Here is a 139,999-nt window from a genome sequence, read left to right on the forward strand (position 1 = left end):
ACATTTTAAATGCCATATTCTGTAAGTCTTTGAAGTATTTGAAGACCATCTACCTATCTAAAGTATATCTCTGTTTGACCTTGAAAACATACCTAACATGACTACAAGTTTGATTGTTATAAGTGACTAACTACTAAACTGCATTTCTTTATTATCCCAAATAGTTTGTAATAATAACTTTCAAGGACTAGAAATTTATATTACATTTTTAATGAGCTGCATAGATACAATACCTTAAACAAGAGTGGAAACATATGTGCAGTATATTCTAAGAAATATAACTCTAAATTTGTATCAATATACAAAAATCCACACCAATGTAAAATATTTGAGACTATTGGTTATTTAAAAGTAGACTCAACAATCCACCCTTTTGTCTCATTATTTCTATACTATATCCCCCTTTTTTCCTTCAGAAAGAGATCCTTGAATCTAACTCTTTTGTTTAGCTTGTCTAACCATGACCAATAACAACTTGTAATCACCCCCCCCCCTCCCCCACAAATGATGGCAAACATGTACAACTCACTGAATGGCCAAAAGCCATCCACCCCATCTCTTGGGAATGTGGGTGTCTAGGGGTACTATATATTTAAGAGACCCTGGGAAAATTGGGAAAATGGTCAAGTCCTGGGAGAGTTAGCTGTCTTATTTGTTGTCCAGACTCTGTACAATGGGAATGTGCAAAGCTTATCTGGCTGGAATAGTCTGTGATGCTGGACCATCTCAGCAGCAGCCTTAAAGCTGTTCTGTATTCAGAACTCTGAGAAAACTGCAACAAAGGCACTCTGAGAGCCTGGATCACCCAGGTCACCCATTTTCATTGGTGTCTGGTCCCCTTGCTCTGAAAACACATAAACTTTCGAAGACAACATACACATCTGCATAAACACAAGTATGGAGTGTGCGGTGTGCATAGTCAGTTAAAGATGATTTTTTTTGTTTTATGTTTGAGCAGGTAAGAGGTATCTGTTTACTTTACAAGTCTATTTGGACTGTATAATCAAATTGTAATATAAATCTCTATCCTTGCCATATGAAAGAGTGCCATGTAATAATAAGTCATGAAGACTCTGTAGTCAACAAGATTTATCATGTCTCATCTCATCTCAGAGCTGTTCCCATGTCAAGTGATCAGCTTACATGTTACCTGTCTTTGTAGTCTTCTTTGGCTTTCTCTCCCATGTCTGTAGCCAAGATACTCAGGAGGTCTCCCCATGGGTCAAATCTGATTTCTATTAATCTGGAAGGAATCCACAGTCTTTCTTTTCCTGTGGAAACAAAAGCATAACCTCTCCCCCAACACAACATTTTGTCCAACTCCCATTTTTTTTAATTTTATAAAAATATGGAACGCTTCACCAATTTGCGTGTTATCTTTGCGCAGGGGCCATGCTAATCTTCTCTGTATCATTCCAATTTTAGTATATGTGCTGCCGTAGCGAGCACCCAACTCCCATTTTGAAGTTAAGACATTTTAAAAATATATAGGTTAGTTTTATTTAGCAGTTTTCATAATTCAGTGTCTCTCAGCAGCTATTGTTTTGGTACATTACATTTAAAAAATTTAAAGTTAACAAGACACCATATGAGATCCAGACTCCTTGTGTATTTTCCATTCTTAAGTGGCTGGCTGTTCATTCTAATATCTACCCCATACAGTGATTCTGCTAAGTTCATACAGAGTACAGGTAAAAATGTTTTTCATCTCCCTTACATGATTAAAAACAGAGTATACATTTATGTCTAAGTAACTTATTACAGATTAACAGAACTTGAACAGACAGAAAGTATTTTTTCACAGCCAATTCTTTTGCTGGCAAGCTTCATACTGCTGTTACAAAGAAAGAATCAATCATTTTACTGTTTATCTTGAAAGTTAATCTTATAAGGAATCTTAAAGGAATCACAAACCTGAATTTTTGTACATAAAAGATAAAAGATAGTCAGTCAGTTGTACTTTAGATCTTTAGGGTGTTATCAGTAGTTTCTTATACCAAGAGATTGAGGGCAAGAATGAGTTATAAGGAGTTAATCATCACCTTTGATCATCAACTAACCTTAACAGTTGGGCTCCTTTGTATTTCTTAACTCAGGTATGTGTCCTTGTGGACACTGGATTGTTTTCTGTTTTTTTTTTTTTTTCATCTTAAAGCTATTTTCAAAACATTTGATCTAAACTGAAGTTATTACAAGGCTTTGTTTCAGCTAATAATGCACACCAAAATCTGTGACTGCATTTCTTAGCATTAAGATGAAAAGAATTTGAGCCAGCCTGGCTCATTGTTTTTCTTAATAATTAACTTGAGCTATGCTCTAAAGCAGCTCCTTAGGTGGAATTCATAGGTTTTAGCTGTGAAGCATATCCTTGTATTTACTTTTATTCATCAAAGCTCTGTGTAAGCCAGCATTATTATTATCAATTAGATGGTACAGCTTAGGGAGGAAGTCATCTTCATAATAATTTGCAGGTAAAAATGCCCAGTAGAATGGGATGTTTCCATGAGATAAACATATTACCTTACAGGCAGTGGGGAATTTCCCCACACCTAATTCAATCGTGTCAGATATCAGAGAAATATAGCAACAGAAACAAAGGACATTCCAGGGTCTGTGGTCTCAGGGGCCTTGCCTAACTGAGAATTATTCACCAGGAGGTTGCCTCCTAGTGGGCCAACATCCTGAACCTCAGTAGCCACTTTCAATTAATATAAATGGGTTAGTTTAAATTATAAGAGCTAGTGGGAAAAGCCTAAGCTAAGGCCAAGCTTTCATAATTAATAAGTCTCCATGTCATTATTTGTGAGCTGGCGGCTGATAACAAAGCTTGCTACACAGCAGATCTGTAAAGTGAAGTTGATGAGAAAGGACTATTTTTGTTGTTGTTTTTCATTTTCATCACAGGCCTGTACTAGCTTGGACAGTCTGTTTTCACAGTCATAAACATAGCAAGCCTGTAATTATAGCATTAGGAAAGAAGGAGGATTGGGAGTTCAGGGTCCTTCTCCTCCACATACAGGTAGGTATTCAAGGCTAGCCCAGGCAACTTGAGTGCCTGTCTGAAACAAACCAACACCCACAAAATGAACAACAACACAAACACAAACACAAACAGCAAAAATAGATAGATAACACAAATCTCAGGGACAATATTGGTTAAAAATAGCCAGACACAAAGAATGCTGATTCCATTTGGCTCAATATATACGAAGTTATTAAAACAGCTACTACAGATGATGAAAAGGTTCAGGACTGTGGCTGCCTTTGGAAGGGTATGAAATGAGAGAGAGTTTGAGCTCACTGATAGTTATGCAGGGATATAAACTTGTAAAATTCATTAAGTGGTACATACATTCAAGATTTTATACACACACACACACACACACACACACACATATATATATATATATATATATATATATATATATATATATATATATATGCATGCAGGATTTCTCTGTGCAGCTCTGGCTGGAACTCACTCCATAGATCATGCTGGCCTGGAACTCAGAGATCTGCCTGCATCTGCCTTCCAAGTGCTGGGATGAAGGGCACGGATCACCACCACCTGATTTACTCTGTAATTTATTCTCAGTATAATAGGAAATTTAAATGAAAAAGGGATCTTTGGGTGGTCAATTAGATGATTTTAGATGATGTCATAAAATCTGGGAAGAGTCTCAGAGCAGCAGGAGGCTTTGAATCATGAACCACGGTTCTCTTCCTTGGGAACTATATATAGATATGTATCTTTCCACTGCCTTTTCCCCTCCTTCTATTATACTTTTGAAAGTGGGTATTTTACTCCATTTTCTAACTTTTCAAGTATTTTTTCTATCTCTTTTTAAACAACCTTAATTTTGTTGACACTATTATTTATTTATTTATTTTTGGTTTTTCGAGACAGGGTTTCTGGGGAACTCGCGCTGTAGACCAGACTGGCCCCAAACTCTGAAATTCGCCTGCCTCTGTCTCCTGAGTGCTGGAATTAAAGGCATGTGCCACCACCACCTGGTGTTAAAATTTATTTTATTTTTAATTAAAATATAATTACATCACTTTCCCCTCCCCCTCTTCCTTTTAATCTTTCCTATGTCCCAGTTCCCTTTTGAATTCATGACCTCTTTCTCTTTAATTATTATTGTTTTACACACACACACACACACACACACACACACACACACACACACACACACATGCACACACATACGAATAATCATATAAATACAGTCTACGGAATCCATTTAGTGTTGTTGCTCATATGTTTAATGTTTTCAGGGCTGACAACTTTATATTGGATAATTAGGAGCCTCATCCCCGGGGAAGACTAAGTCTACCTCTCTCATGAGTCTTTAAATGCTTGTAGTCCTTTATCCAGGGGTAGAACCCAGTGAGATTTCTCTCATCCATGTAGGCACATCAACTGGTGTTGTCATTGTTCAGGTCTTGTTTAGGCAGCCAGGTATATTGCCGAGAATCCGTGGATGTAGTTTCCATCACAATCTGGATTTCAGCAGACTTCCTTCCTGGTCCTCTGCCTCTTACAATCTCTCTGCTCCCTCTCCACAATGTTCCTGTGCCTTCGGTGTAGGGGTTGTGTGCTATAAACGCATTTATTGTGGTTGGGCACCCCACAGCCACTTGTTCTTTGCGTTTTCACCAGTTGTGGCTTGCTGTAATGGTTTCTGTCTGCTGCAAAAACAAGCTTCTTTGATGAGGGAGCAGTGAGCACACTTACCTGTGGTTTAAGTATTTAGAATGTACTTAGGAATTATAGCGGTTTAGGAAAGTGGCGGTAGTAGGTTGTTGTCTAAGATCAATGACCTCACCAGCCGTGTTTACAGTACTAGACAAAATTTTCCAGGAGCTGAGCGGGTCTTAAGTCAGGCTGTTGGTTACTGCCAAAATACAGGCACCACAGCTGGGAAGGACTATTGATTGCCTTCCTCCCTTGCCCGCCTGGAAGCTAAGTTCTAAAGAAGGAGGCTTTTGGGTCAGATCAGATAGAATCTGTCTTCAGCAACAGGGACTTATCTTCAGCCTCTGAAGGGCAACCAAGGACAACAGCAAGGGCCTATATTGTTTGGGGAGTCTCTCAGATTTCCCCGACCAACAACTCAGAAGGAGATTTCGCATAGCTGGTGCTGGAGTTTTTGTTAGATAATTTATGGCTCTTGGGAGAATCATTATCACCCCATGCGCTGTAACTTTGTTTAAACACACACACGCACACGTACACACACATTGTAGGTAATTTTAGGTAAACATAAAATAATTTGATCCCCATGATTTCCATCTTCTGAACTGACCTCCCACCCCTTCCCAACTTACACCCCTCCCCCCGTTTTTCACGTATCTCTCTCTTCACCCGTTACGTGTTTCCTGCTAGCCCCCCTTTTAGAGCTCCTTTCCACAATTATTCTTTAAGTGAGCAGAAGATTATATTTTCAGCAAACACAATTTTTGTAATGGAACGTCCATAAAAGGAACTACAGGCAAGTAGGACAATTTTGCTTCTAAGAAAGAAGAGAGACAGACAGAGGGACAGGGAGAGAGAACTGGTAAGACTGGAGAGACACGGAGACAGGAAGAAACAAAAGTTTGATCCAGAAATGCTGGGAAGCTAGACTGGAGACTGCCCGGAGGTGATGGGTGTGGGCATTTTGCCCCTCACCTAGCCAGAATCAAGCCAGGCAAAGCTGGGTAAGGATTGGCAGGATTTCCGGCGGGGCTGCCATTTGTCATTACCCCCGCATGTATGTGGTCAAATGTTCCAGACACTGAGATGTAAAATGTTTTGTTTGCCATTCCAGAATGTACCTTGCTAAATGGGAAACTGAAGTATCTGGAGCTCCCTGTGATGTGATCTAGGAGAAAACCGTCTCAAAAGGAACACTAGCCCAAGAGTTAAATCGTACAGGTTCAATGTGCTGTGAGGAAGGCCCAGAACAGGAAGGAGAGAACATTTGTTCAGAAAAGTTGTTTAAACCGATCACACCTGGAACCATGTTTGTTATTTTAAACTTTAAAAAAAAAATGTGGTTTAGCGCAAGCTAGCTGCTTTTCATTGGCCCCTGTAATCTGCTTGCTTGCTCTTACGTGCCCAGCAATATTTGTATAAAAGACTGACGATTTCTGCAGACGGGACACGCAATTCTTTCCCTAGTAGAAGTGCCACCCGGCCCTCAGCTAACAAGCTCTTGAGACTTTACCATCTGGCATTTCTTCTGTCCTTGAGTTTGGGCTTGGTGTCCAGACCATCACACCTGTAATTCTGCTGTCTAGTGCCCTTTCCTGGCTCGTTTTCTGCTTCTCCGTTTGAGGGATGGATTAAAAACAAAAACAAAAACAAAAAACCCTGTGCTGTTAATAAACTCGCAGGCTTAGGTCTTTGGACCTTGCAGTCCTCCTGGCTCCAGCTTTTGACGCTTTTCTTTCTTAGTCTTTTTATTGATTTTTCATTCCTGGTCTTCCTCCCGGGGACCCTCTAACTTCCTGACGTGGCCCGTTAACCTCTCTGTAGCAAGCCGAAATAGCTCAGTTGGGAGAGCGTTAGACTGAAGATCTAAAGGTCCCTGGTTCGATCCCGGGTTTCGGCAAGCATTTAGTTTTACACAGTATGTGCTTTCAAACACCCACTGTGCTTGACTCTGTTACTTTGCTAAAGCTGAACGACTGACCCCATTATATGACAGCGGATTGTGTAATTTTACTGCTATCATGGAAAAAGGTTTTTGAAAATCCTCTCGTGTCCGCGAACCCAAGTTCTTCCTCAGTTTCCAGTAATTCCCTGAAGGAAAATAAGAAAATAAACAAACCAACAAACAAAAAAACACCAATGCCTATTTGTGTGAAAGTAGATGCTATTAAGTGCATGTACATGACTCAGGAAGGGAGTGTGGCTCAGAGGGTAGTGGCCCCAAAAACTGAGTTCTGAGTTCAGTCTCTAGCACCACCGTGTTTCCCTGGGCCTCGTTGTACCGAGAAGGAAAGCCACACCCGGTTCCCAGTGCTCTGTGGGAGCCCCAATTCCAAGCCTAGACGCTAATGTGTGCGACTCTATAGAGAATCCATTCCTCAACCCCACCGGTCTCTGAGTATTTGCTTTGAACCAACTTGAAAGAAACAGGTAATGATTAACAGACGACTGAGAAGTTTTCAATCTGCAGCCCAGTGACGGGCAGGCTCCGAAAAGTGAAAGAGACATCGGGTCATGAGCGCTTTTTCAGGAAAAGCTCATCAACTGTTCAAACTTTTGGTCTGAATTTTATGCTGAAGTATTCCAGATTCCCTTGTTTAAATATGTGAATATAGCTTTAAAGGTTCCTTTGGAAAAGGTGAGAACTTAGTTTTAATTGCACAAGTGCACAACCTCCTTATGTCATTCCATTTAGGGACAAACAGACGCCTGGCCGGTTAGCTCAGTTGGTTAGAGCGTGGTGCTAATAACGCCAAGGTCGCGGGTTCGATCCCCGTACGGGCCAGTTTTTGTGCCTCTCTCTTCACCTCTGTTCCGCTACTTAAAGGCTGATCGCTGGGTTCTAGAGAAAAGAAAAGCCACGTGTGACTGCAGGCGTGCGTCCGCGCATTTGGGAGGCAGAGGGAGGAAGATCTATCTTGGTTGAGTTACATTGTGAACTCCTGGTGTTAGTTTTAGAGGGAATCAGGAGAAGGTACAAATTCTCTTTTTTTCAATATAGAGAGGGGAGCAGACTCAGGATAGTGAGTGAGTTGGTGAGAGGCAATAATAGCACCAAGAAACGGTTGTTTATGTTTAATTTTTAAAATTTATTTATTCACTTATTTTTTTAATTTTTAGGACAGGGTCTCACGTAGCTAGGACTGGTCTTGAACTGGCTGGGTATCCAAAGCAAAGTCTATCTTTGAACTCCTGATCCTTCTGCTTCAGCCTCTCAGCCGGGCTTACCTTTTTTATTTTTCTGGGGTAAATAAACACGGGGTAGATAAAGCCCGCCTAGGTGAGGCTTCCAGGCGGCTCTCGGGAAGATCTCGGTAGCTGTAGACGTGGCCGGAGCTAGCTGGAGGCCGGCTGGGCTGATGCGGTCTGCAGGGTCCTGTGGGCTCCTCTGGACTTCAGACTCAGCGACGCGTCTGCCTCACAAAGACTCAGCCGAGGTGCAGAATCGCCGGGACTCCCCTGTGCCCCGCTCTTTCTCTGGTGTTAGTGTCGCTTGCACAGCCTCATCTAAGCAGACTCTCCAAGAGTTAATGCGTGCTCTCGGCTGCCTCGTGGGGTGCGAATGGCCGCTTCTGGGTTGAATCTTAGTGCAGGGCCCATCAAATGCATCGTTCCTGAGCCCGCACCGGATCAGGGACCGGAACACGGAGCTGTCCGCCGGAGGCAGCGCTTAGCGTCCTTCGCCTAACCTCTGGTACATTAGTCATCCCCAAATCCTCTGTGGGAGGGAAGACAGCAAATCCATGCCCAAACTAAGATGCTCTTGGTATAACTTCAGAAAATTCTCCCCACTTCACAGCAACCTCAGCATCCTTCTCCACTGTGCCTGAAGCAGAAAAAATAAAATCTTCTCACTTTAGGTGCGCACTCTAAGGCTTCCTTTTCGAGCTCTCGCCTCACTCCCTCCTCTCTCCCTCCCTGGGGAGTTCTTGTGTTTTAACCTGTGCCCATCTCTGCATAAGATCGCGGAGCTGAGGGCCAAGGATGGGGACCCGCGAGGTCGACCAGGTCGGTGGCCAAACACAGTCTCGAGGGCTCCACTGCGGCCACACCGCCAGTGCCTCGCGTCCCCACAGCCGGGCTTGTATCAACACTCCTTAGGGAGATGGCCCTTCCTTTTTGCAGTGGCCGTTTCCAGAGAATGAGCTGTGCGGGGGGAAGGAGTGACTGACTCCTTAAGTGAGAACTCTTTCGGCAGGAAAAAGTATTGATGAAGCCAGACTGGAAAGAGTTCTTTATATAGCTTATTTGTTTGTTGAGATCGAGCCTTGAAATTAGCGATTCTTCTGCCTCCGCCTCCCAAACGTTGGCATTGCTGGCCTGCAACCCGGCCTCTCCTTTAGGGTGTTTATTTAATGTAATTTGTATTATTTTTAAGTTAGTATGCAAAGCGGTAAGTTTCCTTGTGGCATTTTCATACATATATCATTACACTTCGAATACTTTGATGTAATTCTCCCACTTGCCCTCCCGGGTTCCCTCCCTTGCTGATTCTCTTCCTCCCTCCAAATGCTTTTCAGATCCTGCACTTTTTGTTACTCTCTTGCCCCCTCCTCCCCAACCCCGCGACACACACACACACACACACACACACACACACACACACACACACACACACACACACACACCCCTTGGACCTCCTCCTCCTGGTCTTTGTCCTCTTTCTGTTTACATGCCCCTCTGGTTGTAAAGCATTTCTTCTGACTCCTCGAATTAGGAAGAGCTAGAAAGCAGAAGGAAAAGTTCTCAGAATAAGGGTGCTTAACTGCTTCGGAAGTAGCGTACAGACACAGAAAATAACTTCACAGATCCCGAAAGCTTAGGCGCTTGGATACTACGAATTGCTTCTACATGAATTTGAACGAACACATTCAGAAGAGAAACAAGCTAACCGAAGCAGCTAGAAGTCCCGTCTGGAACCTCCGGATTCGTAGTCAGAAACACTGTTCATCGCGCAACTGACCCGCACCCTAAGTGCCTTCCAGGGCTGTTCAAGGACTTTGCTGTGCTGCAGCAACTAGAAAATTCTATCTAGGCAGTAACACAACTCAGAGCCATATCAGGGTTGAGGGGTGGGAACACAGCATGCAGTTAGGAGATCATGATTTATTTGCCTACAAATTTCCACGCAAAGTTGTTTATTGGAAGCAAGGGCCAATTTTAATTTTTAAAATTAATTTTGTTAGCTTATTCAATAATGACTTTTTAAAACACGTATCATTGTACCTTGCCCATTGTCACTCTTTCTCCCTCAATGACGTCCTTCCTCCCCAGAAAGACCTTCTCCTTTGGTGCATTAACATGCACACATACATGGAATTTACATATAGATTCTGCATATGAAAGAACATATGCCATATTATGTATTTCTCTCTTTTTAGACCTCTTCTACCCTGGCAGAGTGCCCTTCCTAATTTTATAAAGACCACTTTTTATCTCTGAGGTATTAGTTATGCTTTAAGGAGAAGATTAATTTCTTCAGACCTGTGTTTATATCTCTTTTCTGTGACCAGTTTTGAGCTGTTTCGTTGGTTCAGCCGAGTCGTGTGCCCATACTGAATTTCCTGCTTTAGAGCTGAATGGATGCTGATCAGGCACCAGTCACCACTGGGCAGTTCTGTTGTCAGGAATGTAATTATTGAAAAGGTGAGGTGTCTTTCCATACATTTCAGAAGATATTGATCAGAGTCTTTCCCTGTGTCCAAACACATAAAAAGTGTCATTAATCACCATGGATACATTTATTGTAAAGTAGTATTATAACTCAAAGAAATAACTAAAGGCACTTACATATAAAATAGAATTCAGCTCCTGGGTGGTCCCTGCATGATTTCAGGTTGTAAAAGATTTGTCAGGGTAGGGTGCTGATCCTACCACCAGACCACTGAATATTTTGCAGAAATCGAACAGGAATATGTAGCTGTAAGCAGAACTTGAACCTGAACCTGCATGGGGAGCCCCATTGACTCAAAGTCCAGTGTCTTAACCACCCAGTCATCACCAAACTAAAGTAGGAAGACTTATTCATTTAAAAATTAGCATATACCATTTGCTCTGCAGCGTGGGCTAGAGATGAGACTGAGCTCCACTTGACGGGCACTCTTCAGAGAACACTTTCTTCTACAGCAACTGCCTGACTCCACACACCTTCTACACAGCAGAACTCCTTGGTGTTCCTCAAGCCAAGGCAGCAAGGAATCTCTAAATGTGTAATCTGGTTTGTTTGTTTTTCCTGTCTGGTGTCAGGCACTCTGAAGGTGTAAATGATTACAAAATAGCCATGGCTCCATTTACAATAGAATCCTGTGCTTCGTTTGTCTGGAGTTTTAGAATACATGCTGAGTATAATCTGCTGTGCTGTGGAAACCTTCTTAGGGTGCCCACAGTTACTGAACTTGTGCACCAGGATGGGCCCAACTTCAGCTGGTTGTTGAGCCCTCTTCCCAAGTGAGGATGTGAAACGACGACAGTGATTGCCAGTCAGTGAACACAGCAGCGCCATCCTCATCTCCAGGTCTCTCCGCGGGCGCCCTCCTCACCCCTGTTAGAAACTAATGGAGAATCTCAGTGTCACACAACGAAACACACAAACAAAGAGAAAGTAGCTGGGCAAAGCAATTTCTTTTTGCAAAAAGGGTGTGCCAGAATCCAAACTAGGCTAACAAGAGTACTTGGCCAATTCGGCAGAATTCTGTCTTTCATTTGTAATGTTGTTAGTGACTTCGTCTCACACCGTGAGTGGGAGCTTGACTTCACAATCTGATTGATTGCTAAACCCCACAAAGGAGAAGGGGAAGGCTCAGGGAATATGAGCCTCTGCTGAAGTAACTACCTTTGATGGAAGAAAAAAAAGTTTTTCATGATCTCAGCCCCATGGAAACTGTTTGAGATGCAGTCCACCCACACAAAGGCAGTCTTGTGAGGCTCTCCTTCCCTTCCCACCTCTTCCACGCCTTAGGTTCTCATACCAAGTTATTGTCTTCACTTTCCTTGTGTGTTGCTGGATCCTAATGGTTCCCTCCGGGGAAGGGGTGAGAAGGCGCGGTATCAATGACACAGACACTGAGAGGGAGTCAGGTGAAGGCAAACAGCAGACTCATTTATTCAGTAATGGGGAAGGCCTTATATAGCCTCCTCCGGGCACCCAAGCTGTGTCCCAATCTGGTGACATTGCATGGTCGCCCCTCATCAGCTAGGGATGATCAGAACCTCTGACAGCGCCTGTTGCTAGGCCCTCAGGCAGACTCCAAGTTGGTTCATAAGGAAGTACATTATGTGCATGCCTTGGCAACTGGTTTGAGCCAATTTCCTTGACCCTATGGGCCTGTCATACTGCACTTGTGTCTATTATCTGTCTGTCTGTCTGCCTGCCTGTCTACCTACTTATCTATACATCTACTTCCCTCCCTCCCTCCCTCCCTCCCTCCCTCCCTATAATGTATATACCTATCTCTCCAATCCAATCAAGAACTCCTGGGAGGCATGATAGTGTCTTTTATTTTGGGGGTGGGAGGGTGAGGAGGGAGGTTAGTGGCAGTGGAAACAGAGTCTCTTAACAGATAGGTGGCATGTGTCTGCAGTTCTAGCATGGGGGGGGGTTGGGGCAGAAGTATAATCAGGAGTTAAAGGCCAGACTTTAATACTCAGCAAGTTTGAGGTCAGTCTTGTCTGTATGAGACCCTGGTCCTCAAGTCCTGCAAACCTGGAATGTTGTCAGGTTGCCTATGACAGGGTACTTACTTGGACAATACTCTCGATAGTCTAAACTTTCCTCTCACTTTATGTTGCTCTTTAATTTTTTTCTTATGCTTCCCTTTTGCTTTTAGGAGATAGCCGATTTTTATTTTACCAGCATCCTTCTCTTCTATGGAGAAGAATTCTATTTCAGGAAAAATAAGAAATCCCCTTAAAAGAGCTGTGGTTGTGAAGCAGCTGAAACATTTCTGCATTGTCTAATCCCAATCTTAATGCTACACCTCTTGGATTTTATTGAGACAGGGTCTCACTATGTAGCCTTGGCTGTCCTGGAGTTTAACAGCGATCTGCCTGCCTCTAACTCCTGAGTGTCAGGATCAAAGGCATGCACCACCATGTCCAGTTCCCCCTGCTTTCTTTGGAGACTTTCCAGGCTTCTTCTTCTTTTTTTTTTTTTTGACAGGGTTTCTCTGTGTAGCTTTGTGCCTTTCCTGGATCTCACGCTGTAGACTCACACAGATCCGCCTGGCTCTGCCTCCCGAGTGCTGGCTTCATTTTTAACGCCACCCATTAGAGTCTTTCCCTTTACTTTTAGCTTGGCAGGAGGCGGTCTGCTTTCTCACTGCTGCTTCTCCCCCTCACTCTGGACTTTGGGGACCACGGATGTTCCAATCTGTTTTCTACCCTGGACTTTGGGGACCACGGATGTTCCAACCCTTTTTCTACCCTGGACTTTGGGGACCACGGATGTTCCAACCCTTTTCCTACCCTGGACTTTGGGGACCACGGATGTTCCAACCCTTTTCCTACCCTGGACTTTGGGGACCACGGATGTTCCAACCCTTTTCCTACCCTGGACTTTGGGGACCACGGATATTCCAACCCTTTTCCTACTTTTTCCTTTTACTCTGACAGTTGCTTTTGGAGTTCAGGAGTTTCTGCTCTTGCGTCCTAGGAGCAGTTCTCGAACTTTTTTTTTTTTTTTTTTTTTTTTTTTTTTTTTTTTTTATTTATTTATTTTATTTTTATTTTATTTTTTTGGTTTTTTGAGACAGGGTTTCTCTGTGTAGCTTTGCGCCTTTCCTGGAACTCGCTTTGGAGACCAGGCTGGCCTCGAACTCACAGAGATCCGCCTGGCTCTGCCTCCCGAGTGCTGGGATTAAAGGCGTGCGCCACCACCGCCCGGCTAGTTCTCGAACTTTTAATTTGACAGGTGTCTGTGTTGCGTGTGTCCATATTTAACTCTTTGATCTGAACATTGCCTCTCTTCTTTATCCTGCATTTTTCTTTTTTTTTCTGTTCTGTAATAATGTTAGAATTTACTATACTTTCATTGAACTACAAAACCTTAATATTTCAATATTAAAAAAATACTCACCAGCTACTCTTGAAATGAGTTTGTTTTTCACTGCCTGTGAAATATGCTAGGCTTTCTTTTCTCTTCTCATTTTGGTTTTGCAAGACAAGGTTTCTCTGTGTAGTCCTAGCTATTTTGGAACTTTCTCTGTAGACCAGGCTGGCTTCAAACTCAGAGATCCACCTGTCTCTGCCCCCCTCTTGTTAAGACTAAAGGTGTGCGCTTCTGGAGAATTGTTAAGAAACTGAAATGAAAAAAAAATTATTAAAAACAAAAAGAAAAGAAACTGAAATGATTGTAAAACGTATTTTTAAAAATTAATTTTTATTGGATGTATTTATTTTATGTGTATGAGTATAGAGATTCACCATATGTATGCAGAGCCAACGTAGGTCAGAAGAGGGTGTTGGATCCCCTGGAACTGGAGCTTTGGATGGTTTTGAGACACCATGTGGATGTTGGGAACTGCACCTGGATGCTCTTTGTGGCTGAGCAATTGCTCCAGTCCCAGGTGTAGAATATTTTACTGTTGCTAAGTGCAAGCTTGTTTCCGTCAGGACACAGCCTCCTTCAGTAGCACATACTGCGTTTGTTTCAAACTCCGCAAAACCAAATCACTTAGGATCTTGCATTTGCCACATTCCCAACCCCCCCTCCTTCCTTTCTTTCTTTTCTTGTGTTTTTCAAGACAGGGTTTCTCCGTGTAGCTCTGGGTGTCCTGGAACTCTCTTTGCAGACCAGACTGGCCTCTAACTCAAAGATCCACTGCTTCTGCTTCCAGAGTGCTGGAATTAAAGATATGCGCCACCACCACCTGACTCAAATACTCTTTCAGTCCGTCTGTGAGTAACATTTTTGGGAAGCAACTCCTGTGATAAACCAGAGGTAGTATTAACACACAATAACTATATAGCCTAAGTATTTTGAAATGTCTTTTGTCTTGAAATAGGCTTTCCCCATTTCCTTCAAGGGAGCACAACGTTTACACGACCTTGCTTTTGTTACTCTGTTCCCCATATTTTTGCCTAGGGTATCCTGAACGGTAGGCGAGCACTTACCATTATGCTACTTCCCCAGCCCTCTGGGTAGCCTTGGATTTAAAATTCTCCTGCCTCAGCCTCCTGAGTATTTGGTATTACAGGCTTTGACGCTAGACTTGGCTTGCTTCTTCGAGTCTCTGAATTCTGGCTTTCCCTGCCTGTCTCCCCATCTTTCTAGTCTCCTCATTCATTTTCACCCTCTGACTGCCTGTGTCCCATCTAGACGCTTCCTTCTCCAGGAACCCAGAACGTCTGATTTACATGAGTTGGTGAAAACACTGGTTCCAGATTCTGCAGTCCGTATGGCCTTGGGCAAGGTAGTTATCCATGCGTGATCACTCCTTAGCTACTGCAACTACAAGTCAGGAATGATTATAAGTAACAACGGCAGTAGTAGTTGGTCATTTCTTTTACTCTTTGCTCTGTACTCTTTGGGGGGCCCACAACCCAGTTCCCAAATAATTATACACAGAGGCTTATTATTTCTTGTGAATTCCTGGCCTTAGTGGGGCTTGTTCCTAGCCAGCTTTCCTTAACTTAAATTATCCCATCTACCTTTTGCCTCTGAGCTTTTATCTTTCTCTATTTCTGTGTACCTTTCTTCTTTCTCTGTGGCTGGCTGTGTAGCTGGGTGTCTGGCCCCTGGAGTCTTCCTCTCCTCCTCTTTCTTGCTCCTCACTCTTCTCTTCCCAGATTTTCTTCCTATTTATCCCCTCTGACTGTCAGCCCTGCCTATCCTTTTTCCTGCCTTGCTATTGGCCATTCAACTCTTTACTAGACCAATCAGGTGTTTTAGGCAGGCAAAGTAACACAGCTTCACAGAGTTAAACACATACAACATAAAAGAACACAACACATCTTTGCATCATTAAAGAAATGTTTCACAGTGTAAGAAATTATAAACTATCTCAAAATAATATTCCACAACAGGCAGTTACCTATAAACTCACTTTGTGAGTTTATAGAAAACCACTAAATATATTACTTAATAGCTAAAAATAAATAACTATGACTCTTGTCCAGATTTGTTCTTTCCTGTCATTATTTTCTTCTTTCTTTCCTTTTTTCTTTCTTTTATTTTCTTTTAAGATGGGGTCTTGCTGGGCATAATGGCTTAGGGCTTTAATCCCAGCACTCAGGAGGCAGAGGCAGGCAGATCTCTATGAGTTTGAGGCCAGTCTAGTTTGTATAGTGAGTTTTAGGTCAACAGGCCAGCCAGGGATTAGTGAGATCCTGCCCTGGTTGATCTCTTACTTGTGCCTCAGGGTCCTCAGTGTCAGGATTACAGGTGTGTGCCATCACCCTTGGCTTCCTGTTATTTATTTCAACATGTTATAGGAATTGCAAAGATAAAGACTTGAAGAATGTGTGTCAGAAGTGCACATGTGTGAATCATAACTTGTGTACCAGCTCCACGTCTCTGCAAGCCTCAGAGAATGCACTGGGGTTTAGAATTATGTTCAATAAGTGCACTTAATATGTCTCAGGAGTGCATAGCACAGAGCAGAGCATCCTGGATTCATCATGCATTGACAACAGATGCTGCTTTGTCCTGATCAACCCACCTTTCAGGAGATGGATCATTTAGGTTATCACACTGACAAACATAGAGGAACAAAGGAAAATACATGCTTCCTGTGAGGGCACAGGACTTTCACTTAGGGAATTCTCCCAAGAAATCTAAGTGCACCAAGAGAAAACTAGGCAAAGCACAGAGGTTTTTCAGAGAAATACAAAACTGCAAGTGTGATGTCCAGTGGTAGGAGAGAGGCCACTGAAGGGGCCCATCTCCAGGAGCAACAAACATCAAGACACAGTGTCCTGTGACTTGTGGTCAGGCTGGCCAGGTACACAGAAAGGGTGTTATGGAGTAGAGCAGCTATAGACTGTCCAGTACATGCCAGACTCTAGGGAGAAGGAGACAGAATCTCATTCCGTAGGTCAGGCTGGCCTGGAATTTGTGTGATTCTCTTGCCTCTGCCTCCAAGCACTGATTTTACAAGGGTGAGTCACAAGCCCAGCTATTCCAGGCCATCCAAGACTGTAGTGTTTAATGATGGTTGCGGAATGTATAATAGATTTTAAAATGTAAACCCTTGGGTGCCTGGTGTGATAGCCCTCGACTTTAATTCCAGTATGTTGTCGGAGGCAGAGGCAGAATCTCTGAGTTTGAGCCTAGCCTGGTCTACATGGAGAGTTCTAGGCCAGCTAGGACTACTGCTATCTTGTCTCAAAAGAGAAAAACAACAGCAGCTAAACCCCCACCAACTTGTTTTTGCTGCTTTTTATACCTTTATTTCACCGGAATCCTTTTTTCTTTTTCTTTTTTCTTTTTGAGACAAGGTCTACTTTGTTATGTAGCTCTGGCTGTCCTGTAGACCAGGCTGGCTTCAAACTCACAGAGATCCACCTGCCTCTTGCCCCCTCAGTGCTAGAATGAAAGGCATGTGCTGTGGGATGGTCTTTCTGTATGCTGTGAATATGTATTGCTACCACTGATTAATGAAGAAGGTGCTCTGGCCTATAGCAAGACAGGTTATAGCCAGGTGTGAAATCCAAGAGAGATACAGGGAGAAGAAAGGCAGAATTGGGCAGACGCCATCCAGCCGCCCAAGGAACAAGATGTCAGCAGACCGGTAATGCCACGGCCACATGACAAAACATAGATGAATAGAAATGGGTTAATTTGGGATGTAGGGGCTGGCTAGCAATAAGCCTCTGGCATAGAACAAACAGTTTGTAATTAATATTAAGCCTCTGAGTAATGATTTTAAAAGTGACTGCGGGACTGGGGCAGGACAGAGAAAAGAGTCCGGCTAGAGGCATGTGCCATCACACTCCATTTTGCCAGAATATCTTGAATCTAAGATCTGGTGTGATTCAACCTCTAAAAAGATAAATTAAGCTATCTTTAAAAGGTACGAAAGAATTTACTTTGTCAGGATCACCAGCCTTTTCTCAGATCTTTTGTGGGCAGGGGGAGGTAATTTTGGCAGAAAATGCCTAACAAAGCTCTGCATCCTGGGACCCTGTCTCTGCCATCCCTGTGTTTTCTTAGGGCAGCAATGTGAATTGTGTTCCATACTGGGAGAGAACAGTAAAGTCCACTTTCCAGCGTGTGGGGTAGCAAAGTGGAAACAGCTGCTAAGGCTCATGCCTTAGTGATAAGCACTCAGCAAGGTGCCAATCCTCTTCACTTCTTGTTTCTTAGAAGTCCTGCAAAGAGCACACATTTTAAGCTGGTTGCAGAAATGGTCTGCCCTTTTCCACGCGGGTCAGGATGGCTTGGGTCGCCTGGGTCTGCAGAGGCTCTGCCAGACACATCCTCGCATTCAGGGCCAGAGGCTTTCCTGGCTGACTGGAAGCAGGACTGGAGATGGTCACCAGAATAAAGGTAGAGTCGCCAGCAGTGGCAGTGAAAACTATGATCTCAACACTTGGGAGGCTGAGGCAGGAGGACTGACTGAGTGAATTTGAGGTCTGCTTGGGGTGAGACTGTTTAAAAACCAAACCAAACCACCACCACCACCACCAACAACAACAAAACAGATGGGGAAGGATGAAAGGGACAGGCAGGGCAGATGGGGAGGGTGGGAAGGGAGATTTGATTCAGGTCTGTGATTCCAGGAAAGCCAGAGTTATATCCATTGCAAGGGTCGGGTGGAGGTTGTTGGGTGTGTGGGGTCCTGAATCTCCTGGGTTCGTTGGCACAAACAGGATTGCATAAGTACAGAGGGGGCCTCTTGGCTGGATTCCACTTTCAGTGCCCGAGGCATCATTTTGTACCGCTGGGCCCCTGATGGAGCTTAAACGTTTGAGTGAATGTTCAAGTCCAGGACCATAACAATAATAGAAACTCAAAAGCAAACCTCAACTATTTCTGCCCAGTTTCAAACAAGGAACCTTTCTGGAATTGGCAACTAGTACTCCACAAAAGCCATATAGTGGGTCTCTTGCTACCTTTGATTACAGAATTGTTTCTTGATATCTTCATTAGGAAAATTTGAATTTTTCTTTTCTTCGCAGAAAAACTTGATTTTTTTGTTGTTTTGTTTTGTTGTTGTTGTTGTTGGTTTTTTGAGACAGGGTTTCTCTGTATAACAGCCCTGGTTGTCTTAGAACTCTCTTTGTAGACCAGGCTGGCCTCAAATTCACAGAGACCCACCTGCCTCTGCCTCTCAAGTGCTGGGATTAAAGGCATGCACCACCACCACCCCGAAAACTTTCTGTTTTAATCTTGTGAATCTCCTTAAATTTTTTTCCATTGACAAAGAGAAATGATATGGAGGGTGTGTGATGAACTGTCACTGGCAGAAATGCCTTCACCAAATGTGTCCATTAACGTGTGGACTGTTCAGAGCCGCTTGCCCATGGTAGTCAGAAAACTGGGAAATACTCTGGTGTCCCAGGGACAAGCAATGCTAGAGCTGAGTCTTGAAAGAGAAAAGTTTGCTGGTTGCAGATTTGTCAGAGAAGGAATGTGTCACTAGCAAATGACTCAAACAGGAGGAACCAAGAGTGTGAAGCAGGACACGGAAAGAATGGATAAGGGTGGGGGGGGAATTTATGGACTGGATAATAAAGAACAGACATCTAAAGAGGGGATGATATCTTTTAATCTGAAAGTGAGGAGGCACCCCCATTCTTCTCCCTCTCCAAACCCACCACTTAGAGAGTCTCCGAACCAAGGAAAGGCACCAAAAATCCCAGTTCCACATTCTTGGTGACTTTTGCAGCTTCCTCCCCTGAAGCTGCCAGCCACCCAGGTCCCCACCTAAGCGCTCAGCTTTTGACTATACTTGGGTACAAAGCCAGCTTGTGGCGGACACATCATTATCCTTCACCTACAACCTATAAAACTTTCACACCTTGCCTACAATCTATAAAACTTTCCTGCTGGGGCTTGGGTTCGTGACTTCTCCAGGTATGTTCTCTGAGACCAGTGAACCCGTCCAGAAGTTGCTTTGTTCTCAATAAACTTGCTGTTAGACTATTTCAAGTTGGCTTGATCTGGCTTATTTCTTAGTCAGAGAAACTTATGGGGGGTGGTGCGGAGAGCAGAAAATCTGTAGGTGGAGTTTTCCTGTCCTGCAGCTGCTCTCAAAAAATCACTCAGAGACTTAATATGAATTATAAATGCTCAGGCTTGGTACTAACTAGCTCTTACAACTTAACCCATCTCTATTAATCTATATGCTGCCCTGAGGTTGTGGCTTTTACCTCTATCTTATTTTGTGTGTCCGACTCATTCTCCATCTGGCTGGTGTTTCCTCTGACTCTGCCCTTCCTCATCCCATCATTCTCAGTTTGGCTTTCCTGCCTACTTTTATCCTGCTCAGCTATTGGCCAGTCAGCTTATTTATTAAACCAATCTTAGCAACATACATTCACACAGTCTACAGAAGGATTATTCCATAGCAAAAACCTATTAACTTCTTGGTTTTTTGCTTTATTTTTAAAGTAGATCCAGGGCCTGGAGAAATGGCTCAGTGGTTAAGACCACACACTGTCCTTGCAGAGGACCTGATTTCAGTTCCTGGAACCAATGTCCAGGAGCTTGCAACTCTTATAACTCCAGCTTTGGGGATCCAATGCCCTCTTCTGACCCCCACAGATACTCATGCTCATATTCATGCATATACCACCCACCCATCCTATACGCACAATTAAAAGCAAAATAAGTCTTTACAAAAGTGGATGCAAAGGAAACACTTAGGTTAAAATGAAAAATAAACATTTATTCAAAAGAAGGCAGAAGGAACAGAAGAACAAATAAAATTCAATAAGGAACAAAGAGCAGGAAAGACCAGTAGACAAGAAATGATACAAAGATCACATGAATAATTTCATCAAATGTAAATGGGACAAGTCATTCAACAAATCCGGAGATTGTTGGGCTGGATTATAAAATAAAGCAAAAGAAGGAGTCAATTACATTTTGCTTCAGGGAGCACCCCGAGAACCCAGATGTGGTGGTGTGATTGGGGCCTCTAAGACCCAGAGAAAAGAAAAACAGAAATAGCAGCTGCAAGCCACAGAGATGTGAAGTATTCTCCTGCAGTGAATTTTTTGTGTGCTATTGTAGCTTTCCCATTTGATTTACCCAAGAACTTCTAACCGTATACAATTGGGGCATTTTGGATAACATTCCCCAGCCGTGTTTATTCTTTATTAGTGAACATCTGGCCAGGGCCATTCTCTGGACAAAAGTATTTCATCTGAGATACTTTCAAACATCCCAGGATAGACAGCAGATAGATGAGCATCATCCTGATCTCATCTCACCTACAGATAAGAGAAGATAACCTCACTAACCTTAAATCCTTAATTCCCTACCTCCAGTAGTCATTCCCCTTTTGGGTTGTAAATAAAATCTGACATTTACGGCTCTTTGTGTGGATCTTATCACCTCTCTCTATGACCCTGAAAGAATTCAAGCCTTGTGACCTTGCTTTGGCCAGAGCATTGCTGATTGCATGTGTATGTAAACTGGAAACTTCAGAGACTGGGGGAGAACTAAGATAGAACAATGAGAGAACAGCAGAAGAAAGGAGAGGAGCTAAGTATGAGACCAGAAAAGAAGCTGTGTAAATGGAATTGACTTAGAAGAATAAAGTGAATGGATTAAAAGAGCTCAGTGTACATAGATTCATTCCATATCCCTTGGAATAGATCCCAGCTGCTTGTAGCATCTTCCCCTGGACTCTGGGAGAATTCTTCTCAGGGCAGGTACCTGGGAAGAATTCGATAAATAGCTGCACAGGTTGGGCAGTGTCCTTGACCACACCTTTCTTACACCCCCTCCTCACTTAGTAAGTCTTTTCAGAAACCTTGAAGGAAGGACGAGGAGGCTGCCATGTGGTTTAGTCTCTGCCAAAATGCTTATGTGAGGTCTTGCTACCTGCTCCAAGCAGCCCTGCCTTCCTTTTTAGACTCCTAGTTTAAGGTTTTAAGCCAACCAATAATTTACCATATTTGGGAGACAAAGAAACAAAAAGCAGATAAAAAGCACTGTTTTTTCTGTATTCACTATCAGATTTCGTTAAAAATAATAGTTCACCTGTGCATGCACATGAAAGCTGTTTTCCTGAAGAAGCCTCTGTGTTCTGCCTCTTGGATCAGAATCCCACAGCAGTGGTGTCCATCTGGAATCCCAGCCCTCGGCAGACCGAGACAGGAAGGGTGCTGTGAGTTCCAGGCCAGCCTAGGCTACAGAATGAGACCCTGTCTCCAAAGAGAAGTAGAGGAAAGAAAGGAAGAAGGAAGTAAGGGAAGGACAGACAGATGGAAAGACACAGAGAGGAAGAGAGGCAGGGAGTTACCTTCGAAGCTGATGTAAAGCATTCATGGTGGCACACGCCTGTAATTCCAGCACTCTAGAGGCTGTGGCAGGGAAACTGTCAGAAGTTCAAAGTTACCCTGGGCTACATAGTGAGCTCCAGGCCAGCTTGTGTTACAGAAAGAAAAAAGTGAAGACTTGGAAATGTATTATTTGATTTTTGACACAGTCTCACCACATAGCCCAGACTGGCTAAGAATTTAGAATAAATAATCCTCCTTAGCACCGGGGGTTACAAGTGAGCACCCATCACATGTCTGGCTTAGACTCCCAGTCTTGAAAACAGGGAAACAAGCAGAGGTGGTTCTAAGGCAAAGCAGAGCTCCTCAGGGGCTCAAATAGGGATCAATAAGATCAGCGGGAACAAATACTTCACCGGTGGTGCTGGGGAAATCAGCAGGACTGTAATGATCTGAAGGGAGCTAATAGGTGTGTGGAGTTGGATCTAACGCAACTTTAGAGAGGATTGTTGTTTGGGGAATGTCTTTATTACTGTTCTGTTGCTATGAAGAGACACCATGACCAAGGCAGCTTGTAGAAGAAAGCATTTAATTGGGAGCTTGCTTACATTTTCAGAGGGTTAGTCCATGATCATCACAGTGGAGGCATGGCAGTAGGCAGGCATGGTGCTGGAGCAGTAGATAAGAGCTTACATCCAGATCCACAGGCGGGGGTGGGGGTGGGGATGGGGGTGGGGGTGGGGGGAGAGACTGGGCCTGCCTTGGGCATTTGAGACATCCAAGCCTACCTCCAGTGACATACCTCCCCTAATAGGGCCACCCCTCCTACTCTTTCCTTAACAGTCCACCTACTGGGAACCAAACATCTAATATTTGAGCCTCTGGGAACCTGCGGACACCTCACAGTGGAATGTCAGAGCTGGAAGTGTCAAGATGGAGGAGATTTGTGTGTGTGTGTGTGTGTGTGTGTGTGTGTGTGTGTGTGAGATCATGACTAAGGTGTGGGCCCAGGCAGCCTAAAACTTAACTACCTGTGTTTGATGGACACTTCTAAGACTCTGAGCGACTTATGTGAACTGTGGACTGGGCCTCGCTCTGTGTTAGACATAAAGCACTACAGCAGACCCCAAGGACAGTGGACTGCAGCTAGTCTGGAGAGTACTCGTGTTTGGAAGCCATTTTCTGTAGTGTGGTTATTCACACCTTTATTTTAGTTACTTTAATTTTGTAGTAGTGACAATCTAACACAGGGCCTTGTGGAAGCCAGGCAAGCTTTCTGTCACTGAAGTATGTCCCCAACCTAAGTGGTCCTTTACACTGTCAGTCTTCTGGCACACTGCATAATCTTTCATGTTCAGCTCCGTGCCCCCCCCCCCCCAAAAAAAGAGCTACCCAGTCATTAGGTCATTAGAGGCAGGCAGGAGAGGAAGCTTCATGAAATTTAATGTTCTGCTTGTAGAATTCTGTGAACCTTATTAAGGAAGGGAGATTGGGCGTTTAGAGAGGCTAACATAATCTGAAAATACATCTTAGAATATAAAAAGTAGGAAAAGAAATAGAAAATAAAACACAGATGTCTTAATTTTTCAGAGTTTGATGTCTTTGAGTTATTCTATGTAAAACCTGCCTGAAAAGGCTTAAAGACATGAAGCTCAAAATGATTTTTTTTCCCAATTACCTATAATCAGTTGTCAGTTGTTAAATACTTAGGTTTTGTTACTAACCACCTTTTGAAAAACGCAGGACCTTGCTATGTGTCAGAAGCTGGTCTTGAACTCCTGATCCTTTCGCTTCCTCGTCCCAAATGCTAGAACTGCGGCGTGCGGCGTTCCCAATGTGTTTAAAGTTCATAAATTATCATAACTTCTTCTCAAACAGTGTGTAGTGACAAAGAGCAAACCTCAGCTAGTCTAGACTGACTATGTATTTCAAATCTCGTGATCTCAAAACCAAAGTTCTGACCTGTCCTCAGGAATTACTCGAAAGCTTTTCCCGAATTACTCCATTTCCCGCCTCCACCTTCCAATGCAAGCAGTCGCTGAGTTTCTCAGCAAAGTTTAAAAGGTTGTATGTATTCCATCCCATAGGATCTGAAGAAAAACACTGCAATTCAATTGGGAAGAATACCAGGTCGGGTTAATAATTAACCAAAGCAAAAAGGCCCCGCTGGGATTTGAACCCAGGATCTCCTGTTTACTAGACAGGCGCTTTAACCAGCTAAGCCACGGAGCCAGAGCTGAAAAGAGGCGTAGTTATGTATTATTTGAATACGATCTCACACATTAGTAAAGCTCAGCAACCCTGGAAATTAGCTTGGAAATTTAAAAAATCAGAAATACCAGTCATAACTAAAGAAGAACTTTCTCTTAAAATGGTTGCATAGAAAATCTGGATTGAAGGAAAGACCTCCGTTGACCTTTGCTGAAGCCAGAGGAAATCTCCTCTCATCCACCGCTCGTCAAAGCCGCAACTGCGGGTGTGTGGTTGCGGGTGTGAGCAGCATCTCTAGACGCCGTGGGCGGAGCACAGGGAAGAAAGCCCGTTAGCGGGCTCGGTTCATCTGATTTAAGGGAAAATAAAAACAAAGAATCCCAAAACGTTTCTTTGGATGACACAGCGCTCCTTGAGGCCAAATCTAGAACAAAATAAATCAGTACGATTATCTATTTTGAAACCTAAACGCCAAGAAAAAAAAAAAAAAGATGCTGTTTAAGTTCTTTTATAAGGAAGAAGGAAGAAGGCGTGTCACGTTCTGGCCGGTTAGCTCAGTTGGTTAGAGCGTGGTGCTAATAACGCCAAGGTCGCGGGTTCGATCCCCGTACGGGCCAGCAGAAACCACGGATTTTGCATTTGGCTCTTAAAATCTTCCTTGACTGCTTTGTAATTCAACTTACTCACCGTTGTCTTATCCTGTGCCGTCACCACCACTTTTGTGCTGGTTGATCACTGGTCCTTAGGTTTCCTAGCAACCGCTCAGCCTGCTCTCTTGAGTTTTCCCAGTCATTCTTTAGCTGGAATTTCCTGCCTGATTTACTACCTATCTGTGCTTCACAGGCCTCGTTCTCGGCACTTTGACTTTCCTTCATTTCCGCTGGACCTGGACATCGGTAGGTTGGTTCTTCGTGTTCTAGAATGCTCTCCTCCCTAACAGTTCCAAATCCTGAGGTCCCGGTAAGCTCCATCACCCTCCCCCTTACCTTTGCCGTCATCTTCGTATCACTGAAGGTAATAATTTATTCCTTGAAGTGAAGCTTTGGGTCATTCTCATCTTTTAATTGTTGGATCCTTGGTGCTGAGCCTGACATATGATAGGTATAGTCCCAATGCTTTTGATGAATAAAGGACACTAGACATACACTCAGGCAAAACACCCTTAGACATTAAAAACAAACAAAAAGGTCGGAGTCCTGTAGGAAGTAAAACCATTCAGAGAAGAAAGGTAACTACATCCATGAAGAAATGCATGATGGAACTGAAATCAAGCTGTCAATTACGGTCATGTGTATTCACACAGTGGGGACACAGTTTGACAGTGGGCTGAGAAAATGGGCTGCAACCGATTACTGGTTCGTTTTTACCAACTTGACACAAACTGCAATCACATGAAAAAGGAAACCTGGATGGATCGAGGAATTGCCTTCATCAGATTGGCCTGTGGGGCATTGTCATGATTTATGATTGCTGTAGGAGGGGCAAGCTCACTGTGGGCAGTGCCGCCTTCGCAGGCGGCCCTAGGCTGTGTAAGAAAGCTGGCTGAGAAGGAGGAACTGAAGCAAGTCAGAAAACAGAACTGCTCTGTGGTCTTTGCTTTAGTTCCTGCCTGCAGGTCCCTACCTTGAATTCCAGATCTGACTTCCCTCAGTCACGGACTGTAACCCATAAGATGAGAACAAATCCTTTCTTCCCCCTAGTCACTTTGGGTCATGGTGTTTTCTCATAGCAACAAAAGCAAACGAGTCTCTGAGGATAAATTTCCTCGGGAAGAAGGATTAGCCGATAGGCCTGAGCCAGGACCAGGCACTGTGCTTCGGCACCAGAAGACACATCCATCCCTGTGGTGATAGGCATCAGACACTTAGCATGATGCATTCACTGCAGTTACCTAGAAAGTATTCAAGACATCTGCTGAGTGAGTGAAGGCACTGGATGGTATGGAAAGTTTCACGTGCAGCAGCCTCAGAAAACCTCGGCTAGGTAGGCTTTTGAAAACAGGGTAGGAAGTTTCCAGCAAAGCAGTTAGGCTTTGGGAAGGGGTAGACAAAGTTAGAATGGCAGCCGGAGGCGAGGAAGGGGAACATCTTCCATGATATTCCAAGGATTGTATTTTCAGCCAATTGGGGAGATGTTAGGGGACTTCCCAGCAGGGGGTACCTGTGGTGATATTTTGTTCCCCAAAATATTGTGCGCCCTAATAAATTTATCTGGCGTCAGAGAACAGAACAGCCACTAGACAGACATAGAAGCCAGAAAATGGTGGCACTCACACCTTTAATCCTAGCATTCCAGAGGCAGAGATCTGCCTGGATCTCTGTGAGTTCAAGGCCACACTGGAAATAGCCAGGCATGGTGACTCACACCTTTAATCCCAGGATTTAATGGCAGAAAGCAGAAAGGTATATAAGGCATGAGGACCAGGAACTAGGTTGGTTAGGCTTTTAGGCTTTTGAGCAGCAGTTCAGCTGAGATCCATTTGGATGAGGACTCAGAGGCTTCCAATATGAGGAAACAGAATCAGATGAGGAACTGGCAACCTGAGGTGGCTGTGACTTGTTCTGCTTCTCTGATCTTCCAGCGTTCACCCCAATACCTGGCTGGGTTTTATTTTCATTAATAAGAACTTTTAAGATTAATGCTACAAGTACCTGATATAGGTTTTGGAAGAAGGGCTAGTAATTTGGAGTCTGGGAGCTCAAATGAGATGATGTTACAAGCCAGGCATGGTGGCTCAGGCCTGTAATGCCAGCTTTTGAGATGCTGGGATAGGATGAGGGCTGTGAGTTTAAGGACAGCCTGGATTACAAGAGCTCAGTTGGTAGAAGACTTGCTTAACAGTCAAGAAGCTGTATCCCCAGTACCACATAGAACCCAGCACGGTGGTGCATGCCTGTAATCCCAGTACAGAGGAGGAGGAGGCTGATAATTAGAAGTTCAAGGCCGCCTGAGCTACGTGAAGGCCTGTCTCAAAAAGCAAACCGAAAAGCAAATACAAAAGGTGTGGTCATCTTTTAACAGGGTGACCATCTTCAGAGGACTTCTGCTTCCCAACCAAACTCAGACTCCAAATGAATACACTCGAATTGAAATCGCTTTTTTCTACTTGTTGACAACCCTCACTGTGGGCTGTGGGTCAGTAGGAACCTATTCCAAGTAAGGAATTCTTTTTTTTTTTTTTTTTTTTTTGGTTTTTCGAGACAGGGTTTCTCTGTGTAGCTTTGCGCCTTTCCTGGAACTCACTTGGTAGTCCAGGCTGGCCTCGAACTCACAGAGATCCGCCTGGCTCTGCCTCCTGAGTGCTGGGATTAAAGGCGTGCGCCACCACCGCCCGGCCCCAAGTAAGGAATTCTTGAGTCCTGCCCTGGAACTACTATGACAAGACAAGAGATTTCTCTTCCTCTAAGTTTCTTCTCGGTTTAGGATGCAGCTCAGCTGGCAGAGAGATTATCCTCTGTGTGTTCTTGCCTAGCATTCCTGAGGCCGTGCACACAATGCCCTGTACTGAGGGTGGGGGTGAGTCAAGCGTGGTGATGCATACCTCTAATTCCAGCACCTGGGAGGAGAGTTAGAGACCAGCCTGGGGTATATAGCAAGACCCTGTCTTAAAACAAAACAAAACCAAGCAAGCCTCCCCCAACCAAAACAAACGAGAAGAGTGGAAAGGAAAACTGAGGCGATAAAAGAAGGGGCAAACGCTCCACTCTGCTGTTGAACCATGTGAATGTATCTCAGGTGCAAAACCATTTAAAACATGAACAAAATTACATTGCTTTCTTACTTGCTTCGTGTTAGTTAAGTATTTCTCTTCCTCCTCCCTCTAGCCCCCCCCCCCCCCCCCCACTTTAGGGAGTGGGGAAGCAGGGTTTTGCTGTGTAGCCTTGAACTCCAGTTCAATCTTCCAAATGCTGATATAAGCCATCACTGGATTTTCTTCTTTAAAATATCTCTTTATTTATTTGTCTGTATATGCTTGCGTCCCTCAAGACAAAAGAAGGTGTCTGGTCCCCTGAAACTGGACTGACAAGCAGCTGTGTGTTACCATGTGGGTTCTGGGAATTAAGTGTGGGTCCAAGAGCAGCAGTAAGCATTCTTGACCACTGAGCCACTTCTCCAACTGTCTTATTTTTAAATCTTTTCTCTTTCAGCAAACTGTGGTAGGTTAATGTTACATAGCTTCTTGACAGGGCGATGAGCTAGATATCCACACAGTTGGTCAAACATTGCCATAGGTTTCCCCGTGCAACTCTTTCATCCCTCCTTACATGAGTTTAGCCTTTACCCAGGGGAAAGAAGATGGTCCTCATGGATGGAAGTGGGCGTCATCCAAGTGATTGGAGGGCCAATAGAACAGAAGCAGCACCCCACGCACCCCCAACACACACAGTAGAGGGCATGCCTTCCAACACTAACAGCTTTCGGGCTGAGACATTGTCTTGCTGTCTTTCAGTTCGAATTGAAAGGTTTTCAGCTCTTGCTAGCTCTTGAGCTGCTCGTTTCTGAGCTGAAAATACACCATCGACTCCAACTTGCTAACTGTAGGTTTTGTGAGTTGTTTGTCATATGTCCATATGCATGTGTTTATTTCATATTGGTTTTGTCTCTGACTAATCAGATGGTAAAGACAGGCTGGTTAGGGTGAGGAGGCAGGGGTGTGAATTACTTTATAATTTCTATATGAGGATGAGCCTAATTTAAATTCTCCTTTTTCTTCCATGAATGAGTTTCTCTCTGAAAAGACAAGCCATGCTGGGTGGGGGGTGGCACAAACCTTTAATCCCAGAGGCTGGCAGATCTCTGTGAGTTCAAGGCCAGTCTGGTCTACAGAGAGGGTTCCAGGACAAAAAGAGAAACTCCATCTGTGGTGTCCCTCCCTCTGTACCAGGAAGTCTGGGAGGATAAGGAATCAATTTCCCCTAGTGCTGCGTGCCTAGTGCTCAGACGTGTGCTAGAAAATGAGCCTTCGGCGCACTGGGAGCTGCTGTTGCCTTATGTGTTAGGAATGAGGCTGAGATCCACAATTGCATGTGTACTGTACTGAGTTATATAGTGTTTATGGCACACAGAAAACCTGTATTCACATTAATATAAACTAAAATGATCAGCTTCCGAGTAGTAAGAGGAAGTGTTGCTGCCCCTCAGAGAAGCAGAGGAACAGGGACAGAAGGTGTTTGGATGGTTGGAGACCCTAGAAGTACTCAGCCCACCCTGTACAGCCCTTAGCAACCTACCCTATGCAACCAGCTGTTGGCCATAGCATTTCCGTCTTTGCATTCTGTGTGTTTGTTTCAGTGAACAAAACACTCACTAGTTTTCTGTTGTGATTGTAGAACATCACAGCCCAGCGCATTAAAACAGGTCAGTTCTCTGTTCACAATGAATAGGGAAAGAAGTGTGGGCACCAGGTGGCTGTTCAATGATCTAAGTCTTGCCTAGAGTGGTGATACACACCCATGACCTTGCCTCCCAGTTGTGGGCAGGTTGGGAATACACAAGGATCTGCGGATCAGTCAGTCTCAGCCATGGTGACACTGTCTCACACATCCAATAAGAAACTGGTACACACTTTAATCCGAGCAATGGGAGGGTGCAGCAGGATCGTCCTGAGTTCTGATGCAGCCTGGTCCACATAGTGAGTTCCAGGCCACCGGGACTACATAGTGAAACCCTGTCAAAAGAAAGAAGAGAAACTTAAGTTTAAAAATGTTCGGGCCTGCGTTCCCATCTGCCTGGCAGCTAGAGCAGCAAACCTGCGGGTGAGTGTGAGGAGGCATTTGTAGTACTTTAAAGACACGTTCTGGTATCAAATGGAAAACAGCAGTCCAATTGTCCTCTGACCCTACACATGTGCTGTAATGCACTTTGGCACACATACACTCAAACACATGCACACACACATTCACTAAATAAGATTTTTAAAATTTTATTACAAAGTTCACCCATTTTTTCCCTACCCTTTTAATTTTTTATCTGTGAAACAACCTGAGACTTTTTAGGGCTCTCTTGCCTTCTATCTCTTGTTAGTTTGTTTTATTTTCGGTTGGCTGGCTGGTTCTGGGTTTCATCACTTATCATTCTCCTTTCTCTGAAATAGCCGTGATGTTCTTCTGCTTTTCAAGACATCTGGTGATATCCTAGAGTTCAGAAGAGACAGCTATTACAGCGTTCAATCTTATTTTTCTCTTCCTTTCTTTTTGGATCATATTCAAAGCAAAAATGTTAGCATTGTACATTTCTTAGGAGTCATAGAGAGCAGCCATTAAACTTCAAAGTTATAGTTCAGTTCTAGGTGGGAGGTCTCTGGCATGAATGCTGACAATTTCTTGTGAACTGAATACATTCACCTCCACCCCCTGCACTAAACGCCGGAGGCACTCCCGAGGAGCTCCGGCCCCAACCATTCTGGCTTCTAAGTGACTCAGTCATGGAGACCGAAGGTCAAGCTGTTTCATTAGGCACAAATCTCAAGTAGCCTCCAGTGACAAGAATTTTCCTAAAGTGGAACCTAAAACCTGCAGAGAAAGGAAAATGCCTTGCCAGTACCCAAACCCAGGGTCCTCCATTACCAGAAAGGTACTTTAACCGACTAAACCATAACGCTCCACAAGCTATGGTCTTAGATAATGCAGTATGTTATAAACTTCCTTTCCTGAAACTCTGGCTTTATTATGTGTCCTTCAGTTAGTGAAACGTGAGGGAAACGCCCTGATTTTATCCGTTTCCGCCTCTGCCTTCCAGACCTACAGTATAGTCACGTCACATGTAAAATGCTCCCACCCTCTTTAACACTGACCTGATATTGGCGTGACATGATCTAAATCACATTAACAGATGGGATACCTTGAGTTCAGCTTCTTGGGTGAGGAGTCTTCAATTAAGACTCTTCCAAATTTGAATATCCAGATATTTAAGATGAAAGCTACTTGTCCTCAACATAAAGCAGATGCATCATAAAAACAGACAGACAGACAGACAAAAGACAACCTGTTTATAGTGGCACATCTGTAATCACAGCACCCGGAGACAGAAAAACTTCAAATTTTAGACCACCTAACCAACTCCTTGCCTGGCTTGCTCAAGCCCTGGGTTTGATCAGGGCCTGCGGGTGTACTCTTGTGCCAACTTTAAAGCGTCAAAGGCAGGGGGAATCTGTGACTCTGAGGTCAACCCTGGTGAACATAGTGTGTGGTGGTATACTCCTGTAACCCCAGGCCCGTGGAGCAGGAGGCTCCATGCCCCGCCCCTACGACATTTCCTTTGCAAATTTGGAAGAGTCTTAATTGAAGATTCCTCACCCAAGAAACTGAACTCAAGGTATCCCATCTGTTAATGTGATTTAGATCATGTCACGCTTTCCTTTGCAAATCAAGGAAAAGAATAAAGATTTCTCTAGAATGTTAGAGGTGATCATGAAGAGTAATTCCTTAAAGCAGGGAGAGAAACTTCGCAGTCATGATCATCCTATTCCAAGACAGTCTACAAAATAAACGATTCGCACAGGTGTACGGATTCTAATAGAGAGCTATCTTCCACTACAGCGCATTGTGGATCTGTTCGGCAGATGCCTCTGTGGGTTTGAACCCTATAGCAACCAGTAGTGGTTAATATGTGTTTGTGTTCCCCTTAGCAATTTTGAAGTATAATTACATACCCAATCGATAAGTAAGAGTGTCATTTTGAGTTTTTTTTTTTTCTCTACTTATTTTGTAACAAGCCCTGGTAGCTCGGACTGGCCTCCCTTCCGATTCAGCTTGTCTGCAGCTCCCAAGCTCTGGACATAGTAGCTCCGTCTTCACGTTTCTCCACAGACAGTCGTCTGTGCATGGTTTTCAAACACAGTCCTCTTAGGTTTCCACTGTGAGGAAAACCTACCCACCATTATTGGTTTGCCTGAGTTTTTAATATTCTAAGGGGACTAGCCAAACCTTGGCACTCTGTCTTTACAGAAATAAACTCTGGTTCTCCGAAGTTTGCAGGCCCAGAATTCCCTGGATGAAGAAAAGGCCAGGTCCCCCGATGGGCTCTTTCTAAAATATCTAAGGAAGGTTTTACAGTTGGCCTTCTTCCATCCTTCCTTGGAGGGACCCGTATCCCTGCACTAGGGTAACTGTATATAGCGGGCAAAGAAGCAACCCTATTTTCTAGGGGTTATTGGATACTGTTCTGAATTGACACTAGTCCTGGGGGGCCACCACGAAGCATGCGGCCTTCAGTTAAAGCAGGGACTCAGGGAGGTCAGTTGGTTAATAGAGCTTCGGCTGAAGTCCAACTTTCCAGCATGTTCCTCAGTATTGAACAGCTTTGCTCTAACTGAGATCAGTTAGGCTCCTTCTTCGATTTCCTTCAAGGCAACTGTTAATCCCTGCTGGGCACAAAGGAAAAGGTCCTTAGGGGAAAAAAAAGGCGGGTGGGTTTCAGACTCACATGGGAAAAGCTCTGTAGCCTTCCTTGGACATAACCAGCCAGATGGGAACACCCTAGTTCAATCCATTTTCCAAATCAATGAATATCCTTGGTGATGCGGGATTGGTGATCAAAACCGGTGGATCTGGCGTCTGGGACCTCGGCAGAGGCTCTGGGACCAGCAGAGCTTGTTCTCCTGCGGTCTCCAGGACCAGCCTGACTCCTGCTGAGAGCACACAGTGATCCTCTCTGACCAGGAAGAGGAAGGGCCAGTTCAGAGGCCCTTCATTAAATGCATGGCCTCAGGTATACTAGGCAAAAAACCACAGAGTCTGGGAGGAGAGCGCATCTTTCAAGGTGGATTGCCTTCTCCTTAGACATTTATCACTACTCAGATCCTGTTTTCCAGTCCTAGGATACATAACGTGACCATTCTTTCTAAAACAGAGGGGGAAAAATAGGCACACATGTATTCTTTCCCAGGAATAAGGAGACACCAGGAATCTGCCCTTCCTCACCCACACCAGAGCATGGGTCCTGGCAATTGAAGAGACTTCCTGCAGTATTGTTTCTGACCGTGGGCCTGCTTGGACATGTAAACTCACATTTCTGAGGACTGAGAACAGGCGCTGCTTGTGAAAGTGTGTGTTGGGCAGGATTTGGGGGGATTGGTTAATACTGGGAGACATTTTCAGTGGAGCTCTACTGCCCCCTCGAGGCACGTGTTGACAATACACGGGTGTTTTGCCTCTCAGGAGCATAACATTGACTTTGCAAGGTCAGAGGCTAAAGTCCTGAAGTGCCAACACAGTTCTGCCACAGGAGGATCCAGAGGCCCTCCAGCTCTGGTGAACGTTTTGTCAGGTTTTCTGGGGATCCTGTCCGGCAGGGAAATCCTTGCTCGCCTGTGCCCTTCTCCTGAAGCATCCTCTCAAAAGCAGTGTAGGACCTATTATGACGTTTTCTTTTATTCTGAAATGAAGGTTCACAGCTTCACACTGGATGTCCTGGTGGACTCATTTTCCCCAACTTGAGCTATCACACAGTGGCTCTGACTCTCTGTAGGAGGTCACCATAGTGGTGGGTTGTCTGTCTGAGAGTCCCAGTCCACTGTCAACAGCGGTTGTCAGGTACGTGTGGACAGGTGTGCTGTGAACTCAAGCCACGTTCCAGCTGAGTCTGCAAATCTCACAGATTCCAGTTGTGTTCTGTCCTAATCACTGACCTCAGAATCCAGGGTTATGATACAAACTAATCTGGGATTATGATACATGCTGGTTTTATGTCATCAAGTTTTGGGTTGACATGTAATGGAATAGTAACCAGTATCCTGAACCACTCTGTAGACCAGGCTGGCCTCAAATCAGAGACTCACCTGCTTCTGCCTCCCCATTGCTGGGATTAAAGGTGTGCACGACCACTACCCCGCTACATATTTTCAAAAACTGTACTTTTTTTTTTTTGGTTTTTCAAGACAGGGTTTCTCTGTGTAGCTTTGTGCCTTTCCTGGAACTCTTTTTGGAGACCAGGCTGGCCTCGAACTCACAAAGATCCACCTGCCTCTGCCTCCAGAGTGCTGGGATTAAAGGCGTGCACCACCACCGCCCGGCTTCAAAAACTGTACATTTCTAAGAGATAGAATTTCAGGGTATGAAGGATACATACATGCCTAACTCCAACAGATATTACTAAATTTTCTTTCAAAGTTTTGTCAATTTACAGGCCACCAGCAATGACTGAGAATAATGGTCAGAGAGGCTTACTCATGATCTTCATTTCTATCCTACCAAGCTTATTTGCTGTGGGCCACAGGAAAATATTATAAGAACTCAGCTGGTTATGGCAAAGTCACTACTACCTGAATGGATCAAGGAATTCCTTCAGAAGAAGCTAAATCCCAAGGAGTTTTTAGTGTTATTTGGTTTGTTATATACCAGCTGTCTTCTGCTATGAAGATCATGTGTGCCTTCATAGTTTTCCCAATTGATTTTTCCCTAGAATTGCTAACAGTGTGGACTGATCACTCTCTGGACATACACATTCAAGGTATTTGGAGAACAGCCTCAGGAAAGGCTTCCTTCCCCCAGCCCATCCGTTTCTCCCTTTCAGCACTGGAATCAGATATCTCCCTTAGCCACTTTCAAGGACTAACAGAAATAACAGTCCAAACCACCACATAATAAGTCTTCTGATTCAAGGTAAATTCCACAAGGAGACACTGCCTAGGTCAGGTGGACCTTAAGTAATAGCTTTACACAGTTTAGCTGGGACTCTCCTTTCTTACAGCCTTACTAACTTCATAGACCCCTAACTTCTTACCTAACCACTCCTAGGAATATAGATTGAGCACATAAATTCCCTTTTTGATATACTAACTGATATCAGCTCTCAGCTGACCTCCTCCCTTAACCACTCCATTTTCAGGTCATAAAAGAAAGCCTGACAATTCCTGCCTGGGGAAACTCTTACCTGCCTTTATGACCTTGCAGGAATCAGGCCTGGTGACCTGGCTGGATGGGAGGATTGTGATTGTTTGGGTATATAACTGTAAAGCTAGAGATTGAAGGAGGAATTAAAAGTGAATGGACTAAAGACTCGGTGTGCTGAGATTCTATTTTCCCGAAAACAGTCCTCACCGTTTGTAGTTTCTCTCCTGAGCCCATGGGATGTGTAAGATTAAGGCTGGTCCCTCCAATATTATACAAGACTTACTAGGTGAAAGTAGATATTGAAAGCAATTTTAACTATATAGCAAATGGTCTAGGAAATAGGGGCGGCTTAGGTGATAACAAAAACATTAAAAGATGTGCTTTAATTTCTACTGAGGATTACCCAGTGGGCAATAAAGCTAGAGCTCAAGACTAGTCTCTTCCCATTCCTAAGCCAACCTGGGCTGAAGCTTCCTTTTCTTCAGTTCTTACACCTGCGTCTTGATAGGTAACAAGTGAAAACGCATCTCGATGAATCTCTTTCCCGATCTCTTATCCTGGAAATACAGTCATCAACCCAGGGGGCCACTCGCTTACAATATTCCCTGGTCGAGTCCTAGAACAAACTAAACCGGATACACGGATAGTAAATCGCTGTAGACAAGGCTCGAATCTCAAAGGCCCTCCCCGGGCAGGAGTACTGACTGACCCTTCAAGTCAGTATTTACTTAGCGCCTGCGTGTCAGTGTTGGTGCCGCCTCTCCCAGCAAAGGATTTCACTGCCAACAGGATTCCCCCCCTTTAGGGAAGATGACCGCAGTTCTTACCGCCGCCCACTCTTTGGTTTTGGTTTGCCAACAAGTTCAGTTTGGTCCAGTAACGAAACGTAAGACCAGGGACTTACCTGCTGCCTGCAACGCAGTCCTCGTTTTCCTCCACTTCTTGGAGAGGTAGATGAGGGTGAGCGTCGCGGCAGGACCCTTGGAGACACTAGTACCGGAAAAACCTGGGCAAGGGTTCACAGGAGCCCTACTGAAGACTAAAAAAAGTTTACAATACGTCCAGGTTCCAAACCGACTACAGGAAGAGACGCCGTGTGTTAACAGCTTTTCCCGCTGAAACCGTGGGTGGCTCTGAAAAGAGCCTTTGGGTTACGGTGAGGTCCGCGCTCACTTGGAGCTGGTGTACTTGGTGACGGCCTTGGTGCCCTCGGACACGGCGTGCTTGGCCAGCTCCCCGGGCAGCAGCAGGCGCACGGCCGTCTGGATCTCCCGGGACGTGATGGTCGAGCGCTTGTTGTAGTGCGCCAGGCGCGACGCCTCGCCCGCGATGCGCTCGAAGATGTCGTTGACGAACGAGTTCATGATGCCCATGGCCTTGGACGAGATGCCCGTGTCGGGGTGCACCTGCTTCAGCACCTTGTACACGTACACCGAGTAGCTCTCCTTGCGGCTGCGCTTGCGCTTCTTGCCGTCCTTCTTCTGGGCCTTGGTCACGGCCTTCTTGGAGCCCTTCTTCGGGGCGGGGGCGGACTTCGCGGGCTCAGGCATCTTGAGACAGCAACTGCAGGAACTGTAGCACCGAGTTGGCCCGTAACTTCCCTTTTTATAAGGGCGTTATTCAAATGAGGCTGAGAAAAGAACACTTCTGATTGAGTGCTATTTTGATGATGTCATCCGGAGTCTTGCCCAATCGAAGTGTGCAGGTCGGCACAAACGCTTCTCATTGGCCTAAACGAAAGGAAAAAACAGCCAATCACAGGGGTTCTTTTTCGCGCCCAGAGAAGACTATAAGGCCCAAGCTCTTGCGGTTCTCATGCACCCAGTTGGTAACGGCTACTGTGTGTTCACCATGTCTGGACGCGGCAAGCAGGGCGGCAAGGCTCGCGCCAAGGCCAAGACCCGCTCGTCCCGCGCCGGCCTGCAGTTCCCCGTGGGCCGCGTGCACCGGCTCCTCCGCAAGGGCAACTACTCGGAGCGGGTGGGCGCCGGCGCCCCGGTCTACCTGGCGGCCGTGCTGGAGTACCTGACGGCCGAGATCCTGGAGCTGGCTGGCAACGCGGCCCGCGACAACAAGAAGACGCGCATCATCCCGCGCCACCTGCAGCTGGCCATCCGCAACGACGAGGAGCTCAACAAGCTGCTGGGCCGCGTGACCATCGCGCAGGGCGGCGTCCTGCCCAACATCCAGGCGGTGCTGCTGCCCAAGAAGACCGAGAGCCACCACAAGGCCAAGGGAAAATGAGGCATTTGACCAAAGCCACTTAAAAAACAGACCAAAGGCTCTTTTCAGAGCCATCCACAGTCTCTTTTAAAAGCGCTGGACACTTTTGCACGAAACAGTGGCATTTTGTGCGAGAGACACATTATCTTTAGAACTAGAGTACCCCTAACCCAACCTTTGCGATTTATGTCCAGAGTAGAGAGAGTGATGTGGCGTATATGGACCAACGTTTAAAAATAAGGCTAAGGCTATGTAGTTTCCCTGAGAGCGTCCCATTTGCATTTTAGCATTAGCCATTACTCAAGAAAATTGACATCTATAACTGGGGTTATTAAGTGTTGACAATCTCGTGGTAGTCACTCAGATGGCCACTTTCATTTTCAAATTCACAAACTGGAGTTCGGGTTTTTTTGTTTTTCGAGCAGGTTTCAGTGTGTAGCCCTGGCTGTCCTGGAACTAAAGACATCCTTCTGCCTCTGCCTCTGGAGTGCCGGCCACCGCGCCTGCAGATCCGGTTTCTCTCTGTAGCCGGGGCTGAGACCAAACTGGCCAGTTCTGCTCGGAGGTCCGGGATCACAGGCGTGCGCCACCACCGCCCTGCTGTGTAGTCTACATACATACACGCATACATACATTTCTGGCATTAAATTATTCGGTCCTTAAATTTATATCTTTAAAGTTAAAAGGCATGGTTATGCCCAAATAGTGGAAAGAATATGAATGTAAGTGCTACAATGTTTCCCTTTGTATTTTCTATAATACATTTTGTTTCATAAGGACACGGTAGGGATCACATTAAACGAAAATGGTAAAAAGCTCTTTAAAAATTCTCGCACGCTACGAGTGCTCACCTGACTCTTCCGTTGTTCGACACGTCAAACAGTACTAAAGGAAAACGTTAAGTGTGGGGAGATGAGGACATTAGACGGAATTTCCATTTACAGTCCTCAGCTTTTAAATTGCGCTGAGGGCCCCTCCCCCTAGCCACAAGCAGTTCCCGCCACTGCGCTTCCTGTTCTCACTCCGGTCCGCACGTTCCCTATAAGAGCGAACTGCTGTGTCGGAGATGGCATCACTGGGATTCCTCTCCCTTTGTAGCCATGTCTGGCCGCGGCAAAGGCGGGAAGGGCCTGGGCAAGGGCGGCGCCAAGCGCCACCGCAAGGTCCTGCGCGACAACATCCAGGGCATCACCAAGCCCGCCATCCGCCGCCTGGCCCGGCGTGGCGGCGTCAAGCGCATCTCCGGCCTCATCTACGAGGAGACCCGCGGGGTGCTGAAGGTGTTCCTGGAGAACGTGATCCGCGACGCCGTCACCTACACGGAGCACGCCAAGCGCAAGACCGTCACCGCCATGGACGTGGTCTACGCGCTCAAGCGCCAGGGCCGCACGCTCTACGGCTTCGGCGGCTGAGCTGCTCGGCTCCTTTTTCTTTTTCTCTCTAAAGGCCCTTTTCAGGGCCGCCCACCTGACCCTCGGGAGAGCTGCGGCACTGTTTTGTTTACTGTAAGGTCCCGATGTCCGGGATTTGTGCGGCACGCAGCTCAGTCGGCTGCGGACCGGATCCCTCGTTCGCGGGGCCTCCCGTCCTGGGGCTGTGCCAGTGTCCTCACTATTCCGCGGTTTGCATCTCCCCTCTATGGTGGAGGTTAAATGGCAGACGTGCCCGTGACATTTAGGCCTGTGAGAGGTGGGTGCTCTGCCCGCTTCAGGTACAAATGCACGTCACTTAGGAGTTCCCCCTGGCCCATGGCTACGTTAAGGAGAACTTCCAACCCACATGACTTCCTTAACGAAAAAGCTCCAGGCCTCAGACGAGCCTGCTGCCCTTTTCCATTACTCCAGCAGGCCCCCTCCGGACCGACTGGGGGAGCGATCAGGACGCCCCATCAGGCCTTACCAGCAGTTGGGCCGGTCAGCCGTCTGATGATCTTGATGGTCTAAATGCCGGCTCTAAAGTGGGGGCGGCCGGTGGGGTGGAAGGGGAATAAACGCAACTCCCGGAGAGAGACTGGCTTCATCGCCTTCCCGGTGTGCGCACAAGATCTGCTCCTGCGTGTGCCAGTGGCAAGCGCTTCTTTTTCCCTCGCCCTAATAAATGCCTTTATTGTTGGTTCTGTCTGCTGCTGTCTGAAATTGTTGAGCTTTTCCGCCGTTCACTGGCAAATTTTTCCTGCCTTGGAAGTCTTTAGTTGACAGAGAAAACGAGCCCGGTCACGACCGTTAGGTCTGTAGCAGCATGGATGCATGGTTGGGAGTGGTCCATGTGTGTGGGATGGAGAGGGAGGTCTCTGCAGTGCTCAAGCTGGTGACGTCCCCTTAGGGCACAATAGACGTCAAGGCCTTGGCATTTCCTCCTCTGGCTCCCATGTTCATGCAGCCATATTCCTGTGCTTGTTCTGCAGTTGGAGGAAGTGTTTGGAAAGGATGAGGAAGTGTGGCCTTGGAGAGGTGGGTCATTGGGTAGACGCTGAGGTTGTGTTTTTGTTTGGTTGGTTTGTTTTGGTTTTTGTTTTCATGGAGATAGGATTTTTCTAACAGCTCTGGCTCTTCTGGCCCTCACTTTGTAGACCACACTGGCCTTGAACTCACAGAGCTCTGCCTGCCCCTGCCTCCCAAGTTCTGAGATCAAAGACGTGTGCCACCACCACCCCTGGGCTTTGACATTTCAAAAGCCCAAGCTGTTCTCAGTTACAGTTGCCTCTGCCTCCTACTTGTGGATCAGATGTAAGCTCTAAGCTACCATTCTAGTGCCATGCCTGCCTGCCTGCTCCCATGATGACCATGAACTCAAACCCTCTGGAAAAATCAATCCCAATAAACGTTTCTTTTATAAATTGCCTTGGTCATGATGTCTCTTCACAGCAAAAGAAAAGTAACTAAGACAATGAATATTGAGTATTCCCTATATCTCATGCATGTTTAACATCTTGATATTTCATGTGTGTCTTATGAATGCTAATCTTTTGGTATATGTATATATATATATATATATATATATATATATATATATATATATATAATGCATGACTTATTCCTTATCTATGCCTGACACATTTTAGAATTTTTTTTTTAACTTATCACATTTGTTTCTCAGTAACACAACTACAGGATTTCAAATAGTACCAGGAGGGTATATTTTAAAATGTCAGGAAACCAAGACCACTAATTGTTCCAAATATGATACAATCCTGGAACAGCTGTATAACAATATGGTACAGTAATCTAATGTTTTGTTCTATTCTATTTTAATGATAGGGTTGTCAAGCAATAAAGAACTTAATTGTTTTAAAATGTTTTATTATTGTGTGTGCATGATATGTATGCTGAGCTCACAGGGGGAAATCAACCATAAGGAGACACTTTCTCTCCCTCCACTTTTCTGTGGGTGTCAGGGACTGAACTCACATCAACATGGGGTGTGTAGTAAGTTCTTTGTCTTTGTTTTTTGTTGTTGTTTGAGACATAGGGTCTCACTATGTAGCTCTAGTGTTCGTGGAACTCACAATGCAAACCAGGCTGGACTCACAGAGATCCACCTGCCTCAGGTTCCCAACTGCTAGAAGATTAAAGATGTGTGCCACTACGAAGAACTGGAGCAAGTACTTTCACCATCGAGTCATTTGGCCTGCCTAGAACTTGCTTGCCCTAATGAATGATTCATTTATTCTAATCCGTGGGAACAAATTCATAAGTAATGGTACTTAACAAAATCTTTTGTGTAAAGTCCACTCACTACCATTCTGTTACTATGTGGACAGGGCCAGTGATATAAATCATATATTTTCTTAATTAAAAAAAGTTTATTGTGCTTTGTAGATGAAAGTCTAAACAGTCTTAGTAAATAAGAAACACAGAGCCAAATACAGGGGTAATAGCCGAAGAGATCAGAGAAATAGCGAAGAGCCACTGACTACTCTTTAGCTTACCACCAAGCTGTTGTGTGACCTTCTTCGTGTCTGAATTGAGTTTTTATTGCTTTTCTATTCTGCCTTCTCATTGGCTCTAACCCCAGCCACATGACTTCCTGCCTGTCTATACAGACCTCCAGGTCTCTATGGTTGGTACTGGGATTAAAGGCTTGTGTCACCACGCTTGGCTGTGTCCTTGACCACACAGAGACTCTGCCTGCCATGTGATCGGATTAAGGACATGTGCTACCACTGCCTGATTCCTGTTTCTGGCTATGTGACCTCGCTATGTGACCTCTGAACTCCAGGCAAACTTTATTTATTAACATACAAATAAAATCACATTTCAGCACAATTAAAATATCACCACAGTGCTTTATATGGATGAATGTTTTATGTGAATGTATGTGTGTACACCACATGCACACCACATGCGCCTGGTGTTTTGTGGGGCCAGAAGAGGGTGTCAGACCCTCTGGACCTAGACATACAGAGGCTTGAGAACTGCCATGTGGGTCACTGAGAACTAAGCTTGGGATTCCCTGGAGGAGCAGTAAGTGCTCTTAAACCACTGAGCTGTTTCTCCAGCCCCTAAATCACACATTTCCTACGCAATCATTGCTCTTTCTTTCTTTTCCTTCTGTAACAGGGCCCGGACCTTGGTAGGCCCCGAGACCTTAGCACAACTGACTCCATGGTGGAAGAACCATTCAGGCTCTAGAGCTCAGCATGCAGACAGCATCACCTGCCAAAACTGAAACAAAGGCCTAGTCCATCAAAGTCCACAGTTCTGGGAAAGTCTCTACATGTACTAACCTTGCTTTTTGGCTTCTGTAGTTCTGCTTCTGGCTAACTGTTCTCGTTAACTGAAGCATGTCAACCCAGAACATGGTTTTTGTGCTTAAAAGCTCACCCTGAGAAAGTCTTGGAGCTACACTGGGATCCTGAACAACCAGTGTAGTAGTTGGTCAGCTAATAAAGACTTTTCATTGGCTTAAACCCATGTCTGAGCGGTCTTATTTGGTGAATACCTCACAATACCTTCCTTTCTTCCTGTCTTTTTTTTCTTTCAGAATGGGTTTCTCACTATGTAGCCTTGGATGGCCTTGAATTTATTTTGTAGAGCAGACTTGCCTCAAACTCAGAGAAGTTCGCCTGCCTTTGCCTCCCAGGTGCTGGGATTAAAGGCGTGCACCATCACTCCCAGCCAAAGTCATTGTTCTTAAATCCCAGACATGTCGGACAAAATTTCACAGGATGTTTTTCTAAAGCTGGAGAGGACAATTTGAAAATGAAAGCAACCAGATGCGTGTTGGTCCAGAAGGCATGCGTCAGCATGGCGAGCTTAGTGATGAGGGATCAGCTCGTTCCTAATCAGACAGACACTCGGGGCTGATCTTGGATGAAGCACTGTCTCCATTATGACCTACAAAACTCAAACTACCTCAAAGGTTGAGTGTGACAAGCTTCTCTTATACTCTCATTTTGATGTCTCAGGAAAACTAAATTACAGGTCAGAACTTTGTGGGATGGGCCTTTTGATATATACAGAAAAGACTCGTTTGTTGATGACAGAACAGAGTTTGTCTTGTTAATTTCCTACATGACTGGACATTATCGTTATGAAGAAGAGCAGTGCTCTCTATGTAGGTGGTACAGGACCAGCAGTGTGGACGGTGACAACCTTCCCAAGACTTCTGATAGATTCCCAAAAGCCATTGCAAAGACAGAAGGAAAACATAACAAACAAACAGCAAGCAACAAAACGCACAGAATTAACCTGCTGGCATTTTTATATTGCTCCATATTATGAATACAAGGATTGTGACCAGGCTCTGGTTGTAGCTTAGGTGGAGGAGTGTTGGCCCAGTATGCACGAAGCCCTGAGGTGGCACGCAGTTGTAATCCCAGCACTGTGAAGGTGGAGGCAGGAGGATCAAGACTAAGGTTGTGGCCTGTAGTGGTTAAGAACATGTACTGTTCTTGCAGAGGGCCCAAGTTAGATTCCCAGCACCCACAGAGAGGAGAGCAATCTCACAACTGCCTGTAAGTGGAGTTTCAGGGGACCCAGTTGCTCTACCAGCCATAGGCACTTGCACCACCACCCCATACACATAAAATAAAAGAAAAAGTTGGATTTTTGTTAAGTTGGTTACTTATCAATTCATCAATAGCCTGGGATGTTTTTAATGAATGAATGAATGAATCAATCAATCAATAGTACTATTTAATCCACTTTAAAAGTGGGTAAACTTTTTGTGTATGTGTGTCTAAGCTTTTATATTGTGTGGAGTGCACTGCACATTAAGAGAAATATCTACCAGACTTCTTAACTTTATTCAAAAATATTGAATTTTGTCATCAATCCCCCCTTTTTATTTTAATAATTTTATTATTATTATTTACATCCTGACCATAGTTTCCCCTCCCTCCTCTCTTCCCAGTGTCTCCTCCTAACTCTCGTTTGTGCCCCAACTCTCCATAGCAGGCTTTTTCTATTGGGCCACCAACCAGTTCCCAAATCATGACATGGAGACTTATTATTAGTTTTGAATGCTCAGCCCAGCTTGGACTCATTTCTGGCTTTTGCCTTGGGGCTTTTTTTTTTTTTTTTTTTTTTTTTGCCTTGGGGCTTTTTAATCTTTCTTTCCTATAAGACAGATTTCTAAATGTTCTTACTAATAAAATACCCAGAGACAGATATTGGGGTAAAAATTGAGAGATCAGGGAAGCAGAAAGAAGCCAGCCACGTCCTTACCGCTAGAAATCCTCAGCCGAAAAGAGAGAGCTACTTCCTGTACACCCACACCTGTATGCTTTTCTGTCCCTGCCCTCTTACTTCCTCTCTCCGCCTAGCTACATCACTTCCTGTCTGTCTGTCTGTACAGACCTCCAGATCTCCATAGTTATTGCTGGGATTAAAGGCATGTGCCACCACATCTGGCTCTGTTCCCAGTGTGGCCTTAAACTCACAGAGATCCAGATGGATCTCTGCCTCCTGAGTGATAGGATTAAAGTTGTATGCTATTAAACATTGCCTTACTTCTATGTTTAACCTTGAAAACATATCTAATATGACTACAAGTTTGATTATTATAGATGACTAACTACCAAACTACATTTCTTAATTATGCATGACATTTTTAAATGAGCTGCATAAGCACAATACCCCAAACAATAGTAGAAATATACAATATAACAAAAGTAACTTTAAATTTGTGTCAGTATACCAAAGTTCATATCTAACGAAGAGTATTGGGGTCCAGGCCCTTAATAGCCTTCTCCCAGAGTTCCAGAAGAGATACTACCAGTGGCAGATTAATTAATCTGAAGGATACTCTAATAAATCTACATACACAAAACTCTTAGTCCATTCACTTTATTCTTCTGAGTCAGTTCTCTCTTGACATAGCTTCTATTCTGCTCTTTTATTTAGCTCCTTGAAGGGCACGTGGATCGTATTGATCCAAAGCTGGATTGCATTTTGGTTATTTTACCTTCTAGGCATTCCCCAACAGGAATATTAATGCAGAGGGAAGATATTATATTGGAATGGATATTTTTACCAAATAAACCAAATAAAAAATTAAAAACTTATGTGGAAAAAATCTCTGACTTGATTTGGAAAGGAAAATTGAGACTTCGTCAATTAGCAGGAATAGACCCAGCAGAAATTGTCGTACCTTTAACTAAGGAGGACATTGAAAAATTATGGACAGAAAGTGAACCTTGGCAAAGAGCTTGCAGTAATTTTTTGGGAGAAATTAACAGCAAATATCCCAAAAGCGATAGAATTGATCTTATAAAGAGAGCTGATTGGATCTTGCCTCAAATTATACGGGAAAAACCCATATCTGGAATTCGTACATTTTATACAGATGCCAACAAACAAGGAAAGGCAGGTTACAAATCAGAAAATTTAAGTAAAGTGGTTCAAAGTCCTTATAATTCAGTTCAAAAATCAGAATTGTATGCTATTCTGTTGGTATTAATGGATTTTTCAGAACCTCTCAACATAGTAACTGACTCTCAGTATGCTGAAAGAGTAGTATTACATATTGAGACTGCAGAATTTATCCCTGATGCTTCAGAATTAACTTCACTATTTATTCAATTACAAGATACAATCAGGAAAAGGAGTCATCCTTTATATATAACTCACATTCGATCCCATACTGGTCTGCCAGGCCCTCTAGCACAAGGCAATGATGAGATTGATAAATTATTGATAGGAAATGTGCTGAAGGCCTCAGAATTTCATAAAAAAACATCATGTCAATAGTAAAGGTTTAAAAAAGGATTTTTCCATAACCTGGCAACAAGCCAAAGAAATAGTAAAGAAATGTCCTACTTGTTCCTTCTACAATCAAACGCCATTACCAGCAGGATGTAACCCAAAAGGTACTCAAAGGAATGAAATCTGGCAGATGGACGTGTTTCACTTTGCAGAATTTGGAAAACTGAAATATGTACACCATACTATTGATACTTATTCAGGATTTCAATGGGCAACTGCTTTGAGTTCTGAAAAAACTGATTCTGTAATCACTCATTTGCTAGAAGTTATGGCCATCATGGGTATACCTGCACAAATTAAAACCGACAATGCTCCATCATATGTCTCTGTTAAAATGAAACAGTTTTTTGCTTATTACAATATAAAGCATATTACAGGCATACCACATAATCCTACAGGTCAAGCAGTTACAGAAAGATCAAACAGAACTCTAAAGGATATGCTAAATAAACAGAAAGGGGTAACAAAACCCCCCAGAAATAGACTGCATAATGCTCTATTAACTTTGAATTTTCTTAATGCCAATGAGAAAGGAACAACAGCTGCAGAGAGACATTGGATAATAGAAAAAACTACAGAATTAAATCAGCCTATATACTTTAAGGATGTGCTGAGCTCAGAATGGAAACCAGGGTATGTGTTACATTGGGGACGAGGTTTTGCTTTTGTTTCTACAGGAGAAGATAAGCTGTGGGTACCATCAAAATTGATAAAGGTTCGATTTGAACAAGAGAGACCTCTTAATTAGAGGAGGTGATAGTTCTTCAACCAGCATGAACATCCAATTTAAACTAACTTACCAGTAACACATGCCTTTTCATTTAATCAGATAATAACTTGCCAAAAAGGAACATCCCCAAAATTAGTCTTGGGGAAAGGTTTTTGTTTTTGTCTTTTAGGAGAATGAAGGTTAAGGAATCTGAAGAACACTGGACAAATGAGACAACTGAAGAAAAGGGACAAATCATCTATCCCAGGAAGCAGAGTGAAACGGCGTATGGGTATATATTATCTAAAAAATTTATGTCTTCCTAAATGTTTGTTTCTGCTCTTCTCTAAAGAAATTTAACACTATTGGTCTTCTAATAGTCCCAGTTCAATTAAAATTTAAAGCTGACTTTGGAGTTGGAGAATGGCTCTCTCCTTCTTTAAACTCAAGCATGTTGTTAAAAGGAAAATGCAAACTCCCTGTATCATGCCAGAAGAAAAGAGCCATCTTCTGCTATGGGACAGGAGAAAAGCCAAATTAATTAAGGGACTATTCTATTACTAATCTCAACTCTTTGATTCTACTCTGATTCTTTAAACTTTTCTTAAAGTATAAATTTTATATCAAAATTTACAAGATTAATATATATATATATATATATACATTTTAAACTTTGTTAAGATATGAATGGTCATATAGAGTACTAACTAATTCTAGAAAAAAGGTTTCAATTAGCTGCATATATATGTCTTTGTGTTCGAGTCTCTTATCAGTTTTCTGCAGGAAATCATGGCCAGGCCTAACATCAACTGAAGTCTCCAGGAAGAAGATGGGGCCCCACAACATCAACAATTCCACGTGGACAATAATACTATCACTAAGCTGACAAACATCATCTACAGATCAGCTTTGAACTACAAGGTGCTCAGAGCAATTTTGAGATGACTAGCTGAGATGATCCAGTCTCAAAGACTACTTGAATAAGGACTTGAGATAAACCCTGAACTTTGGCATTATACACAGAATGGATAATGAAGGATATAGTTACCTTTCCTAGAATTTGACAATTAACCTAAAATTTTTCTTTCAGGATAAAGATACTTTCGACCATACCCAGCAGGAAGCGATTTTAAGAATACGATGCCCACATTCCCAAAGAGGTGGTGTGGGGCGGGTGGATTTTTGGTCTTTTTAATGGGTTTTGGGTCTGGGATAATTTTCATTGTTTAGGGGGGTTGGTTACAAGTTGTTGTCAAGGGTTAGGAAAAAGGCTAAGCAAAGGAGATTAGATTTAAGGTTCTTGTTTTAAAAAATAAGAAAGAAAGAAAGAAAAGAAAAGAAAAGAAGAAAAAGACAATTACTAGTTTTAAATACTTTACATTGGATTGGATTGTTTTATGTTGTATACAAATTATATATATTGAAATTGATATTGTTAGAAAATGCTATATGTATATTTCTAATTGTACTTATACCATTCATTTAACAATGCAATTTTCTGATCCTTGAATGTTATTATTACCGACTATTAGAATATAAAGAAATGAAAGTTAGTAGTTAGACATTACAATAGAACTTGTAGTCATATTAGATATGTTTTAAAAATTGAGCAGATATGTTTTAGACAGGTCAACTTCAAACCCTTCAGAGATCTACAGAATATGGCATTTAAAATGTTTTAATAACTTAGAAAATTTTTCTTTTTTGAGACATGTCGGCTCCTGGCAGTACCAATCTACTTCAGAGAAAATATGGGCATTGAAGAAACTGCATATGGAGTTAACTTTCATTGTGGCAAAAGTTAGCCACTGGACAACAAAGTATCCCCGACTCAACTGCTGACAAAATGGACAGACAGGAAACAAAGGACTACTGATTCTTGCCTAAACAAGCATGGCTATGGCTTTATCAAAAGGCATCTTCTCAGGCCAGGACAATATGGCACCATCCCTGAAGTGGCCTTCACAATTTGGAAAAGGTACAGTGCCCTTTTCTTCAAAGGCAGCTGAACAGGCAGTGGGCCGATGGCTTCTGATGTTCTATGGAACAGCAGCTGAAACAGTTATTCTTGAAGAGTAACTAAGCTCACGCCTCTCAATACTAGACTGGCATTTGATAGAGGGATGTGGAGAAGAACGGGTTGCTGAGATGAAGCCATATATACACAGCCAAGAAGAATGGATAGTTGAATTAAAAAACCATCAACAATTTCCAGAATTTAAAATCCTGAATCATGACATGACACTAGTGGAATTCAGGTGTTTCTGGTACATGGACTGCTCTCACCCAATGTGAGGTCGAACTGTTGACCTTGTGTACATCCTACTTCACAAATGAGTCTGTCAGATATGCTAAGCCTATAGGCTGAAGATGATGCCCCAGCACTGCGGAGAAACCTCAGGTGACTGTCCAGGCAGCTGGCTGTTTCTGTCAACTCACAATTTTTTTGGAAGTTGCTTGCATGCACTTCCTGTTTTTATTTTTGTTAGCTAATATTATTTCCTTCTTGGGTTTCTGAGGGAGTTGAAGATTAGTTAGTTATAGTTGAAGGTTAGTTAGTTATAGTTGAAGATTAATTAGGATAGAAAATGAATTAGATACATTTTGGACTTACCAAAATAGGATAGATAATGAAATTATTTTCTCTGAATTTTTCAAATACAAATGGACTAAACATTGTTTAGATATTCATTACTTGTATATATTGTATATAGTTATTGTACTTTTGTATATAGTTTTTCTTTTGTTAGTTTAACCATTTTCTTTTTATTAAAATAGAAAAAGGGAAATGTGGTGGTATTTTACTTGTACTGAAATGTGATTTTAATTGTATGTTAATAAATTAAGTTGCCTGGGGATCAGAGCTATTAGAGCCATAGCAAGTGTGTGGCAGCGGTGGCACACGCCTTTAATCTCAATACCATAGAGGACCTGGAGGGCTGCACATACAAGCAGTGACGAGGCAGTCACGTGTTTGGGTTTACAACCAATGAGAATGCAGAACAGCTAGACTATATAAAGACATACATACAGGAAGTAGGTCCCTTTCCGAGAGCTCTCTTGGCTGAAGAGGATTGCTGAATCAGGAAGGGTGAGGCTCTTAACTCTGACCTCTTGGCTTTCTTCTCTGAATCGGCTCTGTGTTTCTTATTTAATAAGACGGTTGGTTACATCTACACCTTTCTCACTTGATTTCTCTCTACATTTTCCTGCTGTTCCCTCTATGTCCTATCTTAATTCTTTCATCTAGTTCTGACTCATCTATTTCTCATCTATCTAGTTCTTTCCCATCTTAGCTCCTCTCCCAGTAATTTCTGAAAAGTTTGTTCTTAAAAAGTCTGGGAAGTTTCTCAGATAAGGTATTTTCGTCTGGAGATGGCTCTGTCCAGATGTTGCTAATGATGATAATTACAGGGAGACTTGACACTAAGGTTCTGACTGTGTTACTGCTGTCAGCACAGAAGGTTATCTAAATATTCCATTAGTAGAGGGGAAGTTGTGCCCAGTGAATGATCAAAACGCACTGTTATTTGGAAAGAGAATTGAACGGAGAAGCTGCAGCAGCACATAAGAAATTCATTGCAGGCAATCAGCTGATATCCAAGACCTAATATCACCAGGACTCCGTGAGCCTCGGCTTGACCTCTGGGAGGCCCTTGGCTTCTTCCAGGTATTAGCTTGTCATCATCAGCTGAAATCCTACTTCACATTTTTATGACTTGAGATGAAGAGTTGTCCTTTTATCCTATATTCCTACATCCTCACTAAATGATGACAAACATCCATAAGCCACCAAATGACCAAAAAACCACCTACCCCACCTCTTTGGAATGTGGCCGTTGTGTTCTCTAGACTGCTTTGTATTGTCTCTGGCTGACGGCATTTTTTTAGGGAACCTGAGAAAATTAAGATCATGATCAAGTAAGTCCTGGGAAAACCAGTTGTAACATTTGTTGTCCAGTCTCTGTGCAATGGGAAAGCACAGGTTTATCTGTAGTCCTTGCTAAAATAGTCTGTGAGCCTGGACCATCTCAGTCAGCAGTCTTGAAGCTGTTCTGTATGCAGAACTCTGAGTAAATTGCAATAGAGGCACTCTGAGAGGCTGGATAATTTGGGCCACCCATTTTCAATGGTGTCTGGTCCCCTTGCTCTGAAAACACATAAACTTTCAAAGACAACGTGCATATCTTCATTAACACAATATGGAATGTGTATTATACACAAGCCAGCCAAAGATAATTTTTTGTTTTATGTTTGAGCAGGTAAAATATACATCACCTGTCTTGTGGTTTTTCTAGGTTTATTTCTTTATATCTGTAGCCAGGATTTTCAGGGGGTCCTCACTGATCAAACCTGATCTCTATCAGTCTTGAATGAACCCATAGCCCTTTGTTTCCTGTGGAAACAAAAGCATGACCTCTTCTCCAAAGCAATATAGTTTTTGACTTCCGTTCTAAAGTTAAAGCATGTCGAAAGTATATAGGCTGGTGTAATTCAGCAATCTCTTTCATAACCCCATGTCTCTCAGCAACTGTCTTTTGCTCATCAGCATTAAAAAAAATTCAAAATCAATGCAATAACATACAGGATGTGTATGTCCCATCTCTACATGACTTTTTAAAAAAAATTATTTATAAACTATTTACCATTTTCTATGATTGTCTATATCCATTTTTTTCTAAAGCCTGTGCATATTTTAAAAAAATGCTGTAACCTGTCCAGAAATTTTTTTCAGTCTGAACCTGCTTTACTGTGCATCTCTAGCCTTTTCTGTCTGAATGAGCAAAATCTTAAACTGCTAAGGATTTGTAGATCTATTTAAATTGTTTATCTGATCTTGGTTTATCTTTGGTAAGTGGTATCAAGAAAGCACCCCCCACACTTCTTTTTAGATTTCCAATTTTGTGGAGTATAGGTTTTTGAAGTATGACCTAATGAGTCTATGGAATTATTTCCTCAGTGTCTGTTGTTAAGTTCCCCTTTTCGTTTCTGACTTTGTTAATTTGGACATTCTATCTCTGCCTTTTGGTTAGTTTGGATAAGGATTTGTCTATCTTGTTGATTTCCTCAAAGAATCAGCTCTTTGTTTCATTGATTCTTTGTATTGGTCTCTTTTGTTATATTTTATTGATTTCAGCCCTCAGTTTGTTCATTTTCTATCATCTGTTCCTCTTGGATGTGTTTGCTTCTTTTTGTTCCAGAGCTTTCAGGAGTGCTGTTACATTGCTAGTGTAAGATTTCTCAATTTCTTTATGAAGGCACTTAGTGCTATGAACTTTCCTCTTAGTTCAGCCTTCATCGTGTCCCATAAATTTGGGTATGTTGTGCATTCCTTGTCATTGAATCCTAGGAAGTCTGTAATTTACTTCTTTATTTCTGCCTTGATCCAACAGTCATTCATTACAGAATAGTTCAGTTTCCATGGGTGTGTAGACTTTCTGTTGTTTCTGTTGTTGTTAAAATCCAGTTTTAATCCGTGGTGGTCTGATAGGATGCAGGGGGGTATTTCAGTTTTTTTTTTTTAAATCTGTTGTCACTTGTTTTGTGATGAGTATGTGGTCAGTTTTGGAGAATGTTCCATGAGGTGCTGAGAAGAAGGTATACTCTTTTGTGTTTGGGTGAAATTTTTGTATTAGGTCCATTTGGTTCACAAAACATGCTAACTCCAGTATTTCTCTGTTTGGTTTATGTCTGGGTGACCTGTCCATTGGTGAGAATAGGGTATTGAAGTCTTCCAATATTGATGTGTGAGGGTTGATTGTGATTTAAGCTTTAGTAATGTTTCTTTTTACAAATGTGGGTGCCTTTGCATTTGGGGCATAGATGTTGAGAATTGAAATGTCATCTTTGATGAGTGTGAAGTGTCTTTCCCCATCTCTTTTGATTAATTTTGGTTTGAAGTCTATTTTGTTAGCTGTTAGAATAGCTACACCAGATTGCTTCTTGGGGCCATTTGCTTAGAAAATCTTTTTCTAACTTTATACTCTGAAGTAATGTCTATGTTTGATGCTGAGGTATGTTTCTTTCTCTTTTTTCCTTTCTTTCTTCCTTCCTTCCTTCCTTTCTTTCTTTTTTTCCTCTTTCTTTTTTCTTTTTCTTTCTTTCTTTTTTTTTTTTTTTGATACAGGGTTTCTCTGTGTATCTCTGTCTGTTTGGAACTCATTCTGTATACTAAGTTGTCCTCCACCTCAGAGAGATCTGCCTGCCTCCATCTCCCTGAGTGCTGAGATTAAAGGCATGTGCCACCACCACCCAGTGAGGTGTGGTTCTTGTATGCAGCAGTAGGATGGATCTTGTTTTCCCATCCATTCTGTTCATCTGTGTCTTTTTAATGGGGAGTTGAGTCCATTGATATTGAGAGATATCAATGACCAATGACTGTTAACTCCTGCTGTTTTGTTGTAGTTGGTGATGGTAGTGTGTGTGTGTGTGTGTGTGTGTGTGTGTGTGTGTGTGTGTGTGTGTGTTTTCTTTGTGTTTTGCTAGTGTGAGATTATCTATTGCCTGCATTTTCCTGGGTGTAGTTAATTTCATTGGGTTGGAGCCCTTCCTTCTATATGGCTGGATTTATGGATAGACATTGTTAAAATTCAACTTTATCATGGAATATCTTATTTTCTCCATGTATTGTGATTGAAAGTTTTGCTGGGTATAATAGTCTGGAATAGCATCTGTAGTCTCTTAGAGTCTGCAGCACATCTCTCCAGTCCTTCTGGCTTTTATCTCCATTGAGAAGTCAGTTGTAATTCTAATAGGTCTGCCTTTGTATGTTACTTGGTCTTTTTCTCTTGCAACTTTTGATATTCTTTCTTTGTTCTGTGTTTAGTGTTTTGATTATTACGTAGTGAGGGGACCTTGTTTTCTGGTCCAGTCTATTTTGTATTCTGTGTGTTTCTTGTACCATTATAGGCATGACCTTCTTTATGCTAGCAAATTTTTCTTCTATGATTTTGTTAAAAATATTTTCTAGGCCTTTGAGCTGGGAATCTTCTCCTTCTTCTATTCCTATTATTCTTAGGTTTGGTCTTTTCATAGCATCCCAGGTTTCCTGGATGTTTTATGTCAGGAATTTTTTAGATTTAACATTTCCTCTAACTGGTGTATCTATTTTTTCTATCTTGTCTTCAATGTTTGAGATTCTCTATTCCATCTCTTGCATTGTATTGGTGATATTTGGGTCTGTAGTTCTTGTTTCACTTAGCTAGAGTTTCCATTTCCAGAATTCTCTCAATTTGTGTTTTCTTTATTGCTTTTCTATTTCCATTTTCAGGTCTTGAACAGTTTTGCTCATTTTCTTTCTTTCTTTTTCTTTGGTTTTTTGAGACAGGGTTTCTCTGTGTAGCTTTGCGCCTTTCCTGGAGCTCTCTCTGTAGACCAGGCTGGCCTCGAACTCACAAAGAACCACCTGCCTCTGCCTCCTGAGTGCTGGGATTAAAGGCGTGCGCCATTACCACCCAGCCACTCATTTTCTTAAACTGATTTTTCTTGACATTCTTTAAGGGATTTATTGATTCACTTCAATCTTTTATTGTCTTTTCCTCAGTTTCTAAGGGATTTATTCATTTCCTCTTTAAGGACCTTTATCAGTTTCATAAAGTTGGTTTTAAGGTCATTTTCTTGTGCTTTAGCTGCATTGGAATATTCAAGGGTTGCTGTATTCGGCTAGCTGGGCTGTGGTGGTGACAGACTACCCTGGCTGTTATTGATTGTATTCTTACATTGGCATCTCGGCATCTGGATTTGGGGTTATTACAGGTCTAGGTGCTGATTTCTGGATTTGTATTTGTTGGACATGTGTTTTCTTCCTTGGTTTCTGTTTCCTCTCTGGTCTTCTGCCAGCAGTGGCCTGGGGTTGAGTAGATGGTCTCCACCAGAGTTGGAGACTGGACTTCTGATGGCCTGGATAGCCTCTGCTCCAGCAGGGGGTTCCTGCCCAGATTAATGGGTGGAGTTCTGTCTGGTTGACTTACCTGGTTTTCAGGGAGCCGGCCAGGCTCTGGTTGGATAGGAGGCTTCTGCCAGAGTAGTATGCCAGGGTACAGTGACAGGGAGAGGAGAGGTGGTTGGGGTTATGCTAGTTGAGCATGGGCGGGGTTGGGGGGCACTCTTTCCTGGGGTTCAGGATACTGGCCTGACCTATGAGCTATAACTAATACTTTAATAGTTCCATTATGTCAAAATGTGGTCTTGAATTGGAAAAGGGGAAAAGAATGTTGTTCTATCAGGGCCCTGGAGAGCTGGTTCAGTGGTTAAGAGCACACACTAACACCGGAGCAGTTCCCAGTGCCCCGTCAGGTGCTCATAACCTCCTGTAACTCCAGCCTTCAGGGATGTGACACCCCTGTCTTGTCTCCATGGACACCTGTGTGTAGATACACATGAATAAAAAGAAGTCTGTGTTGAGACAGGGACTCTACTTTGTCCTGGCTATCCTGACACTCACTCCTAGACCTTACATTTGGAGATCTGCCTGCTGGGTCTTCTGAGTGCTGATATTAACAACATTAAAGAGATGCACCACCAGGTCCAGCTAACAGAAAATAAAATAATCTTACGTTTTCTTTAGTTACATCGGTTTAATGTTTTATTACATCAGAAAAAAAGCATAAGGAAGCTCTAGATTCCTTTTCTTTCTTTTGGCTTAAGACAGGGTGTTTTACTGTGACTTAACTCCAGCTGTGCTGGAACTTGATATGTAGACCATTCTGGCCTTGAACCCATAGATTCACCTGCCTCTGCCTCCTGAGTGCAGAGGTTGTTGTTGGGCAGGGGGTTGATTTTTGATTGGATTTGTTTATTGTGGTGATATTTTATTTGTGCTGATATGTGATGATATTTTATTTGTATGTTAGTAAATAAAGTTTGCCTGGAGATCAGAGATCATAGCCAGCCATAAACAAAAGTCAGGCGGTGGTAGCACATGCCCTTAATCCAATCACTTGGCAGACAGTCTCTGTACATTCAAGGACACAGCCAAGTATGGTGACACATGCCTTTAATCCCAGTACCAACCATAGAGACCTGGAGGTCTGTATAGACAGGCAGTGAGGAGGAAGTGAGGTGGCTGGACTAAGAGCCAATGAAAAGGCAGAACAGCAAGGCAATAAAGGCACAGGTTAGACAGGAAGAAACTGGTTCTCTTGGGAAGCTATGGCGGTGTGGTGACAAGGTTAGTTGGTGGCTATTGCTCTGATCTCTACGGCTTTCACCCCTGTATTTGGCTTTGTGTTTCTTATTTAATAAGACTGTTTAGAAATTCGTCTACAGTTTATTTTTGGAGACAAAGTCTTCCTATGCATCCCTCACTGGCTTGAAACTCACCATGTAGACAAAGCTAGGCTGGAACTCAAGGAATCTACCTGCCACTGGAGTGCTGGGATTAAAGGTATGGGCCAAGTCCGGCCTAAGCTTACCTTCTTAAATATTAAAGTGGCATTTAAATTATGTAGCCCATGCTTGAAAAGTGTCCCACAGTTTGCTGGGTTTCCCTGGAATTAGAACTGAAGAAGAAGAGACTGAACTCAAAACCTTGGGAAGTTTGAATTCTGCCCCATAACTGTGGTGATATATTGTGTTCCCTAATAAAGGTACTTGCCTGAGGATCAGAGAAGCAGAGCAAGCCATAGCCAACCTCACCTCCTCGCCAACCCCTCAGCCCATTCTGAAAGCCTCTGAGTCCTCACCCGAAAGACCTCATCCAGAAAGAGCCTCTAGTCCCTGTTTCCTCATGTCTTATACATCTTTCTTTGCCCTGCCATATTACATCCTGGCATTAAATGCATATGTGCTTTCCAAGCAAAGGCATGAGACCTCAAGCACTGGGATTAAAGGTGTGAGATCTCAAGTATTGGGATTAAAGTCGTGTGCCACCACTGCCTGGCTTTGTTTCTTTTCTAGACTGAATCAATCTCATGTAGTCCAGGGTGGCTTTGAACTCACAGAGATACAGATGGATCTCTGCCTCCAGAGTGCTAGGATTAAAGGTGTGTGCTACCACTGCCTGGCATCTGTGTTTAATCTAGTGGCTTGTTCTGTTCTCTGATCCTCGGGTAAGCTTTATTAGGGTACACAATATATCACCACACATAACACCACCGATGGAAATAAAGTTCTGTGTAGGTGTGTGTTTTATTTTGTTTTTCAAATACAATTTCTGTGTATATTGTATATCCCTGGTTGTCCTGGAATTCGCTCTATAGACCAGGCTAGACTTGAACTCAGAGATCCACCTGCCTCTCTGTGCTGGGATTACAAGAAAATAAAAGTTTTATACTGGGTTAGTATTTATTTGAAACCTGAGATGGAAAGTATAAACTTTTTTATATGCACATTACCCTTTTGATCCCAGCCTAAACCAAGTGAGGGACTAAGGCATAATAGAAATAATTGGCTATTGTACAATAGACTGGTGCCTGAGAATTCCAGTAGTAACAAGGCAAAAACAACAAATACAGCACCACGGCCATGCACTACACAGAGCAACGTATACAGGACACAGTGAGTGACTCTTTTTGAAAGATGTGGTGGCCCTGATAAGGGCCTTCATAGAAGAGAAGAAGAAGTAGAAAAAAAAAAAAAAAAAAGCTGAGTACCTAAGCCCCCGAAGCCATTAAGCGTGCGGCATTGGAGTTTGTGGAAGTGTAAGCCAAATAAGTCCTTTCTTCCCCAAGTTGCTTTGGTCATGGTGCTCATCATGTTGTGCCCAGAGTCCAGACTCCCAAAGTCCATCAGGAAACCAGATCCGATGCAAAAGCAGAGTGTTTTAATTTCGAGCTTGAACCTGGGTCCTCGTCCCTCCGATGCAGCAACAGAGCAGAAGAGACCCAGAGTAACAGTGAGACGGGATAGTTATAGGGGGCAAAGCAAGGGAGGGTCTAAGGGTCTACAGACGGCATAGGAACAGACTCAGGATTGGTGCACCTCCAAGCTGGAGGTGCCCTCCCTGGCTAGTTGGTTACAGCTGCAGGAAAGTTGATACATCTTGCAGCAGTTGCTGGGGTTATGGTATTCAGCCTGCTAAGTTTAACTTTTAATTGGTTCTTTACCATGTGGGGACACCTAGTGGTGCTTTTTTTTTTAATAACTAGGGTCAAGCTCAAGGTCAGGGCCTCAAGGGCACATCCTGCTGAGTCAGGGGGTCTTTTCTGCAGCCTGTCATGGCAGTGGGATATCCAAGACAAGCATCTGGGTAAGGGCCAGGGCTTCTCAATCACAGCAACAGTAACCCTGTCTGAACCAACAATAAACTACTGAGAAAATATTAGTGTTTGTATATTTGATGTGTTAGCCTTACTTGAGTTCACTAAACATTTATGGGTCTGAGGTTGTGTCTCAGTTGGTATAGTTGGTAAAGTGTTTGCCTAGAATGCAGGAAGGCCTGGGTTTAGTCCCAACGACTGCATGATTGTGATTACACATATCTACAATCCCAGCATTCTGGAGGTGAAGGAAGGAGGCAGCTGGATCCTAGTTCAAACCCATTCTCAAAATCAAAATGAGTTGAAGGAGAGCCAATGATATATAAGAGATCCTGTCTTTTTAAAGAATAGGAAAAAAAAAAAAACCTCAAAACAATGTTTGAAGAACACTTCAACTAAAGATATAAAATTAAGCCGAGTGGTTGAGGTCCACACATTTGAGGCCAGTCTGGTTTACAGAGCAAGTACCAGGACAGCCAGGGCTGTTACATAGAGAAACCAATCTTGAAAAACAAAACAAAACAAGAAAAGAAAGAAAAAAAAAAAGATTTATAAAGTTAGAAGTCATTAAAGACAGATGCTGTTTAGGGCCCTAGCCCCCAGTGGATGATATCTCCATGGGATTGAATTCAAACAGAGCCTGGAGTCTAAGGGTTCCACAGGCACTGAGTGTTAGAACTCAGGAAACACTAACAGGGCTAAGATGTCTCTAAATCTGAAAAGGCCCCATGGACCAGCAATTGGTGTAAAATGCTACCAAGTCCTTTCTGGGATGAGCCACCCAGAGCTTCTGATCTAACTGCTGGATGGAAATAATCAGCCAGCTCTGGAATCTGACCTGATAAGATGTGCCTGCAATCCCATCCACTGTAGAGACAGCAGCAGTAAGATCACAAGTTCAAGGCCAGCATGGGCAGACAAACCCGGTCTCAAGAAGATGATGCGAGACAGTTGTCTACATGAACCCAGATTTAGTCTCCAGAGCCCCTACATACAAAAAACAAAATTAGATTCTTAAGCAAGCAAAATCTGGCTATAACTCAGTTTTCTGTCCAAATAAATACATCTGCATCCCATGACTACAGACTTTGTCCTTTAGCTGTATCTCACCCATATTACAGTAATTCCTCCTTTTTCACTAAGCACCGAGGACATTCATCACCAGGAAGGAATCCTTTTTATGCTAAGCATAAAAATGAATAATAGTGTTTACTCACCAATTTTACATAGTAATTTAAGGTTAATAGCTCCCATGAAGTCAATCTATTACCAGGATAAATGGATTTCTTTAAAATGTGGCACTTAGTATACACTTTACAAGATTACACTTTCATCTAAGAAGGAAATCAGGCTTTACCACAACCCCAATCAGAAAAAAATACCAATGTAAACCAAGCACCACAGGAAGGACAAATAAGTTATGATCTTAGATGTGTTACCTAAAACAACACTTGCGTGGAAGAACAGGAATATGGCTGCATGATGAACATGGGAGCCAGAGAAGGAGGAAATGCCAAAGTCACAACATCTTGACGTCTATTGTGCCCTAAGGGGACGTCACCAGCTTGAGCACTGCAGAGACCTCCCTCTCCATCCCACACACATGGACCACTCCCAACCATGCATCCATGCTGCTACAGACCTAACGGTCGTGACCGGGCTCGTTTTCTCTGTCAACTAAAGACTTCCAAGGCAGGAAAAATTTGCCAGTGAACAGCGGAAAAGCTCAACAATTTCAGACAGCAGCAGACAGAACCAACAGTAGAGAAAAGCATTTATTAGAGCGAGGGAAAAAGAAGCGCTTGCCACTGGCACACGCAGGAGCAGATCTTGTGCGCACACCGGGAAGGCGATGAAGCCAGTCTCTCTCCGGGAGTTGCGTTTATTCCCCTTCCACCCCACCGGCCGCCCCCACTTTAGAGCCGGCATTTAGACCATCAAGATCATCAGACGGCTGACCGGCCCAACTGCTGGGTAAGGCCTGACGGGGCGTCCTGATCGCTCCCCCAGTCGGTCCGGAGGGGGCCTGCTGGAGTAATGGAAAAGGGCAGCAGGCTCGTCTGAGGCCTGGAGCTTTTTCGTTAAGGAAGTCATGTGGGTTGGAAGTTCTCCTTAACGTAGCCATGGGCCAGGGGGAACTCCTAAGTGACGTGCATTTGTACCTGAAGCGGGCAGAGCACCCACCTCTCACAGGCCTAAATGTCACGGGCACGTCTGCCATTTAACCTCCACCATAGAGGGGAGATGCAAACCACGGAATAGTGAGGACACTGGCACAGCCCCAGGACGGGAGGCCCCGCGAACGAGGGATCCGGTCCGCAGCCGACTGAGCTGCGTGCCGCACAAATCCCGGACATCGGGACCTTACAGTAAACAAAACAGTGCCGCAGCTCTCCCGAGGGTCAGGTGGGCGGCCCTGAAAAGGGCCTTTAGAGAGGAAAAGAAAAAGGAGCCGAGCAGCTCAGCCGCCGAAGCCGTAGAGCGTGCGGCCCTGGCGCTTGAGCGCGTAGACCACGTCCATGGCGGTGACGGTCTTGCGCTTGGCGTGCTCCGTGTAGGTGACGGCGTCGCGGATCACGTTCTCCAGGAACACCTTCAGCACCCCGCGGGTCTCCTCGTAGATGAGGCCGGAGATGCGCTTGACGCCGCCACGCCGGGCCAGGCGGCGGATGGCGGGCTTGGTGATGCCCTGGATGTTGTCGCGCAGGACCTTGCGGTGGCGCTTGGCGCCGCCCTTGCCCAGGCCCTTCCCGCCTTTGCCGCGGCCAGACATGACTACAAAGGGAGAGGAATCCCAGTGATGCCATCTCCGACACAGCAGTTCGCTCTTATAGGGAACGTGCGGACCGGAGTGAGAACAGGAAGCGCAGTGGCGGGAACTGCTTGTGGCTAGGGGGAGGGGCCCTCAGCGCAATTTGAAAGCTGAGGACTGTAAATGGAAATTCCGTCTAATGTCCTCATCTCCCCACACTTAACGTTTTCCTTTAGTACTGTTTGACGTGTCGAACAACGGAAGAGTCAGGTGAGCACTCGTAGCGTGCGAGAGTTTTTAAAGAGCTTTTTACCATTTTTGTTTAATGTGATCCCTACCGTGTCCTTATGAAACAAAATGTATTATAGAAAATACAAAGGGAAACATTGTAGCACTTACATTCATATTCTTTCCACTATTTGGGCATAACCATGCCTTTTAACTTTAAAGATATAAATTTAAGGACCGAATAATTTAATGCCAGAAATGTATGTATGCGTGTATGTATGTAGACTACACAGCAGGGCGGTGGTGGCGCACGCCTGTGATCCCGGACCTCCGAGCAGAACTGGCCAGTTTGGTCTCAGCCCCGGCTACAGAGAGAAACCGGAGCTGCAGGCGCGGTGGCCGGCACTCCAGAGGCAGAGGCAGGAGAATGTCTTTAGTTCCAGGACAGCCAGGGCTACACACTGAAACCTGCTCGAAAAACAAAAAAACTCCAGTTTGTGAATTTGAAAATGAAAGTGGCCATCTGAGTGACTACCACGAGATTGTCAACACTTAATAACCCCAGTTATAGATGTCAATCTTCTTGTGTAATGGCTAATGCTAAAATCCAGATGGGACGCTTTCAGGGAAACTACATAGCCTTAGCCTTATTTTTAAACGTTGGTCCATATACGGCACATCACTCTCTCTACTCCGGACATAAATCGCAAAGGTTGGGTTAGGGGTACTCTAGTTCTAAGGATAATGTGTCTCTCGCACAAACTGCACAAAATGCCACTGTTTCGTGCAAAAGTGTCCAGCGCTTTTAAAAGAGACTGTGGATGGCTCTGAAAAGAGCCTTTGGTCTGACTTAAGTGGTTTTGGTCAAATGCCTCACTTTCCCTTGGCCTTGTGGTGGCTCTCGGTCTTCTTGGGCAGCAGCACCGCCTGGATGTTGGGCAGGACGCCGCCCTGCGCGATGGTCACGCGGCCCAGCAGCTTGTTGAGCTCCTCGTCGTTGCGGATGGCCAGCTGCAGGTGGCGCGGGATAATGCGCGTCTTCTTGTTGTCGCGGGCCGCGTTGCCAGCCAGCTCCAGGATCTCGGCCGTCAGGTACTCCAGCACGGCCGCCAGGTAGACCGGGGCGCCGGCGCCCACCCGCTCCGAGTAGTTGCCCTTGCGGAGGAGCCGGTGCACGCGGCCCACGGGGAACTGCAGGCCGGCGCGGGACGAGCGGGTCTTGGCCTTGGCGCGAGCCTTGCCGCCCTGCTTGCCGCGTCCAGACATGGTAGAAAACTGGCTGTCACAAGCTGCTCAGTCAGTAACCAGAAAGCCACACTGGCGCTATTTATACTCGACGCAGGGCGCGAAAACGAATCGATTTCATTGGTTACATATAGAAGTTTCACCTAAACCAATGGCATCGTGGTTTCGAAAATCCCTTGCTTTGATTGGACAGTTAGTGAATGACGTTTGCTATTCGCGATCAGCACAGCCATAAGTCTGTTTAAAAACCAGCCAGTGCAGACTTCGTTCTGACTCTTACTTGCTTTTTACTTTCTTTGTTTCTCTCTTGTTCATCGTTATGCCTGATCCCGCGAAGTCCGCCCCCGCCCCGAAGAAGGGCTCCAAGAAGGCCGTGACCAAGGCCCAGAAGAAGGACGGCAAGAAGCGCAAGCGCAGCCGCAAGGAGAGCTACTCGGTGTACGTGTACAAGGTGCTGAAGCAGGTGCACCCCGACACGGGCATCTCGTCCAAGGCCATGGGCATCATGAACTCGTTCGTCAACGACATCTTCGAGCGCATCGCGGGCGAGGCGTCGCGCCTGGCGCATTACAACAAGCGCTCGACCATCACGTCCCGGGAGATCCAGACGGCCGTGCGCCTGCTGCTGCCCGGGGAGCTGGCCAAGCACGCCGTGTCCGAGGGCACCAAGGCCGTCACCAAGTACACCAGCTCCAAGTGAGCGGCGGACCTCACCGAAACCCAAAGGCTCTTTTCAGAGCCACCCACGGTTTCAGAACAGAGCTTGTTTCCTCCCACAAGCGAAATGATTGTCAACTGTAACTGTCCTTGTTTAGGCCTGGGAACGCAGGAGCTGCTTTTTGCCTGTGCCTCCTGAGTACTGGTGTTAAAGGTGTTGCACCCACCACCGGCACTAACATTACTTTTATCTTGGTATTCCAGAGTCCACAAAGTCTGATGGAGACTTACCTTGTCGGTGAGTGTTGTGATGCAGTATTTTAAATCCCCTTCTTAACTGCTGAAGCTGTTATAATAGGTTCTGTTCCATAAGTCACCTCAGTTTTCCTATTACAGCTAGGGGTATGGCCATAGGTCTGAAAGTCTCAAATCATGTGTTAGAGCCCAGGACTCTGCATCTTAAAAGATAGTGATGCTTGCTGAAGACCTAGAGATGTAGTCAGAAGCAGCTTAACCTGATTGAGTTCTATTTTCTCGGTTTTGTTTGGATTGAGTGTTTTGTTTTGACAACAGATTTAACCATTTACCTGTCTGTTCTTGAACTAACTGGATCTCACTGCCTCAACATCATGAGTACTGGAATTACAGGCTTATACAATCAGGCTTGGTCTTACAAGTCTCCAGCTAAGCACTCAGGAAAATAGAAAAACTTATTATTTTCCTTTAAGAATTCTTAAGTGGTTTGTTACTTTCATAATTGTTTTCTGTTTCACCTTCATTGTCTGCTTATTACTTGACTGTAAGCATGTGTGTGTGTGTGTGGTTGTGTATATAAATATATACTTAGATCTATATTCTGGTGTGATGGTTGAAAATAGATTGTGGAAGAAGAAAAAACTAAAGAGGGTCTTAATGTGATTTAGTTTGCAATTGTGTTTGAGTTTTTCAGGGCATAAAATACTAGATAAAGATTAATTCAAACATTTGGGAAAAAACTCATTTCTGTAGTCCTTTAGGCTAGTAAATGCAAATACGGTGTTGATTTAAGTATGAATATGAACAGCTTAAAGGTAGTTGAATATCAATGAAATGCTAGTACACCACAGCTGGAAGAATTGTTAGCTGTTGTACAACTAGTGAGATCTTAATAAAAGCCTAACCATTTTCCCTAATCATCTCCATTAATCTCTATAGTATCCTGTGGAGCAAATTCTATTGTCTCCTTTCTTTAAAGTTGAGGAAATTAAAATGATCCAACTGAAGCTGCAGTCTAAATCCAGTCTTGTCTGAGGTGAGATCGAACTGTGAAATACCCTCCAAAATATCCTGCAAAGGGACTACTTACTACATTATAAAAATGAATGTTTTAAATTATCCCAGAATGTAATACAGACTCTTAATTTGTTTCTTCATTTGGGTTTGGGTTTTCTGGGAATGGTTGTTTGGTTTTGGTTTTGAATTTTGTGTACGTGTGTGAGAGAGAGAGGGGTCTTGCTCTGTAGCAAGGCTGAAGGAGAAATCCTCCTTCCTCATCTGGTCATGTCCATCAGCTACAGTTTGGAGTTAGAAGAATTTCCGAATGAATTCCTGAGGAGGGTAAACGTTCCTTCTCTACTTCTGACTGTTCCATGAGTAAGTAGATAATGGTAACCAGATAAACCAAAGAAAAGTGTGTACATGTATTACATGAAAGAAAAATGACTACTCTGAACTTCAGAGATCCTGAAGTTCATATTCCTTCTTAGGGGAGGAGGGAGATGAACTAGTGGGAAGTAAGTGATCTGGGGATTGTCCTGGGGACAACCACTTGCAACAAGTCTATTTGAGCAGGACGTTGACCTTCAAGTCTCTGCTGACACAGTCTCTACTTGACATGTTTCTGGAAGACAGTCGTATTGCAGTCAGGTCTGGACATTTGTCTTTGGTCATTTAAGGGAAATTCAAACCAAGTCCCTCCCTGAATTTGCTGTTTCTCAAATGCCCTCAGTTTGCAATACAAAGGGCATAATTTGGGGTAGCGTTAAGCAAATTCCTGTACCTCATATATGTATATAAAATGACAAATACTTCCATTTGGACACATACTGTTAGTCTCAGGGGCCCCTTGAAAAGAAACACACCTCACTCTCCCTCTGCACTCATAGCATAAGAAGTTCCCTTAATATTTGAGAGTCCCAGCTCAGGTGCTCCCAGGTCCTTGGCTTTGACACAGAAAAGAATAATCTCTGTGTCACACAAAGGAACGAACATGAAGCCAAAGGGAACACATCTCTTTAAGGCGATTTTTTTTAAATTTTTTATTTTTTGAAAGAGTTCACCAGGCAGTGCTAGAGGATTGAATCCTACCATTTGGGAGGCAGGCAGATCTCTTAAGAGTGTGAGCTGCTGTAGTCTCCATAAAGAGCTCCAGGCCAGCAAGTGCTATAGTTAATGAGCCTTCCATGTCTGAGAGAGAGAGGAGAGATGGGGAAGAGAGAGGAGAGGAGAGAGAGCAGGCGGGCCAGACCTGGGCTGACTAACACAAAGGTACGGGAAGCTCACTTGGTTGTTATTTTAACAGGTGGTAAGTGTCTTCTGCCCTGGCTGGGATCCTACCTCACAGTCCTTGAGATCGGCTAGTTTAAAGGGAATTGGTGCAAAGGAACAGAAAGATGGGCGAGCCTTCTTGCTCCAAACCATCAAGTTCTGAGTATATTGTGTAAACAAAGAGAATTTTTTTCCTGATAAGAGAGATTAAAAGATTTGTATAAAGTTTTATAAGGTAGGAGACATTAAAGGAGGAGGACATTTAGTGGACTGGAGGTCCTTGGTAAGCTAGTTACTTTTGATAGAAAAAAAAAATTTTTTTTTTCAAAACTGTAAGCCACCATTGAATACGATGAGGGTTATTAGAAGAAAAAAAAAAACCTCCTTAAACTGGGCGGTGGTGGCGCACGCCTTTAATCCCAGCACTCAGGAGGCAGAGGCAGGCAGAGCTCTGTGAGTTCGAGGCCAGCCTGGGCTACAGAGCGATCCAGGACAGTCAGGGCTGCACAGAGAAGCCCTGTCTCTTTCTTCTTTTTTCTTTGCAGTAGTGGTAGTAGGACTAAGAAAACAGGAGCTTGGAAAAATAAGAAAACGCCCCAAATGCGTGGGTGTGGACTTCCGCCTGAGAGCTGTGCATCTTTTTGTGTCTCTCAGCATTTCCCTGGTAATGTTGAAGTTAACACACATGACTTAAATTCTAATCTTAACTGCTGATATTAACTCTCAGATAACATATAAAACAATAAATATAGCTATATGTGTTGAAGTTAGGCTATGTCCTACTTTAAGTTACTTTGTGAGAGCCAAAGTTACATTTGTAAGCTTTAATTACTGTACCTTAAGGTACCCATGAAACAAAAATGTCTCTGATCTGCAAGCCCCTTGTCCAAGGACAGATAGTTCCTGAAATGCTGGAGGCTGTTGTTTATGAGAGATTACAAGCCACATGTTTTTCACTCCCCTAAACACGTTTGTTTGACCCATCTGCACCGGATGTGCTTGATCACATGTGGGTGGGAGGTATATAGGCAGGAAATACTTCTGATTGGATGTAGGTTGGAGGTATGACAGGAAATATACTTGGCTCTGATTAGACCAGATGAGAAATACTTAAGTCACTGTACACCCTGATACAGGGGCCATTTTCTGGAAACCCAGAGATAGACTTTGCCAGAGGCCATCTACCTGGCTAGTATTTAATTAAAGTTTACTTCAAATTTAGTTTTAAACTGTGGTAGTGGTCTTATTCTCCATCTGTGGGATTAACAACTTCGTAATGTATAAAATAGTGTTCTTTCAAGTTGTGCCTTACCACAGTAAACTTCACTTTACAATCAGCTTTGGACTCCATTTGGAGAGAAAAAGATGATGCAGACCCTGGGTAGACCCAGAAACAACACCATTTGGCAGGCCCTGGGCATCCAGCACAGATTGAACGATGACTTACACCTGGAAACAGAAAGGGAGCCACACTATAGATTTCATGGGGAAAAAATGGAAACAATGGAGGCACAGGGGTGTATTAAAATCATGCCTAAAAAAACCATGCTCAAGAGCTCAACGCATGGATGAAGAAATGGTTTAACTCCCTTGCCTGGATACCATAGAGCGATGCAGACCTGACACTGAGAGGACATGGCCCCGCATGCACCCATCATCTAATGCCTCTGAGATTCTGCTCAGTGCCCCAGTGTTGAGGGAGATAACTCAACGTGGTCGACTTGTTCACTACTCTGGACCTGAACCTGGCACTGTTTCCTGCTCCTGACCTGGTTCAGACCTGGTTCAGTCTGTCACTTCAAAGCCTAATTCTGCAGCTTTGCCCTCAAACCTGACTCCAGCAGCTCCCTCCTGCAATCACCACGGTTGGGCATCTTATCTATATACCAGACCCTGTTCTGAGCTCCATTGGTTTTGTAATCCGTATATAAGTATATAGATGTGTAGATGGCTGTAGTGCATTCCTGCTAAGCTCCTGGCCTGGTTCCAGAGACTAGCACCTAGCCCTAATCCTTCCTTTGTTTAAACACACCTTCTGTTTCTCTTACGTTTTGTTTCTCTTACTGCCTTATGTGAATCTTCTCTGAGAGTCAAGGATCAGAGATTCCCCCAAGGATCAAAGGACTGTGAAAAACTTGGTCCAGGAAACCCGGAAAACCTAGTACCTGATAAATCAAGTAATTTGCACTTGGCATTTGGTCTCTGGGAGCTCTTTTTAGGGTGCTTTGAAGGTACGGAAATTAACTGGCTAAACTGTAATAGAGAGTAAATAAAAATACCCAAGGCAAAGGGAAATGTTTCAGTTCCCACTAGGGAACTATTTAGTCTTGCAATAGGCTGAGGAAAAAAATCAGAGACAGCTCATGTTTTGAGTAATTTTATGATTTTATGTTGTGGCACACTCCTGGCGATTTTCAGCTGCAGGGGCTTTACCTAACTGAGATATCTGAGAAACAGCCCAAGAAACCTGCAGCTGTGACTGGACACAGAGGCCTGACCACAAACTGCTCCTTACAGCAGAGTCTGGGAGGAGAGCGCATCTCTTTCTCAAGGTGGATTGCCTTCTCCTTAGACATTTATCACTACTCAGATCCTGTTTTCCAGTCCTAGGATACATAACGTGACCATTCTTTCTAAAACAGAGGGGGAAATTGGCATTCTTAAAAATGCACACATGTATTCTTTCCCAGGAATAAGGAGACACCAGAAATCTGCCCTTCCTCACCCACACCAGAGCATGGGTCCTGGCAATTGAAGAGACTTCCTGCAGTATTATTTCTGACCGTGGGCCTGCTTGGACATGTAAGCTCACATTTCTGAGGACTGAGAACAGGCACTGCTTGTGAAAGTGTGTGTTGGGCGGGATTAGGGGGCATTGGTTAATACTGGGAGACATTTTCAGTGGAGTTCTACTGCCCTCTCGAGGCACGTGTTGACAATACATGGGTGTTTTGCCTCTCAGGAGCATAACATTGACTTTGCAAGGTCAGAGGCTAAAGTCTTGAAGTGCCAACACAGTTCTGCCACAGGAGGATCCAGAGGCCCTCCAGCTCTGGTGAACGTTTTGTCAGGTTTTCTGGGGATCCTGTCCGGCAGGGAAATCCTTGCTCGCCTGTGCCCTTCTCCTGAAGCATCCTCTCAAAAGCAGTGTAGGACCTATTATGACGTTTTCTTTTATTCTGAAATGAAGGTTCACAGCTTCACACTGGATGTCCTGGTGGACTCATTTTCCCCAACTTGAGCTATCACACAGTGACTCTGACTCTCTGTAGGAGGTCACCATAGTGGTGGGTTGTCTGTCTGAGAGTCCCAGTCCACTGTCAACAGCGGTTGTCAGGTACGTGTGGACAGGTGTGCTGTGAACTCAAGCCACGTTCCAGCTGAGTCTGCAAATCTCACAGATTCCAGTTGAGTTCTGTCCTAATCACTGACCTCAGAATCCAGGGTTATGATACAAACTAATCCGGGATTCTGATATATGCTGGTTTTATGTCACCAAGTTTTGGATTGACATGTAATGGAATAGTAACCAGAAGAAATCCCCAAACAGGAATTTTATCTAAATATTCACGCTGTGTTGCCTAGTAGTACTGCTCTACACACAGACACACACACCCACACACACATACCCTGCTTTTCTTCTTCCCCACCATGGATCAGTGAACTTCAGTGGCTGCAGACTTTTGCTGGGATTACTTAAAAATTGGTCACATATCTCCCCAAATGATGCCTGTTTCAATATTGTTGATTCTGGGTCTGCAAGAGTGGAATGAAATGTGAAAAACAGTTTTAAAAATTAAGCATGTGAGTATGATTTGGACTAAGAACATATGTCAATACACATCGTGTGGTATTCTTAAAAAATGGCCAAACCATTTTTTAAAAATAGTTTTATTAATCTTATGAGCACTTCGTACAATACATTTTGATCACATTTACTTCTTCCCACTACACATAACTCTTTACAAATCCACTTCCACCTCCATACTCCTGAAATTTTGTGTGCCCACTTTAAAATCTAACCCATGGAGTCCAATTCATGTGCTCCTGGGTGTGGGGCCATCCTTTGGAGTGTGGTCAATCTACCAGGGTACACACCGTTAAAGAAAAATGTCCCCCTCTCCCAGAAGCTATCAGTGGCTCATACCTCCTTAGGGGCGAGGGCTCATGAGCCAAATCCAATAAGAAAATGGTTTTCCCCATACTATTTGTGCCCTTATTACACCCATGGGTATATCTTGCTGTACAAGTTGGTTCTTACCATCAAGTTGTGATGGGCAACCAAAAGCAATAGCAATAGGTGTATTTGTGTGTGTGTGTGTGTGTGTGTGTGTGTGTGTGTGTGTGTGTGTCTCCAGTATACCTCTGCCCAACAACTCAAGTAGAGGTATCCCACATCTGGCACTGGGTCTTTTATTTTTAGACAACTATGGCTTCTGGTAGGAGCATCATTCCCTCTGTAGGGGCAGCTCCAATTTCGTTCTTTTCTGTAATATTCATTTTGACTTAATCTGTAATTGCTGTGGGATGTCTTTCTGTACACTGTGAATATGTGTTGTTCCAGTTGGTTGATAAATAAAGCTGCATTGGCCTATGGCAGGGCAGGATGGAGCCAGACGGGAAAATCCAAGAGAGACAGTGAAAGGAGAAAGGAGAGGAAGGGGAGACGCCAGCCACTGCCCAAGGAGCAACATGTAATGGGACTCAGGCAAAGCCACGTAACACGTGGCGATACATAGATTAATAGTTATGGGTTAATTGAAGATGAAAGAGCTAGCCAGCAAGAAGCCTGCCATACGCCATACAGTTTGTAATTAATATAAGCCTCTGAGTGGTTATTCTATAAGCGGCTGCGGGGCCTCAGGGTTGGGCGGGACACAGGGAAACTCCATGTAATATTTACTTATTTTTTCTGCTGTAGAAATTGGCTTCTTTGATTATGAAGCTCCCTGCAAACAGCATGGTTTTCACCCTTAACTGAAGATAAAGTAACGAGGTCCATTTGACTTGTCCATGACTGCAGTGTCAAAGTGACTTACTACCTCTGTGGCCTTGAGTCATCAGACGTTTTCCCTAAGTCACCAAGGGTCTAAAAGGTGTGACTTTGCCTCATTTTGCAGAGGCAGAGGAGGACATGAGGGCCATATTTTGGAGGGTTAGATGTATCTGCTTAGTCACACCTGTAGATTTTCTTCTTTCTCTTCTCTTCGGGTGACAGTTCCTACACACATGAAAGTCTTCTATTACAAATTTTAAGGTCATATTTTATGTCCATCCAAACACTGAGATCCTGGGTCAGAATCCTTGACAATTTGAACTGTGTTAAAATTTCCAAGTTCTGTCGGAGTGAATTCTAGAGAATACCTTTGAGGAATTCAATGTTACATGCCCTCAAATGTGTTTTTGCTTTTAAATTTAAATTTAATTTTTTCTTCCCCCTCCCTGCTTCAGAATTAAAGAGCAAAGAGATAAAATTTGGTTACAATATTGTGGAAATAAAATAGATATATTTTTTTTAAACTTTCTAGCCTCTAACCATGATTCCAAAATTAAAGGACATAAAGTAGAAATTCCAACAAGTTTAATTCCAGATACAAGCACATGATTGTAGTTGGCATACTTAAAATCTCGAATTTTTATAAAGAAATAGAAAACTAGAGTGTATTTGGCTATTGCTGAACCAAGTTATAAATCATATTACAGAATTATGATAATGATCCTTAGTAATCAGCCTTTTTCATAATTTCTTTTAGGTTTTAGAATTTCCCTTATAGTCCTCAGATACAAGCATCCTAATTAAAGCCTAGTTGGTACATTTGATTATTGGATCTTTCATTTCATTTTTATTGGTGTCTAACTGTGAATGTATGCCACGTGTGGGTGCCCTAAGTCAGAAGTGGGTGTGGGATGCCCCGAAGGAGCTGGAGCTACAGGTGATTGTGAGACACCTGACATGGGTGCTGGGAACCGAACCAGGGACCTTATGAAAAAGGGCGGCTTTGGTGATAACAAGAAAAACACTAAAAGATGTGCTTTAATGTCTTGAAAAATCGTTAAGTGGGAGAAAGTGAGACTTATTGGTCGTTTTGGGAAACAAAACCAAACCGGTGATGCCTTCTACTCTGCGGGTGTATGAGGTGCTAACTATATTTATTCTACTGAGGATTACCCAGTGGGCAATAAAGCTAGAGCTCAAGACTAGTCTCTTCCCATTCCTAAGCCAACCTGGGCTGAAGCTTCCTTTTCTTCAGTTCTTACACCTGCGTCTTGATAGGTAACAAGTGAAAACGCATCTCGATGGATCTCTTTCCCGATCTCTTATCCTGGAAATACAGACATCAACCCAGGGGGCCACTCGCTTACAATATTCCCTGGTCGAGTCCTAGAACAAACTAAACCGGATACACGGAGAGTAAATCGCTGTAGACAAGGCTCGAATCTCAAAGGCCCTCCCCGGGCAGGAGTACTGACTGACCCTTCAAGTCAGTATTTACTTAGCGCCTGCGTGTCAGTGTTGGTGCCGCCTCTCCCAGCAAAGGATTTATTTCACTGCCAACAGCATCCCCTTTAGGGAAGATGACCGCAGTTCTTACCCGCCGCCCACTCTGGTTTTCAGCTTGGTCCAGGAACGAAACGGAGTTACCGGCTGTTCCCTCCATCGTCCTCGTTTTCCTCCATTATTGGAGAGGTAGAAGAGGCGGAGCGCCCCGGAAGGACCCTTGGAGACTCATGTACTGGAAAACCGAGGTTTGGAGTGGGGAGGGGTCACGGCAGAGCTAATAAACGCAAGCTTACCTTAAGACCCCACGTCCAGGATCCCAAACCGACCACAGGAAGGGAGGCCGTGTGCTAACAGCTTTTTCCGCTGAAACCGTGGGTGGCTCTGAAAAGAGCCTTTGGGTTACGGTGAGGTCCGCCGCTCACTTGGAGCTGGTGTACTTGGTGACGGCCTTGGTGCCCTCGGACACGGCGTGCTTGGCCAGCTCCCCGGGCAGCAGCAGGCGCACGGCCGTCTGGATCTCCCGGGACGTGATGGTCGAGCGCTTGTTGTAGTGCGCCAGGCGCGACGCCTCGCCCGCGATGCGCTCGAAGATGTCGTTGACGAACGAATTCATGATGCCCATGGCCTTGGACGAGATGCCCGTGTCGGGGTGCACCTGCTTCAGCACCTTGTACACGTACACCGAGTAGCTCTCCTTGCGGCTGCGCTTGCGCTTCTTGCCGTCCTTCTTCTGGGCCTTGGTCACGGCCTTCTTGGAGCCCTTCTTCGGGGCGGGGGCGGACTTCACTGGCTCGGGCATCTTGAGACAGCAACTACAGGAACTGTAGCACCGAGTCAGCACGTAACTTCCCTTTTTATAAGGGCGTTATTCAAATGAGGCTGAGAAAAGAACACTTCTGATTGAGTGCTATTTTGATGATGTCATCCGGAGTCTTGCCCAATCAAAGTGTGCAGGTCGGCACAAACGCTTCTCATTGGCCTAAACGAAAGGAAAAAGACAGCCAATCGCACGGGTTCTTTTTCGCGCCCAGAGAAGACTATAAGGCCGAAGGTCTTGCGGTTCTCATGCACCCAGTTGGTAACGGCTACTGTGTGTTCACCATGTCTGGACGCGGCAAGCAGGGCGGCAAGGCTCGCGCCAAGGCCAAGACCCGCTCGTCCCGCGCCGGCCTGCAGTTCCCCGTGGGCCGCGTGCACCGGCTCCTCCGCAAGGGCAACTACTCGGAGCGGGTGGGCGCCGGCGCCCCGGTCTACCTGGCGGCCGTGCTGGAGTACCTGACGGCCGAGATCCTGGAGCTGGCCGGCAACGCAGCCCGCGACAACAAGAAGACGCGCATCATCCCGCGCCACCTGCAGCTGGCCATCCGCAACGACGAGGAGCTCAACAAGCTGCTGGGCCGCGTGACCATCGCGCAGGGCGGCGTCCTGCCCAACATCCAGGCGGTGCTGCTGCCCAAGAAGACCGAGAGCCACCACAAGGCCAAGGGAAAATGAGGCATTTGACCAAAGCCACTTCAAAAACAGACCAAAGGCTCTTTTCAGAGCCACCCACACTGTCCTTAAAGAACTGAACATTTTTTGGCTGTGTAACTATGCAATTTCCTCTAGCCAAGTGTCTTATAGTTAGCCATTAGGTTTTAAGTCTTACTGTGGGAGGATAGTTCATTTCCCCCTCTTGGTCGTTGAGTCAATTTGACAGTTAACCAACCCATAGCTTCCCACACCAGAATCAGTGCTTTTGTGTAAATAGTGTTTGAAGAAACTACACTGAATGAGAGAATCGATTTGCCAATTTGAACGGCTTTTTGTTTAATGTTCCTCCCAAACTTCATAATCCCTCCACATAAGTTTGAAAACATTCAAATACACTAGTTTTTGCTTTAAATATTTAAATCGTTCTTTAATATCTCACGTCATACTTTGATTACAATCTTAAGGCCATTCCTTTGCATTTAAAAATTTTGACAATAGGGTTGTTTTTGGTGGGAAACTAGGTAATTAGACACTTAAATTGTTCCTTGAATTCCTCACCTATAAATTTTTTTATCGATGAAAAATTTGAAATAACTTGAGTATTGAAATGTGCATGGACACTGATGGTGGCCATTAGCAAATATTTTCCTTCTGCTGAATTGGAATTTTAGTAGGCCAATAATTGACATATACACTATATTGAATTTTGAAGGGCCAAAATAAAAGTAAAATATTTGAGAGCATACTAATTACCAGCGGTACTAGCGTGGGCACATTACCTGGCATATTATTTACCCAGCTTTAGTGTACTTTTTAGGAAAAACTGCCACTAGCACATATGTCTATCGGAGGAAGCATGCATAAAACAACCTATACCTTTGAAATAAAGAAACAGGCCATAGATCACGAAGTATCAAAGGATGTGCAAACATTTTTTTGAGACAAGGCCTGTCACTATATAATTCAGGTTGGTCTTCATCTAGTAGCGATTCTCCTGCCTCAGTGTCCCGAGTGCAGGGGGTACTGGGTGACGATTTTAAAACCTACATTTCAGACTTAAGCGCAGGATTGCCCGGGGGTGGGGTGGGGGCGGGGGAGAAAGGGCGGCGGCGGCGCGGCAAACGCGCGTGCGCAATGGACCAATCCCTTTATAGTTGAGTAGGCCCAGTGTACTCTCGTCCAATCAGCTTCAGATTCTGATTATAAATAAGCCTTCCTCCGAGCCCACTCCACTGTGCTCAGCTCTGAGGTCATGGCACGCACCAAGCAGACCGCCCGCAAGTCCACCGGCGGCAAGGCCCCGCGCAAGCAGCTGGCCACCAAGGCCGCCCGCAAGAGCGCCCCGGCCACCGGCGGCGTGAAGAAGCCGCACCGCTACCGGCCCGGCACCGTGGCGCTGCGCGAGATCCGGCGCTACCAGAAGTCCACCGAGCTGCTGATCCGCAAGCTGCCGTTCCAGCGCCTGGTGCGCGAGATCGCGCAGGACTTCAAGACCGACCTGCGCTTCCAGAGCTCGGCCGTGATGGCGCTGCAGGAGGCGAGCGAGGCCTATCTGGTGGGTCTGTTCGAGGACACCAACCTGTGCGCCATCCACGCCAAGCGGGTCACCATCATGCCCAAGGACATCCAGCTGGCCCGCCGCATCCGCGGGGAGAGGGCGTAAGGTTTTCTCTGCGTTTGCTTTTTCCAAAGGCTCTTTTCAGAGCCACCACCTTCTCACTTGAGAGGCTGTTTTCACGAAGAGTCAACTACAAGGGGCCTTACAGAATACTAAAAGCATAATAACTTGTATTAACTTATTCTCAGACAACCCATCATAAATACTAGATAGGAGCTCTATTAGTTTGCCTTAAGATTTATCTTAAACTTTTTAGTGACGAGAATGTCAGGTCCCAGCAGTTATGAGCCTAACTGCATGCTTCTATTCCTAGCAATGACATTGTAGCACTGGACCGTTTGTAACTTTCAGGGTACCTGGAGCCCTCTTAGGGCATCCAAGGGCACTAGTATGTATGTGGTACACAAGAGGTACACAGGCAGGCAACTAACACGATTGTGATTTAAGCTCGCGAGGAGAATACCCACTTGTGTGTTTTAAGTTTATGGTATGGAATAGATTACAAGCTGTGTGGAGATGCAACTCCATCCAACATCTGACCTAATGGTTTTAGCGCAAAGGGAAGTTCCAGCAAGGCCTGTTCTTCCAGGTTCTTGACCTGTGTTCAGCAGTCTCCTCACCGGTATGGAATGAGGCTCTGCAAAGGAGAAAGGGAAGAATGAACTTTCACATTAATGTCTTGCTTTGGAGGACTGCAACTCTAGTTTCTATTTCCTGGTTTGTTGAAGAGGAATTCTGGTTCCAGTAACGAGGTTTGAGAGGAAAGGATACAGGAGGGTGGGAGAATGCTAGACATTTCTTTCTCAAGCCTGCCACTCTTTTAGTATTGAACTCTGAGCCTCATCAAGAATAGTACCAAGATTTAAGTCACGGTCAATGCAACAAAACAACAAAAACAAAACAAAAACCAAAAACGACTACTGGGTGGAACACTTGGTAGACCAGGTTTCCCTTTTTATTCATCGTGTTTTATGTACATTGGGATTTTCCCTGCATGTACCACTCAGCCATCTCTCCAGCTCCTAAGTAGTCTGTGACATACCAGATCACAACACTCTCAGGGAGGATTCTCATTAGGTTACCTTTCCCGTTATTAGTTTTCTCCTGTATTTATCTTAAATCCCCAGACCCTTAGAATAGCTGATAAGCTGCATGGTTGACTTTTCTGGTTTTGCTGCAAAGCTTTTCTCTGTATATCTCATGAAATTAAATAATTTCCCCTGTTAATGTGCCTTTTGTCAGTTTAATTTCAAGGCCACAGGCATGGAACCTAAAGGTAGATGAAATCTTTCTTTTTTTGTTTTGAACTCTTCATTAGAGAATCAGATGAGAGAGAATGAGACCCAAGATTTCTATGTTTGAAGATTTCAGATAGTTTATCCAGGGCTTTTTCTGTGTCCACAGATAGAATGCTTCTTGGTTTGAAAATATCTGTTGCAAGGAAAGGGGGTTGTTGAGCCTTTTCGACAAGATTCCCACACCAGTCACTTACAACCTAGTAACTCAATGAAAATACACTCTCGTAAGGAACAGCAGCATGTATTGTTTTGTACGTGCAGATCACACTTCAAAATGTACTAAGACAAGCTGACTCTTAAGATTAAATGTGGCATTCCTTCCAAAAGTAATAAAAATGTCGCCCCGTTTTAAAGGTGAATATCACTGACATTGAACGTGAGAGAAGAAGGCCGGTGGGGGAAGTCTCTGTTGCTGTGAAAGACAGGACATGGCCAAACAGCTGGAGTCTTGGGAACCAAGCAGGACTCGCCTTCGGTGTGTCCTGGGACGAAGTCATTTTGAGTCTCTGCATTCTGCCTCTTATTTGTAAACGTAAAGGAGAGGATGTCTGGGTGCACTTGCTTCCCCGGGTAGAAAGAAGGGCAGAGGGGCCAGATTGAACAGCAGTTTCATCTCTACACACTGCAAAGAAATACAGAGCGAGAGCACTGCTTCTCGGATGTTTTTGGGAGGAAGAAAACCTTAATCACTTCTCACCAGAAATGTGGCAAGTCTGAGAGAAGCAAAGGGTTCGCAAGCAGCACACGGCTGGGGTTTGAATCCCTCTTACCCAAACATTTATACATAGAACAAAGAACTGCATTTGGCAATCGGGGGTGAGCCACATCTAAGCGTCAATTACACGGCACCAACTGCTGCTCTCTACTTCTCAGGCTGGTTAGCTTCTCTTATAAAGAAAGCTCTTTGCACACCGACATTATCAGAAATAACTCTCATGAGCCCTCTTAACCTGAGAGTCTCATACCCACCAACCACAAAGACTAGTGTGTCCGGGCTGTGAACAAAGGGAGACTAAGGAGCCTGACTGCCATGCTGGGGTGGCCCATTAGCGATGGGTAGTTCCAACTGCGAGGTGGGTAGAGATATTTCCCACAGACCTCTCTAGAATCTGGAGTTCCCGCACAGTCCTTTGCCTTTTTCTGAAAATCCTGGTAAGGTTCTCTGGTAAGACATTGAGTAAATATTGATGGCACAAGGTGTTCCCTATCAGGTAAAAAACCTGTTCATAGCCGGGCGGTGGTGGCACACGCCTTTAATCCCAGCACTCGGGAGGCAGAGGCATGTGGATCTCTGTGAGTTCAAGGCCAGCCTGGGCTACAGAGCGAGATCCAGGACAGGCACCAAAACTATACAGAGAAACCTTGTCTCAAAAACAAAACAAAACAAAACCTCTTCATAAAACCACGTCCCTACAGTCTGACCTTATTGTCTTTTGTGTCTACAAAAGCAAATCTGACTACATTGAAGATGAGGAGGGTCTGGGCAAAGGCCGTGCTAAGCACCTCTGCAAAGTCCTGCACAACACACAGAATTATCACCAAGCCTGCCGCCTCCTGGCCCAGCAGGGCTGCATCAAAGGCATCACTGGCTCAGCTATTCCAGAGGCTGCCTTAGTCTCCCAGGGCTGTATACATTTTTCTGTACCGGCTGCTGTTTCTGTGATTAATTCTGGGGTTCCCTTCGAACCTTGAACTGTGTAACTTTGTAACTTGTAAATGAATGCCACTCACCAGCCATGTCTCTTTCAGTGATAGTGTAACACAGTCAAATCTCAATGCCTTGTGCGTTTGTAACTACAGGAAGGTGCTGGGTCACCCATTTTGAATTTTTTTCGCGCCAAAACCGCAAAAGTCGAGAGAAAGGCAGTCAGAACTGCAATTTCTAAAGCAGTTTCCTGTGATGGAACTGTTGGAGCCGTTCTTGGGTGCGATCAAGTGTGGGAAGTGCTGATGACGCCAGGAATTTCTTGTCAATTTCCCTTTCAGGTTGTTTATTAAATTTGTGCCCCAAATGACTCCTTTGTTAAAATAATGAAAAGATCCTTTGATCTTCAAAAATCAACAATTTCTTGTGATGTTAATTCCTGGGATATGGTAGAGTAATTTTTACGTAAAAAATGGAATTTGTACATTTTTATACAAGAGGTAGGCAACGAATACTTTCATTTTTACTGGGTTTAAACACGGACCAATCCCATGTCAGGATCTATGATGTCAGCAATTTACTGTCCAATCCAGCAGAGAGGTTCGTTATATAAACGTAGGCTTTGCCACCGCTTCTCCACAGGAGTTTCTTTCTCTGTTTTTACTATGGCTCGCACCAAGCAGACGGCCCGCAAGTCCACCGGCGGCAAGGCCCCGCGCAAGCAGCTGGCCACCAAGGCCGCCCGCAAGAGCGCCCCGGCCACCGGCGGCGTGAAGAAGCCGCACCGCTACCGGCCCGGCACCGTGGCGCTGCGCGAGATCCGGCGCTACCAGAAGTCCACCGAGCTGCTGATCCGCAAGCTGCCGTTCCAGCGCCTGGTGCGCGAGATCGCGCAGGACTTCAAGACCGACCTGCGCTTCCAGAGCTCGGCCGTGATGGCGCTGCAGGAGGCCTGCGAGGCCTACCTGGTGGGTCTGTTCGAGGACACCAACCTGTGCGCCATCCACGCCAAGCGGGTCACCATCATGCCCAAGGACATCCAGCTGGCCCGCCGCATCCGCGGGGAGAGGGCATAAAGTTCTCCGGCGTCTATTCTGCAAAAGGCTCTTTTAAGAGCCCCTTCATTGTCACCAAAAGCAAGCTGTTGCCTTAATTTTCAAATTTACACTACCCACGTTTAAGAAACCATTTTCTTAATAGCCACTCAGCATATGCGTTCGTATTTTTTGCTTATTTAGTTTTTAGCAATGCACTTATTTGTGCTTTTCAACTCGGGCTATAATTAATCAGCCCCTTGTATAGAGAAGCCCTTGAAGATGACTTAAAATCTGAGACCAGTTCTGGTTTTACATTATAGGCATATGTTCTTTCCTCGTTATCCTTTCCGGTCTCAACTTTGGAATGTGAAGGGTTGCAAATGAAACTTCAGAGCATACCCTTAAGATTAGTAGTTAATATAAAGTACCTGCCCTATTCTTCATGCTGCATTGGAGTGTTCCCTAACTGGAACTTGTTTGAATAGTGGAGATTTTTGGTTAAATTCATGGTTTTTCGCTTTTTAACTCAAGGCTTCACTCTAGATGAGGCTATCCTGGAATTTGGCAATCCTGAACCCTCTTAAGTCTTAATATAGTCTTTTTGTGTTTAGTTAGCCTGTTCTAGCAAGCAAGTAGTTTTAAGTTTTCTAAGTTACATCTTTGACATTACTTTAAACGATCTTTTATATGGTTTAAAATTTTCCTACGTTGGGAGTCACAATTTACTATATAGGTTTGGCTATTTTGTACACCATTCCTACATCACCTGTATCAAACGTGCGTTGGCCTCTAGTCTAGGTCCTTGTCTCGGTCTGTATTGCTAAGACAGTCTTTTTATTCGTTTTTACTTGAGGTAAGGTTTCAAGTAGCTCATTGTGCGCCTGGATACGTAGCATGAATGACCTTGTAGTCCTAATCTTGTCTCTTCTGCATAATTGGTAAGATTATGGGCGTGCCCCACCCAGTAAACCTGCATCAAGATTGTTATTGTCAAAAGAAACAGTATTTTAATTGTAAAATAAAACAACTGCAACCTTTGTGACTTATTTTACATCTGAATCAATATGATGATGTCCTTTATTAATGCAGAATTCTGTACATCTTTCCCCACCCTAGCAAGTCGCAGCTCTCACCATAGCAAACTTCACTTTCCCCCACAGCAAACTTCACTACTCCCCTTCTCTTTAACTTGTTTTAGTTTTCTCAAATTCTTTGAAACTCTGTTGGCCCCTTAATAATATTCTAAAATATTTTCCTGCTTGGCATCTCAACATGCAAAAAATATGGTTATTGGCTTTGACTATTAAGAGTATGTCCGATTGTGCTGCTTGTTAAATGTTTTGAAATTCTCACTGGCCATCTCAACCAATTGCATTTGAGGGCCATAGCGTCACCCTAATAATTTTCTGAACTTTTTTTTTTTTAGCAGTTTTCTATTGTAAATTATCTTTAGTAAGTATTTTTTGTCTTCAAATATGACTAGGAAATGTGACAAAAGCCCATCAATCAGATTCATATTTAATTAATTTTGACTTAGAATTAAGTTGGTTAGCCTCTGAAGTTAGTGATTTTTAAAAATCTTTATTTGAATGAGGTTTTGCCTACTTACATATATGTGCACCACTTACATGCCTGAGATCGGGAAAATCTATAAAATAGCCCGAGATCCCCTGAGACTCGAGTTACAGACAGTTGCAAGCTGCCCTGCGGTTCTGGGAAAGAAACGCAGATCTGAAAGAGCAGCAAATGCTCTTAACTGCCCTGCCATTTCAACAACTCCTGAGGTCAATGACTTCTAATCTTCCTACTTTAAAGAAGAAACCTTCATAATGGAAAAATTCCATTCTCCGTTATAGATAGCAATGTTTGGAAAGTACTAGCAGCCTGAACCATTTTAAAAAGAAATATCTGAAATGGTTAATTTCAGCCTGGAGCCAACCGGACACTCTTACCTGTGTTATTTGCTACAGTAAGAAACAAAGTTTGTGCCCAAACCAAAAACATTATTACTTTTACTCTTACAAAAATTAAAGGCGGGACTTGGGGACAAATCCTTTTAAGCAATGTTCATTGCATACTTCGTATAAGTTTATGGAAACATGCAAGTAACTATCAGGATGCTCTCTGCTTGCTGGATTCTTCGTAAACACTGGTCGGATTTTTATAAATATCTTTGGTCAATTGAATGCGATTCAAAAAAGCACGCATAGACATGTGAAACCGAAGGCTCTTCTTCTTTGGAACTCCAAACTGCCAATTTCTGTGCCATTATTTTCAGCAGTAAGTAAAAATTTGGGGACTAACAAACACAGTTTGGGATTCTAACCTTGAGTCGCTGTGGCCAGAGGGCGGTGGATTGGACGCTCCACCAATCACAGCCCAGCTCTGGCTTATATAAACCCGGGGCCTGAGCAAAGGAGCATTGCAAAATTTGCTCTTTGAGTTAGCTTTTCTTTACTTTTCTAGCAGCTTATATTCTGGCCATGTCCGAAACTGCTCCCGCCGAGACTGCTGCTCCGGCTCCCGTGGAGAAGTCTCCCGCCAAGAAGAAGACAGCCAAAAAGGCTGGCGCGGCAAAGCGCAAGGCCACCGGTCCCCCGGTGTCCGAGCTCATCACCAAGGCTGTGTCAGCCTCCAAGGAGCGCAGCGGCGTGTCCCTGGCCGCGCTCAAGAAGGCTTTGGCTGCTGGTGGCTACGATGTGGAGAAAAACAACAGCCGCATCAAGCTGGGGCTCAAGAGCCTGGTGAGCAAGGGCACCCTGGTGCAGACCAAGGGCACCGGCGCCTCCGGCTCCTTCAAGCTCAACAAGAAGGCGGCTTCCGGGGAGGCCAAGCCCAAAGCCAAGAAGGCAGGCGCGGCCAAGGCCAAGAAGCCTGCAGGTTCCACCCCGAAAAAGCCTAAGAAGGCTGCGGGGGCAAAGAAGACCGTGAAGAAAACTCCAAAGAAAGCAAAGAAGCCTGCGGCGGCTGGTGTAAAGAAAGTGGCCAAGAGCCCTAAGAAGGCCAAGGCTGCAGCCAAGCCTAAAAAGGCAGCTAAGAGTCCGGCAAAGCCCAAGGCTGTGAAGCCTAAGGCAGCCAAGCCTAAGGTTGCCAAGCCTAAGACGGCTAAGCCTAAAGCTGCTAAGGCGAAGAAGGCTGTTTCCAAGAAGAAGTAGGTTTGCTTCTGATAGCAACAAAGCCCCAAAGGCTCTTTTCAGAGCCACCCAGAGAGCTCTGTGAATGTAGCTGTACACACTGACCTAACGTTTCCAAAGGTCCCGCCTGTGTTCAGCTTTGGCCAACTAACCGAACACATAGCCATGCGGGCTCGTCTATAAGGTAAGGCTGCCAGAGTTTAATCGGTACTTGAAATAGAAATTCTGTCACTGAGGTACTGTACCATAGTCGTCATGTTACCCAGGACACGGGCGCTAAATAACCCTTTTTAAACGTTACACCCCTCTCCAATCTGGATCCCCCACCCCCCGGTGGCTCAAGTTCCCCCCCACTCCCACTCCCGCTTCCAGCTCGTCTGGACCTTTATGGGCGCACTACCATCCATGCTGAGAAGACACGGTGAGTCCACTTAGTCCGCACTGAGGCTGGATTCCCACCGTAGAAGTTAACGCAGGGCGCGAAAAAAGACCCGAATTCATTGGTTGCACATAGTCCAATCCCCTGACGCATTGGTTCCAAGGTTTTGTCCTAACCTTACCTTGATTGGGCAGTTGGTCGGTGACGTCTGGAGGCTCACGCTACTCATTGTCACAATTTGCTTACAATTGCAGCCTACACCCTACGTTTAAACGTTTCCATTTGTTCTTCACAGTTCTTTTGCCCGTGAAATCCGAGCCCGACCGGAAGGAGTTCTCTATGAAGGCGATGAGCAAATCTTTGAAAGCCTGCTAGAAGCAAGATTGCCGCCAGATAGGAGAGTTATTTCGTGTTCGTGTACAGGTGCTGTAGCAGCTACAACCCAGCACGGGCATCTCTTCCAGTGCCACATGCCAAGCACCCCGTGTCTAAGTGCGCCAAGACTGCATTTCAAGTCATTGTCACTTTTTGGTGTTTTTTCGAGACAGGGTTTAAATGTGTAACAGTCTTGATTAGTGGAACTAGCTCTGTAGACCAGGCTGGCCTCCAACGCATAGATCCGCCTGCGCCTGCCTCCTGAGTACCGGGATTAAAGGCGTGTGCCACCACCATCCGGCTCATTTACACTTATGGAGCATTTGCTTGGTTCTTCCATTGGTAGCACACAGACAGTGAAGTTCCTGGATAACAGACCTTTTGTTGCTTTAAAGGTTTCTTAATGTAATTGGTGTGACATCCCAAACAGGATTTTTACCGTATTTATTTAACATTTGGTCGGTTTTAAGCCTTAAAGAGTGTGTATCGTTTTCACTTTTAAGGTTAGATTGTTGCCAACGTTACTCAGTCATCCTTTGTGAACTGTTTCAGGCATGGCAGCTGGGCAGTCAGAAATAAGTAAATAGTCTTTAAGAACTTTCAAGTCACGTTTTCTTTAGCAATATAAGTTTTGGGAATGTGGTTTCTTGCTCACTCACTGCAGGCTTAATTTGCGTGAAATGCCCGAGTGTTATCGAAGTTGTTACACTGAGTTAAGGCACCCCACAGGCTTCATTTGACTCAGAATTGGCTTCTAGTGTAAACACTGCTGGCAGTGTGAACTTCTCTGCCAATTTGTGTATCTGATCTACACAGAGCAAAGTAGCCATATTTGTTTCTGTCGCCATACCTTTCTATGAAGTTCCTACTATGAAAATGCTAGCTTCATTTTGATGCCTGTGTTTTATTTGCCTTTTAACATCTTGCCCCTCTAAAAGATGATTTTTTGCGGTTACTTATTTTTCAGGTCTGGTCACAGTCAGCCCAGACTGACCTCCAACTGAAAGCAGCTCTTACTGAGCCTCAGCGCTGGGATAGCATGCTTTAGAATGCTTGTGCCATCCTGCCGAGCTGCCATTAATTCCACAGGGTTAGAATTTTCCTTCATCCACAATGGAGATTAGTCTTAAAATTAGCTGTATGTTTCATTTAGCTACATTTTTTTTTCTCGTCTGCAATGTGGGGGAGAAATTCTAAGCTATAAGCAGTATTTCTGAATGTAATGCCTTGCCTTAAGGAAAGACTCAAAGTGTCCTGTACCCCCCATCTCAAGACCTGATTCTGGAGAGATGTTAAGTGACCAGCTTGAGTATGTTGCAAATTAAACACCTTAGATTGTCAATATGTTTTCATATGTATTTTCAACAAATAGAAAATAATACATCTGTGACTAATTGGTAGGATGTGAAGGGGCCCCAAAACAGCTTGACCACACAGCAGCCATGACAGGCTTAGGGGCCTAGACACAGCTTCTGTGACAGGCTTACTGGCAGGCAACACCCAGATTCAGGAAAAGCTTTAAGCTTACACCACCCAGGGATCCACCCAGGGATGAGGAAGTACCTGACATCCCAAACATTCCAACCATTAGATAAGGTGGCCAGATGTCCCTGAGTCTAGCCCACACCTGTTTTTGTTTTACAGATACCCTAGACAATTGTCAGGCAATCAGGGTCCTGGACCCTGGAAATCCCCCTCACCCCAGCCACTGCTATGATAAAAACTCTGCCCTACCTGGGCTCAGGACTCTTTGTTCTTACTACTGTGTCAGACAGACAGAGGGACCAAGCTCTGGAGCTTGAAATTAAGGCTCTTTGCTTTTACATGCGGGATTCGGTCTCCGTGGTGATCTTTTGGGGGTCCCCTCAATCTGGGCATAACAAGGACAGAGTATATTTTTGAACTTGAGTAACAAAGGTATTTCAGAAGTTTGCTAGAGAGACAAGAAAGAGGTAGACAAATGTATGTTGCTTCATCTTTGCCTCTGAATTTTTTGTATTGATATCTCTTTATAGGAATATTTATTTGGTAGTTTAAAAGGGAACTCTGGAAAGTTTTTGTTTGTTTGTTTTGGTTTGGTTTGGTTTTTCGAGACAGGATTTCTTTGTGTAGTCTTGGTGCCTATCTTGGATCTCTCTCCGTAGACCAGGCTGGCCTTGAACTCAGAGTTCGGCCTGGCTCTGCCTCCCGAGTGGAGTGCTGGGATTAAAGGCGTGCGCCACCACCTTCCAACAAGTTTCATGACTTTTATCCATAAACATTTTACTGCTTTGACTTCGGTATCACTTTAAATCTTTAATCTTATATGGATTTGCAAAATTGAAGTATACTTTGCAGGGAAGTTTTCCTCCACTTTGGGATCCTGGCAATAAGTCTCTAGCAGTGATGATGGGCAACACAGAGGGCTTCTGATTGTTTTTTTTGTTTTTTTAATTTTTTTTTTCGAGACAGGGTTTCTCCGTGTAATTTTGGTGCCTGTCCTGGGTCTTGGTCTGTAGACCAGGCTGGCTTCGAACTCACAGAGATCCACCTGGTTCTGCCTCCCGAGTGCTGGGATTAAAGACGGGCGTCAGCACCGCCCGGCTTTGATTGTCTTGAAATATGTTGGCTACACTAGGCCTAAGCCAACACAGAGACCTAGAGCAGAGGATAGAGTACACTGTTGATGAAAATCTTGCCATTCTTGTTCATAATTGCATTTATTTATAGTTGAAGAAATGGAAACCAATGAGGTTAAATGGTAAATGGTTATATCAGGACCCCAGGCTCTGGGAAAGGAAACTTTTCTTCTCTCTCTCTCTCTCTCTCTCTCTCTCTCTCTCTCTGTTTTTGGGATCAGAATGGCTCTGACCCTCTAAGATTGCCCCCACCTCCCCTGTTCTGAGTGCGCTGAGGTCAGGCTGTTCTGCGGATGTTTTGCTGTTTGGTATGTCTCCTGGTTTGGCAGCTGTGGCTTCCTGGGGCATGCTGACCATTCCTTGACCCTGGGTGCTTGATAAACAATTTTGTTTGTTCCTCCTGAAGGGGTGTACAAGATGGGGAAGAAAGAATAAAAAGAGTCCTGATGCTTGCAACTTGAGTGGTGTGTGCTGTGTTCATCCCGACTTCCCTCGCCAGGTTTTGGGCCCAATTGCCCTGCGGGGTGCGCACTTTCTCCCTCCCTCGCTCCTTCTCTCTCTCTGTCTCTGTGTGTCTCTGTCTCTGTCTCTCTCTGTGTGTGCTCACGCACCATGCACGAGCTGGAGCTCGAGGCTCGCACAGGAGTAAGTAGTAAGGGGCACAAACAGCAGGAGAGGAAAGGGAACACTGATTTCAGTGGGGTTCTTGTTGCTGCTGTCAGTGCAGAAGTCACAGAGTCCTGTGCCCCAGACCTGGAAAGGAGAGGTAACATCACCAGGGCCAGTCAGAGGCGACCTCCCCCATAACCACACCTGCCTGCATCCTGGCTGCCGCCACTCCTGTTCCTGGCCTTCTCTGGGCCCTTGCTACAACTGTTATGTGCTATTTAGGTCCACCTCCACTGCCTTAGTTTTGCTGTATTCCAAAAGAATTATGAAAAAAATTGGTTAAGGGACATGGATTTTTTTTATACTTGACCCAAATCAGGGAAAGAACCTGTTCTCCACTGTTCCTGTGGCAATCTTATATTTTACAGGAGATAATGGGAAAAGGATGGACTATAGGGAAGTAAGACAGGTTTATAGGGCTTTTTCTGGGGTGAACATTGAGCCTGTGGAACAAAGCTGGCCCCCTCCCCCAATTACATAGCCTAGGGTGGCCTTAAACTCTCATCATCCCACTATCTAGGACCACAAAACAGGGAAATCTTGGCTTTTCTGGGGATGATTCTCTGGGTTAGGAGGGAGCAGGCTGGACAGAGAGGAACACTTAAAGTTGGGAAAGGCTTTTAGACAATCTCTGCGGTCATGCTTGGCCACCCTGTCTACCCATTGCCCTTCTATGTCTGCCATTGGGAGTGGGGGTGGGGGGCTGTGCTTTGACAGGGTGGGGTATTGTTGTAACCAGAGTCCCTCAGAGACCCATCAAGAGACCAAATCCGATGCAAAAGCAGTCTTCATTGTTCTGAGATAACTCGGGTCTCTCCGTCTGTCCGATGCAGCAGCAGAGTAGGAGAGATCTCAAGTAGCAATGGAGCAGGGTCTTTATAGGGGGTAAAGCAAAGGGGTCTTGGGGTCTACAGACTACATAGGAACAGACTCAGGATTGGTTTATGCGAGTGGTAATCATGTTAGTAACTTTAAACTGGCTAGGGTTAGTTGGGGGTTACAGTTATCCATTTTTGGGCAGGCCTGGACAAGTCCCAGGCTTTGTCCTTTAGCTGCTGTGGAGGCTGGCTGGCCTAACACTTAACTGAGTGTGAGGCTTGGATCAGTGGCCCAGGCTTGGTGCATCCTATCTCCCTGTCCCTGCTGGCAGGGGCATCAGTGATGGTCTTTTGTTTATGGCTCTCCCAGAAACTGCTTGCTCAAGTCTCAGGAAACTGAAATTGAGGCCTGATCTCTGAGAGAAGACTGAGCAGCCTGTTATGGTGGCTGCTTGGTCCTTTCAGTATGATCTGCACGAAGTATGTTAGTAGTGGCACGTGGAGACATGCTGTGTTGCAGTGTGGGAGACACTCAAGCTGGGTGACCTGAGGACCTCTTGTTCCAGAGGGATGAGATCTAGGGCTGCAGCACACTGAGGTCCACTGAGGCTCAGCTTGGAGAGGACAGACTGCAAGACAGGAGACAGTAAGTCAGAGGACAGCAGTGAAACAGAGGAAAAAGGGACAGGGAAACCCCAAGGAGAGGGCCGAGGGAAGGGCAGAGTAAACACAAAGGAGATGGAGCAGCTCAGGGTTCCCAGCTGGCTCAGGAGAGGCCTGCCTCTGTGAAACCTGTTGGGATGAAGGCCAGAGCTAGGATGCCTGCAATGTGGCCTGGCACTCTACTCTCTGAGGTCAGCGATTCAGAGCCCTTGGAGTTCTCAGCTGTACAAAAGACTTGTTATGCTAGAACGTGTGCCCTTCTGCTTCTTTGGGGACTAAAGGGACAGCAGGAGTTGTTCTTGAGGATGGACTTGTACCAACCCATGTCTCAGCATTTCTTCGAAGCTTGTGAAATTGAGGTAAGCTGAATTTGGTACCTCTGGGGCTCTGGACAGAGGACTTAAGACCATGCCAAGATCAAGATCCAGGGAGGGACACATGACATTAAGAAGCCAGATTGAATTATTCTGCAAGGATTGAGAAAAATCCAGACACATTCTCTGACTAGAATGTTTTGACCATTATATTTGGCCTCACACTTCAGATAGCATTTAAAATGTGTTGTGCGGTAACAAGATGGAGAATTGTTCTTACACAGAAAGATAAGTATAGAAAATCCCAGGGGGTCAGGTTGAACTGCTGCATGCAGGCAGGCTACTAGAATGCCAGAGAGAGGGAGCAGGAACAGGAGAGCGACAGCACAGCTTTCTCTCTTACATCTGGATGCTACTTTTGAGGACAATGTAAAGGGCCTGGCCTTTCCACTTTAAGACTTTGGTTGGAGAACTGTACCCTCATCAAACTCGTAACTTCTGTCCTGAGTTACTGGAAACCTCCTTAAATAGCAGAGCATTTTCATCTTTCATGGTCCGCTATTCAAGCTCTTTTATTGACCTCTAGGTCTTGTCCAAAATAGGTGTTTCGACTCCAGCCATTACATTTGCATTCAAAGAGAAAAATATAAAGAATGAACCAAGAAGCGTGCTCCTCCTATCTGGGGTGTTGGAGAGATGGCTCAAGAGTTCAGAGCAGATACTGCTCTTGCAGAAGACCCAAATTCAGTTTCCAGATCCACATTGGGCAGCAAATATTCCTGAAACCCTAGCTCCAGAGGAATCTGATGATTCTGGCTGTCAAGGATGCATACATACGTGCATGTGGATGCATGCAGGGACACACACACACACACACACACACACACACACACACACACACACACACACACACACATTTTAAATAGTAAAACAAGTTAAAAAGGAATTTATTTTTAGTTTATGTGCATGATTGTTTCTGCTAGCCTGTTATGTGAGCCATGTGTATATAGTGCCGGTAGAAGCCAGAAGGGGGAGCCAGATCCTCTGGAACTGGAGTTCAAGATGTGAGTCACTATGTGGCTTCTGGGAACTGAACCAGGGACCTCTGCAAGAACAGCAAGTGTTCTTAACTATGGAGACAGCTCTCCAGCCACCAAATATTTTTTTAATGGGTAAGGTCTGAGATTCTGTCAACCATCTCATGACTGAAACTCAGCCACACTGCTTCACCTGGCTGCAAGAGAGACCAGGAAACACTGGATTTAACTGCTGAGCTTCTGTGTGAACTTTAGGAAGAAGGAAGACTGAGTGATCACAAAACTCCACCCAGGATGGAGACTCAGGGCTTGGAGAGTAGGTAGTGTAGAAGGAAGGATCCAGCTAAGAGAACAAGAGGAGGATCTGAGTAAGGTGCCCCTGGGTGAGAGGCTGTAGGGCCCTCCTCCCGCTTTTTAGAGAGACCTAGGTAAGCAATCCACAGTCCATGGACCTTAAAACTCTCACCTCTCCCAGCCACAGTTGAGGCTACTGTGAAAGAATTGGAGGCTGGGGAATCAGAACTGGCCAGCTGGGTCGTACAGAAAACTTCAGTGAGTATGTAGTGCCTAGGTAGATGGTCACACAAAAGACCAATGGATGAATAAGAGGGGTAGACGGGAGTATGGTCACTGAACTGAAGGATATATTCGTGGTGTGGGATAGGATCATGAATCAATGGGTGGATTGCTGGCTGGTGGATGGATAATGGATGGCAATGTTATTTGAGTTTGTATTGATTGGTTTACAAATGTCACTGTGATGGCAATTTGCTCCCCAGTGGTGATATGGGAGGCAGTCCAGAACTTTAGCATGCAGGACCTTTTGGGAAGCCCTTAGGTCACTATGGGCCATGGCCCTGGAAGTGATCAAAGTAATTGTGGAAAGCCCTAAGTTAATTCTCAAGAAAGGCTTATTACAGAAGAGTGAGCCACCCTCCACTGCAAGCCTCTCTTTGAAAAAGTGATCTTTTTAGGGTTCTCAGCCATTTATCACGGGACCTTCACTCTCTTTAGACTTTTGGGATCCAATATCGTAAGCTAAAGAAACTCTTTTCTCCAGAAGCAGCCCGCCTCCGGTATTTTGCTGCATTTGATAAAGATTGACAAAAGGAGATGAGAATCCGAGTGAGTGTGAGTAGTGTGGCAGCCCAAAGAGTGGCCAAGCCCCAAGCTCACAAAGGAGAGCCTTCTCAGCACGCCTGTACGGTTTGCTTTCCATTTCTCCTTCTTTAGGACCTGCCTCAAACCTTACATGCTCAGGTTCAGGAAAAGCCTGTGTCTCCATGTAGGGCCCCCAGAGCTTCCTCTTATTTCTGTATCAGCCACTGTTCCTTTCTGATGCACCTGCTTATCCGATGCGGCATCCACTTCAGTCCTCAGGCTGTCCGATGCAGAAGGATGTGATTCCACTGCTGACTTGTGAACCCGACTCTAAGGACATGTTCAACAAACATTGAAATGAGGAACATAAACGTTAGGAATAATGGGAGATAAAGTGACCTTAAAAAAAAAATGGGTCTTCTTCTTGTAGTGGTTTGAATGAATGAGAGATGTCCCCCATTGTCGCAGGTATTTGGACACTTGATTCTCAGTTGCTGATGCTGTTTGGAGAGGTTTAGAAGGTAAGGCCTTGCTGGAGAACATGGTCACGGGTGGGGGTGGGGGGTGGGGCGCAGGTTTGAGAGCCTAAGGCCTAGACCCATTTACAGTTTGCTACCAGCTTTGTTCTTGTGGTTGTTCATGCTCACAACTTTCAGCCTCCAGCTCCAGGTGCCATGCCTGGTCCCTGCCATTACGGAGTCTAACTCTCTGGAATTGTATGCCAAAATAAACTTTCTTCTATAAGTTGAGTTGATTTTGGTGTTCTATTACAGCAGAAGAAAATCAATTAATACTACTGTATGTCGTATTGCACTGCATATGGTTTGAATTCCAGAGTGTTAGTGCCTGGGCTTTGAATTGCCTTTTGTGATGTTACCTTTTGGTTGAAGTGTTTGAATCTTGTCTGAATTCTTCCTGAAGGGTTCAAAGCTTTTGCAAAACTTAGTTATGAGAGTACTTGGAGCATGAAGAGGTGTCCAGAATGAAAATTGCTTTAGCATTTGGTTCATTCCGGAGACTCCTGATTAGAGGTTTTGATATTCAGAAATTGACTTGCTAAGGTGTAGATTGTATAACAACTAAAAGGGCCTTTTTGCAAAGTAGTAGCAGTCATTTCACCAAAAACTGCCTTTCTTGCTCTGCAAGACAAAATTCATCCTGGAAGTGACCCTAATTTTTCCACACATCCATGAACAACAGAAGACTGACAAAATACATTACTTTTTGTTTTGCTTTTTTAAAAAATATTTTGTGTGTGTGTGTGTGTGTGTGTGTGTGTGTGTGTGTGTGTGTGTGTGTGTGTATGTGTTCATGTGCTTATGAGTGAAGAAAATGGCCTCTGATCTCCTGGTCCTGGCAACTGAAATTGGGTCATCCACAAGAACATGATGTGCTCTAAATCACTGACCCATCTCCCCAGCCCCTGCTGTTCGGCCTTGGAGACAGCAGGCCTGCCTATCATCATCTGCATGTCTCAGCCTTCTGAATACTGGGATTATAGATATGTGCCATCATGTGCGGTTCCATTATTATTGCTTTATTTACTTTCTTTGTTTCTTTTGAAAGAGGGTCTCTTTGTGAAACAGTCCTGGCTGTCCTGCAACTCACTCTGTAGACCATGCTGGCCTCGAACTCACATGCTGGGGTTAAAGGTGTGCACCACCACCTCCTAAATTTATTTACAATGAATAAAAATTTCACCCTTATAGTTTCTCTCCCTTCCCCTTATCTCTACCACTTTCTATGTCAACATTTTTACTTAAAATTTTATTGAGTTTACATTATTTTGACTATATAAATAATGTTCTGGTCAAGTAAAGTGATATATGCTAATTAAATTTCCTCTCTGTGGTGGTTTGAATGACTATGGCTCCCATAGGCTCATGTACTCTCAGGTTTGGTCCCTATTTACTGTTCTGGGAAGGATTAGGAGGTGTGGCCTTGTTGGAGGAGTGTGTCACTGGGGGTGGGCTTTGAGGTTTCAAAACCCCAAGCCAAGCCCAGTCTTTCTCCCCCCCCCCCTCTCTCTCTCTGCCCCCCACCCCCACCCCTTCCTTGTTGATTAGATGTGAGTGAGCTCTCAGCTACTCCTCCAGGGCCATGCCTGCCTGCCTGCTGCCATGCTTCCCACCATATGGTCATGGACTTACTTGCCTTCTGAAATTGTAAGCAATCCCCCAAGTAAATGCTTTCTTTGATAATTTTCCTTGGTTGTGGTGTCTATCCACAGCAACAGAACAGTGTCTAAGGCACTCCCAGAGAAAAAGGGGGAAAGCATATATTAAGGGGGACGGCATTTAGGAACAATGATATGCATGTATGAAAATGCTATCATGAAACCCATTTGTTTTGGCTGTTATTTTATTTATTTATTTATTTATTTATTTATTTATTTATTTATTTGTCCGAGACAGGGTTTGTCTGTGTACTTTTGGTACCTGTCTGGATCTCACTCTGCAGACCAGGCTGGCCTCAAATTCACAGAGATCTGCCTGGCTCTGCCTCCCAAGTGCTGGGATTAAAGGCGTGTGCCACCACTGCCTAGCCGTGGCTGTTAATTTTTAAAAAAGCAAAAATGAATTCAAATCTCTAACAAACTTTTTTTCATTTCTATAATTCTCAAATGTGTCACCATTACAAAATGTTTGTGAAGACATCATAACAGGCCCTTTAGCCGACTGCTAAATCTTCATGTATGTAAGAACAGAACTGTACAGCTTTGACTCTGTTATTTAAAATGATAAAATTCACTGTACATGTAACCTAGAAACTTTTACATATGTACAAATAATAAAATGTTATGTGAAAAATCACACCATTACGTAGTGATTTTTATATTGTAGCATGCCTTTAGATTTGAAGTCACTTTTTTTTTTGTTAAGTTTTTTTGTTTATTGAGACGAGTTCTCACTATGTAGGCCAGACTAACCTTGAACTCAGAGATACACTTGCCTCTGCCTCTAGACTGCTGGGATTAAAGGTATGTGCCATTATTCTTGGTTTTGTCACAATTCTGTTATAAAAATAAATATGGTTTTAGTTAGTAAGTTATAGGCAAAACCACTTCAGATATTTTAAGTATAAATAAGTACTTAGTAAACAGAGTATGTGTGCTTAGAGCACAGGTACTTAGTAAATAGAGTATGTGTGCTTAGAGCACAGGTAATTAGTAAACAGAGCATGTGTCCTTAGGGCACAGATAATTAGTAAATAGAGCATGTGTCCTTAGAGCACAGGTACTTAGTAAACAGAGCATGTGTGCTTAGAGCACAGGTAATTAGTAAATAGAGCATGTGTGCTTAGAGCACAGGTAATTGTAAATAGAGCATGTGTAGTCTGATACAGACAGAAGGGCCTTGGCATCAAGAGACAGCTAATGCTCAGGCACAAAGTGGAAACACTAAATAGAACTGACAGTCACAGGACACACTCAAGCATTAACTAGTCATAGACTTTTAAAACACACACAATCTGGGGATACCCTAAATTTGTACTGAAAATGATATAATCTGGGCATGGTGGTACAGGCCTCTAATTCCTGTACTCGGTTGTCTGAACAGGAGAATCATGAGATTAAGGCCAGTTAGGGCTATGTAGCTAGTTCCAGGGTAGCATGCACTGTATGTTGAAGAGGTAGAGAAGGAGGGAATAAGGGTGTTTAGGGTGACGGAGGAGGAGGAGGAGGAGGGGGAGAAGAGAAGGACAAAAAGAACACCTTACCTATTCAGTAGACAAACTGACACTCCCAACAGTGGTCAGGTCTGCTCATCTTGTCTCTCTCTAAAGTCACTATGCAAGTAAGGCAGAGCAGATCTGTTAGATTCCACCGACTCCGGGAGCTGGCCCATCTAACCCATCTGTGCCTCAAGCTGTTTTTTGCTCTGTGTTTTAAGTTGATTTAGTAAACTGCCACTCGGTCATCTAAGCATGTTAGAGCCTTTCAGTCCTGTGCCTTCCAACAGAGCTCCTAGCACTGTGCTTAAAGGACATCAAGGCAACGTCTATGTTGTTCTTGTGGTTCCTGTTCATCTTCAGAGCAATTGCACTTGGAATCACACGGGAGACCCACCCCTGTGTGGGTCTGTGATGGGGTTGCTAGCATTTGCCTGAGGAGGGAAGACAAAGCTGCAATGTGGGTTGGACCAACTCAAGCTTGGTCCGGGTCCTAGACTGAATAGTAATGAAAACAAGGAAACAAGATGAATGCCAGCACGCATCTTTTTGCTTCTTGGTATGGATGCGGGATGTGACAGCTACTTCATATTCCCAATGCCGTGTTTAGTATTGGAGTGTTAAACAGTTAAACCTGGGCTACAGCAAGCTGGGCATGGCCACCCATTCTCAACATGATGGCTGACTAAGGAGACAGGCTTAGAGAATAGCAGAGAAAAGGGATTTGTTCAATGTGTCCCCAATCGGAAGAGGAACAAATAAGGAGGTTCAGTGATCTTTATATTTTTCTTTTGGGTCCTGACATGAGCTTATATCAGAAGGGAAGGGATATGCATGACTAGGTAGCTCTGATCAAGGCATGTCCCACCCAACACTGGTCCATCATTATCTCAAGTCCCATTGTTCCTGCAAGGTTGCCTGATAAATTGTCAGAACTATTTGAAACCTCTTCTGAGGAGGCAAGTACCTTCTCCAGCTGGTATCAAGGCTTTAACATCTTCCTTCTCCCAGCATGAGATTCTCAGGGGGGAACTATAATTCAGGTGGAATTCCCATCGCTCATGTAGCCTGATGTCGGAAAGGAGGGTCTCTTCCCCTGCCAGGATGGTTAACATGGCATCCCTGTGTGATGGACCGCGTCCCTTCAGATCAGGAGCTGACATAAACCCTTCCTTCCTGATTGCTCTTCTTAGGTATTTTGTCACCTGTGGGAGCCCGTTTTCAGGTTCCTCGTGGCTTTACCCAGCAGGTCCGCATAGAGAGGATGATTAGGACCACGGGCCTGAGTGCAGGTGTCTGGGATGGTCTGCACTTGGCTGTGCTGGGGGAGGAGGTCTTTTGCTCCACCCCTTGGCGTCTCTATAAAAACCCTGGGGCAGAGACAGGCTCATTGGAATAGGTTCCAGGCCCTCGCGAGGCTGTCCTTTATTTTCTATCTGTTTATCTCCAGAATATAAATCCTTCTATCTAATATTTCCTGCTTCTCACACTCAGGAAAACTCTGGGGAGCTGTGGGGTTGGTGGGTAAACGCCCCACAGTCACAGGGATAGGAAATCTCACTAATACGTTACCACTAAGTTTGCAGGGGTACATCAAGAAGCTGGGTGAGTCATCTTTTGGTACTATCTGCAGGAAGTGAGGCATTCCAGCCAGGGGACTGGATAGATAGACCTGGTAAAGACTCTCAGGATTACTGTTCACAACATGCTTAAGGCAACTCCAGGGTTCCTGTGGTGAGGAAGAAGCAGATGGGCAGATTCAGAACAGGACATGTAGCACATAAAACCCCAGAAGCAGGGCAGGGATCAGTAAGTTTGAGACAGGAGCATATTGTTGTGGGATAATGCTTTTGTACACTGGTTTAATAAAACGCAGATTGGCCAGTAGCCAGGCAGGATAAGCAGATAAGGAGAATTCTGGGAAGAGGAAGGCTGAGTCAGGAGATGTCAGTCCGCCATCCAGGGAGCAGCATGTAATGGCACACAGGTAAAGCCACGGAAAATGTGGCGACATATAGATTAACAGAAATGGGCTGAGTTTAAGTGTAGGAGCTAGTCAGTAGGAAGCCTGAGCTAATGGCTGAGCACTCTATGTGTTTACTTGGGTCTGAGCAGCTGTGGACTGGGCGGGTCACAGGAAATCTTCCAACTACAGCAGATGATGATTTTTAAATTTTCAAAAAATGTTTATTGGTGTCTTCCCTGCATATATGCCTGTGTGAGTGTGTCTGATCCCCTCGAACTGGAGTTACAGATAGTTGTGAGTTGCCATGTGAGTGCTAGGATTTGAACCCTGGTCCTTTGGAAGAGCAGCCAGTGCTCTTAACTGCTGAGCCATCTCTCCAGCCCCTTTAGATGATTCTACTGGAAGGTTTTATAAGGTTCCATAGAGCTGGTAAAGGGTAAAAACTGAAAGGATAGGCCTAGCAGTCGACACACCTTATAGAAGCTGTTCGGGTTCTCTAAAGGAACAGAACTCTCAGCACTCCTGATACTAATTCCACACATGAAACCATGTTTAGATACTCCAAACACTTTCTGGAACTCAGGAAATTCCCTGTCAATTCAAGACCAATATATGCAATTGCTCAGAGCCTTACTTAAGAACTTGTAAAACTAGAAACTTTCCCACAGTTGTCTAAACAAGTTAAGAAACATGGCTATTGGCTTCACCCCTATGGAAGGGCAGTCCCTAATGAGCAAATACAAAGCCAGGTTTTAAAAGCTCTTAAAAGGCAAGTAATTGGTTATAAGTTAATGTAGTATGATTATATTGTGTTCCTCACAGTTATAGCAACTATTAGTACATCACATTAATCCCCATTATATTATGCACATCAGAGCACACACCAGTGTCCCGGGCCCTATGGCCAATGCTAATCAATTCACAGATTCTTTAATCAATGCATATCAATTATATCCTTGTATCTGAAGCTATTATGTTTCATGCAGATACACAAGCTAACCAGAGAGCTTTAAAACGAAAATTTCCTGTATCTCAAAGAATGGCAAAAGTAATAACTTCACATTGTGAAACTTGTCAAACTTTTCATTGGCCTAGATTGCCTTCTGGTAACAATCCCAGAGGTAATACATCAAATGAAATATGGCAACTGGATGTAATACACATTAAAGTTTTTGAAGTTGCAATGTATGCATCATTCTATTGATACATTTTCAGCATTTCAATGGGCTACTACATTAAGTAATGGAAAGGTTTTTATCCGTTATACTACATTTAAAAGAAGCTTTTAATACCATGGGTACTCCTCTAAAAATTAAAATTATTAATGTTCAAGTTCATGTGTGACAAAAACTTAAAGAGTTTTTTTTACAATATTGGAATATTAAACATATTCCGAGTATTTCCTATAATCCTCAAGGGCAGGACATCATTGAGAGTTCTAACAGAACATTAAAGGCAATGTTAATTAAACAAAGGGGGAAAGACAATGCTTAACTCTAGGAACATCATATTAGACTCATTATTTATTTTAAATTTTTTGAATTGTAAAGACAATGATCTCATGCCAGATAAAATTCATTGGCAATCTAGCATTGGAGAACGTATTGAGTGTAATATATTACAACCTGTTTGGTATAAAAGGGAAGACTTTGCAATAGAAAAAGGAAAATGTTATAAAATGGGGAAAGTGCATGGATATGCTTGCACAGATTCAGGTGATCACTGGATCCCAGAAAGACCACTGAAATTGAGAGATGGGCACGCGACCATGGTTTGACTGCGATTCGCCTACTTAACAAAACAGCTCATCTGACTTTGGGTCAGACATCCCAAACAATTGCAAAACCACTACTTTCCTCAATGAATTGTACCTTTCCTACCTGGAGGCAGCGGAAAAAATTAGCCACTGTAGGAAAAGATAGTTCATAAGCTGGGGCAAAATAAAATGCCTGAAACTTTGTTCTTGGCCATGTTAGTGAGCACTACTGTTCAAGTGAGGCAAAGAATTTCTCTTACTGGGTTTACATTTCTAAAAATTCTCACTTAAACTGAGTGGTGCATTGGGGGTTCATGCTATTCCAATTTATACTGATGACTCTAATTGTTTTTTTTTTTTTTAAATTCAAGTCTTTTATTGTCCCCAAAGACACCCCAAATCGTCCTTAAATGCAGAATCTTGTTTCTGGAGCTTGGTAACTCAGGTCTCACTCATTAGCCTGCTGCACTGTTCCCTTTTCAGACACACAGATATCATCCAAAAACTTTCTGATATCCTTGTTTTGAGCTGTTGTGGCATGCTGAATCAGAGCTGCTGAATTTGAAACAAGTTCAATATCATTTCCTTCAAGGATTGATTCATCCTTTGGGCTTGAGAGACAGAACAAGCAACACCTGTCCTCATCTGAACCCTGCGGATGTATTTTTCACCCAAGAAATTTCAGATTTCAACCAAAGACCCATTCTCCTGAGTAACGATGTTGTTGGGGAAGTGGGCATACACAGACCTCATCTTGTAGCAGAAGCCCAGTGTAACACCCTTGATCATGTTCTGAACGTGACTGCAGGTGTTCCGGACAGTTGCCAGTTCCTTTCCCCACCATTTGTCAACCCGGAGCCTCTTCTTCTTCTTCCTGAGGAGACTCAGCTCTACATTGATGTGATTGAAGTCCCTCCAGAGAGTTCCTCTGGAGCCCTTCACAATGACTGTGCACCCCTTCAGAGTGATGTTTACATTTTCTGGAATGTTGACAGTCTGATTGCTGAGAATGGTCTTCATTCTCGCAGTAGATGGGGCAAAGAGAGAACGTTCTTCGTCATCACGTTCTTGTGATCCTCTAATTGGGTTCTAAGAGATTGACAATAGAGGTTCTTTGTTTCCCAATGAAGGGGGTTTAAATTTGAATTCATCTTATGAAATGTCAGTGGAAGAACTTCCTATTTGTATTGGGCATGAAGTTCATTGCTTGGAAGTTACATCTAGGGGATGGTTATCTATTATTCGTAATGGAACAAAAAAAATGAAGGGAAGAAAATGTGTTCATTTTGATAGCTAAGGTGTTTAAAGGAAACATTACTAATCATCCGCTCATTCCAGCTCATTTTCCCCCTTGCCATACTCCTGTTGTCTGTCTCAGAGTTAAGTGAACGGAATCAATGTAGAGGACCAGAAGTATGAGTTCTTATTGATACTTCCTATGGTAGTGTCATAGACTGGAGCCCTGTAGCTTTCTGCTTGTACCAAATGGAAAGGCAAAGAATTAAGATAGTTGTGTAATAACTATACCATCAGCACCTATAGTAATGGGTCTGAGGAGTCAGTATGGTATGGGGGGCAGGATGCTCCCTCCTATCCTCATATGGAGAGAGGAGCTACTCAAGAACATATTTGGAAATTAACAACAGCATTAGGTAACATTTGGACCTGAAAAGAAGATATATGGAAAAATGTTTCTAACAATGAGACTTTCTCTTTTAAAAAAAAAGTATCACATAATAGTATGGCATGTGTTAATCTTCCTTATTTTCATGATTGGAGAAATCACTTAGGACCAATCTGAAGGATCTGTGTCTTGTTCAGTTGTTCCTTATAGACGTGTTTAAACACTAGTACTCCCGTTAACTGAGCTCCCAGAGCATTTATGTGCTTTGATTTCGGATTGGTGTTTGCATGCCTAGATGGGTCAAGCTAGGAAGATGCTCCCTCTGTGTCTATGCTTTACGATACAGTGGATCAAACGAAGAAAATGACTAATTATTGACGTTGTGTTGGGAACTATTGCCATTGCTCCCATTTCTGTTGCTGCTGGAGTAGCCCTACATCAAAGCATTCAAAATGTATATTACATTAAAAATGGCATTCTTATTCAGAAAAATTATGGAATACTCAAAGACGTATAGATAGTATATTACATGCTGAAATCACTGACTTAGAATCAGTCGTGATTAGGTTTGGTGACCAAGCTTTTCGCTTACAAAGATTGTTATTAAGATGTGTGTAAGACAAATTGCTAAACAGTCTTATTAATAAAAAAAAAAAACTAGAGCCAGATATTGGGGTGAGTTCTGAAAGATCAAAGAAACAGAACAAGCCACAGCCAACCTCACCTCGACAACTCCTCATCCTATCCTGTTTCCACGGATCCTCAAACTGAAAGCTTCTGAGTCTTCACTCAGATGGATTTCAGCTGAACTGCTGCTAAAAGTCTAAAAGCTTAAAAGCCTATAGTTCCCAGTTCTCACACCTTATATGCCTTTCTGCTTCCTGCCATCACTTCCTGGGATTAAAGGTGTGTGCCACCATGCCTGGGTCTGTTTCCAGTGTGGCCTTGAACTCACAGAGATCCAGACAGATCTCAGCCACCTAAGTGATAGGATTAAAGGTGTGTGTGCTACCACTGTTTGGCTTCTATGTTTAATCTATGTCAACCTCTATGGCTGGCTCTGTCCTCTGATCCTCAGATAAGTTTTATTTGTTAGAGCACAAATAAAATATCACCACAGATGTGATTGAAATGTGACTAATTTCTATGTTACTTCTTGGGATATGGTTAAAAACATTTATTAAATCATGGTACTATGAATCAGGAAATATTGAAATTACTGTTTGATATTACATGTTTGCAGAGCAATTACATGGACTATCTGGTGATAAGTTATTGGAGGGTATTGCTGGTGCCTTGGGGAAGTTAAATCCACTTGATCAAGTTAAGATTGCAAGCTCTCCCTATGCTTTAGTGTTTATATTGATTATTTGCTTGGTTTTTTTTTTTGCTATTTTTAATAGTCTAGAAAGAAAAATCCCAAGATAAAAAAAAATTTTAAGCAGCTATATTCAACATTATGTAACAAAATATGGTTAAACAAAAAGGGGATGTGACCTACCTGTTACTTGGTATAGCCAAAGTCTTTTTCCAAAGTTGTAGACCAGGATATGGAGTCAGGGTTGGGAAGTGTGCTTTGTGCAGTCTGAGATATTTGAACAGGCTTAAAGGGGTTCAGTGGGTGGTGGGCAGTGCCTTGCCTGCATATGCAACATCTTAACACTAATGCATCAATTTCCCAGGGATTCTTTATTTACTCTTCTTTATTTGGGTTATTTTTGCTTGCTGTTGTCATGGTTAATCTGTAAAAATCTTTTAGCTTATTGGATAAAAAGTACAGCGAGGGCTGGGCAGGTCACTTAGCAAGTATTCTTCTTGGGGATGATTGTATTCAGATACTAACACCCAAATTGGGAGGCTCATAACCACCTGCTACTCCATATCCAGGGGATCTGACACCCTCTTTGCTGGTGTGTCACCTATAACTCATGGAATACATTCTCTCACATACCCAAATAGACACATAAAACTGGGGATAATTGTTTTCAAAAGGTCCTGTGACTTATAAAGCAATTAGAGCAAAACTAGTTGCTTTGTATGCTATATAATACAAATCATACAATGATTCTTTAAAATGTCATCTTGCATCTGTTTTTAAAAGTTTTCAATTCTTTACTGTAATGTAGACTTTCTTTCAATCATCAATCATAGAAAACAAAATGATTTCTAAGTGATCCTATCAGACATCATTTTCTTTACCATGAGGGAATAGTATTTAGCAGTCAAAACTATTTTCTACAATGTTGACACATCAGAACGCATTAAACAAAGCCCTCCCATTTTGGTGACACAGCACTCCGCTCCCAACCCATTTTCTTCTGTTGGCAATGGAGAGAACTGGAGTACAGAGGGTGGGTGTTGGCCAGTGATTTCTTTGGTTTTGATTTTGATTATAATCTTGTAGTTCTTGTTTAAAAGACAGTGTTATATGTATAGGTCTGCCTGGTGTCTCCCTTTATCAGTAGTGCCATCAGTTTGATTATTTTATTAATTATTATCTAATTAATTTTATTAATTATAACCTAATTGTATTTTAGTTTCTCTGAAAATGATAGACATTCACCTATTTTTGTATTCTGAAAATTTACTGTATTGTTATGAGTTCCTAAAGTTTTTGTTGGTTTGGGGACTATCTGTGGAGAAACTGTTTTGTTTTTCTCCACTTGATCACAGAATCTTTCCTTTGCTTATTTCTTGGCATATCTGTGTTGTCCAGTTTTTGCTATCATCCTTCTTTAGGATTTTGGTACTTCAGTGGTTTATATGGCTAATACATTAGTTTTGGATTTTTAAAATACTCTATTCATATATTGTCTGTATGTCCTAGTTTGCTTCAACTATCAACATGACATAGGCTAGAGTCATCTGAGGGAGCCTCAATTGATGGCTTGACCAGATCATACTGCTTGGTTGCAATAACTGTGAGAGACTATGTTGATTGATGACTGATGTGGAAACATTCCTCCACTGGGGGTGACAGTATCTCTAAGCAAGTTGGACTCTGGTGTACAAGAGAGCTAGTTGAGCATGAGACAGTGACAAAGCAAGACAGTAAGCCAGGAGACCATGTTTCCATGTGGTTTTGCCTTCAGTTATTAGCTTAAGCTTGTATCCTAAGCTCCTGTAATGATGGACTGTGTCCTGGGGATATCAACCAAATAAACCCATTCATTACCTGAGTTGCTTTTGGTTAGAGAATTTAATCATAGCAACAGAGAAGCAAGTTAGTATTAAAAAAATCATACTTCAAAAGTGATTTTGTTGCTTTAAAGGACTTGGAAATGTCTTTTGGAAGAATGTGGAAGATATCAGGACTTTAGATGGCAAAAGTCACAGAAGCTGTACGCACAGCTTACTCAGCTATGCCTGCAGGACCTGGAAGATGAGATGGTCAATGGTAATGCATACAGTTGAGGTCAAGGTCATAGGAGTTCACTGGTAAATAATCCCCTAGAAAAATTAAGCTAGAGGTCATTTGTGTGATATTTTGGTACAAAATCTTTCTTATTGAGTGAGGCAGAATGAAAAAGAAATGGGCTGATTTCTTAGACAAAATATTGATTCTATTGGATGGTTACTACTGATGAATCATTCGGGTCTTCAGTAAAAATAGAGTAACAAGTGAGATAAAATAAAAAATCCAAAGTCCATGGTTTGTTGAGAAAAATAGCACTGGGTAGTTTCAGATGGCACTCAAGTACTGAAACAGAGGCAGGAATTTTCAAGATTATCACCATTAAAGAGAAAGCCCTTGCTCTACACTGGAAGCCTGTAAGTACTGTCGTACACTATAAGTGTAACACTCCATCCTGTAAATCTTGAATGAATGGAAGGAGTAGGCAAAGTGATTTCTATTTCTAGGAAGCAACTTTATACAGATCCTGCTGTAGCTGTAATCCAAGTGTGGTGTTGTGGTTTTCCCACTACTTTTTCAGAAGAATTGGGTTTATTTCCGTTTTTCCTGTGTGTTAGAGTTCTATGTGGCTTATGTATACCAAGGGAATATGATAACATCTTAATTAAGAATATCACAAATAACAACACACAAATAAGTGAACACTGTGTGCTGGTATAGCTGTTGTCTAGTATATTGAAAAACCTAGTTTAACCCATGGACAATAAAAGCCCTTCAGGATACAGGACTGGGGTTACAGATATGCCTATTGTGTTGGCAGAGAACAGAGATGTGTGACTGAGTCCATGGGAAATTATTCAAGTCCTTACAAGATAACACAGACTAAAGGGACCTCTTAGTAAACCTAGAGACTTGTAAGAAACAGGAAGCCTAGTAGTTTTGCTTCACTACACTTTAAGCTAATTATTGAATGGTAATCAGACAACTAATATGCTCTGTTGTAGAAGTCATTGTGTTATTGACTGAAGACAATTCTTCCCTCAAACCTCCTACTTTCAGTGTCTGATCCCATACTGGTGGCACTGCTTTGGGAAGTTATAAAACATACTTTAGGAAATGGGACATAACTGGAGGAACTTAGTCACTATATCATTCCCCTGTCTGTCACCTCTCACTCTGTTTCCCTATATACCATGAAGTGAACAGCTCTCTTCTCATATACACTGCCAGCAGGATGTTCTGCCCAAGTGCACTGGGCCAAGTGACCATAGTCTAAGCCCTCTACATCCATGAGCCAAAATACATTGTTCTTCCTGTTCAACTGTTCCACTGACTTATCTTTTTACATTGGTAAAAATCTAATACAGAGTGCAATAATACTATGGGGATAAGCAGAAGAAAATATGAAAAATACTCCAGTTTAATTATTACCAAGGGACAATGAAATCTGGTAATTAAGAAAAATCTAAGCTCTCCCACCATTCCTAGCAAGTCACTTTTACATATTTAAGCTTTGAATAATGTAGGGTGAGACATGTTGCAAACCTAAGTGAGCTGTTACAAGATTGGCAGCATTTGAGAATCAGTTTGATAGGAGGGGGGCAGATTAAGAGATATAGAGAGGCAGTGTAGCCTACCTGTGGTAAAGAAGGGCTTTGGCAGTAATGTAAGAATGGATACACCTCAGTGAACTTTGATAAATATAGGAGCACTTCTGACAATATTCCAGTGTCAATCTATTGTCCCTGAAATGCTATAGTATTCAATATTGAAACAAGGGTGTCAACTCTTTAAAATAATATTATTGTTCCAGAATTATAAATACACAGCCATGTTTGACTGATTTTCAAATTAATATACTTATTTTTCAAATCTAATTTATAATAGGTCAGAGTACCTTAGCACATTGTGTGAAATTGATTAGCATCCTCCAAAATATAACAAATGTAGGAAGCTAGTTAAGAATGAGTATGTCTGAAGCACAATGAATTATGTGCCTTTAGCAGAATATATGAAGGTAAATGATATAAAATCAGTCATTATTTTTAGTATACTGAAAATAACTAATATCTTCAGGTTTATGATTAATAGTACTTAAATAAACAGCAAAGTTGTTATACTTACATATACAAATTTTGCCAGGTAGTGGTGCATGCCTGTAATCCCAGCATTTAGGATGCAGAGACAGGTGTGTCTCTGAGTTTGAGGACAGCCTGGTCTACATAACTAGTTCTAAGGCTACACAAAGAAACCCTGTCTTGTAAAACTAAAAAGAAATGTGTAAATTACTGTTAATCATACCAGCTGCATAAGACTATTCACTTAATAAATTGCAACCATGAATATAAACAAGTATATATTAAGGTCTTCTGCAGACGTATTTCCAGAGAGAACTAATCAATATTACAGTAAGTAATAATGAAAAGAAAAAGCCATGAAAAATAATACTATGATCTGTATAACATAAAATTTATTAGGTGTTTTAATTATATGTAAATTAAACATCATGGAAATTGCATAAATGTATGTTCTCATGCACCTAATTGAGTAAAGAGCTTAGTGGTTAAACTTAAACTGAACAAAAGGAAATTTCAAAGGAAGGTGTTCATCCAATCTTTTATCCTATTGCTTAAATTGCTTAAACCAAGGAAAATTACATCCTGTGTAATACCATTAGGGAATCTGATTTCTACTTAAAATATTTTTGAAAATATTTAAAACATTTTAAATGCCATATTCTATAGATCTCTGAAGGGTTTGAAGAAGACCTCAATATCTAATATATCTCTGCTTGACCTTGAAAACATACCTAATATGACTACAAGTTTGATTGTAATGTCTAACTACTAACTTTCATTTCTTTATATCCTAATAGTTGGTAATAATATCATTCAAGGACTAGCAAATTGCATTATATTGTTAAATGAACTGTCTAAGTACAATATCCTGAATAAGATAAAAAAAATACATACAGCATTTCCTAACAGTATCAATCTCAATATATATAATTTGTATACAATAAATAAAAGGAGACGTGAATGAGACTTGCTGAACTGATGTCAGACCAGGACAATACACTTGCCAGACAATCCTTGAAAATAAGAGGATGTTTGCAGGGTTAGGACAGAACACGCCAACAAGTATTTCCTTGGCCAGGTGTCCTGTTTTTTTCATTTATCTTCTGGGAAAAGGTCCAATTGCTAACATATAAAAAGCTACTCTTCGTCCAGTAAGAAAAAAGCCAACGTTACAGGTTGGTATCTACACGCTCTGTGTTTTGTAACCAGAGCTGCAACAGTATAATATGGCTAAGAATACAGCTGTCTTTGGCTGTTCCTCATTTTGGTGTCCATGGTCTTTGTGACCCGATCTTTTGATCTTTCTCACTTAATTTTAGCCCAAACTTGAAACCATGAGCCTTGTTACTGGCCTCTGTTAGAACTTCATTATTCTTCCTTCCTCCTCTTTCTAAAAGAAAATACAAACACCTAGAGAAACTAGGTTCTCATAGATTTTTCTATTTTTAATGAGGCTTAGAATGGTTTTGACACAGGATCCTTCATCTCTGTACTGTATCTATGCTACCATGTAGTATCTGATAAACTGGCTAGAGGAAACACACACCTAAAATGTAAAGCAAATTATGTGAGACACCCCAGGCCAAACTACTGGTCCCCCAAAAGGATTTCAGAGTCTCTGTGCTTTCCTCTGTCACTAAAGCAGTCTTTGTCTAATAGTTTTACATCTTCATTTATCAATTTGTAATCACACATTTCTAAGTGAACTTCAAAATTAAGTAATTTGGTTTTGGTTTTATTAAATGCCATTGTTTGTGAACCTCCTGAGATATGACTCTGAAATACTTTATTTCAGCCATTTTCTTCTTTGTATGACATGCATTGTGCTAATTTACTTCAATTAATGCATTTCTTTTACCATGTTTATTTCTGTTAGTTTGTCTGAAAGAATACCATTGTTCCTAAACAAAACAAAACAAAAAAAAAACAAAACAAAACCACAAAAAACAAAAAACAAAACCTATCTCCTGTTGCTTGTGTTTGTAGTCTATTCTTAAGAAAACAGCCTGGAGTCACTAGAATACCCTAATCATATAAAATGTACCACCCAAAAGAACTGAGCAAAATAAACTTTTTGTAGAAGTGGTTTCATGTGGATTACAGGTAAAGATTTTTTTGAATGTTTCAATTTTGTTACTGCATATTGAAACTGAAAAGTCTATTTTGATTACTCAAGGTGAATACAGGGAATAGCAGGCAAAAGCCTTCGGATTTTTCCTTCTAAGTCTCTTCCATGTGTCAGAAACAGACAAGAAAAATGAACAGGGAAGAATCGTATGAATGGCGGGGAAGCGAATGCCGCGGTGAAGGCAGGGCCCCACTTGGGATAAAGACAGATACAAGTAAAATTTGGCGCGTGATTTTTAAATTGCCCGCGCAGCGCCTGGATTGGCCAGTGAAGCCACTATGTAGCAAAGATTCTTTGAGATGGGCAGACTTTCTTTTGGTTAGTTTCACTTTTGGTAAAACAAAGCCCAAGGGGGAAACCAACCAAACATACATAAATCCCACTGCACTCAAGCAAACATTAAAACTGAGCAATACGTGTAACTTGTGCACAGGTTCTTTCAAAGACCAGGAAAACTTGAGTGTGCAAGGCGTTAACGCTTCATTACTAAGTACTCAGTAGCTTTACTAAATCTTTCTCCGAATGACAACCTCCGGATGGTTATAACTAACAACTTTCTAAGAAACGTTAACAACTCACAATAAAGTGCCACATCCTACCAGTTGAGTGAGTGGCTCTGAGAAGTCTTCAGGTTAAGACTCTTGCTGCTGGATTTGTGAGGACGGACATTGAAATCACACAGCCTTGCAGATGGCCTGCCTCTCTGGGGAATACTCTTTTTTACAGAGCTCCCAGGTACCGTTCGTTTGCGTACCCGTCACTATTCACAACCTTATCCACACAGTACTGCAGATCTGTGGTTACAAAGTACGCTCCCCAGTTAGGAGGAATTAAAAGTTGACTTTGAGAAGATCCGAATGCCAGTGAAACGCCCACGTTTAAAGTCTGAGAATTGGGTGCACTTCCAGAAAAGCTTGCCCAAGGGGGGTTTGTTAAAAAAAAAGGACTGACAGTCCAAACACATATTTCATACCTTATCTCTTTGCACGTTACTTTATATTACCTCCCAGGCCAGATCACACTACAAATGATTGATGCATGTAACAGCTATTTCGTACGAAACTGTGGGTGGCTCTGAAAAGAGCCTTTGGGTTACGGTGAGGGCCGCCGCTCACTTGGAGCTGGTGTACTTGGTGACGGCCTTGGTGCCCTCGGACACGGCGTGCTTGGCCAGCTCCCCGGGCAGCAGCAGGCGCACGGCCGTCTGGATCTCCCGGGACGTGATGGTCGAGCGCTTGTTGTAGTGCGCCAGGCGCGACGCCTCACCCGCGATGCGCTCGAAGATGTCGTTGACGAACGAGTTCATGATGCCCATGGCCTTGGACGAGATGCCCGTGTCGGGGTGCACCTGCTTCAGCACCTTGTACACGTACACCGAGTAGCTCTCCTTGCGGCTGCGCTTGCGCTTCTTGCCGTCCTTCTTCTGGGCCTTGGTCACGGCCTTCTTGGAGCCCTTCTTCGGGGCGGGGGCGGACTTCGCAGGCTCGGGCATAGCGATGAACAAGAGAGAAACAAAGAAAGTAAAAAGCAAGTAAGAGTCGGGACTTAGTGTGCACTGGCTGGTTTTTAAACAGACTTGTGGCTATGCTGATCGCGAATAGAAGACGTCATTCACGAACTGTCCAATCAAAGCAAGTGTTTTTCGAAACCACGATGCTATTGGTTTAGGTGAAACTTCTATATGTAACCAATGAAATCGCTTCGTTTTCGCGCCCTGCGTCGAGTATAAATAGCGCCAGTGTGGCTTTCTCGTTACTGACTGAGCAGTTTGTGACAGTCAGTTTTCTACCATGTCTGGACGCGGCAAGCAGGGCGGCAAGGCTCGCGCCAAGGCCAAGACCCGCTCGTCCCGCGCCGGCCTGCAGTTCCCCGTGGGCCGCGTGCACCGGCTCCTCCGCAAGGGCAACTACTCGGAGCGGGTGGGCGCCGGCGCCCCGGTCTACCTGGCGGCCGTGCTGGAGTACCTGACGGCCGAGATCCTGGAGCTGGCTGGCAACGCGGCCCGCGACAACAAGAAGACGCGCATCATCCCGCGCCACCTGCAGCTGGCCATCCGCAACGACGAGGAGCTCAACAAGCTGCTGGGCCGCGTGACCATCGCGCAGGGCGGCGTCCTGCCCAACATCCAGGCGGTGCTGCTGCCCAAGAAGACCGAGAGCCACCACAAGGCCAAGGGAAAATGAGGCATTTGACCAAATCCACTTAAAGAAGTCAGACCAAAGGCTCTTTTCAGAGCCACCTACAAGAACACTGGGAGGAGCTGTTGTGCTTAAAATGGTCGTTGGTCCTGTAATCACTTCTAGGTGGACATTTACAAACGTAAGCGAACTCGATCCTAGTTTCGTTACCTAGTTAAGACTGGGAGTGAGCACTTGCTACTTGCTACCAATTTGTGCTAAAACTAGGGCGAAGTTTCATTACAGATCTCAAGGGACTAGTGACTGATAGGAATTTGGCAATAAATCACGTTGTGTAAGTCCCTGTGTAGCATTACATGACGAATACCAAGTTTGCTAGTAAGATTGTTGCTTACATCCCTCTAGTCACACATTGCCATTGCATTTTCAGGAGGACTTGAAACTGTTAAATAGACGTACTTTAAAAAAAAATTTAAAAACCCTTAGGTCAGTGCAACTTTATCTTTTTTTAAATTTAGTTTCACTTTACATAAGGAAATTCTAAGTATCTTAGGCAAGTATTTCATGGGTTGTTACTGAGCCTTGGAAGGTACATGGGAAAAACAAGCCCATTGTGGAGACAGGCTTTAAAGGGGTCTAAGGTGAGAGATTCGAGTTCTGAAACATCCTGGAGTACATAAACCGTAATACAAAATTAAAGAAAAAAAAAATCAGTCTCTGCTGCCAAAGGACTTAGAAACTTATTCAGAAGATGCACAAATTCAGTGCTTTTATATTTATCCTGAGTTCATAGAAGTTAGTCGGAAGAGCAACTCTAGAAAGAAAAGGTTTAAATAATGATGTACTAAATCTGTCACTAGAATTGTATTTTATCTGAATACTACTTGAAGTATATATTGGTAGTAGTTACAATTTAGAGTCATTTAGGGTGCTGGAGAAATGGCCTAGTGGTTAAGAAGAATTGCTGATCTTGCAAGAGGACCAGTTTAGTTCCTAGGACCTCACATCCAGCTGGGGGGGGGGGGGGGGGGGGGGGGGGCGTGAGGAGGAGGGTGGGAGGGGAGTGGGGTGGGGTGGGGTGTTTTACACATCCTGTTCTGTCATTGAGGCATACCCCGAGACACCAAATTGACACTTGAATAAAAAAAGATAAGGGGCAGAGAGGAGCTAGAATTGAAGACCTTATTTTCTATTCATCTCATAGGTTGAGTACTGCCTGTGGTGTCCTCTTCCAAACTCCAGTTAGATGGAATGAGCAAAAGACATCGTTCCTGCACACGTAGAGCGTGAGGACTAGCAGAAGACCACACTAAAAAAGTTAGACATTCTGTTGGATCTCCCAGCCTGCCTCGGGATTCTGTGCTCACGATCTTCTTCATGTTAGACGGTGTTCAAATGTGAAACTCAGAGGAATAAGAAACCCCAGATCTTCCACGTATTCTTGTTAATTTTCTTTTATGAGACTCGGCCTTCTTCAGCGAAAGCAGAGCTGTGAGCATACCTCCAGAACACCTATAGAGAAGTGCCAACATTTGGGCTCAAGCCAGCTCCATCTCTTCCCTGGATTTCATAGCCGTGTGCTTGCCTGCAGCATTCACTCTGGCTCTCAACAAACTTGGTTTTCATCAGGGTAGTCTGTGTTGTTTTTTTTCCATTGAAAACCTGAGTGGAGACGATAAGCTCTTAATGTGCCATTCCAGTGATGGGATCTTCTCACCTCTGTCTCATGCAACCCTAAGATTCTTCATGATTTGTCTCCTGCCTACCTTTCTGACTTTGGGTCACCACCCCTACACACATACACACTTGCAAGTATGTATTCACTCTCATGCATGTTTGTACACACACACACACACACACACACACACACACACACACACACACACCCCTTATACACACCTAGGAAATGTTCCTTCAGTTCCTGGTATTGCCCATTGTCGCATCCTCCAGTTCTCTACCTGCAAAGCCTTCACCTCCCTGGATACAACCATCTCTTTATTTAAAAAGGAAGGGTGGAGCGGTGGCCTGGGCGGATGGCTCAAGGTTTCCGAGCATTTGTGGCTCTTTCAGAGAACCTGGGTTCAGTCCTCACACCCACATGGTAGCTCACAACTATTTCAGTTCCTGGAGATCTGATGCTTTATTCTGGCTTCTGTGAGCACCAGGGACACATGTACATATATAGTTACATACACGCAGGCAAAACATTCATACACATAAAGCTAAATAAATCAAAAGAAAAAGTTAAAAAAAAATTTCAAAGTAAGAGTTCTTTAGGTTCTGAATTGGAACTACAAATATGCAATAAATGCAAATCTTTTGTAAAACTTTTAGGGGAAACTGTTTGTCATTTAGCTAGTCTGATAGTCAGGTCTGCAATGGCAGGGCTCAGGATGACTGTGAATCTGAGGCCTTTTAAATAGTGGTTTAAATTTTAGTGTAAATGCAAATTAAAAAAAAGCCACGTGTTGTAGATTACTTCAACAACTAGCTTGCAAATGTACATCCTTACACATAAGAGTAAAGTGTGTTTGAAGAAAGAGTTGGCTTTATTTGCACAAAGTTCCAGCCCAGTTCCACTCTACTCTGTTCATGCAAATGAGGGCCACAGCTCTGCAATATGGAAAGCTTTCATTACTGATTGCTTGGTGGATAAATTTGATTGGAACTCACAGCTCGTTGCTCAGGTCCAGGCTGTGTAACTGGGCCTTGCTGAGACTGTTTACCCTGGCAGTTGAAACAGGAAAATTCATAGGCAAGAGTTCCAGTTCAAATGTGACCCTTTCAGGAGCACTGGACACATGTCTACTGTCAATCAGCCACCAGCCACCAGGACACACATTGGTTGTATCTGATGACATTCTTAGACTTTGGGTTGGTGGAAGCAAGTGGTCTGCTATGTTAAGGCTGCAAATGGTTTTCATCTATTAGTCACAGGGTGTTAGTTTGGACACAAAGGTGGTCAACCACATTCAGGGGCTTAAAACCAGGCAAGATGAGACAGCCAGCCTATGGCCCTATAACATTCCAACCTGTCTGTTCGGTCTGGGCCCTAACTCTCCACATCACCTTAGTTCTAGTCCCGCAGCCTTTGAAGACACAGCCTCAGTCCTTCCAGGACTTCTCTTGACAGATCCTAACTCAGAAGTTAAGGGAAAAATGTTTCAGGAGATTTTTTTTTAAAAAAAAGCATTTTCATTATACTTGTACTGTACAGGGAGTAATGTACACAGCAGTCACAGAAGAACGACAAGCCTCAAAGATTTTATTCAAACTGCACAAAAGCATTTGTATATCTTTGAAATATTGGTGAAAGCCAATTAAATTGAAAATATTTGAGAAGAAATGAGATTTGCAATTTGATGAAATTTATATAGAGGTAAAGCTTAAATTTAATATAGTTAAGATAGAAATATTAGTATAACCCTAAGTATATTAAGTAAAACTGAAATGTAGTCACTTGTAGATGAGGGAAAGAAGGTAATTCCCAGCCCGGGCTGCGCCTTAGAAAGTGTGCACTGACGCCGGAGCACCCTCGCGGCTGCCTGCGGGCTTCTCTCTGGACGGGGTAACGGGTTGTCAGCGGCCGCTCGGCTTTTCGTATTTCGCACAAGGTCAGCGAATTGACTGCGCTCAGTTCTTCAAACTGGAAACAGGGGAAGAAGAGCTAGTTCCATTAGGAAGCACAGACGAGGAAACAAGAGGCGCCTTTTTTTTTTTTTTTTCTTCTCAAGCCTTCCCCTCCCCCACGGCGGCGGGAGCAACTTCCCGCCTCCTCCCGCAGGTTCTCAGTTCGGTCCGCCGCCTGCCCTATAAAAGCCGGCGCTCGGCTGAGGCGTCAGCGTCTCAGCTGTCAGCTCCCTCTGGTGTGTGACCATGTCTGGCCGCGGCAAAGGCGGGAAGGGCCTGGGCAAGGGCGGCGCCAAGCGCCACCGCAAGGTCCTGCGCGACAACATCCAGGGCATCACCAAGCCCGCCATCCGCCGCCTGGCCCGGCGTGGCGGCGTCAAGCGCATCTCCGGCCTCATCTACGAGGAGACCCGCGGGGTGCTGAAGGTGTTCCTGGAGAACGTGATCCGCGACGCCGTCACCTACACGGAGCACGCCAAGCGCAAGACCGTCACGGCCATGGACGTGGTCTACGCGCTCAAGCGCCAGGGGCGCACGCTCTACGGCTTCGGCGGCTGAGCTGCTCGGCTCCCACTTTACTCTCTCTAAAGGCCCTTTTCAGGGCCACCCACTTAATCTTCTAAAGACCTGCAACATTGTTTCTGATAGCCAATATTTTCGCTGAGGGGGTCGTTCTTGTCTCTGACAAAGGTATTTAGGGTTCTCGAATTTTGCAAGACTTATACATGTGTTTAATGACTTTTTAAACCGCATCCAACTGTTCATAGAAGCACCAGTATTCTCATCTTTCTTGAAAATGGAAACCCAAACTGTACGACAAAGCCCAACCACGGTTTATGAAGTGAACCACTACTAGGTAAGGCCTAAAATGCCATAACTACTTGGATAAAACTGAAATGCAAAATGTTACCTCCATTTAGCACTAGAGAGAAGTCTTAGTGGCCGAGAGCACTAACTGCTCTTGAGCACGAGTTCACCTCCTGGCACCCTCCGATTCCAGGACATCTGCTGCCTTCCTTCTGACTCCCACTTCCACGTGTACAGATACTCATGCATAAATAAATTATGAGAAATTAATCCAAATTTAAATAGTACAGCAAAGGTTAAGGTGGAGCAAGGAGATTTATGTATGTATTTTTGAGGTGGGGGTCTCACGTACCCCCAGCTGGCCTTGAACTCAATTTTTTAGCCAAAGCTGGTCTTGAATTCCTGGGTGACTATCTGATTTCATCCCCGGAGTGTCCTTAATTACAACATGCAGCAACACCTCTGTCTCATTTTTCTTACTGCTGCATCAGGCTTCTTCACTGGTGAAGAAGATAAAGGTCCCAGTTTGGACAAATTCGAAAGCAGCTAGGCCAGTGACCAGGCCTCTTCATTTGAGTCGGCAGGCAAACAGACCAGGGCACAGCTGTGGCTCAACACAACCTCTAGAATACTCTCGGGTTTTATTTGTGGTTTGGTAGCTAAAAGTACATAGATCCAGAATGGATATCACCACTGTGTGGCTGAATTTGGGCACTCCATATACTAAGTATATTTAGTATATATGAATTTAGCATCCAGGTATTTCATTTTTTTTTTTTTTTTTTGGTTTTTCGAGACAGGGTTTCTCTGTGTAGCTTTGCGCCTCTCCTGGAACTCACTTGGTAGCCCAGACTGGCCTCGAACTCACAGAGATCCGCCTGGCTCTGCCTCCCGAGTGCTGGGATTAAAGGCGTGCGCCACCACCGCCCGGCTGGTATTTCATATTTAAATACTACTTCACAAATACTATTCATCTCCTGAATCTTTATCACTTTATTATACATGTTAACACAGTTGCACAACTTTTTATCTATACCAAACACATTTTAGGATCTTGTCTTAACTATCACATTTGTTTCTCAGTAGAACTAAGTAATTTCATATAGTTCCAGGGAGGTACTTTTCAAGTATCATCCACCTCTGGAGCAGATGTGTGACAATATGGTATCATAAATCCAATTTTAGTTCTGCTCCATTTCAGTGATAAAGTTATCAAAAGGTAAAGAACTTGCTTGATTTAATAATGATTCACTAGTTCTCACCATTGGCAATAATTTTATCCCTGTGAAATGGAACTTAAACATAACATTTAGTAGAAAATCTGCTCACTCTCCTGTGTTGTTTTGTGAACAGGGCTGAAAATATGAATCATTCCTTTTCTACAAAGTCATTATCCTTAAATATTCCTGCTAATACTGGAAGATGTTTGAGAAGATAGTTTGTAAAACATGAGAGATTGTGTCAGCTAAGCAGGCACGTGCTGGTACATGTGCTGGTACATGTGCTGGTACACGTGCTGGTACAGGCGCTCTAGCCACAGTAGCCTCAGTGCATTCAGTCTGAAGTCATTATTGCTGTGTTTCGTCATGGCATCGGAAATCTAAAGCCAGTCCAGGTGCTGTCCGACAAGTGTCTTTACAGCTCTTCTTTCCCCCACTGCCTGGGATGTGGGTATCAGACCCTAGGTCTTTCTGTTTCCGTCCCAGGTTCCTTGCATTGCAGATCTTGGTTGTGCATGGCCCTCAGAGACAGACCGCAAGTCAGGAGTCTTGAAAGAGCAGGGCCTGCCCCTCAGCACCTCCCCTCTTCTGCCCTTCTTCCGGGAACACAACCTACAGTCTGAACTCTTCAGCTGTTCTGTCCTGCTGCTGCCCTGAAGCCCTGATGCCTTGGAAAAATTAGTGGTCAGATCCAAGCTTTGGGGCATGGGTCTATAGGTAAGTCTATGGAAAAGAAGAGACATTTATTGGTGACAAAACAGAATATGCCTTGTTCATCTATTAGATGAATTGACATCATTTTGCAGAAGGGTAGTGTTGTCTATTAGATGTTGCAGGATCCAACACTATGGATAATCATAAAGTCCAAAAGGCTTCTGATACATTACCTGATGCATTGGCTATTATTGTAAAAAACAATAATAATACACATAGGAACAAAACTAATCTTCTGGCATTATGTTTCACTTGTTTGATGAGGACTATAAAATATATTTTATCTTAAAACATCTTTAAAAAATATTTGGTAAACCTTCATATTGATGAGTTTCTACTTGTTAATGATGGGATCTACAATTCATTTTTTTAAAATTTCCTATACATAATTATAGTATGACTCTTAAAAACTTCTTATTAATAAAATCAAACCTGAGGCCAGTTTTTGGGGTGAATGCTGGAAGATCAGAGAAGCAGAACAAGCCACAGCTACCTCACCTCGCCAGTTCCTCAGCTGATCCTGTTTTCTCAAACTGGAAGCCTCTGAGTCCTTATCCAAATGAATCTCAGCTGAACTGCTGCTCAAAAGCCTGAATGCTTAACCAGTTAAAAGCTTCTAGTTTCTGGTCCTCACGCCTTAGATACCTTTCTGCTTCCTGCTATCACTCCCTGGGATTAAAGGCATGTGTCACCATGCCTGGATGTTTCCAATGTGGCCTTGAACTCACAGAGATCCAGGTGGATCTCTGCCTCTGGAATGCTAGGATTAAAGGCATGAGCTACCATTGCCTATCTTCTATGTTTAATATTGTGGCTGTTCTGTCTCTGACCCCAGATAAGTTTATTAGGGTGCACAATATTTCAGGGAACACAATACCACCACACACAGTTGTAGCAGGAATCTTAAAAAGTTCTTATTGCCGGGCGGTGGTGGCGCACGCCTTTAATCCCAGCACTCGGGAGGCAGAGGCAGGCGGATCTCTGTGAGTTCGAGGCCAGCCTGGTCTCCAAAGCGAGTTCCAGGAAAGGCGCAAAGCTACACAGAGAAACCCTGTCTCGAAAAACCAAAAAAAAAAAAAAAAAAAAAGTTCTTATTAATAAAATCAAACCCGGGCCAGTCATTGGGGTGAAATGCTGGATGATCAGAGAGACAGAACAAGCCACAGCTATCTCACCTCGCTAATTCCTCTGTTGGTCTTGTTTCCTCAGACTGGATGCTTCTGTGTCCTCATTCCAATGGCTCACAGCTAAACTGCTGCTCCAAAGCCTGAAACCTTAACCAGCTAAAAGCTTAACCAGCCAAATGCTTAACCAGCCAAATGCTTAACCAGGCCAAATGCTTCTAGTTTATGGTCCTCACGCCTTTCTGTTTTCTACCATCACTCCCTGGGATTAAAGGTTTGCTTTCTGGGATTAAAGGCGTGAGTCACCATGGCTATATCCTTGAACACATGGATTTCTGCCTCTGGAATGCTAGGATTAAAGGCGTGTGCTACCACTGCCTATCCTCATGTTTAATATTGTGGCTGCTCTGTCTCTGACCCCAGATAAGTTTATTATCATGCACAATATTTGGGGGAATACAATACCACACACAATACATAACAGCAGTCTGCACAATTGCATATGACTATTTCCAAACATAAACAGTGTCTTCTTTAAAATGAATAAACAATGTAATGTGTCCTCTGTGCTTATCTGGTAAACATCAAAAATACCTAATATAACTAACACTTCATTGGCTTCTTCTTTCAAAGTGTATTCTTACTGGAAAAAGTAATAAAAGGTTTTAGTCATGTATCCCTAAGACAAATAGAAAAGCTACATTATAAGATTACATTTGAATTATTGTACATAGTAAATGTGGCCTTTTTATTTAGATATCAAAAATAAAAAATTATTCAATAAATCAATGGAAAATTATCACAAATATATAACAAACCTTTATAGGATATTGAGGAAATAATAAATTTTAAAAAAGAAATGGAAACAAACTCATGGTCAGAAACCACATAATTATTTCAAGTGACTCTAAAAAAACAACTGATAAATTTCAACATTCCTTCATGATAAACTTCCTGGAGACTTTAGAAATAGATAGAACCTACCTCAAAATAATAAAGGCTATATACAACGAACCTATAGCCAGCACGCTGTTAAATGGAGACAAACTGGGAGCACTTCCTCTAAAACCAGGATGATGAAGGTGACTGTTGTCCCTTTTCTCATTCTCTAGAGTGTTGAAAAGTCTTCTATAGGAACCAGACAAGAGAAAGACACACAAGGGATCGTAACGGAGAGCAAAGAAGTCAGACTATCCCTTTACTTAAAAGACCCTGTGGAATCTAGTAGAAACTTCATGTGCTTAATATAGATAGATATAATAAAGTTGCAGTATACAAAAAACCAATAAAAACAAAAACAAAACAGTAGTCCTCATGTTATAGACAGTTGATTCTCTCAGAAACTGATTAGGAAAAAACATTCCATTCACAATATCCCCAGTTAAGTGTTCAGGAATATATCTAACCAAAATAAATCAAAGGCCACTGCAACAAGAACTTTAAGATATTGAAAAGGGGAAAGCACAGTGAAGTTTCTAGGGTTGTGCCATCTTGTCCTGACTTCATTTTCTGTCTGTGTAGACATGTCTCAACTCTCTACCCCAACCATGGCCTTGTGTATCTTGGGAATACATTTGCATTGTTGATGACCCTGACCATTTTCCAGATGTATTAACCAACATAACTAATGTTTGTACAAACTAAAAATAAACTAAAATAACCGATAAAATATAAATCAGAATTATCGTGTTGCATCTGAAAGAACTTCTACATCTGGCAAGCAGATGTGAGGCTGCTGTGACCGTCACCTAAGATATAGATGTAACTGTAGTCTGTTGTGCCTCAAAACAGTTTCCTTGAGTTTCAGCAACAAGAGACTTCTTGGGCACTAGTCCACTCTTGGTGGCTGGCCAAAAACAAAGAACTCTAATTTGGCCTTATATGCATGATGGTGTGTGTATAACTTTCTCACCTAAAATATAGCAACAGAAGGTACTAGAAAATGAAAAAAATATTCCATGTTCCTAAATAGCAGAAATAACATTGCAAAACATCTGTCGTAGCAAAATTAATATACAGAATGAATGCAATACATATGAAAATGTCCAAGTCACATTTTGCAGCTTTAGAAAAAAATAATGGAACCATGAAGAGGCCACAAATAGCTGAAGCAGCATTAGATGAGCAAGATAATAATCCTGGAGGTATCACCTCACCTCATTACTCTATAGAGCTATAGTGATAAAGGGAGCCTAGGCTGGCATAAAAATAGACAGGTAGACAGACCAATGAAACAGAATAGAGGATTCGAAATAAAAAGGCACACCTATACCCTCCTAATTTCTGACAAAAGGGGGGAAATACACTTTGGAAAAGAAGCCTATTCACCAAACGGTGGTAAAACTATTTCTAGGCCGGGCGGTGGTGGCACACGCCTTTAATCCCAGCACTTGGGAGGCAGAGCCAGGTGGATCTCTGTGAGTTCGAGGCCAGCCTGGGCTACCAAGTGAGTTCCAGGAAAAGGCGCAAAGCTACACAGAGAAACCCTGTCTCAAAAAACCAAAAAAAAAAAAAAAAAAAAAAAATTATTTCTAACTGTCGAAGATTAACATTGGATTTGTAACTTTCATCTTGTACAAAAATCAGTTCAAAGTGGATTAAAGATCTGAGACACTTAAACTTTTACAAGAAAGTTTAAGAGGATACCCTTCAAGCTATTGTAGGAAGAATTTTTAGATAGAATACAAACAGCACAGGAACTGAGACCAGGTATCAGCAGATGGAACACCATGAAAACAGTTTCTCTACAGCACAGTAATCAATCAACATCAAACCACCACCTACCAAATGGAATCAAATCTATGCCCTCTACATTTCAGACCAGAGCTCATATCTAGAATTTACAAAGAACTGCAGGAATTAATACCAGAACAATGAAACTGCCAATCAGCAAATAAACTAAATAGATAGTAAAACAAAACAAAACAAAAAACAAACACAACAAAAAACACAAATTAAAGGCAAATGGCCAATAACTTTTTTTTTTTTGGGTTTTTCGAGACAGGATTTCTCTGTGTAGCTTTGTGCTTTTCCTGGAACTCACTTGGTAGTCCAGGCTGGCCTCGAACTCACAGAGATCCGCCTGTCTCTGCCTCCCGAGTGCTGGGATTAAAGGCGTGAGCCACCACCGCCCGGCTTGGCCAATAACTTTTTAAGTGTTCAATAATCCAAGACATCAGGTCTACACAAATCACAACTACTTGGAGATACCACTTCAGTCAGGATGCACATTATAAATGTTGGCGAGGGTGTGGAAGAAAGCAACCCCAATTCACTGTTCAAATAAAAACAGCCACTGTAGAAATCAGTTTGGAGATTTCTCAAAAACTTAAAAATATTACAAAGCTCTTTCCTATCTAAGCGTATACTCAGAGAACTAACTCCATATACACTATAGAGATATTTGTACCCCGATGTTCACTGCTGCTCCATTTCCTATAGCAAAGGACTGGAATCAACCTAGTTGTCTACCAGAGGAATGGATAACGAAAATTGTGTATATAAATAACTAAATAAACTTGAGTATTTTTCGGCTCTAAAGAAAAATGAAGTTAGAAAATGTGCAGGAAAATAGACGGAATTATAATGTGCATGAAGCAAGGACACACAATCTCAGAAAAGAAAAAAAAAAAACCCACATGCTTTCTCATACGTGGCATCTAGCAAATAAGTACATGTAAACTAATGTACATATGGGTACAGCATAACATGAAGAAAACAATAAAGGCCAAGTATAAGGGAGAAAAGAATGAATACAGGCATTGGACAAATTATTCAAAACTGTTTTCCTAATATTTCTGTCCTGCACTTTTGTTTCTGGAGATGGATTAGGGCATAAAATACATTAGATATTTAACGTGTGACTCTTTGTTCAGAATGCACACTACTGTATAGCTTGAGTTATTGGCTCTTGAACGTTTTTGTTATGTGATGCTTTTAATTATTTTAATTATTTAAAAGTTCATTATAGTTTACAAAAAAACTCAATTCAGAAACTTGCTCCCCAAAAGTGGTATCAGCTTCTAGTCAGTAGAATGTGTCACTGCATCACAGGAAACGTGGTTTGCAAAGTCAAAGCAACCTCCCTCTAAATTTAGAGACTCTTCGAACTCAATTCCTACAGGACTGTCTGGTAAGGTTTGAAAAAACTGCGCGCATCACCACCACTTGACTACTCCACAGCATTCCTAACCCAGACACAGCTTAGGTACTGGCATGCAAATGAGGAGTCTAGACAGGCACGTTCTGATTGGACCGCTCGAAATCGGTCTGCTCCTAAGCCGTAAGTAGTTCTGACAAGTTTGTCTGTTATTGAACACCCAATTCCATCAAGGACCGGTCAGCTCCTTCAGGACTATGTGGTGGCCCTGAAAAGGGCCTTTAGGGAGAGTAAAGTGGGAGCCGAGCAGCTCAGCCGCCGAAGCCGTAGAGCGTGCGGCCCTGGCGCTTGAGCGCGTAGACCACGTCCATGGCGGTGACGGTCTTGCGCTTGGCGTGCTCCGTGTAGGTGACGGCGTCGCGGATCACGTTCTCCAGGAACACCTTCAGCACCCCGCGGGTCTCCTCGTAGATGAGGCCGGAGATGCGCTTGACGCCGCCACGCCGGGCCAGGCGGCGGATGGCGGGCTTGGTGATGCCCTGGATGTTGTCGCGCAGGACTTTGCGGTGGCGCTTGGCGCCGCCCTTGCCCAGGCCCTTCCCGCCTTTGCCGCGGCCAGACATGGTCACACACCACAGGGAGCTGACAGCTGAGACGCTGACGCCTCAGCCGAGCACCGGCTTTTATAGGGCAGGCGGCGGACCGAACTGAGAACCTGCGGGAGGAGGCGGGAAGTTGCTCCCGCCGCCGTGGGGGAGGGGAAGGCTTGAGAAGAAAAAAAACAAAAGGCGCCTCTTGTTTCCTCGTCTGTGCTTCCTAATGGAACTAGCTCTTCTTCCCCTGTTTCCAGTTTGAAGAACTGAGCGCAGTCAATTCGCTGACCTTGTGCGAAATACGAAAAGCCGAGCGGCCGCTGACAACCCGTTACCCCGTCCAGAGAGAAGCCCGCAGGCAGCCGCGAGGGTGCTCCGGCGTCAGTGCACACTTTCTAAGGCGCAGCCCGGGCTGGGAATTACCTTCTTTCCCTCATCTACAAGTGACTCCATTTCACATAATTTCCACTAGTTAAAGCTTTTAAATGGCCACGTCTGCTTATTCATTAAGAATTTATAGAAAAATTTTAACCAATTTCACAGAAATTCACGTATTCAAAGATTCTTATTTTCTCCGTTCTCTCACCCACACTGAGTATTACCACTAACAATGACTAAAATTCTATCTGTATCTTGATCAGTATTTCTTGGCAGAGGGACTCTAGTGAAACAGTTCAAACTGATGTGGAGAAAAAATTAAAAGTTTGTGTTTACTTAATATTCTATCATAACTATTTGTACATTTAACAAAGTCTCACGCAGATGACAAAAACATGCTGATGTTATCTTTTCGTATTATAAAATACATAGTTCTGACCATAATCTAGAATTCAAACGCTTTAATTGAGAGGATAGGTATTGATCAAAATATAATGATAACTTTTCATCAAAGGAGGTATGACATCCTTTATTCTGGAGCCAAATATGAGTGACCATGGCCCCAGAAACACAGGTTTAGGTTACCCCAAATTCCATGTTCAAGAAATGTTTCTTGAATATAGCACATTTTTTTTCATAGTAAAATCATAACTCAAAGCGTTTAAAAAATATACTCATGTTTATATGAGGTCATTGTTACTTCCAAACTAAACTCCTTTTCCCCAGACCACGAAAGGTAGTCCATATATCCCGAAATGGGCTCAACCTGGATGATAGGATTTCTGGCAGTTAGATAAAAGCCAGCATTCCTCAGTAACTTGCCAAACTAGTGCCCATCGGCCAAAAGGAGTCAATTTCCCTACCTCTGGCAGAAGAGACCTATGGCTACCTAGGGCTGCATATCAACGCCCATGCTGGCCTCCAGGCTGCCTCAGTATCAAAGGACAAGGTGTACATTTCAAAGTCCACACTAGCTTCAGCCCTGCTCATCTCCTCCCCTACCCTAAACTCCCTGCAGCTCAGGGACTTCTCTCTGCCCTAGCCACTCATTCTCTCTCTCTCTTTCTCTCTCTCTCTCTCTCTCTCTCTCTCTCTCTCTCTCTCTCTCTCTCTCTCTCTCTCTCTCCTCCTTTCTCTCATTCTCTTACTCTCTCTGTGCTCTATTTTCTATCATGAGTACCTCGATTTCTCCACTGTTCTTTCCTGTTCCCCTAGCCCAGGCCATGTTCAGACTGCACATCTTTCCCTGTGCTCTGGACTCTTCCCAAAGCCTCTGGTGGTTCTTTCTCATCTATAGAAAAAACTTAATCATGTCATGGAGAGGTCATGTCAGCGGTTTCTTTACTGCGCCCCCTCACATACAGTCATCAAATCCTTGCAAGATGAGGAACAGCTTGTCCTAGGCCTTACATGTTAGCAGACAGCATTCTTGGCCCTTTGATTGATGGGAAATTAGGGTTTTATTAAGTTGATATTTCAGAAGGTTATTCCATATGTTAGTCATAGGATGTCTGGCCCAACACAGTTTTGGGTGAGGAATGGCTCTTGAGGAGAAAACATAGCCCAAGACAAACTGTAATTAGTTTCTGGCTCGGCAACACTCCAGTGTCTCCACATGGCTGACGTTCTAACCATCCAATCAGTCTTTGCAGACACAACTCTTTTCCCAGAGTTGTTGTTCACAAAATGTTAAGGTATTTAAAAATATTACACTTTCCTCCAAAGGCTTCTGAAAACTCTAGTATATACTCACTAGTGCCAGCTGTGAGTGCTCTGGATGAGTATAAACTTAGCATAACTAGATGGAGTGGTTCTGTGTGTTCTTGTGGGCTAGAGCCAAAGGCTTTTGCACAGGGCTCTGCCTCTAATCGTTAGCTACAGCCCAAATGTTTTTTAAATCTATTTTTTTTTTTTTGTGCTCAGAATGTACTTTCCGTGTAAATGACTGAGTCTGATTAATCAACTGGCCACTTGCCCTGATTTATTGATTTCTTTATAATAGATAATATTATCACTAATATAGTTACTTCTTGATTATGGTAGGAAATTGTTGCCTTTTGTATTGTTTCCATTCAAAATGTTTAAGTTTTTAGTAAGATTTTTTTTTTACTTTATTATGTGTATTTAAGTGTGTTTTTTGTACAGGTATGTTTTTGTGCACCACCCATGTGCCTGACACCCAAGCAGGTCAGAAGAGGATGTTAGATCCCCTGGCATGGGGATAATAAATGAATGGTTGTGGGGCCCCGTGTGGATACTGGGAACTGAGCCCTGGTCCTCTACAAGAATGTCAAGTGCCCTTAATTGCTGAACTCTCTCTCTAGCTCCTTCATTAAAAAAAAAAAAAAAAAAAAAAAAAAAAGTTTTAAACATTGTGGTTTCTGTTATGTTTAAAGAAAAATATCTAAAATTATTTTAATCTTTTTACCATATTGTATTGCTTCATTAATTAATCAGAGATTTACATCATGGAGATGGCAAGAAGTGGTTGATCTCTTCCCTCATCTTAAAGGTCACGGCCAATACTGACGATGATTCTTACAACAAATTGAGCAAAGCTACAGTCCCTGCCGCAGCAGATACAAGGCTGATGCAGAGGAAACTTGAAGTAATACAGTTCCTTGATAAAAGGTTTACTAATGGATTTGCTTTGAGACAAAATGGCTAGATCTTTATTTATTGTTTGTTTTTTGAAACAAGTTGTCAGGTAGGCCAGCTGTCCTTGAGGTAGTCATGTAGTCCTGGTTCTTCGGCTGGCTCTAAATGAGTATCTTTATGTAGCTGTTCTCTTGATTTTATGCTTGCTGTACTGAGGTAGAAGAGATTCAAAGTAATGGAAATGATGTTAGAAAGAATTTGTTAATAATAGATTTGTTTAGGAGACATTAAGTCAAACAAGGTCGGATTTTAGCTAAGGGAGCCCTGCCTCCAAATACCCCAAAGATAAGCAGTGCACTAACCAGGGCTGGTAGAGGAGCAAAATTTAGGATGCTGGGAGGTAACTGTATTGACCAGGCTGACTGGCCCTTAGGCTCCATTTCCAAAACAGAAGAGACAAAGGTGATTCACAACAGTCATTAGGGCTCATTCCCATATCAAAGAGCAGGCCTCCAGCAGTCAACTCAAGGGGGCCCTGCAGGCTTACAACCACTGGTGAGTCCTCTCCTGCCAGGAAGCACCCACGACCCCCTTCACTTCTTGAGAAAAGCCGTGTTCTGCCAGGTGAGTAAGAGGACCCCAGGTAACATCTATTTTGTAGAGAACACTTAAAATAATTCTCTCGAAATATTTTTGCTCTGTAAATCTCCCACCTGCCTAACGGGCCAGAAATGTAGACTTGACTTTGTTTAAATTGCTCAAAGTGTAACCTGGGGCTGGGACCCAAAGAGATTTAAGAATGACAGCGGATGTGGAATACAGAAGCTCAAGGTGCATGCAAGTTAGTGAAATCTTCTATTCAAGACCAGATCCTCATGGAGAACTAGCCAGAGCTGGACAAACACTTTCATTAAAGAGCCCTTACCCTTTGTTAATCTCCAAGTGTCCAGAGTGCTTCTTCACATGACTCCTGTGACAGGAGTCCACTCCCAAGCACAGTAGGTCAGAGCAGAGAGAAAGCTTGGTTGCTCAGCTAACTGCCACGTGTGCAGTGTGGCTTAATCTGGGCCTTTGTGCTGATGTGTGTGGCCCCAGCTTTCCTGGGCTCATTACTGGGGAAGCTAAGATTTCTTGTCCAGTTCTTGGTCTCCTTAATAAAACAATTTTAAAACAGACTTAGGATGAAGCTCTAGGGTAACTGTATTAATCTTTCATGTGACATCAAGCCCTTCTACAACAAATATTCAAAGATTCAGGGAAAAGGTCTTTTTTTTTTTTCTTCTGAATTATGAGAAAAAGACAGTTGTGTAGAAATAGAATTAGACAAAAGGTGTGGGTGTGAACTAATGGGAAACCCCAGCCAGGACTTTCTGTTCACAATCTTTTCTGCTTCTCAGTATGGAGTTTCCTTTCCCCAGGTCTAAGATGAGACTTCTCGGGGGTCAGGGTCTTATGATCTCCTATCAACAACCTGGTCTTCCTGGTCAGTTATTATCCAGAAAGGGATTGGGACCAGTATTTCTGGTTTTAAGTTTATATTGTAGAGGGACAGTCTTGTTTCTGTCTTACCTGAGGAGCTCTCACTTCTATGGCTCGCCTTAGGGTAGAAAAGGATCAGAAGACCCCCTGGGTTGGTTGGGGCAAGAGGTTAACAATAGACCGCTTCTAAAACTCCAGTGCCTTCACGTCCTCAGGAAGTGAACGTGCCGAATTCCAAGATGACTGAAAACCCAAGCACACCATCTCTTTCATTCCGTTGAGATTAGATCTACTCCTTTTGTGGACAGACGAGAATCGTGTCACACCTTCACTACTCCACACTGAGAACAGTTCTGAGAAGTGTATCCCCCTTATTGCCCATTCTATTCCTTAGGGGTTGGCTGCCCACTGAATTTTCTCTTCTGTAGATTGACTGACACTGTTATCAGCTAGGCATGTGTATTCGTCAGGGTTTTCTAGAGAAACAGGACTTATAGACTCCATATATTTGCAAGCCATTCTGATAAATCCTATTCCATATGAAAAAGCTTTCTATCTCAAAAGATCTGGATTCTCACCTCAAAGATTTGGTTTAGAAGTGGGTCTTCTCATTTCAAACGATTTGATTAAGAAAAAGAATGTTCTCACAGGTGTGCCTAGCTATTTGGACTTTAGTTAGTTCAAGATGTAGTCAAATCGCCATCACAGCATGCAAAACTCTCCCATCCTGAGCACTTCAAGCCCAGATTGAAAGAAAGTCATACCTGGAAGGGAGCCAGAGACACCGAGGACAGTGAAATGTAGATACAGTTGATTGAATTAATACAGAACATTGACCCTTTAAATGTTTACATCCAGTGGGCTGCAGCTATCTCTGGTGAAATAAGAGTCACATAGCCCACATTTCTGAAGAGGGCTCTTTTAGAAGATACAAATGAGTACCCAACAGTCTGGGGCCCTCAGACCTTCCTTTGATTACCTAAAAGATTGCTTTTTAGGACAAGGGGCAAAAATTGCTTATAGAAAGGCTAGAGCTTGGACCAGGGTTGGAGAGATGTCTGAGAGGCTAAGAGCACTCAGGTTTGGTGATAGCCTCAGGTCATGAGGAATTGAGTCAGGCTGCACTAATCACAAAGAATTGCTTGGCCCTAGCCTGTCCCTTCTGTTCCATTTGCAGAAACAATATCCCTGGGAATCGAAAACAACCCACCTTACACACACACACACACACACACACACACACACACACACACACAAAGCTGTAACTTCCCGGGAGCTACCCATGTATACATGTATGTATACACACCTGTTCCCAAGTCTCTCTAAATGCAATCAACTTTCTTCTCCCAGAAAAGCTGAGGACCCCTGTTCCAATAAAGCCGTCTCAGCCTGTTGAGATGGAGTGTACCTGCCTCTCTGCTTCATTTTTTCTGCACATACCACTCACACGGCAGTTCATAACTGTCTGTAGCTAAGTTCCAGGGGATCTGATGGTATTTTCTGGCCTATCTGGGCAAGCATGCATGTGGTGCACAGACACACATGAAGCCAAAATACCCATCCACCTAAAATAAAATAATAAAAAGAAGTAATTCAAAAAAGGCCATAGCCTGCCATCTTCCAACATTTTGACTTCTAGTTAACAAAGCCTTTTCTTTTTCGTTCTTCTGCCTCTTCGCTTATTGAGTCCCTCGGGCTGCAGTAACCAAGCCTTGGGAAGGAACAGTGGCTCACCTCCTGTGTCCTATCACATTTCCCCATCACCTCCCCCTCTTAATCATATGCAGCATATAAACTCTTCATAATGCACACTAGTATTTTCTAGTTTTGTTAAATAGCAAAGAAGTTTTCCTCCAGGGTTCTTGGAGATGTTCATTTTTTTTTTTTAACATTTCCCTAATAACAAAGGTGTCTGTTTTCCATTAGCCCTTTCTGTCGCTACTAAATTTGTATAATGCAATGAGATGACTCAGGATGGGAGCTGCTCACTAGAAAAACAGCCAAACATAGTCTGGGTTGTTGACTGAACCGAAAACAGCCACCTCTTGTATTCTGTGGTGCTATAATATTCTGAAAATATCTACTACATTCTAAGAGACTGGAGTGTTGGCTGTGCCTCACAGCCAAAGTTAATAATACAACCAGAAGTCCCTTTTAAGAGTGTTAGCCTGGCTTGTTTGTTTAACCTACATTGAAGAGAACAATGTATCATTCATCCTTGTCTTGGATTTCCCATGCAATCGACTTTTACCACCTGAACTAGTACATAGCAGCATTCCTAAGTTACATCCCCTTCCATGTATCATTTGCTGAAAGCTGCAAATATGAAGGTGAAAGCGACTTTCTAAAATCTACCACACAAGTTGAAAATGACGTTTATGGATATTAGTTTATCAGTTATGATCAGTTGTAGCCAGTGACTTAATCCTTATAAAACTGCTAAAGATTTCTGTAAAGCAGTGGTTCTCAACCTTCCTAATACTGCGACCCTTTAATACAGTTCTTGATGTTGAGGTGACCCCAACCAACCATAAAATTATTCCATTGCTACTTCATACACGTAATTTTGTTACTGTTATGAACTGAAATGTAAATAGCTGCTATGCAGGAGATCTGATATGTGACCCCCAGGAGGCTGCACCCCACAGGTTGAGAAGCAGTGCTCTAGAGGCCATTTGATGCTTTCTAAGCTGTTCAATAAATACAGAGTGAAGTCCTTTGTTAGAGACAGGTACCATTCACACACATAGCTCATAATGATAAGTTTTAAATCTCAGGTTGCTGGATATCCGCCGCTGCCAATTTAATAAGCCAATCAAGCAGAATTAAGTAAATTAAATAAATCCAGCCTTAATGAACAGAGCAAAGCAATCCTGGGTGACCCCTGGAAAGGCAGGGGAAGAGTCACATGGCACTATGGCTACCATGCCTCAAGTAACCTGTAGGTATAGTCTTGAGAAGCCCCAGGGAGGGACTGGCTTTTGGTAGGCTTTGAGGGGGTGGGAGTCTGGAACAGGAGGGTAGCTCTAGGGGAGGGCCTGCTGTTTGGTGGGCTTTGAGGGGGCAGGTTTGGGGAGGGAGAGAGGGGAGGGGAGTTGAGGTGTGACTTTCACCAGAACATTCCAGACTCTTTGGGTAGATGTGTGCCAGGGGCTGAGGTGGAACTTCCACCAGAACACACACAACAGACAGACACAGAGACAGAAGACGCAGGGAGAGATTAACACGACAGCCTTCAGTTAGGCACAGTTTCAGACTCATACTCCTTCACACAGACAAACATGAAGACAGACAGACAAATGACACAGGAAGCATGAAGTAGACAGAGAATGCAAATCTGGGCTTGCTCTTGGACAACTCCAAGGGGAAATGCTTTTATTTCTTTCCTTAATGTAACACCAGTGCATTCCCGGTGACTCAGAATTATCACTAATGTGTTTAATCCGCAGGGTATTCTACTTAGTTTCTTCTCTAAGTTTAGTAATTACAGCCCCAATGAAGGGTGGGGCAGTAGGATGAGCTGCAGCGGACATTAGCAGGCCCCCAGACCTTAGCAGGACTGACTCCATGATGGAAGTACCATTCAGGCCATAAAACTCAGCTGGTAGACAGCACCACCTGCCAAGATGAAAACAAGGACCTAATCCATCAATGTCCCTAGTTCTAGGAAAGTCTCTAAATATATATTCCTTGCTTTTTGGCTTCTGTAGTTCTGCTTCTGGCTATCTGAAACAAGCCAAGCCAGGATATATTTTTGTGATTAAAAGCTCACCCTGAGGAAGTCTCGGTGCTAGAGTGGTATCCTGAACACCCAGTGTAATTGCCAGCTGGCTAATAAAGACTTTCTGTTGGCTTGACCTGCGTCAGGATAATCGTCTCTGGTGGGTATGCCACAACAGAGCTTTCTAAATTGTGGTCATATATCCTATTTAGGACTTTTAATAATCTGCTAAACTCAGAGGCCCTCTCTATCTAAAGGCTACGAATGTAAGGATTTCCCCCTGTTCTGTGGGCAGGCTTGGTCTGCCACGATGTTGTTAAAGGACCTCCTTGCCTGACACCCATCTCAGAACATCTCTCTTCCCAGCCTGGAGAGAATCTTTAATGTTTAGAACAGTGACCTGAATCTTTTATGATGAGAGTGTAACAAAACTCCAGCACTTTCCCTCGATTTCCTGAGACAGTTGAGAAATTATTAAACCTGAAAAGTTGTGACCTCTGAACTTGGTGCTGGGTATTCAGGAGAAATATGAGTGGCCTAGGAATCTACTTGCACATGTTACCTGATGGGAAGTCAATTTCGTTGAAGGCCATGTACCTATTTTTTAGTCCCTCTCCCTGTTTGCAGGTGACTTGCCCCAGAACAAAACTCCAATACAGCTGTTGGCATCAGTAGTTACAAGGAAATTTATGGACACTGTTAAAAATTAGGCCAACAAATCAGGAAAATTAGACAAACTGAAAAATACTTACAAAACAAAGTCCAAAGGGTGCATCTAAAATGACTTCCAGGGCCTTGGTCATGACTGGGACTGTGAGGAAATACAAGGCAGACAGACACATGGATAGAAAGCCGAGATTGGATGAACTGGTGTCTGGGCTGTAGAAACCACAGCACCCAAAAGTGCAGTGTTTCTTGTATAGAGTTGAACAGGAGGCAGGTTTGTTGCACACAGCTGGATAAGAAAGTGGGGTTATTACATACAGATAAACAAGAAGTCAGTGTTTATGGCATACAGCTTCATCAAGGAGACAGGTTTGACTAATCTCTGTAGGAGCAGTCTATATGGGAGCCGATTTCCGGCCTTGATATTGAGGGAGGGGAGATAGGCATTTTCTGCACACACTATCAACATCCACACATGGACCAGAAGAGCAGGTTTTGCCATGCCTCTGAGTCTCATCCTGGTATGGGGAGCTTTTCCATTCCTTCATGACTCTGAGATTCTAGGGTCCGTGACCTGGCCATACCATGTCAACAATACGAATTCCCTCAGGACTTCATTTATTCCAAGCTTCCTCTGCTCCCTATACACCAAGGAGTTTCCTCATGAGCCGTGGTAGAGTGCTCAATATTTACTGAGTAAGGTTATTGGTAAATCCTTTATAACACTAACTTGTTACTCCTAAGTTTCTCCCACTTCAATGGAAATATTCTTTTTTTCATACATTTAATATTCCTTACATATATAGAGGAACTTGGTAAATGCCACTCCAAATTTTACCTTTTGCAGTGTAAACTAAGGACATTTTTGAATCAAATTCATGGATATGCTTGATCTGATTTTCCATTAAATTACCAAAGACAAGCCACCCAGAAGCAACTGCATTATCCTGAGTATCCTCTGCAAGAACAACGTCCTGATTAGGGTGTAATTTATGTCCCACTAGTTTGCCTGTTTCCCTCGTCCACCAAGAAGGAACATAAAGTTACAGATCTCTCTGAAGATTATTTGTTTTTCTTCATGTAATGAATGTATACACTTTTCTCTTGTTAATCCATCTCATTGACTTAATCATGGAACAAAGAGAGTAGGTATCATAAAGCATTATATTGGCAAAGTGCCATATGATGTTTGAGTTCACTGAAAAGTTGTCTGAGAGTTGTATCGCCCAACCGGTGGTGACTCAAGTATGATTGTGCTAACGCCTCTGGAGTCTTTGAGCGGTTGGTAACACACGCCTTTAATCCCGCACTAGGGAGTCAGAAGCAGGTGGATCTCTGATTTCGAGGCCAGCTTGGTCTACAGAGACATTTCTGGGACAGCTAGGCTACACAGAAACCCTGTCTCAACTGCCCCCCCCCAACCCTGCCAATAAAAAAAGAATCAAAGTCTCTTACAAGGCCCCTTGTGTAAGGATTAGCTGCTCCCCTAATGCTGTCACTGGGAAGGAATAGAAAACAACCCAAGCATAAGATCATTGTGTCCATAAAAGATGAACAGCTTCTTACTTTTGCTTATCCCATGATGAAAAAGTGCTCTCAGGGACAAAACCAAAACTATCTGGGCAGTGGTGGTGCACGCCTTTAATCCTAGAATTTGGGAAGCAGAGGCAGGCGGATCTGAGAGTTCGAGACCAGCCTGGTCTACAGAGAAAGTTCCAGGACGGCCAGGACTACACAGAAATCCTGTCTTTAAAAAAAAAAAAAGCTAGCACTTCAGTTACGGGAAGCTCAGCCATGGAGGGAAAGGCCACTAGCACACTCCAGCTGACTGCAACTTCCCAGCTGGTTCCCGCTTTATGTTGTGAGCAACAGATTTGACCCATGAAATCCAGCTGACCACCTCAACAATGCTTCCTCAGTTGATTGCTGCTGGAGGCTTTCAGATCCCATTTGATGAGGTTTTACCTAATGCTTCTCTCACTATTATTTATTTATTTGCTTTTGACTTGCTATATACTTAATAAACTGACTCATTCAAAACTGAATTTATAGTCATCATAGACCATTCTCTGGACTGTAATGAATATCAGAGGGAGTTTACCCTCTCACGAGGATTCAGGCTGAAATTCTACCTCTAAATGCATGATATCTGGTCTTGGTCAACATGCCTACAGCATGTAGCAGGCTGAGGAAGGAGGACTCTTGGAGTTCCAAGCAAGTCTGGCTACATAGCAAACTCTCAATCTTTAAAAAGGAAAAAAAAAAATGAGTAAGCAGATCAATGAGAGAAATTTTATTGAAATTGTACCGAATTTGAGGTATTTCGCTGTATAATGCATTACATATTTTCTTTTCAGGGACTGTATTATTATTTTGGAGAATAGTTAGCTCATAGCTCAGTCTTTGCATTCACACAAGACAGGATGTAAGTTGTAACTTCAGTGCAGTCCATTCTCATTTAATTTCCTCAACTTTAAAGGAAGGAAGACAATAGAACTTGTTCCACAGGATACTATAGAGATTGGAGATAATGAACAAAATGGTTAGACAGGCCTGCTAAGATCTTACTACACAATAGCCAAAATTCATTTTGAGCACCTGTGTACTAATATTTCATTGATGTTTGTGCTGCTTACTTTTCATCTGTTTGACACAAGCTGGAGTCGTATGATGGAAGAGGGACCCTCAGTTGAAAAATATACCTTAGGCCGGGCGGTGGTGTCGCACGCCTTTAATCCCAGCACTCGGGAGGCAGAGCCAGGCGGATCTCTGTGAGTTCGAGGCCAGCCTGGTCTCCAAAGCGAGTTCCAGGAAAGGCGCAAAGCTACACAGAGAAACCCTGTCTCGAAAAACCAAAAAAAAAAAAAGAAAAATATACCTTAATCAGATTGACCTGTACATAATCCTGTGGGACATTTTCTCAATTAATGAGTGATGTGGTCGAGCCAAGCTTGAGCAGGGCCACCCCTGGGTAGGGTGGTCCTGGGAGGTAGGACAAAAACATCTGGATGAGTCTGGTTTCTGCCTCTGCTGCTGTTTGAGTTCCCGCCCTGACTTTCTTCAGTGATGGACTAAATCAGGGAGGACTTGTAAGCCAAATAAAACCTTTCTCCTTGGGTTGCTTTTGGTCATGGTGTTTAAAACAGCAACATAGACTAGGGTGATATTCAATTACCTGCATTTATGTGACTAATCACCATTTTATTGCACATACTCGCCTAACAGGACTTCGAAATAACTTGCATTTTCTTGAAATTCCTATTATACTTAAATGAACTCTTCTTTGCCTTACCTAGTATTTTATGAATAAGAAACAAAAAACCCTTGTAACCAGAATCCCGAAACTAATATGAAAATGGAAATCACATTAAGACCCATTGAACTGTTTCTCCTCTAAATTCCATTTTGAAATATCAACATCACACCAATAGATTCTTATATGAATAGTTAAAAATAAGTCACAGCAAGCAAGCAAGCAATGGTACAACAGAAGACAATATTAAAATCAATAGGCAACCTAAGGTTACCTGGCAACCCCATGGGAAAAACCGGGGGCTTGTAGAGCCAAACCTGGTTGTACAGGTCTATAATCCGAGCTACCCAAATTGGGGAAGGAATATGCAAAATTTGAGGCAAATTCAGGTGGTTAGGGTGAAATCAAAGCCAGGCAGTTGAGAGAATTGATGCTCAGGAAAATAAATGGGAGTCTCCAACTGAGACTCGTGAAGCAAGGTAACAAAACATATTTTGACTTCCCAAAGAGACGGGACCCAAACCGCTAGAAATGGAACAACTGAAGGGCACTTAATTCCTAGTGGGGATAGACTCAGTTGAAGTCTGCATAGCTTTGGAGCATTCTAAGCTTGTAATTGAAACTGAAAACTAAACAGGTCTAAGAAAAAAAAAACAAAAAAAACAAAAAAAACAAAACGACTGTTTGTAGTGTAAAAGCCCTTCTAAAGAACTGTTGGGTGGCTCTGAAAAGAGCCTTTGGGTTTCGGTGAGGGCCGCCGCTCACTTGGAGCTGGTGTACTTGGTGACGGCCTTGGTGCCCTCGGACACGGCGTGCTTGGCCAGCTCCCCGGGCAGCAGCAGGCGCACGGCCGTCTGGATCTCCCGGGACGTGATGGTCGAGCGCTTGTTGTAGTGCGCCAGGCGCGACGCCTCGCCCGCGATGCGCTCGAAGATGTCGTTGACGAACGAGTTCATGATGCCCATGGCCTTGGAGGAGATGCCCGTGTCGGGGTGCACCTGCTTCAGCACCTTGTACACGTACACCGAGTAGCTCTCCTTGCGGCTGCGCTTGCGCTTCTTGCCGTCCTTCTTCTGGGCCTTGGTCACGGCCTTCTTGGAGCCCTTCTTCGGGGCGGGGGCGGACTTAGTTGGCTCCGGCATGATATCAGCTAGGAAGTAACTTAACAGAACAGGTTGTCAAGGTACAAGACCAAGCGAACGCTCTGCTTATATAGGTTTCTGTATGCAAATAGAGTGAAAAATTGGAATCATCATTATTGGTTGTTTAGAAGTTAGTTTTACCCAATCAGAATGCAGATTTTCCAATCCTGTGCTTCCATTGGTTAACACGAAACTAGAGTCTTAACCAATGCCACGTCTTCTTTTTTAGCGCCCCTAAATGAACTGCTCTTTCACTGTATCAGGTAAATCGCTTTTTGTGTGATGCCTGGACGTGGCAAGCAGGGCGGCAAGGCTCGCGCCAAGGCCAAGACCCGCTCGTCCCGCGCCGGCCTGCAGTTCCCCGTGGGCCGCGTGCACCGGCTCCTCCGCAAGGGCAACTACTCGGAGCGGGTGGGCGCCGGCGCCCCGGTCTACCTGGCGGCCGTGCTGGAGTACCTGACGGCCGAGATCCTGGAGCTGGCTGGCAACGCGGCCCGCGACAACAAGAAGACGCGCATCATCCCGCGCCACCTGCAGCTGGCCATCCGCAACGACGAGGAGCTCAACAAGCTGCTGGGCCGCGTGACCATCGCGCAGGGCGGCGTCCTGCCCAACATCCAGGCGGTGCTGCTGCCCAAGAAGACCGAGAGCCACCACAAGGCCCAGTGAACAGTGTAGTTTTCAAGAGTTCTTAGAAAAAAAGACTTTTCAGAACTCCGTTCTTTACTCAAAAAAAAAAAAAATTAAGCTTTGATTTGTGATTAAGTCTTTATTGGAACAGTTTCAAGATGAGCTTTACTTTCATTTTGTTCCATTGAGTTCTTGTCTGGAAGCCACCGCCCAACTTGACTGCCTCATTTCCGGTGATCACTTTCAGAGTCTATGACAAGTGCCTTACTAAGATTAGCTCTCTTGTCCCACAAGCTATGCCAAATTGAACACGGATTAGACTTCCTTGGGAGTACTGTGTAGTACCAGTCTAGAGTTTCTGCACGGTAGAACTCTGCCGAAGGTGGCCTCGGCACTGTTTTGTTCTTTACTGCTTTTTGTTCCTGGAGCATCACATCTAAGTAACAGTTTTCTGCAATCTTCACTTTTGTTCGAATAAAATTCAGCTAATGGCCCAGTATAGAGCCAGGAAGCCTTAATCAAATGCACTGAACACTTGAATTCAATCCCAGGAGCCCACGTGGAAGGAGGGAGTCAACCTTACAGGTTGTCCTCTGGCTTTCACATACGCATACCCCACCGGTACAATAGTAGTTACGAATAGATATGTATTTTTAAAGAAAGTAAGCAATATTAGCGTAGCTCTGTTTTTGACTTAACCTCTGACTACCACTGCCTCTGTTTATGACTCAGCTTGGAAATAAAATGGAGCTGGAGTTACAGGTAGGGAGAGGTTGAATGAAGATCTATTAACATGCCCTTTTGGAAATACAACGTACATTTTCTGTAGTGATACAGTATTCATATATATGATTGTGCAGCTGTGACACCGAAATGAAATTTCACAAGCCGGGTATGGGGTGGCTCACACCTGTAAGTAACATCATTGCGGTTTGAGGCCGTGGGATTGCTGAGTTTGAAGAAGCCAAAGGCTGATGAAGTAGGATTGCTATTTGAGGTGGGTCTATAAATTAATACAGATTTAGAAAGTAATGTTTCTAGCTTTATTTTTCTGTTATGAATATTTGTAGTTAACCATTGTACCTTGCTGTCTTAGGTTACTCTTAGGAACATTACTGTGCATGGGTGACCCACATCTGAATCCCAGTATTCAGGAGGCAGAAACAGGCAGATCTCTGAATTCTAGGTCAGCCAGGGCTATACAGTGAGACCCCCATCACAAAAAAGAAAACTGCAATAAGCAATGAGTTAAGTGTTTACTTTATATACGGAACACCTACACACACACACACACACACACACACACACACACACACACACAAAACAATGGCCAGGGATGGTTCCTAAATGAGACTGCAGTAATAACAATGATGTTAAATGTTGTCATCCCAACCCCAAAAGTACTAATAAGCAGACAACCTGTGTTCGGGGGAAAGTTAATTCACCCTTGGATGCCATGAGTATAGTGTCTGAGCTACAGAAACGATCTAGTGCGGAGAAACACAAAAGTGAGTCGATAACCTAAGAGGGGCGAAGAAGTGTACAGTCTTGGGGGACAGGGAGCATGGTGGTCTAAAAGAATAAAACCTGTGGGAGGTAAATTCTGCTCTGGAGGTTAAGGGAAATTATTATTAAAGGGTCGTATGGGGACCCTGCAGAGAATGCCCACAAGCACAGATTCGTGGCTGATATGAACTAGGCAAATTAGAAAGTTTGATGTTGACAATAAAGCAAAAGCTATAAGAGATAGAGCCCTCTCCTTTAGTTTTAAATATTTCTGATATACTACTGAATTCCAGATCTTTATGTCTGTCTGGGACTTACCCCCTCTATGTGACCCCTGGTCTGAAATCAAGATTTCTTGTAGGAATACAAAAAAGAAAAACAAAACTAAATACGTGTCCTAGATCCATCACTCAGCAATTCAACTCTTTACTGATCCTTGTCTTAATAAATAACATTAATGTCTACCTACTAGGACATGCCAAAAGAATGTGGCATCTGTCACCTAGTATTCATTTTTATATGCCATTATTAAAGCAAAACTAAGTTCTTATATGGGAGATGAGGTGTGCTAGGGTTTATAAAGTTTATTTAGAGGATGACCTGACCACACTGTGATAGCCAGCATATGGAATATTGTCAGAAACAGAATATTCATGTACATGTATCTGATCACTGCCGATAAAAAAACATTTCATGTAATTCTAACTGAAAGGCTAAAATTGTGAGATGCATACCAAGTATTGATCAGTGAACCTGAAAAAACAAAACCAAAGCCTGTGTGAGTGTCTTAGAGTTTGTAAGAGAGCTTCGTGTTGCTCTGTGGAAGGACAGAATGCTGCTTACTGTACAGTCAACGGGTAGCTTAGCCTGGATCCAAAGATAAACCCTCCATCTGCATTAGGCCCCGCAGGCCTTCCTTCCAAAATATCCCTCTTCCTTTCCAGAGGTCACTTCCTTGGAGAGGGACTTTATTTTGCTTTAGGAATTCATGCCAACATGAACACTATGATATTATCAAACAAAATTTTTACTTTGTGTTTGTGTGTGGTATATATGGTAATGTGTGCATGTAGTGCAGGTGTGTGGCCAGGGGTTGACCTTGGCCTGATCACTTCCTGCCTTATACTTCAGTTGAGGTTCCCTCTTCTAACCCAGAGCCGAGGGGCTGGCTCAGTAGTCAAGTGAGCCAACTTATCTCTGCCTCCTTTGTGGTGGAGTTACAGGTGGGCACGTGATTGCTAGGGACCAGAACTCTTCACTCTGGCACAAGCGCTTTTTTTCAATAAGCCCACTGACAAGTTGAGACAGGATTGTTACGTAGGCCACTTGGCCAGGAAAAGCTGAATGCTTTGCTAAAAAGGAAAATGAATGTTAGACAGACAGATGGACACTCAAACTCAAGGATGGCCTTCACAGGCCACAGGAAGCTGGTTCTGGTGCTCTGGCTCATCGTGGCTTTTGCATCCTCCACATGGTTTTCTTCCTGTTTCTCCATCCACTTATTCATTTATCTGAGGATCCTGAAAACATTATCAGGAGTATACCAACTAACACAAATTCACTTCATGGGCCTGGAGAGATGGCTGAGCGATGAAGAGGCCCGTAGCTCTTCAGAAAGACCTCAGATCTCTAGCACCACATGGTGGCTCATATGAGGGTCCAAGGAGACGCTGAAGGAGACCCCAGACTCAAATAGTACGCAAAAGCAAAGAGCGTCTATTAATATTCCAGCATATGTGGGGTCGTTGGCCTGTAGAAAATGGCCATGCCTCCAAGAGGATCGTGGAGGCTCCTTTTAAGCACAGCTAAGGGGTGTTCCAGATGTTAAGTCATGTCACCTACAGTTGGTTAAGCGAGCAGCAGTTACATTAGTATACTTTTAATGGGCTGAAATTTAGTCTTATTTCCGCACATATTTGCACAAGTTTGGGCAACTTCTGACGTGACTCAGAAAGGGGCTGCTGGATTTGTTCTTGAGCAATGATGACTGACCTGACTTCGGCCTGTGTTTGTTTTCTCCTCTCCCAAGAGGAAGGCTCTTCGTGGGAGAGATATCTGTTTTGCCTTCCTCAGAGAACAGGAACCTTAACTCAACCCTCTAGAACTCCAGTCGCAGGGGACGCAATGCCCTATTTTTGGCCTGAGAGCACCAGATACAAGTGGTGCAGATATGCAAAGATTAAACACGCAAACACTTTTGAAGCACATCTCTACTTGCTAGTTTCTAGCATGAAAACGGAGACAAAACCTTAGGCTTCACACATACCAAAAATGAAGATGGCTTTGGAGTCTATGGCTTCAACGGCTGCTCGAGTAATTAGAAAACAGCCCTGTAAGGACTTAAGCAACAAATTTACCACCAAATGCTCTTAGGCACCACTAGATCCAACACTAAGTAATGACCTCCAACACAAATACCTGAACAGCTCAGCTGGTGAAACAGTATTGTTTGCCAAAAGAAAATAAAAAACCAAGGACTAATCGCCCACCTGCAATCTACGAAGGTACACTAACTTGGGTAGGAAGAAACTAGTTAAGAAAGGAAGCTAGTGCTGTCCTAAGAGAGTTCTAAAATGCCAACGCTCAAAAAGGCAAACAGTTCTTTCAGTGCAGATATGGGTGGCTCTGAAAAGAGCCTTTGGAAAGACTGTATAGACCAACTTAAGCCCTCTCCCCACGGATGCGGCGGGCCAGCTGGATGTCCTTGGGCATGATGGTGACCCGCTTGGCGTGGATGGCGCACAGGTTGGTGTCCTCGAACAGACCCACCAGGTAGGCCTCGCTGGCCTCCTGCAGCGCCATCACGGCCGAGCTCTGGAAGCGCAGGTCGGTCTTGAAGTCCTGCGCGATCTCGCGCACCAGGCGCTGGAACGGCAGCTTGCGGATCAGCAGCTCGGTGGACTTCTGGTAGCGCCGGATCTCGCGCAGCGCCACGGTGCCGGGCCGGTAGCGGTGCGGCTTCTTCACGCCGCCGGTGGCCGGGGCGCTCTTGCGGGCGGCCTTGGTGGCCAGCTGCTTGCGCGGGGCCTTGCCGCCGGTGGACTTGCGGGCCGTCTGCTTGGTGCGAGCCATAACTGCTCCAACTACAGCTTACAAAAAGTCTGAGCAAACAACTCCCGCGACCAAAATTTATACAGACGAACGGATTCTGATTGGTCAAAATGGCTGCAAGAACAACTCAATTGGCTGTTGAGTCCTTTTGTTTTCTGCAGTCTGATGATTTGCTTTTTGAGCAATAGTGTGGAATTCCCCTAAAGAAAAGACAATTCGACCGGGTATTAGTGGAAAATCAATGTCATTTTTCTTAAAGCATTTTTTTACAACATTGTTTCAGACTATATGAAAAGGTAATGTATTAGGTAGTGACTTTTAAAAACGGCTTTAAATGATTAACACATGGGCCCCTGCAATTTGTGAACTTTAATTTGCACAGAGCGGAGGTGGAGAGGGGGAATGGAAATGTGCTTAGCTGTGATACCACGAAATGACTTGACATCCTTAGCTGGTTTTGATGTTGGCAAATGGCGGCTGAGTTGTCAGTCATGCTCATAATCAGCATTCAAGTGAGGACCTTACATAGTGATTAGTTGTTTCCCTATAAATGTGCAGTACTAAGTGTCTTGAGTTGAAATGAACATTTAAATGGTCAAAGTACCAGTCTTAACCTCTAGAAAACATTCAACCTTTAGTTAGCACACCTACAGGGGTTAGCCAATTTTCGACTCAATACAGAGGTAACATAGTTTCAGTGGTTTGAGCAAACCGTGGGGCAACACATAGAACAAATCTCATAATGCACCTAACAGGCAGTCAGTGTTCAGTTCTTTTGGAGAAAGGGTGAGTGGCTCTGAAAAGAGCCTTTGGCTTAGCTAAAAGGTTTGTTTTCAATCTTATTTTCCCTTGGCCTTGTGGTGGCTCTCGGTCTTCTTGGGCAGCAGCACCGCCTGGATGTTGGGCAGGACGCCGCCCTGCGCGATGGTCACGCGGCCCAGCAGCTTGTTGAGCTCCTCGTCGTTGCGGATGGCCAGCTGCAGGTGGCGCGGGATGATGCGCGTCTTCTTGTTGTCGCGGGCCGCGTTGCCAGCCAGCTCCAGGATCTCGGCCGTCAGGTACTCCAGCACGGCCGCCAGGTAGACCGGGGCGCCGGCGCCCACCCGCTCCGA

General features: G+C 43.7%; 16 protein-coding genes, 5 non-coding genes and 1 pseudogene across 21 annotated transcripts in view; 11 read left to right on the forward strand and 11 right to left on the reverse strand.

Moving 5' to 3' along the window:
* Positions 1-1,342: 1,342 nt before the first annotated feature.
* On the reverse strand, positions 1,343-1,449 carry LOC128104789 (U6 spliceosomal RNA). The gene has a single exon (XR_008216095.1). It is a non-coding gene; the product is annotated as a U6 spliceosomal RNA (small nuclear RNA).
* A 5,077-nt stretch (positions 1,450-6,526) lies between these two features.
* On the forward strand, positions 6,527-6,599 carry Trnaf-gaa (transfer RNA phenylalanine (anticodon GAA)). The gene has a single exon. It is a non-coding gene; the product is annotated as a tRNA-Phe (tRNA).
* An 811-nt stretch (positions 6,600-7,410) lies between these two features.
* On the forward strand, positions 7,411-7,484 carry Trnai-aau (transfer RNA isoleucine (anticodon AAU)). Its single transcript has one exon. It is a non-coding gene; the product is annotated as a tRNA-Ile (tRNA).
* Positions 7,485-24,248: 16,764 nt separating this feature from the next.
* Positions 24,249-24,322, reverse strand: Trnat-agu (transfer RNA threonine (anticodon AGU)). The gene has a single exon. It is a non-coding gene; the product is annotated as a tRNA-Thr (tRNA).
* Positions 24,323-24,844: 522 nt separating this feature from the next.
* Positions 24,845-24,918, forward strand: Trnai-aau (transfer RNA isoleucine (anticodon AAU)). Its single transcript has one exon. It is a non-coding gene; the product is annotated as a tRNA-Ile (tRNA).
* Positions 24,919-36,282: 11,364 nt separating this feature from the next.
* LOC128103266 (histone H2B type 1-C/E/F/G/I) lies at positions 36,283-36,708 on the reverse strand. Its single transcript, XM_052727486.1, has one exon. The coding sequence runs from the start codon at positions 36,681-36,683 to the stop codon at positions 36,303-36,305; it is 381 nt and encodes a 126-aa protein (XP_052583446.1). The 5' UTR covers positions 36,684-36,708; the 3' UTR covers positions 36,283-36,302.
* Positions 36,709-36,821: 113 nt separating this feature from the next.
* On the forward strand, positions 36,822-37,408 carry LOC128103260 (histone H2A type 1-B-like). The gene has a single exon (XM_052727481.1). The coding sequence runs from the start codon at positions 36,949-36,951 to the stop codon at positions 37,375-37,377; it is 429 nt and encodes a 142-aa protein (XP_052583441.1). The 5' UTR covers positions 36,822-36,948; the 3' UTR covers positions 37,378-37,408.
* Positions 37,409-38,423: 1,015 nt separating this feature from the next.
* LOC128103270 (uncharacterized) lies at positions 38,424-112,918 on the forward strand. Its single transcript, XM_052727491.1, has 5 exons — positions 38,424-38,746; positions 49,199-49,226; positions 52,400-52,408; positions 74,103-74,434; positions 112,134-112,918. Exons 1-5 carry the CDS (start codon positions 38,457-38,459, stop codon positions 112,462-112,464), a joined length of 990 nt encoding a protein of 329 aa, XP_052583451.1. The 5' UTR covers positions 38,424-38,456; the 3' UTR covers positions 112,465-112,918.
* Positions 59,919-60,400, reverse strand: LOC128103269 (histone H4). The gene has a single exon (XM_052727490.1). It carries the CDS (start codon positions 60,241-60,243, stop codon positions 59,932-59,934), a length of 312 nt encoding a protein of 103 aa, XP_052583450.1. The 5' UTR covers positions 60,244-60,400; the 3' UTR covers positions 59,919-59,931.
* On the reverse strand, positions 61,300-61,730 carry LOC128103263 (histone H2A type 1-B). The gene has a single exon (XM_052727484.1). It carries the CDS (start codon positions 61,714-61,716, stop codon positions 61,324-61,326), a length of 393 nt encoding a protein of 130 aa, XP_052583444.1. The 5' UTR covers positions 61,717-61,730; the 3' UTR covers positions 61,300-61,323.
* On the forward strand, positions 61,990-62,449 carry LOC128103264 (histone H2B type 1-H). Its single transcript, XM_052727485.1, has one exon. The coding sequence runs from the start codon at positions 62,015-62,017 to the stop codon at positions 62,393-62,395; it is 381 nt and encodes a 126-aa protein (XP_052583445.1). The 5' UTR covers positions 61,990-62,014; the 3' UTR covers positions 62,396-62,449.
* On the reverse strand, positions 71,753-72,179 carry LOC128103268 (histone H2B type 1-C/E/F/G/I-like). The gene has a single exon (XM_052727488.1). The coding sequence runs from the start codon at positions 72,177-72,179 to the stop codon at positions 71,799-71,801; it is 381 nt and encodes a 126-aa protein (XP_052583448.1). The 3' UTR covers positions 71,753-71,798.
* Positions 72,470-72,929, forward strand: LOC128103262 (histone H2A type 1-B). Its single transcript, XM_052727483.1, has one exon. The coding sequence runs from the start codon at positions 72,482-72,484 to the stop codon at positions 72,872-72,874; it is 393 nt and encodes a 130-aa protein (XP_052583443.1). The 5' UTR covers positions 72,470-72,481; the 3' UTR covers positions 72,875-72,929.
* LOC128103259 (histone H3.1-like) lies at positions 74,523-78,536 on the forward strand. Its single transcript, XM_052727480.1, has one exon. It carries the CDS (start codon positions 77,966-77,968, stop codon positions 78,488-78,490), a length of 525 nt encoding a protein of 174 aa, XP_052583440.1. The 5' UTR covers positions 74,523-77,965; the 3' UTR covers positions 78,491-78,536.
* H1-5 (H1.5 linker histone, cluster member) lies at positions 80,935-81,659 on the forward strand. The gene has a single exon (XM_052727478.1). It carries the CDS (start codon positions 80,935-80,937, stop codon positions 81,604-81,606), a length of 672 nt encoding a protein of 223 aa, XP_052583438.1. The 3' UTR covers positions 81,607-81,659.
* LOC128103258 (60S ribosomal protein L9-like) lies at positions 97,402-97,973 on the reverse strand (annotated as a pseudogene).
* Positions 107,213-107,637, reverse strand: LOC128103267 (histone H2B type 1-C/E/F/G/I). The gene has a single exon (XM_052727487.1). It carries the CDS (start codon positions 107,628-107,630, stop codon positions 107,250-107,252), a length of 381 nt encoding a protein of 126 aa, XP_052583447.1. The 5' UTR covers positions 107,631-107,637; the 3' UTR covers positions 107,213-107,249.
* Positions 107,878-110,925, forward strand: LOC128103261 (histone H2A type 1-B). Its single transcript, XM_052727482.1, has 2 exons — positions 107,878-108,457; positions 109,481-110,925. Exon 1 carries the CDS (start codon positions 107,929-107,931, stop codon positions 108,319-108,321), a length of 393 nt encoding a protein of 130 aa, XP_052583442.1. The 5' UTR covers positions 107,878-107,928; the 3' UTR covers positions 108,322-108,457; positions 109,481-110,925.
* A 6,875-nt stretch (positions 112,919-119,793) lies between the features above and the next one.
* LOC128104078 (histone H3-like) lies at positions 119,794-138,908 on the reverse strand. The gene is made up of 2 exons (XM_052728839.1): positions 138,580-138,908; positions 119,794-120,512 (listed from the first exon to the last, which is right to left on the reverse strand). The coding sequence occupies exons 1-2, from the start codon at positions 138,906-138,908 to the stop codon at positions 120,182-120,184; spliced, it is 660 nt and encodes a 219-aa protein (XP_052584799.1). The 3' UTR covers positions 119,794-120,181.
* Positions 133,282-133,713, reverse strand: LOC128104076 (histone H2B type 1-M). The gene has a single exon (XM_052728838.1). The coding sequence runs from the start codon at positions 133,698-133,700 to the stop codon at positions 133,320-133,322; it is 381 nt and encodes a 126-aa protein (XP_052584798.1). The 5' UTR covers positions 133,701-133,713; the 3' UTR covers positions 133,282-133,319.
* Positions 133,983-134,369, forward strand: LOC128104074 (histone H2A type 1-H-like). Its single transcript, XM_052728836.1, has one exon. It carries the CDS (start codon positions 133,983-133,985, stop codon positions 134,367-134,369), a length of 387 nt encoding a protein of 128 aa, XP_052584796.1.
* A 787-nt stretch (positions 138,909-139,695) lies between the features above and the next one.
* The window catches only part of LOC128104073 (histone H2A type 1-B), a 663-nt gene continuing 359 nt past the window's right edge, over positions 139,696-139,999 (reverse strand). The window contains exon 1 of the mRNA XM_052728835.1: positions 139,696-139,999. This exon is cut by the window's right edge and continues 359 nt beyond it. Coding sequence (XP_052584795.1) covers positions 139,727-139,999 — 273 coding nt within the window. The 3' untranslated portion in view covers positions 139,696-139,726.

Source organism: Peromyscus californicus, unplaced genomic scaffold, assembly GCF_007827085.1.
Source record: "Peromyscus californicus insignis strain IS unplaced genomic scaffold, ASM782708v3 Scaffold_8__1_contigs__length_139910024, whole genome shotgun sequence".
Lineage (NCBI taxonomy): Eukaryota > Metazoa > Chordata > Mammalia > Rodentia > Cricetidae > Peromyscus > Peromyscus californicus.

Bases quoted from the DNA above. Each gene is read 5' to 3' on its own strand.
- LOC128103266 (XM_052727486.1), bottom strand. From the start codon at position 36,683: ATGCCTGAGCCCGCGAAGTCCGCCCCCGCCCCGAAGAAGGGCTCCAAG.
- LOC128103268 (XM_052727488.1), bottom strand. From the start codon at position 72,179: ATGCCCGAGCCAGTGAAGTCCGCCCCCGCCCCGAAGAAGGGCTCCAAG.
- LOC128103270 (XM_052727491.1), top strand. From the start codon at position 38,457: ATGTCTGGCCGCGGCAAAGGCGGGAAGGGCCTGGGCAAGGGCGGCGCC. The intron at 38,747-49,198 runs GCTCTACGGCTT...TCAATACCATAG, and splicing joins CTCAAGCGCCAGGGCCGCAC to AGGACCTGGAGGGCTGCACA. The intron at 74,435-112,133 runs GTGCGCCATCCA...CTCAGCTGTCAG, and splicing joins CTGTTCGAGGACACCAACCT to CTCCCTCTGGTGTGTGACCA.
- LOC128103259 (XM_052727480.1), top strand. From the start codon at position 77,966: ATGTCAGGATCTATGATGTCAGCAATTTACTGTCCAATCCAGCAGAGA.
- LOC128103261 (XM_052727482.1), top strand. From the start codon at position 107,929: ATGTCTGGACGCGGCAAGCAGGGCGGCAAGGCTCGCGCCAAGGCCAAG.
- H1-5 (XM_052727478.1), top strand. From the start codon at position 80,935: ATGTCCGAAACTGCTCCCGCCGAGACTGCTGCTCCGGCTCCCGTGGAG.
- LOC128103262 (XM_052727483.1), top strand. From the start codon at position 72,482: ATGTCTGGACGCGGCAAGCAGGGCGGCAAGGCTCGCGCCAAGGCCAAG.
- LOC128103263 (XM_052727484.1), bottom strand. From the start codon at position 61,716: ATGTCTGGACGCGGCAAGCAGGGCGGCAAGGCTCGCGCCAAGGCCAAG.
- LOC128104074 (XM_052728836.1), top strand. From the start codon at position 133,983: ATGCCTGGACGTGGCAAGCAGGGCGGCAAGGCTCGCGCCAAGGCCAAG.
- LOC128104078 (XM_052728839.1), bottom strand. From the start codon at position 138,908: ATGGCTCGCACCAAGCAGACGGCCCGCAAGTCCACCGGCGGCAAGGCC. The intron at 120,513-138,579 runs GTGCGCCATCCA...CTCAGCTGTCAG, and splicing joins CTGTTCGAGGACACCAACCT to CTCCCTGTGGTGTGTGACCA.
- LOC128103267 (XM_052727487.1), bottom strand. From the start codon at position 107,630: ATGCCCGAGCCTGCGAAGTCCGCCCCCGCCCCGAAGAAGGGCTCCAAG.
- LOC128103264 (XM_052727485.1), top strand. From the start codon at position 62,015: ATGCCTGATCCCGCGAAGTCCGCCCCCGCCCCGAAGAAGGGCTCCAAG.
- LOC128104076 (XM_052728838.1), bottom strand. From the start codon at position 133,700: ATGCCGGAGCCAACTAAGTCCGCCCCCGCCCCGAAGAAGGGCTCCAAG.
- LOC128103260 (XM_052727481.1), top strand. From the start codon at position 36,949: ATGCACCCAGTTGGTAACGGCTACTGTGTGTTCACCATGTCTGGACGC.
- LOC128103269 (XM_052727490.1), bottom strand. From the start codon at position 60,243: ATGTCTGGCCGCGGCAAAGGCGGGAAGGGCCTGGGCAAGGGCGGCGCC.